The 142001-nt window shown below is 30.6% G+C and overlaps 15 protein-coding genes, 2 long non-coding RNA genes and 8 other non-coding genes across 32 annotated transcripts; 16 read left to right on the top strand and 9 right to left on the bottom strand.

Moving 5' to 3' along the window:
- Positions 1 to 4241: 4241 nt before the first annotated feature.
- Positions 4242 to 5858, bottom strand: TAPG2 (abscission polygalacturonase). The gene is given in 4 exon segments (NM_001247604.3): positions 4242 to 4500; positions 4601 to 4829; positions 4913 to 5202; positions 5364 to 5858. Coding segments are annotated over 4 exon segments (1179 nt in total). The 5' UTR covers positions 5796 to 5858; the 3' UTR covers positions 4242 to 4272.
- Positions 5859 to 9497: 3639 nt separating this feature from the next.
- Positions 9498 to 11245, bottom strand: TAPG1 (polygalacturonase 1). Its single transcript, NM_001246866.2, has 4 exons — positions 10811 to 11245; positions 10379 to 10668; positions 10039 to 10267; positions 9498 to 9930 (listed from the first exon to the last, which is right to left on the bottom strand). The coding sequence occupies exons 1-4, from the start codon at positions 11240 to 11242 to the stop codon at positions 9703 to 9705; spliced, it is 1179 nt and encodes a 392-aa protein (NP_001233795.2). The 5' UTR covers positions 11243 to 11245; the 3' UTR covers positions 9498 to 9702.
- Positions 11246 to 21732: 10487 nt separating this feature from the next.
- Positions 21733 to 25026, top strand: LOC101260896 (uncharacterized). The gene has a single exon (XM_004233290.5). The coding sequence runs from the start codon at positions 21945 to 21947 to the stop codon at positions 24651 to 24653; it is 2709 nt and encodes a 902-aa protein (XP_004233338.2). The 5' UTR covers positions 21733 to 21944; the 3' UTR covers positions 24654 to 25026.
- A 153-nt stretch (positions 25027 to 25179) lies between these two features.
- LOC138341761 (uncharacterized) lies at positions 25180 to 26637 on the top strand. Its single transcript, XR_011214685.1, has 2 exons — positions 25180 to 25260; positions 26002 to 26637. It is a non-coding gene; the product is annotated as an uncharacterized lncRNA (long non-coding RNA).
- Positions 26638 to 34628: 7991 nt separating this feature from the next.
- Positions 34629 to 36743, bottom strand: LOC101261386 (NADH-ubiquinone reductase complex 1 MLRQ subunit-like protein). The gene is made up of 3 exons (NM_001329599.1): positions 36612 to 36743; positions 36348 to 36436; positions 34629 to 35002 (listed from the first exon to the last, which is right to left on the bottom strand). Exons 1-3 carry the CDS (start codon positions 36648 to 36650, stop codon positions 34855 to 34857), a joined length of 276 nt encoding a protein of 91 aa, NP_001316528.1. The 5' UTR covers positions 36651 to 36743; the 3' UTR covers positions 34629 to 34854.
- Positions 36744 to 40826: 4083 nt separating this feature from the next.
- On the bottom strand, positions 40827 to 53776 carry LOC101261776 (paired amphipathic helix protein Sin3-like 2). Of its 6 annotated transcripts, none has more exons than XM_010318794.4 (24): positions 53500 to 53776; positions 53308 to 53386; positions 52294 to 52497; positions 51987 to 52170; positions 51798 to 51896; positions 51542 to 51715; positions 51177 to 51462; positions 50616 to 50752; positions 50257 to 50332; positions 50153 to 50182; positions 49808 to 50001; positions 49547 to 49701; positions 49061 to 49188; positions 48693 to 48947; positions 47105 to 47683; positions 46874 to 46956; positions 46185 to 46784; positions 45967 to 46064; positions 45745 to 45883; positions 45476 to 45628; positions 45200 to 45363; positions 44151 to 44274; positions 41437 to 41612; positions 40827 to 41257 (listed from the first exon to the last, which is right to left on the bottom strand). In XM_010318794.4, exons 2-23 carry the CDS (start codon positions 53379 to 53381, stop codon positions 41475 to 41477), a joined length of 4074 nt encoding a protein of 1357 aa, XP_010317096.1. In that variant the 5' UTR covers positions 53382 to 53386; positions 53500 to 53776; the 3' UTR covers positions 40827 to 41257; positions 41437 to 41474. The 6 variants fall into 6 exon arrangements, with proteins under 6 accessions (XP_010317096.1, XP_004233341.1, XP_010317097.1 ...); XM_004233293.5 differs by having other exon boundaries at positions 44151 to 44262; XM_010318795.4 differs by having other exon boundaries at positions 49808 to 49983.
- Positions 53777 to 59431: 5655 nt separating this feature from the next.
- On the bottom strand, positions 59432 to 59626 carry LOC112941004 (U2 spliceosomal RNA). The gene has a single exon (XR_003245832.2). It is a non-coding gene; the product is annotated as a U2 spliceosomal RNA (small nuclear RNA).
- Positions 59627 to 64432: 4806 nt separating this feature from the next.
- Positions 64433 to 67003, top strand: LOC101262073 (inactive LRR receptor-like serine/threonine-protein kinase BIR2). Its single transcript, XM_004233294.5, has one exon. The coding sequence runs from the start codon at positions 64766 to 64768 to the stop codon at positions 66575 to 66577; it is 1812 nt and encodes a 603-aa protein (XP_004233342.1). The 5' UTR covers positions 64433 to 64765; the 3' UTR covers positions 66578 to 67003.
- A 2323-nt stretch (positions 67004 to 69326) lies between these two features.
- On the bottom strand, positions 69327 to 73454 carry LOC101262377 (uncharacterized). Of its 2 annotated transcripts, none has more exons than XM_004233295.4 (10): positions 72986 to 73454; positions 72810 to 72904; positions 72535 to 72630; positions 72115 to 72219; positions 71912 to 72016; positions 71569 to 71707; positions 70370 to 70485; positions 70207 to 70263; positions 69701 to 69942; positions 69327 to 69611 (listed from the first exon to the last, which is right to left on the bottom strand). In XM_004233295.4, the coding sequence occupies exons 1-9, from the start codon at positions 73146 to 73148 to the stop codon at positions 69802 to 69804; spliced, it is 1017 nt and encodes a 338-aa protein (XP_004233343.2). In that variant the 5' UTR covers positions 73149 to 73454; the 3' UTR covers positions 69327 to 69611; positions 69701 to 69801. The 2 variants fall into 2 exon arrangements, with proteins under 2 accessions (XP_004233343.2, XP_019067770.2); XM_019212225.3 differs by having other exon boundaries at positions 70207 to 70282; positions 72986 to 73309.
- A 1008-nt stretch (positions 73455 to 74462) lies between these two features.
- LOC101262682 (probable prolyl 4-hydroxylase 6) lies at positions 74463 to 79210 on the bottom strand. Its single transcript, XM_004233296.5, has 8 exons — positions 78862 to 79210; positions 78687 to 78773; positions 78542 to 78599; positions 78080 to 78184; positions 76218 to 76275; positions 75924 to 76099; positions 75769 to 75829; positions 74463 to 74962 (listed from the first exon to the last, which is right to left on the bottom strand). The coding sequence occupies exons 1-8, from the start codon at positions 78975 to 78977 to the stop codon at positions 74670 to 74672; spliced, it is 954 nt and encodes a 317-aa protein (XP_004233344.1). The 5' UTR covers positions 78978 to 79210; the 3' UTR covers positions 74463 to 74669.
- A 5571-nt stretch (positions 79211 to 84781) lies between these two features.
- Positions 84782 to 86261, top strand: LOC101263570 (uncharacterized). Its single transcript, XR_182489.5, has 2 exons — positions 84782 to 84947; positions 85532 to 86261. It is a non-coding gene; the product is annotated as an uncharacterized lncRNA (long non-coding RNA).
- On the top strand, positions 84910 to 84987 carry LOC112941023 (small nucleolar RNA Z199). The gene has a single exon (XR_003245855.1). It is a non-coding gene; the product is annotated as a small nucleolar RNA Z199 (small nucleolar RNA).
- LOC112941025 (small nucleolar RNA U54) lies at positions 85199 to 85284 on the top strand. The gene has a single exon (XR_003245857.1). It is a non-coding gene; the product is annotated as a small nucleolar RNA U54 (small nucleolar RNA).
- Positions 85330 to 85416, top strand: LOC112941026 (small nucleolar RNA R64/Z200 family). The gene has a single exon (XR_003245858.1). It is a non-coding gene; the product is annotated as a small nucleolar RNA R64/Z200 family (small nucleolar RNA).
- On the top strand, positions 85821 to 85923 carry LOC112941014 (small nucleolar RNA R24). The gene has a single exon (XR_003245846.1). It is a non-coding gene; the product is annotated as a small nucleolar RNA R24 (small nucleolar RNA).
- On the top strand, positions 85951 to 86086 carry LOC112941037 (small nucleolar RNA snoR74). Its single transcript, XR_003245867.1, has one exon. It is a non-coding gene; the product is annotated as a small nucleolar RNA snoR74 (small nucleolar RNA).
- LOC112941024 (small nucleolar RNA Z199) lies at positions 86131 to 86208 on the top strand. Its single transcript, XR_003245856.1, has one exon. It is a non-coding gene; the product is annotated as a small nucleolar RNA Z199 (small nucleolar RNA).
- Positions 86262 to 86286: 25 nt separating the features above from the next.
- On the top strand, positions 86287 to 86366 carry LOC112941010 (small nucleolar RNA SNORD18). Its single transcript, XR_003245842.1, has one exon. It is a non-coding gene; the product is annotated as a small nucleolar RNA SNORD18 (small nucleolar RNA).
- Positions 86367 to 87477: 1111 nt separating this feature from the next.
- On the bottom strand, positions 87478 to 88257 carry LOC101263273 (uncharacterized). The gene is made up of 2 exons (XM_004233298.5): positions 87884 to 88257; positions 87478 to 87821 (listed from the first exon to the last, which is right to left on the bottom strand). The coding sequence occupies exons 1-2, from the start codon at positions 88091 to 88093 to the stop codon at positions 87501 to 87503; spliced, it is 531 nt and encodes a 176-aa protein (XP_004233346.2). The 5' UTR covers positions 88094 to 88257; the 3' UTR covers positions 87478 to 87500.
- Positions 88258 to 92799: 4542 nt separating this feature from the next.
- LOC101262984 (uncharacterized) lies at positions 92800 to 94933 on the top strand. Its single transcript, XM_004233297.5, has 3 exons — positions 92800 to 93586; positions 93666 to 93930; positions 94484 to 94933. The coding sequence occupies exons 1-3, from the start codon at positions 93041 to 93043 to the stop codon at positions 94546 to 94548; spliced, it is 876 nt and encodes a 291-aa protein (XP_004233345.1). The 5' UTR covers positions 92800 to 93040; the 3' UTR covers positions 94549 to 94933.
- A 737-nt stretch (positions 94934 to 95670) lies between these two features.
- On the top strand, positions 95671 to 103531 carry LOC101252847 (uncharacterized). The gene is made up of 16 exons (XM_004233875.5): positions 95671 to 95928; positions 96010 to 96135; positions 96218 to 96277; positions 96808 to 96921; positions 97000 to 97087; positions 98621 to 98766; positions 98839 to 98940; positions 99945 to 100016; positions 100089 to 100188; positions 100277 to 100359; positions 100949 to 101026; positions 101141 to 101239; positions 101341 to 101391; positions 101510 to 101566; positions 101670 to 101711; positions 103232 to 103531. Exons 1-16 carry the CDS (start codon positions 95764 to 95766, stop codon positions 103304 to 103306), a joined length of 1458 nt encoding a protein of 485 aa, XP_004233923.2. The 5' UTR covers positions 95671 to 95763; the 3' UTR covers positions 103307 to 103531.
- Positions 103532 to 108789: 5258 nt separating this feature from the next.
- On the top strand, positions 108790 to 112399 carry LOC101263869 (hypersensitive-induced response protein 1). Of its 2 annotated transcripts, XM_004233300.5 has the most exons (6): positions 108790 to 109043; positions 109365 to 109558; positions 110605 to 110725; positions 110892 to 110983; positions 111069 to 111165; positions 111747 to 112399. In XM_004233300.5, the coding sequence occupies exons 2-6, from the start codon at positions 109370 to 109372 to the stop codon at positions 112118 to 112120; spliced, it is 873 nt and encodes a 290-aa protein (XP_004233348.1). In that variant the 5' UTR covers positions 108790 to 109043; positions 109365 to 109369; the 3' UTR covers positions 112121 to 112399. The 2 variants fall into 2 exon arrangements, with proteins under 2 accessions (XP_004233348.1, XP_069149569.1); XM_069293468.1 differs by lacking the exon at positions 108790 to 109043 and having other exon boundaries at positions 109046 to 109558.
- A 248-nt stretch (positions 112400 to 112647) lies between these two features.
- On the bottom strand, positions 112648 to 115502 carry LOC101264394 (mitochondrial outer membrane protein porin of 34 kDa). Its single transcript, XM_004233301.4, has 6 exons — positions 115110 to 115502; positions 114860 to 114927; positions 114193 to 114303; positions 113624 to 113710; positions 113312 to 113520; positions 112648 to 113194 (listed from the first exon to the last, which is right to left on the bottom strand). The coding sequence occupies exons 1-6, from the start codon at positions 115156 to 115158 to the stop codon at positions 112888 to 112890; spliced, it is 831 nt and encodes a 276-aa protein (XP_004233349.1). The 5' UTR covers positions 115159 to 115502; the 3' UTR covers positions 112648 to 112887.
- A 9448-nt stretch (positions 115503 to 124950) lies between these two features.
- Positions 124951 to 126900, top strand: LOC101264694 (probable pectate lyase P59). Its single transcript, XM_010318799.4, has 4 exons — positions 124951 to 125296; positions 125390 to 125796; positions 125889 to 126400; positions 126485 to 126900. The coding sequence occupies exons 1-4, from the start codon at positions 125112 to 125114 to the stop codon at positions 126710 to 126712; spliced, it is 1332 nt and encodes a 443-aa protein (XP_010317101.2). The 5' UTR covers positions 124951 to 125111; the 3' UTR covers positions 126713 to 126900.
- Positions 126901 to 128793: 1893 nt separating this feature from the next.
- LOC101265301 (pectate lyase-like) lies at positions 128794 to 130602 on the top strand. The gene is made up of 3 exons (XM_004233304.5): positions 128794 to 129255; positions 129344 to 129920; positions 130004 to 130602. The coding sequence occupies exons 1-3, from the start codon at positions 128949 to 128951 to the stop codon at positions 130311 to 130313; spliced, it is 1194 nt and encodes a 397-aa protein (XP_004233352.1). The 5' UTR covers positions 128794 to 128948; the 3' UTR covers positions 130314 to 130602.
- The last annotated feature ends 11399 nt before the right edge of the window (positions 130603 to 142001 follow it).

The raw sequence follows: 142001 nt of genomic DNA, 5'->3' as shown, positions 1-142001 counted from the left end.
TTTATATAGAAAATAATGAAATGTGTTTACCTTTTATGTTCTGTTGATTTTGTGTATCAGTCATGTATTGTTAATATGTAGTATAAAATGATATGAAACATAATATTTGAATCAATGTCTGGCCTTTCCCCTTTAGTTATGTATGTATCTTTTTTCCGTTTGCAGTGACTTCAGAACATATGTAGTTGCTTTTGCTGAATGTTTTAAAGATGAAATGAAAGTCCCATCGAACCCTTTTCGAAGTGACTATCGTTGCTCAAAATATACAACATTGTTATGGAAATATGGCATCGCCAAAGTCAAGGCGAGCGTTAGCTAGAATGATGATCCCACAAGGCTAAAGGATGTCTTCATACCATTGGCAAATGATGAACTGATTAATATATAATAGTAGTTTATTTACTGACTTACGAGATAAGTTTTATTGTTTTAAAGATACCTTAAGTGTTTTGGAGTATTCATTCCCAGGTCAACATTATATTTCTAAGTAATCCGTACTTCTAAATTTGAAGAGTTTTTATGTCCATAATTTTTATGTCGCTTTTAAATTCGTTTTCAATATGCATATTATAACTATTTACATATCACTTCAGTTTATGCTATAGTGAAAATGATACAAAATTTTCACAAAATTATTAAGTACATGATACAATATTATTTTCACAAATAACAAAATTTTATTTTTCACACAACATGGTACAAATTAAATCTTATTAGATTGGTACAAATCACAACAGATGATACTAAATCAATATTATGTATATGATCCTTAGGTGCTTCAAACAACTCAAATTGATACGATTTAGTAAACTCATGCCAAAGTTACAACGATATTAAGTATCAGATATACAATTATGATACCAAATTACTCTAACTTTTTTAAGTTACTATTAAATTTCCAGAAAAATATTATGTACATAAAACACAATTGCGTGCTCAAATATCAAAAATTATATTTATATGATATATATGATTGGTAAAAAATACAATATCCGATACTTAATTATTAGTAGATACAAAATTTAGAAAAAATATTATGTATATGATATATATCATTGCTTCAAACGATACCTTTTTTACATGTCATCTCTTTTAACTTTGGCACACAACACAACTATTGATAATATTATTCTATTCGATACAAAATTTACAAACAATTAAGTATCAGACACACAACAACGTATACCAAACTAACTTTATTAAAAATTAAGAATAAAAAAATGTAACCAGGATTGAAAACATAACATTTTCATTTATCGCATCATAAAATAGTAACCTAAAAGTACTTCATAAAGTATATAATTTGAGAATTATTAGACATGAAGCATAAAGTACTTCTAAAAAGCATGCATCAAGAATCTTACGCGAAGAAAGTACATGTATGCTTCCCTTTTTCACCTTCAACACACACAATTTCACCTGTTGTTGCATCAAAATTTTGTATCTCTTCATCACTTTTATCCGATGTATCAATGCATAGTGAATACATACTGAATCCTACCTCATGTTTCTTCATTTCTATGTACAACTTCACCCCATATCATTCAGAATACACAATGGAGACAAATTACCTTCAACAATAAATCTGATCTCAATGTGTTTTTTTTTTCAATTCATCAATACTAATTCAACTGCAATTGCTGAAATAATATTTGCGAACGAGATATTTTCTTCAACTACTATCACATCACTTCCGTATCGCTCGTATCTAACATCACTTTCCCATGATCCAAAATGCCTTAACAAGATCAAAATATTAATTGCGTTGGTGCAAAATTGTTTTTAATGTTTTTCGAAGAACAGGAAGAAAATTTCACAATTTGAAATTTGAAAATTATAATTCAGTTAGAGGTTTATGACTGATTGGTTGAAGTAAGAAACGTAAACGTAATTTGTGGGAATCAATTAATTTCTGTTTTTAATCCCTTATTTAATGCTTAAACTGATAACAACAACTTAATAATTAAGTATCAGTCGTTATTAACTAAAATATTCGCATACAATATTATGTATTCAAAAAACACTATTTTTTTTTATTTAGTAATTAATGAAAAAGTAGATATAAGAAATATTTTCTTTCTTATACTATGTAATTTGCGCAATGGATGATTTTGGGAGACTATAGGGATTATAGACTACTAGGTATTTGGGTTTAAGAAATATCTCACAAGGTTAATAACATGCATTGAGTTAAACACATGTTGAACTATGTATTTGCAATTTAGAAGTTACTACAAAATGCTTGTTAAAAACCCAAAACCCAAACAAAATTGGACTTTAGGATGGTACAGATATATCTGAATTATTCTGAAGGATGGCGATTGTCCTAACTCCCAAGGTGACTTTGAAATAGTCAAGTCGCACAACAAATTTACAACATCTATGTACAGATTTTTTTATATATTTTACCTGCCTCTGTGATGCACTTTGAATTTTGAGAGTTAAATATTTTTTATTTTTTAAAATTTAACTTGTATATTTTTAAATTGACAATTAATACGACTTATTGTACATTCTATCTAATAATTAAATGTAAATTTTATTTCATTTTTTTTAAAAAGTATATCATACCTAAATCTACTTTAGAAATTCAAAAGTTTGATGCTCAATATTTGAATCGTGCATTTTAAAAAGTCAATATGAAACATGGAATCCCATGGATACGTGCATGCATGCAAGAAATATGCAACTGGTAAGAGGATAATTTTTTTTAATGGATAATAGTATGGAATGACAAATTAATAATATAAAATAAATATAGTAGCTATCATTTGATTATTTGTGTTCGTTAGCAAACTGTTTGTCAGTCCCTCTCTCCCTCATATTCTAGCTCGCCACTCTCTCTCTCTCTCTCGCTCGCTTTCTGTCGCTCATCTCTCTCGCTTTATACAATAGAATTGTATAAATTGTGTTTCTAATTGTGTAAAGCGAGAGAAAACTGTATAAACGCATGCAAATACATATATCTTCGTCCTATACACTTATAATTATACAATACAAATATTTTCCTGCTCAAGTCTCTTTTGCATTTCTCGTTTTTATACAAATTCAAATTGTATATAATTTTTCTCTTTCTTGTTTTATACAATTCGATTCAATTGTATATTTCCTCCACAAGTCTCTTTTTGCCTTTCTCTCTTTCTTGGTTTATACAATTCAAATTGTATATAATTTCTCTCTTTCTCGTTTTATACAATGCGTTTGATATAATTTGTTTCAATTATATATGTATAGAGAATTATACATATACAAATTTGTTATGAGCACAATTATACAAACTTTACTATATAGCATACATTGTCCTTTTATTAATTAACGGGTCGGTACACCATTAGGCCAGCTACCATTTCACATGGCCTTACCGGCCCGTGGGTGAATCTGAATCGGCCCAGGCTGGCTTCCGGTCCGAACCTTATCAGACGCGAGCCCGGGCCCCCGCTTTAATGGGCTGAAACCGGATGGATTGGCCCAATTGCCAAACTTGGTATCAATTCAACTTTAAATGAGCTCAAACTCTAGATTTAGCTTACTAAATAATTTTGAATTGATAAAGAATCAAACATTTCAAACTCAAAAGTTTTCAAATCACTTCTATCTCATCCCATATTTCTTTTTATATATACTTCTCGAAATGGTAAAAAAAAAAGTTTTTTTTTGGTCAACAACAACTGCAAAGAAAAAAAATCCGTTTACATTACTCATTTCAAAACTAGTAATTTTCTTCTCTCTCGTAAGTTAGTTATGCGGTGAACACACGTTGATGCCTTTATGAGATACTATATAGGAAGCAACCATGCCATATTTATTTTCTCAACAACCGTCTTATTGTAACAAAATATAAATTTATATTAAAAGAAATTGAATTTGCTCCTAGCAATTATTAATCTTTTAAGAAGAAGTTGAAACATAACGTTGTGCTCAAAGGAGTTATTTCTCCCGGTGATATTAGGTCGTTAGCCTAACTCACACCCTAAAAAAGGATTACTCAAGCTTATAAGGAGTCCATCCATCTTATTAACCAACAATGTGAGACTTTTGTCATTTTTTAACACCTCCCTAGGCAACAGCTGATCGATATGAAAAATAGAGTTTATGGCCAAATTAATTTGGTCGATTTTATAATTAAAAGAGGAATATGATATCAATTAATTCATTTAATATAATTGATACATGATGGACAGATTGAATTTTCAACAATACAATCGAATATTCTTTATAATGTAATCACAACTTCAATTTCATTTTTTTGAATTACAAACAAATTTAGTTTATCTAATTTTCCAATAGGCAATTGGTAGTCTTTTGTAAACCAGAAACTCTTCCTCTTGCATTAACACATGAAGCTTCAGTCTGCTGATTTTGATAACTAAGATTCACACCTTCAAGTGTTATGCCGCTGCACGGATTAGTTTTGCTACAATCAAGTTTTACTGCGATCTTTGTAGCTGATGTTCCATGTATGTCTTGATATGTTATATCGCTTATCTTTATACCAGAACCCTACAAAAGAAAAAGAACAATATAATTAGTTTAAGGTAAGGGATCAACATGATCTAATCTTATCATTATTGTGATAAACAAATCAACTTGTAATCAATACCTGATGAGGACAACTTTCATGATTAGGACAATAATTTTGATCTATGATGATTGGGTTTTTAACATTAACCATAACAATATGTTGAAACAGAATATTTCTAACAAAGCCATTGCTTGGCCTTGCCCATGTTTTCACTCTCACACCATTTGTTGTTCCACTAAAAGTCACAGTCTTAACTGTCACATTTTGGACTCCCAACTCTTGTTGTTTCCAGCCTAAGCTTCCAATGCTGCAACAACATTATGTTATCGACATACATTTTAGTTGAAATGATAAATCAATGGAAATGAAAATAAATTTTATGTTCCAAACCTTATTCCATGGCCAGGGCCACAAGCAATGCCTTCAATCCATAAGTTTGAAGTTCCAGGGCCAATAGAGATGCAATCGTCTCCAGTACCAATATGTGAGTTTATAATGCTAACTCCAGATGATAATTTTACATGAATTCCATCTGTGTTGGGACTATTTCCTGGAGCTGATACCTTTACTCCTTGAAGCTTTACGTTACGACATCCGTCTACCAAAATTTGAAACTTTTGGCTATTTTGTACTGTTACTCCACTCATTATAATGTTGTTTGAGTTGTAAAAAGTCAATGCCTGCGTCAAAATTTAAGATAAAATTAAAAATAAATGATTGTACTTGTATGACATAATATTCAATTCTTTCTTTGGCACACTGTATGTATGTTTTTGGAATATAATTCTTATTCATCATGCTAAACACTTGAAAACATTTTTTTATGGAAAACATAACGAACCGTAGTTCCATCAGGGCAATTCTTGTTGTTGGGGTTCTTGCAAGCCCAAAGAGAAGCACCTTGACCATCAAAGGTACCACTATAGATGGAAAGGGCATTGACTTTTTCAAATTTTATCCAATTTTCTTCATTGCCAATCACATTATAATCAGATGGAGCTAAGAGAGTCCCATCAATGTGCATGGTAATAGCTTTGCTCTTGCATGTTTGTCCATTGAAGTTTGCATTGTGAATTAAGTATTTTCCAGCTGGTACATTAATAGTGGAAGGGGTATTAGAAGCACAGGCTGCTGCCCATGCATTCAAAAAGGCTTTTGATGAATCAGTTTTTCCATCGGATTTTGCTCCATAATTTTGGACATCGTAAATATTGGTATTTGCTGCTAATGATGAGTTGATTAAAAAGAGGAAGAAAATTGCTAAGGGACTCATTTTGGCAAGTATAAAGCTTTATGAAGGATATGAAAGAATTATCAAATTATAAATTGAGGTAATGAGGAATTGAAGTAGTTAAGAGGGATATTTATAGGGTGAGTGAATTAAAGTTGTTGCTAATTAATTTAGATTTCAATGAAAGTTAGGTTAATTTCATTCATATTTGGTCATGTTGGATATATGGAAAAATGAGACTTGCGATAACATATGCATCAATCACATGGTGTAGGCAATTGTTGACACTCATTGTTGTGTTAAAAACATTGAAAAACAACGTTTTGCATACTTAAATCTTACCATTTACTCCAAAATCAAAACTTGTGCAACAGACTCATGTCCAATATTTGCCTAAATATATAACATTACACAAATTAATTTTGAATAATGAATTACCATATTTGAGTATAAGAAATATCACACGATGTTAATAATATAACATGCATTGAATTAGACACATGTTGAAGTATTTACAAATTAGAAGTAATTATAACATGCTTATTCAAAACTCAGAACCCAAACAAAAGTGGACTTTGGTACACATTTATCTGAAGATGGCGATTGTCCTAACTTCCTACGTGACGTTGAAATAGTCAAGTCTCACAACAAATTCACAACATTGGACTTACTAATTAAATACTCTTCGCTCTTAATTTACGTGACATTTTTCAAATTCTGAGAGTTGAATAGGTTTTTTTTTAATAGTTGACTGAAATATTTTCATCCACCATTTATATATTTTGAATTGTCAATTATTATAACTTATATTTTGTAATTTCTACCTATTTAAATTCAGGGCCGTCTCAACTCCTATGCCATCAAAGTCATCGCTTGGGGCCTATATTTTTTAGGGCCCCCATTATAAAAAAGGGATAATATCCAAGTACCCCCTCAACCTATGCCCGAAATCTCAGAGACACACTTATACTATACTAAGGTCCTATTACCCCCTGAACTTATTTTATTAATAATTTTTTACCCTTTTTTAGCTTATGTGGCACTATCTTGTGGGCCCAACGATGGTTGACTTTTTTTTCGAACTAGTGCCACGTAGGCTAAAAAGGGGTAGAAAATTACATATAAAATAAGTTCAGGGGTAATAGGACCTTAGTATAGTATAAGTGTGTCTCTGAAATTTCGGGCATAGGTTGAGGGGGTACTTGGGTATTTTCCCTATACAATTACTTATATAGGCCAAATACATAAACATATTTCTAAACTTTGTTGGTTTTTCTTGTCAGGTACCTCAACTATGCTATTTTCCTACTGAATTATTGAACTACCCATAATTTGTTCCTTTTAAACACTGTTGACTGATATAGGACCAAATATTGTGAGGGGTATTAATAGAGAATAAATATGTTGTTCCAGAACTTATTAGTCCAATTGATAGTGAAAATGTTCAAAAATAATTGTGTTTTACTTCAAGTCATTTGAACACATTAAAAAACAAATTAGACTAACACATAGTTTGTCTTCATTCGTTCAATCAGAATCATTACAATATGAATACAACTAAAGGCATTTACAATAGAAAAGCTGATCAAAATCAGCCAATAATGTTACGAACAAATTAAGGGTGGTTCCATCATTCAATAGGAAAATGACACAGTTGAGGTACTTGAAGGGAAAAAATCAACAAGTTTAGGGATCTGTTTATGAGTTCGGCCACTTATATATATATATATTTTTTTAAAAAATATATGTATTATGAGTTCTATGATTTCTTCTAAAGAAATTGCATATGAGATGAATAAAACCTTGAATTTCGTAAGAAACTATTTGATGAAAATGTGGATAACAAAATCACAAAGTCCCCTAAAGAATCTTTTTAGAGTTGATTACTTTATATATATATATATATATATATATATATCAAACCATTTCTATTTTTTCACTTAAAAATGGACTTGAATCAATTGAAACATATGAAAATATTTTTGATTTCTTATTTAATGGTTAAATATTGAGATTACTAGATGATGAGAATTTTAAAAACTATTGTCTTAATCATGAATTTTCTTTAACATATAATAGTTCTTCTAATATAGATTATTTAAATTTATTTTTTTGAATTAAAAGTGTTTAGAGAAATAATACAAGTAGAAGAGAATGATCTAATGAAAATACACAATAAAATAAAAGGACTTAATTCTTTTCCGAATACACATATTGCTTATAGAATAAATTAACAATTACCCCAGCCGAAAGAATTTTTTTTGAAATTAAAATTGACTAAATCTTCTCTAAGATCTCAAGAGAATTCAATGAACTAGCAATATTATCATTTGAAAAGGAATTATTAAGACAAATTAATTATAAAATAGTACCTAATCACTTCACATCTAAAATAGCTAGGAAAAAACCTTTTAAATAAAAATATATATGATGAAAAAAATAATAATAGAGTTCCCTCTCTTAAGTTTTGTTTTAGACCCACAATGTTGTTGAGTCTGACCAATCTAGTTTCCAGCTATATGTAAATTTTATTTTTAAAAAGATTATGTCCAAATTTACGATTAAAATTCAAAAAAATAATGTTCAAAATTTGAACCGTTTATTTGAAAAAGTCAATGTGAAACATGGAAACCCAAAACACAAGGGATACGAGCATGCATGTAACAAATATGCAGTAACCAATTTTCCACGTCTACTTCTGCACACGTTATGTAACTATTAGGATGATAAAGATAAATATTATGTTAAAAGGATGAAAAATACATCAATAGTTAATAAGATGGGTGAACTCCTAATAAAGCTTGAACAATCCTTCAAAGCAGGGTGCACCAGATGATAAGCACTGGGCGTGAGGTGGGATGTTAAAGAATGACAAAAGTCTCACATCGGTAGTTAATGAGATGGGTGGATCCTTATAAGGCTTGGGCAAGAATGACAAAAGTCCCACATCGGTGGTTAATGAGATGAGAGACTCCTTATAAGGCATGGACAATCCTCCTCTCTTTGAGCTAACTTTTGGGTGTAAGGCCTAAGTTCTAATTCAACATATTAGTTATCGTACCTCTAATATTCTAGATATTATTTGCTTAATAATTGAATATGTCGTGGAATGTATTCAAATAATTAGGGACAGAAGGATATACAGTTGAAGGATCGTATTCTTTTGATAGAAAATTTAATGACAACTGAGAAGAGATAGGGTGGGGGAAGGGAGGACACTATTGAATGAGCTCTAGATATTATTTTAAAAATTCAAATTTCAAATAATTAGGGACAGAAGGATATACAGTTGAGCATATCGGTAAAACATATTGTTTTTTAAAAAATCAAAAATTTGACAAGTAAAAAGGAATTGAGGGTAGAAGTAATTTCATTATATCAAGATAAGCTAAAACCTTAATTAGAGACATTTGTATTATTGAGTGTTGGTTTCCATTTATAAATTATCATATTATATAATTATAATTAAATATAATATAGCGACAATTATATTATTACAACTAAATATAATGTAATGTAACAACAATTATATCATTGTTATATAGCAAAATCTTTTATTTCTTATCGTAAATTCAAGTTTTCGAGCTCAATCTTAAGCGAGTTCCAACCTTGTTCCCAAACGAAATTATATCAATCCAACTTCAAATGAGCTCAAACTCAGGATTTAGCTTCACTGAATAATTTTGAAGAAGAACAACACTCAAACATTTCAAACTCAAAAATCATACTCTTCTACTCATCGTCTTTCATCAATTTGTCCATTTTCTTAACTCTGATCTGGAAAATTAAGTAAGCTTTTTCATAAATATATGAATTTGATATTCATTTAACATTAATTGAAACATGAGGTACATATTGCATTTTTAACATTACAATCAAATATTCTTTATAATATAATCACAACTTCAATAATTCCATTCTTGTGATAGTATACACAAATTTAATTTATCTAACTTTTTAATAGGCAATTGGTAGGTTTTTGTAAACCAGAAACTCTTCCTCTGGCATTAACACATGAAGCTTCAGTCTGCTGATTTTGATAACTAAGATTCACATCTTCAAGTGTTATGCCGCTACATGGATTACTTTTGCTACAATCAAGTTTCACTGCAACTTCTGTAGCCGATGTTCCATGTATATCTTGATATGTCACATCACTTATCTTTATACCCGAGCCCTAAAAAAAATGAACAATATAATTAATTAGATTAAGGTAAGGTATCAACATGATCTAATGTTATATCATTATTCTAATAATAAAAAAAGTAATATGTTTAATCAATACCTTATGAGGACAACTTTGATGATTAGGGCAATAATTTTGATCTATGATGATTGGGTTTTTAACATTAACCATAACAATATGTTGAAACAGAACATTTCTAACAAAGCCATTGCTAGGCCTTGCCCAAGTTTTAACTCTCACACCATTTGTTGTTCCACTGAAAGTCACAGTCTTAACTGTCACATTTTGGACTCCTAACTCTTGTTGTTTCCAGCCTAAGCTTCCAATGCTGCAACAACATCAAGTTTTGGACATACATTTTAGTTGAAATGATAAATCAATTATAAAAATGAAATAAATTAATTTTGCTTATAATAAATATAAGTTTTATGTTTCAAACCTTATTCCATGGCCAGGGCCACAAGCAATGCCTTCAATCCATAAGTTTGAAGTTCCAGGGCCAATAGAGATACAATCATCTCCAGTACCAATTTGTGATTTCATAATACTAACTCCAGATGATGATTTTACATGAATTCCATCTGTGTTGGGACTATTTCCTGGAGCGGATACCTTTACTCCTTGAAGCTTTACGTTATGACATCCGTCTACCAATATTTGAAACTTTTGACTATTTTGTACTTTTACTCCGCTCATTATAATGTTGTTTGAGTTGTAAAAAGTTAATGCCTGCACCAATATTTAAGGTAAAATTAAAAAAAGACATAGCTGTGCTTGTTTGACATAAAACTAAAACGGAAGTATACATGTTTTCGGAATATTCATCATACTAAACGCTGGAAAACATTTTTTTATGGAAAACATAACGAACCGTAGTTCCATCAGGGCAATTCTTGTTGTTGGAGTTCTTGCAAGCCCAAAGAGCAGCAGCTTGACCATCAAAGGTACCACCATAGATGGAAAGGCCATTGACTTTTTCAAATTTTATCCAATTTTCTTCATTGCCAATCACATTATAATCAGATGGAGCTAAGAGAGTCCCATCAATGTGCATGGTAATAGCTTTGCTCTTGCATGTTTGTCCATTGAAGTTTGCATTGTGAATTAAGTATTTTCCAATTGGCACATTAATAGTGGAAGGTTTATTAGAAGCACAGGCTGCTGCCCATGCATTCAAAAAGGCTTTTGATGAATCAGTTTTTCCATCGGATTTTGCTCCATAATTTTGGACATTGTAAATATTTGTATTTGCTGCTAATGATGAGTTAATTAACAAGAGGAAGAAAATAGCAAAGGGACTCATTTTGGCAAGTATGAAGCCTTTTGAAGGATATAAAAGAATTATCAAATTATAACAAATGGAGGTGATGAGGAATTGAAGTTGTTTAAAGGGATATTTATAGGGTGAGTGAATTAAAGTTGTTGCTAATTAATTTTAGATTTCAACGAAAGTTAGGTTAATTTTCTTCATATTTGGGATTTGGGAAAATAAAATTTGAGATAAGATATACAATCACATGGAGTAGGCAATGGTTGGCACCCTAGCTAGTTGTATTATAAACATTGAAAAATAACGTTTTGCATTACCTTCCTCTTCCCATTTACTCCAAAATTAAAACTAAAGTCCAACTAACTCATGTCCAATATTTGGCAAAATATCATTACATTTATGGAATTAATGTAATTCTAAATAATCAATCACCATTGATCATATCGACACATCTAGATAGCCAAATGCTTGCAAATAAATTAGGAACCAAGTCAAAAATAGATTAGGTAGATATATTGCTATATCAAGTTCGAATATTTTTAACCTAAGTTGACTATATACATATTTATGGATAAGGAGCTAGCTTAATTATTAATTTAATTTGTGGTACTCATATGGATTATTTAGGGTGAGTCTATAGGGAATTATAGGTTAATAGGTATTTGGGAGCTATATATATTTGAGTTTTAAGAAAAATCCCACAAGGTCAATAACATGCATTGAATTAAACACATGTTGAAGTATTTACAAATTAGAAGTAATTATAACATGTTTATTCAAACTTCAGAACCCAAACAAAATTGGACTTTGGCACACATTTATCTGAAGATGGCGACTTTGAAATAGTCAAGTCGCACAACAAATTCAAAAAATTTATGCAAAATTTACGAGTACCCTCTTAATTTATGTTTGAAATTTCATAGACACTTATACTATATTAAGGTTTTATTATCTCTGAACTTATTTTATAAGTAATTTTTTATCGCTTTTCAGTTTAGGTGACACTAATTTGAAAAAAAAAAGTTAAAGAGCATTGGGCCCACAAGATAGTGCCATGTAGGCTGGTAGAAAATTATTAATAAAATAAATTTAGGGTGTAATATGACCTTAGTATAGTATAAGTGTGTCCCTGAGATTTCGGACATAGGTTGAGGAGGTACTTGTGCATAATCCTAAAAATTTATGTACCGACTTTTTATATACTCCATCCATCTTAATTTACCTGACATCTTCCATCTACCGTTTATATATTGAATTGACTGCTATTTTTTCATCTACCGTTTATGTATTCAGGGGCGAAGGAAAATTATACTATTTATACATGGTTAAAACAATTCTATATGAATATATAGTAGATACAGATTTTGAACCTCCTTATTAAAAATTTTGACTCCGCCTCTGTATGTATTGAATTGAATGCTATCTTTTCATCTATTATTAAATATTGAATTGACTGCGGTTTTTTCATTTATCGATTAACTATTGAATTGACTGCTTTTTTTTCATCTAGCGTTTAAATATCGAATTGATAATTATTATGAATTATAATAGTACTTTTTAGTTTCTATCCCGTTTTCATTTGTATGTAAACTAGGTAGAGATTAGCCCGTGCAAGCACGGGCCCAACATGAGCCCAATATAATGAAGATTTAGTTAGAATTGTTTTGTTGAGAAAAAGTTATCTAAAATAATTAAATTTTGAAATAAATTATTATATATTTCATCACTACGACTAAAAAAATCTGCAATAAACAAGTGAACGACTACCTAATATTCCCAACTAAACATAAAATAAAATAATTCAAACATTTTGTCCTGAAATTATTATACATTATATTCACACCAAGTAACTCTTTAGAGTTTGTTTTATTTAAGAAAAACATAGTCTGTTTTATTTAAGAAAAACATATACTAATTGAAAAGTGGACAATGTATTTAAAGTTAGATCCAGAGATCTAAAGATTTCTATAAATGTTCTATTTACATATTAACATAATGCAATGAATTAAATTGAAGGTCAGCCAGGATGCAGTCTAAATTGTGATCTCCAACTTGCCCTGTCATATAAACAAGGTAGGACAATACATGAAAATAACTTAAAACAGAACATAAAAGCACAAAGTTTGAATCCTTAAACTCGGAATCAATAAAGTAACCCCAATATTAAACCAACAAAACAAATTACCAAGTCACCAACTACACAAAACAATGAATTCAAGAAGAAGAACACATCTTACACAGTGCAGATTTGTGGTAAATTAGAAAAGTACAAAATTATCTGCAGCACATAGATTGAGGAAAAAGAAGGAAAAAAAAAGGATCCTAAGAATCAGGATGAATCAATTATAAAATGAAAATTCTCACACCACATAATCTTAATCTAAGCCGTATGTTTTTGGAGGATCATCAAGAGCTACACTTGCAATAGTGAAGGAGAAGAAAATCATATACCCGCAATGGAGATAATCAGGAAGAGTTTTGTAGCTCAAATACATCCTGATTAAAAGACAACCAAAATTTACTGCATGTAAAAATATATGGGTTTTTCATACGTAAGCAGAGGAAGACAACCAAAAAGTTTGAATTGGAAGAACAAACTAACACTACATCTGACAAAAGAGAACCAAAAGTTACTGCATGCGAAAATACATAGTTTTTCATACATAAAGAAAAGAAGACAATCGTAGAGCACTAAGTTCAATTATTTTATGGCCTTTTCTTTGGTGATAGAAGATCGAGAATTCTTTAGTAAAGGCATGGCTTAAGCCCACTTGGGATGGGAGGTTTTTCAACTATTATTACAGCTCGTACAACCATTTTTGTATTCTAATTTTGGTATTGAAATGCATTCAGTCAAGAAATTTTAGGGTTATTCACCAATTTCATTTTGGTATGTGAACACTCATATATGAACTCCTTGGTTGGTAAGGGAAGATTTTAATGTGCTTGTGGATGAATATCATAAGTTTGGTGGGCTGAAAATGAAGACTTCTTGCTAGCCTAAAGGAATGTCAATTATCAGATATGGGAGTCACTTCACTGGTAGCATGCTCCTTGATTGAATGGTAGATCAGATGAAACTTGCATTTCTAAAAGACTGGACAAATGTTTGCATAATCAGATATGAGTATGTTTCCTAACCTGGAAGTGGCACATTTAATTAAGCAAGGATCTAATCATGCACCTCTCTTAACGCATTACAAAGAGGATAGTAGAGTAACTAAGAATTTTTGGGTGGAACATAAGACATTCTGGGAGGCAGTCAGACAGAATTGATCAAGGAACTTTGGTCCAGACCGTATGGTTATTGTACATAATAATTTGAAGAAGATCAGTAAGGCATTGTCTAAAAGGAGTAGCAATTTTTATGGTGACACACTGAAACAGATAGCAAACTCTAGAAGTAGTAGCTAAGGTCCATGAGCTGGAATTTGAACAAAATCCTACCTATGGAAACAGGAAGAGGCTACAAAAATGTACAAGCTGAACTGATAAAATTCTATGATATGGTGAAAAAGTTTTAGAAGCAAAAAGCTGGAAAGCAGTGGTTTCAAAATGGTGAACAGGACCACCTAGTTCTTTCATTCCCATGTAACTGATAAGAGAAATAAACTACAAATCAAGAAGATTAAAAATCCTAATGAAAACTTGCTGGATAAGGAGGAGGATATCGTGCAGGAGGCTATAACAATTTACACATATTTATTGTTGAGGATCACATTCCAACAAACTTTCAGATGATACTGAATCATATACCTCAACTGATTAATGCAGAACTGAATAATTAGATTCATGAAATTCCAGAGATAGAAGATGTGAAGAGTTGTTATAAGTCTAAATGTAGATAGTTCAAGTGGTCCACATGGTTTCACTGGAAGCTCTACCGATACTGTTCGTACATGATTGAAACAGATGTGCTCACAACGATGCACTTTTACTTCCATGACATAAATTACCGGAGAATCCATTTCGAAAACGTAGAATGTAAGAGAAATTCAAATGTGAAACAATAGGTGAGCTCTTCTACTTGAAATATCCATTAATTATGGATATGGAAGAAATATTCTTTTATCGTTGTACGATCAGCTATTCCCGATGCATCAACAACAAAAATGAGGCACTCCATAATGCAATAACTGCAGAACACACCTAGCAACTTGATCACATCAGTGTGATGCAGAACACACCTACTATTGAACATATTGCGTTTTTTAATTTATTGAACTTTATGACCAAAGCCATGTGAGTTAGCTCTCCCCCATAGCAACAATGTAATGAAAGACTGGTATACCTACTGCCAACAATCATCTCTCCAGCAAGCAGGTTTTATGGAAGGAAGAAGCATAGTTGAGAATATATTATTAGTACAGAAAAATTGTGCATGATGTTAAGATAAAATTCGAGATGTGCAAAAAGATATCTCTCCCATCTCTCTCAAAGCTTTAACCTCCTGTAGAACGACTGTAGGCTTGTGCCGATTGTCCTGCCGATACTCGATAGAAATATCGACTCACCAGAAAATTAATTCAGATGGAAAAAGCCATATATGAATGGAGGAAGTTGAAAAGAGTTGTGATATAGAAAACCCAATTAAAGCAAACCGCAAAGTAAATTGCGATAGAAAAAGATCAAATTAGCAGCAAATTAATAACTACATACAAGAAAAAACAACAAAAATTTACTGCATGCAAAAAAACACAACAAAAATCTGAAATAGGAATTCAAGATAAAACATATACTCAACCAAAATTGAATTGAAACCAGATCAATTAAAATTACAAAAACCCATAAAATTAAAAGCATATCAATTAAAAAGATGTTGTCTACACAAGCATTTTGTCAAAGGAATGGAGAAAACATTGGTGTAGACTTCCAGAGCTTACGCTTGACTCCGACTTTTGGAAATTTAAAAAGGACCACAACTCATTTTTCTCATCATCTCCATTATGTCAAATTCTAGAACATTTACACATAATAGTCCAAAATCCAATAATTCAACACGTGAATTTCAGTCTCAATGGAAAATTTGCAATTATTGTGTCAAACAAGAATCAAACATAAACCTAAACTATCAGAGAAAAAATTAGATGCAATAACAATACCCAGTTGTGAAACAACTATGAGAAGGAGCATGAGGGTATGTATCACTTAGCGGCTCATGTGTTTGCCAAAAATCTGTAGGTAATCAATTTTGATCCAATTGATGCCACTTTATTTTTAAATAGAATTCTTTTTGCATTAATCTCATGAAAGAAGAAGATGTGAAGTTGTTGAACCTCCATCGTAGACATGCAATTAGAAATCTGCAAGACAAATTGTGCATTGTTGAAGGAGATATGCAGAGGATTGTTGGCAGATGGAGGAATATGCACATCACACGTTTGATATTCTATATGCATCTTATGAAACCTGTTTATCATATTGTATAATGACTAATTTAGCCTTTAAATGTTTTAAAATAGCAAGAAGCACACATGTTGAATTACCGCATTTCTACTATAGTAGTAATAATTTCATTTAAAATAAAAAAAAATCATGTCCAAATTTAGAATCAAAATTCAAAAGTTTGATGCTTGGATTTGAATAGTGCAATTAAAAAATTCAATCTGAAATATGGAATCATAAAACACAATGATACGTGCATGCATGCAAGAAATATGCAATAATCCTTTTTTCACGTCTTCTTTCTGCAAACGTGATGTAACTGTTAGAGGATAAGTTAATACTCTTATTTGGGTATAGTTTTTATTTCGAAAGTTAAACAATTTAAGTTTGATAAATAATTTATTTATGAAGTCTTTAATTCTTTAAAAATGAATTATATATATTTATAAATTACGTAAAAGTATTATAAGTCACGATAAATGAAAAGAAATAAATTTGGTTGTGTTTCGAAATTCAACATTTTAACTATTATGACAACATATTATACACCTATTTTTGTTCATAGTGTAATTAATACCACCTCAAAAACTGACATAAAAATAAAATTTATGATAAAAATAAATTAAGCGTGTTTGAGGTCGAAAATAAAGTCAACAAAAGTAGTCTTTTTAACCCTCTACCCCTGTTTTCTCCTTTTTCATTCCTCTCTCTTATTTTCCTTTTAAAAAAAAGTTTCTCGATTTTTTTCTTTGCACAAATTTTCAATTTGTCACTTAATTTCATTTTTTTTTATCACATTTCTATAATTTTCCACTCATTTTAATTATTATACATAGGAAAAATAATCTTTTAATTCAAATTTTGCGAAAATTCTAGAAATTCAAGACTTTGTTCTCCTAACTTTTCTACTTTCACCTTCAAATTTTCAGCAAAGTACAAGCAAAGCCTCCAACCTTAAACCCCTAAATATACGTGTAGCATGTAGGCGTACATATACATACACCAGTTGCCTCTGTTTTTTTTAATTAAAAAAAAAGTTAAAATTGATTTCTTTTCGTTTGTGTATTCATATATAAGGCTGGGCATAACACCAAAAAATCGAAATATTGAATCGAATCAAATTTTTTTGATATTTCGGTTTTGATATTTAATTTTTCGATTCTGTATTCGGTATATGTTTTTGTATTTTTTAATATTTTAATTTGATTTTTGATATGTAATTTTGTGTTATTCGATATTTCAATTTATCGAAATATATTATATTATAATATATATTTATATTATATTAATTATTAATATTAAATAATAAATATTATAATTTAAAATAAAAAAATTAAAAAGTAAAAGACACTTCTTTGATGTAATTATTTTAAGCCCATTAAGCTAAAAAATCAAACAAAAAAATTTGTAAATTTTTAAATTTTAAAAAGCCTATTATGTAGGTCCATTAGTAAAACCAAAATAACAAAACCAAATCGAACTAATATAAACTGAATCGAATTATTTCGGTTTGGTGTTCGGTACACGTTGTGTAAGAATCAAAAATTGGAAAAAATGAAAAAAAAAATTGAAACCAAATTGAATTACCGAATGCACACCCCTAATTATATATTTATATGTGCATCAAATTATAAATTGAGGTAATGAGGAATTGAAGTAGTTAAGAGGGATATTTATAGGGTGAGTGAATTAAAGTTGTTTCTAATTAATTTTAGATTTCAATGAAAGGTTAATTTTTTTCATATTTGGTCATGTGTTAGGGGATTTGGGATAATAAGACTTGAGATAACTATCTAATACATGCAATCACATGGAGTAGGTATTTGTTGACACACTAGCTAATTTTGTGTAATTTACATTGAAATATAACGTTTTGCAACCTTCCTCTTTTCCCATTTAATTCACAAAAATTAGAACTTATCCAACAGACTCATGTCCAATTTTGGGCAAAATAACACATCACTAATAATTTAGGAACTAATGCAAAAATAGATTACAAAGATATACTACGTGCTATTTCAAGTTGATATATATTTTATGCTAAGTTGACTATATATTGTTTATTAATAAAGAACTTATTTAATTTGTGGTAATCATATGAATAATTGGGGAGAGTTTTGTTTTAGCAAAATCACACAAGTTAAATAGCATGCATCACATGCATTGAATTAAACACATGTTGAAGTATTTACAACTTAGAAGTAATTATAACATGCATCAAATGCTCCTTCAGAACTCCCTATGTGACTTTGACATACTCAAGTCGCGCAACAAATTCACAAGTATTCAATCTCAATTTATGTGAGTCAATTCAGATTTTTTTTTCTTTCATTTTTTGGATAATGCACAAGTATCCTTTAACCTATGTCCGAAATTACAGACACACTTATACTATACTAAGGTCCTATTACCCCTGAACTTATTTTATTAATAATTTTTTATCTTTTTTCAGCCTACGTGACACTATCTTGTGGGTCCAATGCTAATTGACTTTTTTTTTTGCAAACTAGTGTCATGTAAGTCGAAAAGGTGTAGAAAATTACTTATAAAATAAGTTCAGAGGGGTAATAAGACCTTAGTCTAGTACAAGCGTGTCTGGGATTCGGGTATAGATTGAGAGGTACTTGTGCATTTTTATTTTTTATAATTTAACGACAATTTTATTTTATATATCTTTGAAATATTTTAAAAAATTGTAATGCATAGTTTTATTTACCTAATTTCCAGTTTTTATATATATAATCTAAAAAAAACTTAATAATTTTATGTTTAAATTCAGGATCAAAATTCCAAAACTTGTACATTTTAACCGTGCATTTACAAAAAGTAAATGTGAAACATGGAATACCAAAACATGGATACGTGCATGCATGCAAGAAATATGCGTTTTAATCTTTTTTTCGCGTCTATCAACGATCATCGCTTAAATTTTAATATATGGTCATAACTTTAATTTCTCTTTTTTGGAGGCACTCGAAATGAATTAAATAATGGAACATATATAATAAAAGTTTTTTCTGTTACAATTTATGGTCGCAAGCACTAATAAAATTCATATTTTTTAAAAAGGGAAATAATCTGATATATTTTTAATTTTATGATTTAGTACTGATATATTTTTAATTATAAAAATAAACTCATATACCTCTATTGTTTTATAAATGACATAAATATATCATTTTAATTTCATCTTATGAGTCAGAAGTAAAAATTTAATAAGGAATTTTCAAATTTTTATTTTAAAATAATAAAATTCATGTAGCGATATTAAATATATTTGATCCAATCGCAAGAGTATATTTTATCATTCTCAGACATGCGCTATTGTCTTCTTTTTTTGTCTTCTTCAATTCGACAAATAATTTGAAATTTTGAATGTATTATCTTGTTGATAGAATTTATTTTTCACTTATTTTCTTATAAAATTTATCAAAAATATTCTAACTTTTTTATAAATATAAAAAATATTAATTACAATATGGCTGGAAAAAAAAAAGAAAAAAAATAGCAATCAAATAGTAAGATGGACAGAGTGATCATATGTAGTTGTAAAAATTGAAGAGTAAGATATTATACGAATAATAATTAATATTACTTAATTAGGAGAAAGACGGGAAGAGATGAGACTGCCCTTTTACTCTAATAATTATCAACTTTTATATATATATATATATATATATATATATATATATATATATATATTAATCTAGTAAATTGAAAATGTGTTTTATATACTGACTAATCACCTTTCTTCGATACTTCTTCGACCTGCTCCTATACCTCTCTTCAAATTCATTAAAGTCAACCTTTTATATATGTGACTAGGGTATCACCTCCTCTTCATATGTTCGACTTATCTTAGCTTAGCTATCCTCAACGTCCTTTACATAAACCATTCTCACCTTGTCCTATAAATCTCATTTTTAATCTTATCTCTCCTTATATGTCCACTTATTCATCTAAACATCCTCATCTACTATATCTTCATTTTCTAAATGTGTGAATTATTAACTCGTCATTATCTGCCGCATAAAATAAAATTGGTCTAACCACCTATTTAATATGACATGCGACATTATTATCGGTCTCCTATCCCCTTGAATTATAAACCCACGATACTTAAATTGTTGCTTTAGAAAGTAGTAAAGATTTCTAATTATTGCTTTTAGACTTCAATGGAACCTTTTTAAAGTTTTTTCTCTCTTCATATTTGATCATATTTGGAATTTGGAAAATAAGACTTATTAAGATATTATAAACTATGCAACAAATGCAATCACACGGAGTATGATGTATCTAGTTGTCTTATAGATTAGGTAAATATAGTACTATTTCAAGTTGGAATATATTTATCCTAAGTTGACAATATTTTTTTTATGGCAATGAGCTTAATTAATATGTGGTACTCATATGGATTAATTTAGGGTCTATAGGGAATTATAGGCTAATTTGGGAGCTAACATGCAATGAGTTAAACACATGTTGAAGTATTTGCAACTTTAGCTTGTTGAAAATTCAGAATCCAAACAAAAGTGGACTTTAGGATGATAACATAGGATTTTCTAATGGCAATTGTCCTAACTCCATATGTGGCTTTGAAATAGTAAATTTTCATATATGTGATGAACTTAGCTTTCGCATTTTTCATGTCAAACAAACTATTTTAATTAATTAACCGCTATTTATTTATACTATTTTTCAAAATAATTTAAATTATTAATTATTGTAATTATAATTTTTTATATAATCCTAACAAATTAAAATATATATTATATTTATAATATAAAGATCGAGCTAAATAAGTAAAAATTTATCATAATTTTTATTAATTTAATATGTATTTCTCTAACTATTGATGTCAAAATTGTATTGTAATTGTTTGAAATATTTTCACAATTCTTTCGATTAATTTATCTATTTCATGAGATTTAATTTTTTACAAGTTTAAAATTAAGAAAACGTATCGTTAATCATGAGGTTCAAATATTCGCAAGAATTTAAAATAAAAAAGGATTCATGAAGTTTAAATCTTTATAAATTCAAAATTGCAACATATCATGATTCATGAGGTGATTTTTGCAATTTATCAACTCGCACTGTTTGAGTTTTATAAGTAATTTAGAGGAAAAGACTTTTAAATAATTTTTCAAATTCAATAAAATTTTGGTATTTTAACTTCTTAAAATTTTATCATCAAATATATTTTTCGTTAGTTGCGGGCCATCCGGCCCATGGGGATCCATTGGGCCCAACCCAATGCAAGTAGCAAAGACTTGTTCTTTCCGTAACTTCCACATGATTGATCTTTGAGCTTGAAAATTGAAGCTCTTTCTCCGGCTCAACTCCGATCATGGCTGACAATCAGCAGCACCACCGCCATCACCGTCCCAACCGTCTTTCTCTACCGCCGCGCGCTGCCGTCCCTATCACCACCTCAACCCCTACCACCACAAGAACCCCTTACCCTTCTTTCAACTACCCTCCTTCCACTCCAACACCAACTCCGTCAAAACACAGAGTTTCCTATCTCCCAACCAAATCTTCTCCGGCTAAAACCTCGTCGTTGCCATTTCTCTTCCTTCTCCTCTTCTCTCTCCGCTCTTTTTACTCTCTCCTCCCTTTCCTTCAATCTTCCCCTTCCTCTTTCTCTCTTTTCCCCTTCTCTTTCCTTGTTTCTCTCCTTTCCTTTCTTCTCACTTTCTCTTTCTCCTTCTCCTTCTTCAGTTCTTCCTCTTCCAGTAGAGACCCTTTTCATCAGAAGAACCGTTATGGGTTTTTCTCCTTCACCCGATCTCAGTACAAGCCTCTACTAGCTAAATCGTTTCTTCTTGCTATAGTCTTTCTTCTCCGATTTCAAGCCCTTCGGTATTGCGGAGCTGCCGCTATGATTCTCGCGGAAATTTCTGGAAATATAGCTTCCCGGTTCATTTCTGAAGGAAAAAGTCGCGATCTTTTTGACCGGAATCGGATTAGATCGTATGAGGTTTGTGGGTTTATCTCTATGTTTATTGGGTTAGTACTGTTATCTATTAGTTGGGATAAAATTGAATGTTTCCCTTTATCTTCTGTGAATGTGTATGAACTGGGGTTTTCATTGCTTCCAAGGTATAGTTGTGTTAGGATTTGGCCAATGTTGCTTCCGTTTCTTTCGGGTTTTTTGGGGTGTTATGAGAGTAGTTCCATGAATTGGGGCAGTTTGAGAGAAATGGGTAAGAAGCAGCTTCGATTGGTCTCGTTGTTTTTTACAACTGTCATACTATTTGTACCAGCTGTTATAAGTATGTTTGTATTTGAAGCAGAGGGGGATAGTATTTCTATACACAATCTTGGTTGGCCTTTAGTGAACACAGTAGTGTTTGGTGTGCTATTGAGTGAGAATTTTACTGCTGAGAAACCAGTTTCTTCGAAGGACTTACAAAAGGAGTATCTTGTAACATATATATGTACAGTTATATTAGAATTGTTTTATTTTCCTGAGCTTTCACTTTGGGGATTGTTGATATGTGGATTGTTGCTCTGGGTTTCTGTAAGGAATTTGGATCCCGTTGACCCTAATTATCTCGAGTTGGGGTTGGAAACATCGGATTGGTTTACGACTGCAGTTATGAAACCTCTCCGGCATATCTTGGGTGACAGGAAGTCGCGCAAGATTGCACTTTTCCTTTTGATCAATACGGCTTACATGGTTGTGGAATTTGCTGCTGGTTTCATGAGTAATAGCCTTGGGTTGATATCAGATGCTTGTCACATGCTGTTTGATTGTGCAGCTCTAGCTATTGGATTATATGCGTCTTACATATCACGTTTGCCAGCAAATGGTCAATTTAACTACGGCCGAGGAAGATTTGAGGTTCTTTCTGGGTATGCAAATGCTGTTCTTTTGGTCCTTGTGGGAGCGTTGATTGTGCTTGAATCATTTGAGAGGATATTGGACCCTCAGGAGGTTTCCACTAACAGCCTATTGTCAGTGTCTATTGGAGGGCTGCTTGTTAATATTGTGGGTTTGATCTTCTTTCACGAGGAACATCATCATGCCCATGGTGGATCATGTTCACATTCCCATTCTCATTCTCATTCCAAGTCTGATACAGATTGCCACAGTAACGAACATCACCATGATCATCATTTACATGACCATGATCATCATGTTCACCAGACAAAGACGGAATTCTCCACAACTTCTCATTCGCATTCCCACTCTCCTTCCACATGCCATGATCATCATATTCACCACTTACATGATGATCATGATCATGGTGGTCACCATATACAACAGGAACAAATCAGTATTGTCCATGAATGCCATGAATCATGTTCTAGTCATGCTGGTAATGGACATAATGCTGACTATAAAAACCAAAGCAAGAAAGAAAAAGAATGGAATGAAAATAATACTCCTCATCCTCATGATCACTCCCATGACCATAATCATGGACACCATCATCATGGTGATGCTGACCAACATTGTCATGGTGTCACCTTAAGTAGTTCTTCGATTAAGGTGCATAATGACTCTGTTGCAAGTTTTCGAGGACCAGATTGTTCTCATGGTCATAAACATGTTACTACAGACAAAGGTGTCACTGAGAAACATCACCACCAACACCGCCACATTGATCATAACATGGAAGGCATCTTTTTGCATGTTTTGGCTGACACCTTGGGTAGTGTTGGGGTGGTCATTTCGACACTCTTAATCAAGTACAAGGGATGGCTTGTTGCTGATCCTGCCTGCTCAATTTTTATCTCTGTACTGATTATATCTTCAGTAATCCCGTTGCTCAGGAACTCGGCAGAAATTTTACTGCAAAGAGTTCCAAGGGCTCATGAACATGATGTAAAAGAAGCAGTTAACGATGTTATGAAGATAAAAGGTTTATCTGGGATTCAAAAGCTGCATGTTTGGAGCTTTACAAACACAGATGTTATTGGAACTCTCCATCTTCTTGTCTCAAGCGAGACTGACAAGTCATCTGCAAAGACGCAAGTATCTGAAATATTTCGTCATGCTGGGGTTAAGGATTTGACGATGCAAGTAGAATGCATCCAAAGTAGTTAGTCTTATAGGAGGCTTTGACCAATTACGAGAAGTGCTCAGTGTTTGCTTCAATTGTATCAAATGGAGATCTCTCGAGACCTGAAGTGATGTACAGTGGGTTGAGTAAGTGATAGTTTTTATAAAAAAAAAGAACAATAACTTTGAAGTTTTCCAAGGTATATTCAATTCCTGTTCCGGACCCCCTTTATAGGGTTTGAGACCAGTTGAAGACTAATATTACTGTTTTATTATCTTTATAGTATACTTAAACTTAGCTGAAAGGAAATGTTGAATGAATCGTTTCTGATGTGCTGCTGCCTGTCGGAAAATCTAGTTGTTCCCGTGTTGAATGATTAATGATATCTCCAGGTGAATGTGAACTAGTGTTTGACCAGTTTGCCATTTCAGTTTTCATTTTGTTCTGTGCTCGACTTTCCTGTTTTCCTCTTTCCCTCATATTTGTATCTGTTTCCTATCTTCTTATGTGTACTGGTTTGTATTGCTACACTTGAACAAGAATCAAATCATATTTGATATTCTTGTTTGCAGTCATGTTTGAACTGAACGATCTAATCAAAAAGTAACCACAATTCAGGGACACTCTTGTGTGAAGATGCATGTTATAAGGGTGAGATCCTACTTTTAACTTATTCTGGGGTTAACTTCTTGTGTCTACCCCTCCTAGATCCTGTTTATATAATTATGTATTAGGAGTAATTATTTTGGTCCTCTTACTGTTGAACATGGTAATTTGACAAAGCTTGCTTTAAAATATCACGATTTTATACTTGACAATGGCTTCTTTTGGATAGTTTCTTTGAAGACTTCTTGAAGGATAAAATCCTTCTAGAAAGTTTCAACCAATAGTATTCTTGCATTCATCTCAAATATCTTCCTGGAATCTATGGTTCCGTCAACTTGTGTTGTTTTTAAAAATAGAAAGTTATCACGATAGAGATATAGAATCTTAGTAGTTCAGTTGGTTGTTTACTTGAATTTTTATTTTTTCTTTCTGTGAGGGTACTTAATCTTTCAAGCCCCTCCCTCTCCCCCGTGTATACTAAAAATCTAAAAGGAACATAACTTGATTGGGGAAAATATTCTGGAAAAAACAAACATCAGAATGCATCATAAAGTCGTTAATATTTCTTAAAGAAAAGGTAGGTAGTCCACTCCCCACCAACAAAGAAATTCGCAATTCAAATATTTCTTGTAGTTAACTCAAGAATAAGGTCGTTCAACATTTGCCATTTGATATATTATGAAGGTTTCGCTAACCTTTCCTGTAGTGGCTCGGTCACTGCACAAAAGGGTCCAACGCACCATGCTTTAGGACTAAATTTACTATTAAAATGTTGTACATAAACAGATTCAAGCTCTTAAAAGCTGTTGACAATAGCTTCTAGAGGTTGCCGTGGCTTGCTCCAAGGTAAAAGGGACCCTTCAGTTCACGCTCCCTGAAGGGTGAATCGAAGTCATTTCTAGTGAGCTTAATCCAGGGAGTGTGAACATTTCTGTTTGAAGATCAGCGGAGGAACGTGTCCAGCACAAGGAAAAGATGGTCATCCCATTAAAGGCGAATCTTGGGATAGAGTCTAAAATCCATGGAAGGAAGCTATCCGTGATCATAAAGGGTAACTGGTGAAAGAGACGCTAAGGCTTGTTCGAAAAAAGGTTTCATGAATTTTGTAGCGGAGGCAAATGGAACAAACACACCAGATTCACTCTAAAACAGCACTAGGAATCGTACCAAAAACAACAAGAGAAATGCACCAAAATTGCAGCTTAAAAGCACGAAACAGATCCAAAATTGCACCTGAACTACACTGTGAGTTGATTCTCAGATGCACCTTAACAAAATAGTTGCTTTCAAAAATTGTTCACGTTTTTTACATGTAATGCTGAATATATTATTTAATTTGGAGAAGAGAAAAATCAGAAGTCTGATTCAACAAGGAATGTGAAGGAACAAGCAAAACTGAATTTTTGTGGAAACTCACTCACGTGCACTGTTAAAAATTAGACATAACGTTTGGGAAAATACTAAAAGTGCACTAACATGAAGGACTATTAATGCTTTATTTAAAAGTCAAAAGTTACTTTTAAGTCCACATAAACAGAGTCGAGCTGCTCACAAAATTAGTCAACCAGAGGGAAATTCCAATACATTTTAAAATACAAACTCTGAATCATAAGAATAATGTGCCTATTTTTCAAGTGGAATGAGCTGTAAGCCTACATGTTTAGGTGCAGATAAGACCACATGATGATAATAACATATAGTATTAGTATTATGAATTTCGAACCAATCGTTGATCAAGAGGTATCTTAAGGACAAATATATTCTTATATCACTAAACAAGAACGCAAATGTAAATGCACACAACAATTGGGTCGATAATACCTAAATCATAGTAATAATAATAAAAATTCAAAAGTCGAAATTGAGTTCAAATTCAAAACCACCTTCTTCTGCTTCTACTTCTTCTCCCTCCTCCGCCTCCGCCTCTGCCTCTTCCTCTTCCTCTTTCGTTGTTTTGTTATGACCATGTAACAATTTTTTCGCAATTTTTCCAACTTTTTTCACTAAATGCCTTTTCTTATGATCATCAACAACGTCGTCCTCTTTCTTATCTACATTGCTTTCATCCTTAATCACAGGGATTTCTTGCGCTGCTGGAATATCATCATCTCCATGCTTGTGGTGTATGTGAAGCTTCTCCTCGATTTTGTGCAAAATTCTTGACATGTTGATAATCTATATGATCAAAATGTTAATGGAGTAGTGGTGAATGTGATAATTGGAGAAGTATGGTCTCTTATTTATAGATGAATGATCGTACGGCTTTTGCTTAATCGCTTAGTTGGGCATAGTCTTAAGCGTGTGTGGTCATGGAAAAGGAAATAGCAAACCATGTTCTATACTCTTTAAATAATTGCAACTTGCGACGTCACATTAGATGACTTGAAAAGTAATGGATAAAATTTACTTATATATTGAATTATCTTTGGTTTTTTGGTATGTTGACTTTTTTAATATATTGGTTGTGACCAAATGCTAATTACAAAATTGATGTTTTTGATGGTTAAAAGACAATTTCCTGTTGGTAGAGGGATGTAAATTTAGTCTCTTTATGTGGATTTGGACAACCCCCGCTTTCCTCACGTGAGCTAGCTTTTGGGGTTGAGTTAGGCCTAAGTCACGTCTTAACATGGTATCAGAGTCAGGTTCATCCCAATTTGTTGTTCACTGATGGGCCTCCATTTAGAAGTGTTTAGGCTCCAGTTAAGATCTAGGCGTGCGGAGAATGTTAAGATGTTACATCAGTAGAGATATGAAATTTTATCTCCTTATATGGATTTGAAAACAAACCTCCCCTCCCTCATGAGCTAATCAAGTGTAACATATTAACAGTTTTCTGGTCATTTTGGTTCTTCATAATATAATGGAATATTTCTTACCTTTGGACATTTGAGCTTTGTTGTTATTTTTTGAGTTATCTTTTTATTAGAAGAGAATCATAATTTGTTTAAATTAGCAGAATGTCCTTGTCGTTTCAATTTCTACAAGTTTATAAAATGGATTATAGCCACTTGCCAATAATATTAAGAATTCCCTCTCTAAGCATCATTTAATTATTTACTACTAGCACGTTTTAAGACATTTAATTATGTAATAGCAACTACGTTTACCAAATTTCAATGAGCCTTCTGACCACTTCAAATAATAAAATTTTTTGTCTACAACTCTAAGAAAATTAAAGATTGTCCACTTGCGTTTCTTGTGAAAAGAAATAGATCAGAGTCGAGAACTACTTGTTTGACTGCTTCGGGCTGCACAATAACATATAAGCAACTTGTTATGTGAAATTGATAAGTGGGTCTTATTTTAATATAATAACTAAATGTTACTGGGACATTTTAATATTATTAGGAATAATATCACATGTGACATTATATATCGCATTACGTTTATTGATGGATATTATATTTGACTATTCGTGCTGGTAAAATCTGGTCATTGATAGTTAGTAATTTTTGTAACCTCTATCTCTTTGTTTAGCTAATTGTTCTATCCTTTTGTATCTATAATTAATGGTGCATTTTTCTTTTTTGTTGGGTAGGAGATGATATATAAAAGAGAGTATTTATACGACCAAGGAAGATGTCCTGTTTATGGAGTATTGAACTCTTCAATTTAGTCAGAGTTATTTAAATTGTACGACGTTGTTGGATTGTTACATCATGAATACGGCAAGTCAAGAGATATGCTATTGGATTGATCTAAATTATACTATAGTAGACTTGAATCTTTCTGAAGAAAGTGATATATCTGTGTCTAGCTTGGATGATAATTTATTCATTTTATTTACAATTTTTTAATTTGTTATATTTGTGTATATTACACAAATAATACAATAATAGATGTGTCTGCTGTTAGTGCGATTGTTAAGGGAGTGTCACACTTATGATATAATTTATTAAACATCTAAAAAAATTAAAATAATTATTTTATATATATATTTATATAGAAAAAAATAGACCCATCCCTATAGATGAGGCTGTACATGTACTTGTTAACTTTTGAAAAAAATTATTAATATATATATTTTTATTTATCTTTAAAAACCGTTAGAAACTAAAATATACTTAATACCCATAGAGAAGCGGAAGGCCATTGTGCCATTCTGTTCGGTTTTTGGTATGTTAGACTTCTCTTATATCTTAGTTGTTATTATATGCTAATTACGATTGTTTTTAGGTTATTTTGGTTCTTTCATAATATAATGTTTCTTACCTTTGACATTTGAGCTTTGTTATTTTTAGGTTGTATCTTTTTTATTAGAAGGGAACCATAAAATGTCTTTGTCGTTTTAATTTTTATAAGTTTATAAAATGGACTATGTTTTACGAGTTAATATTTTAAAATATCTCAACTTAAGTAATTTATCTAGAAAAGTCATTAAATTTTAATTTTATTTCATTAAAATCACTCAACTTATGTTTTTGTATCAATAAAATCACTCAACTAAATTTATCATTAATTAAATATATAAAATTACTTTTATTTATTTACATGCAAATTGCAATTAGACCCAAATTCAATACTTCCATTGACCCAATTTAAAAAACGCAAACACTTTTTCATGATTCAGAAACTTGATAGTTATCTATACTAATGAATCAAGAATCATCAATTTATATTTCAAGATTTTAAATTTTACTACAGAAAAAATTTACAATCTTTCATAAAATCAGAAGGTAAATAAAATATGAGTGTAAATTTATTTGTAACAAGAGAGGGGAAATTTGTGTCGTCGTGGAAAAAAATCGTGTAAATAATATGAAAGAAGAAAAAGGGACAAATTAGAATTTGGTTTTAGTTATTGAATGAATTTGAGTGTAATTATATGTGGATAAAAAAAACAATATTTATATATTTATAAATGAATAATAAATTTAGTTGAGTTTTTTTTTTATATACAAAAACATAAATTGGGTGATTTTATAAATATAAAATAAAGTTTGATGACTTTACTAAATAAATTCTCAAAATTTAGTGATGTTTTGAGATATTAACTCACGTTTTACCAATTCCAAGAATATTAAAAATTTCCTCCCTAGGTGTTATTTAATTATTTTCTACAAACACGTTTCAAAACATTTATTAATTAATATTCTCTCGTCCGATATTGTTTGTCATGATTTCTTTTTTCAGAGTCAAACTATAAAAACTTTGATTAATATTTTAAGATGTATTTTTTCATCATATTAATATTCAAAAAATTATAATTTATAATAATTTTCATATAGTTTTAGAATATCCAATCTTTTTTTCTTTATAAAATATTGAATTAATGTAATCCAACTTATTTTTGAAAATAGTCAAATTGGCTTTTGATAAGCGCAACATGACAAACAATTTTGAACTAAGCAAATAGCAACTACGTTTTATAAAATTTCAATAATTCACATTTGTGAGTCTTGTGACCACTTCAAATAATAAATTTGAATCGAAGTAGATTATACTGCAATGAATTTGAATCTCCTTTAAAAGCGCGAAATATTTGTGTTTCAGCTTGAATAATAGTTTATTTATATTATTTTTCATTTTTATTTTTCAATTGTAAATTATTATATTTATGATATATTAACTACACCAACAATGTATTAATGAATTTGGTTATTGTTAGCAAGATTGTGAAGGATCCGTCACATTGAAGATAGGTTTAATGAAGTCCTTGAGAGGATAATTTAATTATACAAATATAGATTGGGAATTGGGATAATTAAATTTAAAGTGTCTGCAACACACAGTTGGAAATTCTGATGCTGCCCCGCGAATTGGGAATTAGTTGAAATTTCTTTGTTTAATTAGAAATTTTAAATTTGAGTTTTAGCGCGTTTCTCCAGGAATGAATTTAGCCGTGCAGTTGGGAGCTTTTGGACGAATCTAATTTTTGTTTTTGCTATGGAGAAAACACTCTTATATCACTAAACAAGAAGGCAAATATAAATGCACACAACAATTGGGTCGATAATACCTAAATCATAGTAATAACAATAAAAATTCAAAAGTCGAAGTTGAGTTCAAATTCAAAACCACCTTCTTCTGCTTCTACTTCTTCTCCCTCCTCCGCCTCCGCCTCTTCCTCTTCCTCTTCCTCTTCCTCTTTGGATGTTTTGTTATGACCATGTAACAATTTTTTTGCAATTTTTCCAACTTTTTTCACCAAATGCCTTTTCTTATGATCATCAACAACGTCGTCCTCTTTCTTATCTACATTGCTTTCATCCTTAATCACAGGGATTTCTTGCGCTGCTGGAATATCATCATCTCCATGCTTGTGGTGTATGTGGAGCTTCTCCTCGATTTTGTGCAAAATTCTTGACATATTGATAAGTTTGTATGAAGAAAAAAAAATTGTTATTTGCAGTAAAAAATTAGATGTGAATATGATAAATGGATACAAGTATGGTCTCCTATTTATTGATGAATGACTAACTGCACGGCTTTTTCTTAATTGCGCTTAAGTTGACATGGTCTTCGTTGCCTGCTTCAAGGAAATTGAAATTGCCAACCATGTTCTTTACATAATTGCAAGTTGCAACCCTATATATTTTGTTAATTAATGATGCTAAAAGAAAACCAAAGGTATATATCAAGATGGATAATGCTTATGTATGTTAACCATAAAAGGTGGAGTATTATTTTCTCCGTCCAATAATAATTGTTTAATATAATATGATAAAAACATCATTTTATTTATACTTTTTAAAGAATGTGTAAAATTAATATTCCCTCCAGAGTTCCTAGAGCTCTTCGTAAAGCTTGTTGGAAAATCTGTTATCGGACTTGATTAATTGCCCTTTGTTGTTCAAACTGAATAGTTTCGTTTTTGTTATTTTCTAATTGTTCCGAAAAGACAAAAAAATTTCAGGGTAGCAAACATTCTCTAGAATTTCTCTTAGATTCAAACCCATAGCTGATGATAGAACTAGAATAGATATTTTTTGTTTCCTACTTACACGAGCCTATATCCTTGCTTTTCTATTAATTTCTAATTCTGATCTTCCTCCCCAATCTGATATTATGGTGCCGGTATAGATCGAAATTCCGTTATGTTCCAATTCTGATCGGTAATAAATATCGGGAGTTTGCAATATTTGATTGATCACAATTCTATATATTCCATTGACTATAGAAGTTTCCAGGGAATTCATTAGAGGAATGTTTCCGATAAAAATTGTTTGGTCAAAAATGTTTGTCATACTGCATTTATCGAAAGTCAAATTGACTAATTTTCAAAGATAAATTAGATCACATTAATTCGATATTTTAAACAAAAAAAATTAAAAATTCTAAAACTATATAAAAATTACTATAAATTATAATTTTTTTGCATATTAATATAATGAAAAATGCATCTTAAAATGTTAGTTAAAGTTTTTACAATTTGACTTTAAAAATATAAATTATGACAATTATTACCGGACGTAGAAAATAATAAATAAATATTGTTAGACATAATAATTATTTTTTTGATCTAAAACTAGGAATAAATAGTTGGTAAAAATTGTCCACATAGACCACGTACAGACAAGAACTACGGATTTGACTGATTCAGGGCTGCACAAGTATATATCAAAATAAGCAACTTGTTATGTGAAATTGATAAAGTGTGTCTTGTTTTAATTATTATTAAATAAATTTGTTTGTGCTTAGCGTGATTGTAAAGGAACCGTCACATTTAATTTAGTAGCACCTAAAATTAAAATACTCAAATATTTTGCAAAAACTAAAGATAGATTTAAAAGTCTTTCGGAAGATAATTAATTTAAACACACAAATATACAAGCTCAAACGAAAGGTGACATAATTTAAATTTAAAACTCAAACTAATAATCTATTTAACTATACTTTCAAAAAATGACTAAGTTAACATTCTTTTTTTTTTAAAAAAAATATGGAAATTGAGGACAGAAAGAGAAAAGTTAAAAGCAAATGAAGAGGAAAATCTGTCCGTGATAAATATGTTATTTGATCGAAGAAAGGCTCTCATTTGGTAAATTAGACAAATAACGTTATTTTCCCAATCGATCGCGGGAAAAAAAATCAATACGATTGGAACTTCATTAGTGTCGGTAGAATAAATTCATATTTTAGAATTTTCTTTTTATTTCACACTAGTGACGGTAAAATGTGTTTATATTTTGGTAATCTATTTAATTTGTCTAGTATTTTAATGGATCGGGTGACTAACATTTTGTATGTATAAAATATGAATTGATAATCATACTCAACCAATAAAATATGGATAAACTATGAATAAAATATAAATTAGCCAAATGGTTTAAGATTCTATGTTTTATTCGTTCAAAATTTATAATATCACTAAAAATATTATAACTTATCTTCCTTTTTATGTTCTTCTATACAACTAATTATTTTTATCTATAATTGAAAAGATGAAGTCTTTGGACCCTCCAAAAAAATATATTTTAAATGTAAATTTTTTTTGGTTGATTATAACAATATTTTTTTTTCATTTGTTTGATTTTATATTGGATAATAAATAATAGTGTAAAATAATCAAATCACGTATTAGTATTGACATTACTTAGCATTAAACATGTTATAATCCTAAAATTCAAATATTCATGTGGATTATAATAACTCTTTTTGTTCGTTTGTCTTCATGGTTCTCTGAACAGTACCTGTGAAATCATACTGAAGATATAGCTGAGCAAATTTGAATGTCATGTACAAAGTTGGACTTTTTACTTTCAACAAACCAGTTACCTATAGCACAAAGGTTTTTCTTTCTTTCCCAACCCGTTGATTCTAAAGCCTACTTTCTTTCAATTGAATCTTGATCCAACCTACTATAAGGATCCTTTATCTAGCAATGTAAAAGGTAGGAATGAAAAGCGCAACTTATGGGATCTTGATTTGATTTTCAGTTTTTTTCTTAATTAATGCAATAGATGAATATTATTAAATCTTAACTTAATTTTTCACCCTTTTTTCCTTAATAAATACAACAAATTAATACATATATTAATAATAATGTATCTAGATCCTTATGTATCTGAAATGCCTAAAAAAACATAAAATTTGTGTAATGAGAAAAAAAAAAAAGAATAAAGTTAATTTAGATTTTACATGATGAAATTTATACAAGTTATACTTTGAATTATTATATTTTATGTTAACCATTTTCACCCCGCCCATTTGCTATCACTATGTCCCACCATCCAAACCTTTTTTTCCTGGCTCGAGGGTTATATTTTTACGTTTCAAGACTCATTATTACGTATGTTGATCCATCCTTATCGTTATGAGTGATTATTCAGAGTAGCTAAATGTTAATAATTCGAAGACCAGATTTCCCCCATTTCTTAGTTGTATGACTATTCTTGTAAACTGGTAGAGCATTGCTCAATAAAAATTACAAGTAGCTAATTGATCATGTGATCATGACAATGTCTTGCTCTTTGAAGATCTGCGTTCTCATGATTTTCTTAAGATCAATTTTTCACAGTGTTGCCTGCTCAATGAATCACAAATGTTACACAAGGTTGCGGATATCATATTAAGTAGAAAGGTACATAAATTAAAGAAAAATAAAGGAGTAAAGTGACACAATTGGAATTAGTTGATACAATTGAAATTAGTTAATCATAAACAAGCAATAAACTTTAGGTTTAAACTTGGCCATCATTTCGGGTCGCTGAAGAAGCCATTGATAGATGGCATGATCTCTGGAGACCTGTTACGAACGAACTTCCTAAGACCATGCTCTGCATATTTCTCCCCTTCTGAAAAGTTCTCCAACACTCCTGCTGCCCTGTTTTCTTTGTTCACCCTATGTTTTACAGAACAAAAAAACATTGATGAATTATGGAATATATAGCAATTTTATACTTTCTACATCTCTACTTCAATCGCGATGGGTTCCAAAGAACAAAGAGCATTACAAGTAGCAAGAAGCTGCGAGAAGTTAAAGGTCCAACTTACAATCTCCTTCTCTTGTTACATGTTAGTTTAAAGAGAGAACATCTAATGCAGAAAGGAAAAGTCCATTAACAGTCCTCGTTCACACATTAAGGTCTCCACCAAAGAAAGATTCTCTCCATTACAAGCCTAAGAAGCTCATTTAGTCAGTGCACAAATTGTTTATATCTCTCGTGACCTTTAAGATTCAGTGATGAGGTAATAAGCAGAAATAAAGGAATAGCATTTGATACAAAAGAGCAAACTAAGCTGTAGAAGTAACTTAAGGGATCTCAAATCCCCATCCTTCCAAGTCTTGAAAATAACTGTACAGTTTTTCTGATAGATTATTAAGCAGAAAAAACCATAGTGTCCCGAAAAGTACCTCCCAACAATGAATGGCAAAGGAGCAGGCAGGGATAAACCATCTACCTGTAACATTGCTCCTAATACAGCACCACAGTCCACACACAGGAGCGCACCTAGATGTTAAAAATTATATTGTATGTTCAAGGAACTTTTATGTCTATCTATTGATTTTAAACCCTCCTAAATGTAAGATTTAAGGTTGGCTTCGTGGTTGAGGGGTTAAAAACTCTGCTTGAGGTTCCAAGTTCGGATCTTAGGCACTGCTCTTTTTATCTAGAACCCATGGAAATCCTGGACCCGCCACTGTCCATCCCCCAGCCCCACATTTCTCTATTACCAGTACACCACCCTGCCCCGAAGAATTTTCCCTGTTCAAAGATTTTTGCCGGACTTTATGCATTTTTTTCGTTTTTCCTCCTTGCATTTTCGTTCTCCCTTTCATAATTCAAAATCTTTACCAACTTCTCACAAATGCATAATGATACATCTGAGATGGTGTAACCTATGTTGCTTGGACTCTTCAAAATGTTGTCACACTGTGTCAGCTACGTTAAAAATGCATAACTTTGGAAGGATCAGACACTCACCAATCAGTATTTCTCTAGAGGCCGAACAAAACAGGGTGTAATATAATAAATTGCACATTCAGTCTATATTAATTACAAATGTGTACCAAAAAAAATTCATAATTCAACCAAATTGAGTAGTTGCACAAGTATGAAATAAGGAAATGCAATTAGCTTGCAGAGACGCATCAAACTATAATAGAGCTGAGTTTTTGAAGAATCTAGCAATTCATAGCACAATATAACATACAAACCATCGGCAGAAACAGATGAAGGGTTTACCTGACTTCAGGATTGATACAGACGTTGCGAATCAATTGAAACCCACAAATTCCAACAGCTACTCCTACGGCTGCAAATAGTGGATACACCTATAACACCATAAAAATTACATCATCAGTACTCCAGATCTAATCGCCGAACTAGTAAATACAGTATAACATTACACATACAACGATTGCCTCTTTGCTAGATCTATGAACCAAACAGTAACATAGCAAATTTCAGGACGACGAAAAAGACAAAGTGAAAGAGAGATAAATAGACCTCGGGCCTCAGCCATCGGTTGACGGTGGAGGAAGCCATGGGAAGGAGGAGCAGAATCGGAAAATGAAGAATGCTTCCTTCCAAGTACAGAGCTCAGCTGGCGATGTTCTTCTCTGTATTTATATTTAGTGTGGAATGTTCTTCTCAGCTGCAATTTGTTTTAAGTTCATTGTACCCAAACGCCCATGGTTTTGAATACTGTGCTCCAATTGGCTCTGTTAGCCTCGGAAGACGTGACACTGCGTTTCAATTTACGTTAAAGATTCAAAATCTTAAACTAAAATTGTAAAATTCAAATATAAAAGCTGTGAATATTTTAATTCCTTCTCTCGCTATATGTTATTTATTAGTCATATTTATCCAATTTAAAAAATAAAATAATAGTTATTTATTATATTAAAAATAATTATTTATTAATTATATTTGTTCAATTTAAAAAATAAAATAATAGTTATTCATTATATTAAAAATAATTTTTTATTAGTCATATTTATCCAAATTAGAAATTAAGATATAATTTACCTTTTGGGTTTATGTTATTTTTCTATTAAATAGTTGTCCAAATTAGAAATCAAGATATAATTTACCTTTTGGTAATTTATGTTATTTTTCTAATAAATAGCTGTCCAAATCAGAAATCAAGATATAATTTACCTTTTAGGTTTATGTTATTTTTGCTATTAAATAATACTCTCTCTATTTCATATTAATTCAATTTTTGAGGTGTTTTACACTCTTTAAAAAAATAGATTAAAACATAAATTGAATATATTTTTGTGTTTTGACCCTTATTAATTATTGTTAAATTTATGATTAAAATAATTAAAAATATTAATTAATTATTAATTTCAATACTAATTAATAAAGGGTAAATTTGAAAGAACACTTTAAAAGTAGTCTTGAAAACTAAACAATTAAGTTAATTAGAAAAATGAAAAATGTCTCAAACAGAGGTGATTCGATAGTGCAAAAAAAACATGTGTCGTATGCCCCCAAATTTAAGAGGCCTCATTTTTTTTTTATAATAATAGATTATAAGTTATTATTTTTTAACAAATATTGCATGCTAATTGTAAAAAAAAGTAAACATTTCATGAAAATGAAGAGATTAATAGAAGAAATTTTACATATTTGGAGTACTATATCTAATAAAAAAAATTTAAAATAAGAATGATTATATTTTTGAATGAAAACTAGAAGAATAAATACATGAAAGTTATTAAATTTAAATTTAAGGCCCCGTTTGATTTTTGTTTTAGGTCATTACTACGCTTGAGCCACTCCTGGTCTCAAAAATTAAGTTAAAATGAAATGATTAGAGTACTATTTATGAGTCCAAAACCAAAAGGGCAACAATTTTTTTCGAATTTTTCAAAAGGGAACTCAATACATTATGATACCAAAAGGGCAACATTCTAATTTTTTCTAACGTTGTTTAAAATATAATTTTTGGAACAAGATTCAAAAATTCATGAGCCTTGTAAGACTCATGTATTTTTGAGCCTTATAAAGTACAAGTCCACATCATTTTTACAAAAAAAAAAAAAAAGTTATTGCATTTTTTCCTTACATAATTTTTTTTTGTGTCGCATTTTTGTTGTTTCTTTCATATATATTTTTGTTGTTTCGTAATATGATAAAAAAAATTATGCTACTTCATGTCTAAGGTAAAAAAACACAATATTTTTACTATTTATAGTAAACATAAACAATGCATATATGTTGGAGTTCGAAAACTTCAATTTCATATTTTTGAAGTGTTTTTTTGAATTTTTTTTAAAAAAGGACATGGACAAATGATTAGTATTAACTTGAATGCTAAACCAGCATGGCCTACAAACTTCATAATATGTAAATAAATATTTATAATTTGATGAACAAAAATGACGACTAAAGTTGTTGATGAACAATTGAAAGAATATTTCTTTGTCAAGTTTGAGCACAAACTAAAATATTTTGCAATCATTAGTAGATAAATGTGTCTAGTTATATGCTTTGTATGGGCTCCTTTTAAAATAATGAATGATAATTATATTAAAAAAAATTAAAAAGAGGAAAAGGGATCAAATTAAATAGTGGAAACTAGATTTCTAATTGGTTGTTTTTTTATATACTTTAATTGATATTGACTGGGAACTAGATTAAAACTAGAAGTATAATTTTTATCATATTACGAAACAACAAAAATACAACACACAGAATAGCGAAAATGCATAAGTACTCCCTCAATTTATGTCCAAAATTCTACGGACACACTTATACTATACTAAGGTCCTATTACCCCTGAATTTATTTTATAAGTAATTTTCTATCCCTTTTTGGCCTACGTGGCGCTAACTTGAAAAAAAAAGTCAATCACCGTTGAACCCACAAGATAGTGCCATGCAGACCGAAAATGAGTAGAAAATTATTAATAAAATAAATTCAAGAAAATATAGGACCTTAGTATAGTATAAGTGTGTCTCTAAGATTTCAGACATAGGTTGAGGGAGTACTTGTGCATTATCCCAAAAAAATAAATATTATGTAAGGAAAAAAATGCAATTTTTTTTAAAATGACGTGGATGTGCGCCTTACAAGACCAATGGGGTTTTGAGTCTATTCCAAGAACCCTATTTTACACAACATTAGAAAAAGTTTGAAAATGTGGCCCTTTTAAAAATTTCAAAAAAAATTATTGTCCTTTTAATTTCGGACTCTACCATTTATCGTCTAACATATTTCTTAAGAATTAACTTTAATAAAGTCAAAGGATCATATAGTAATATCACCCTTATTATTTATTGTTTCTTAATGGTGTATCAAGTCAATAGTAAACAACTATTGTTGGACAGAGAGTATAAAATATACTAGTAATAACTAAAAATTGGATAATGTCAAATGATCAAAAAACTTAGCCAGAATTTGGAAGAAATTAAACTATGATATCTTTTTTATTTTAAATAAACAATCTTTTCCCCATTTTTAGTTGATAAAAGGAAAAAATATTCAAAAAAGTAAAAAAAAACATACGTAAAATATCATTTTGGCCACTAATTAAATTTTTTGGCCAAAAAATATTTCCTAATCAAAATACATTCAAAGGATAAAACAGTAATATTAATCTTACTAATTATATTATTTCTTAAGAGATGTTTCAAGTAAATAGTAGAAAACTATTGTTAGATAAAAAGAGTATAATTATACTAATAATCAACCAAAAATAAAACCTCAGTCAGAGAAAATGAATACTCTACATCTTTGTTTAAAGAATGTTTCATTCAAATTTAGTCGAAGCTTCAATATAGTTCAGACACTGACCGAAAAATAAAAAATAAAAGAATGTGAGCTCCAAATATTATTTTTTATTTAAAATGCTACTTTTTCATATTTGGAAAATTTATTCAATTATTGGTATCTCCAGAACTTCAAAAGCATTAAAATATTCAATTGTGAAGTACTTGTGAAGCTGTTTGGTTAGAAAACAAGTTACGTTGAGATTATTGTGCTAACCAATACGCCTGGTACAACTAAAAAATTTATTTATTCGCAAAAATATAATCATTTTAACAGACTTCAATTGAACCGACAACTAAAACCAACCAAGTCTCTCTTTATCCAAAAAGAAAAATTAAGTTTGTTTACCTCACACCTTCTTAAACCCCACTAACAAATATAGTGCCTAAGTTCCACTCTGAATTTAAAACACCAAAGGCTTGAATTTGAACATCATCCAAAGTTCCAAACATAGACTATAAATTTGAAAATAGTCTTTTGCAAGAGAAGCTTAGAAAATCAAATGACTGCAAGGATATTTCATGACATCAATTATAAAATTGAGTAGTGAACTTCAAAAATTGAGTTTCTTCGCTGCAAAACAAAGATATCGGCCTTACCATTACAAGTCTCTGGTCATATGTCAAATCACAACCGGTCCACTATCAGAGCACACACATCTTCATCTTGTTGGACTCATCAACTCCGCGATGGGAATGAAGAAAAACAGTCTGTATATTCCTGCCACGGATGAAACGCATGTACTTCTATTCTCATTTGTGATATCAGGTTTTCAAATCTCACTAGCCCAAAACCCACAGAGAAAAGTAAAAAGCTTCCCCTTCAAAAGGTTCACAAATACTAAGCCCAACCCAGGACCTCTTCTTAGGATGAAAATACATGTACTTCATATAACTAAACCAATACATAAATGAATGATAGGCTTAACACCTTGCCAAGAAGGAAACAAATCTTATGTTTTAGCATAGTCAGGAATTGGAGTATGTACTCTGTACAAGATTAGGGACTATACCCACTGAAATATCTAATATAAACCTTTTCACTATACCACTTTCAGCTAGTTCACTTCACAGGGGCCGCTTGTACAGAGACTGCTGCTGAGGAATGCAGTCTGGGCTCATATGTGCTCCCATGGAAGCAATACAACTCAATAAACACAACTCTACAATTAACAATTTAACATCACGAGTGAAACCCACATTTACAAGAAGACGGCTTGAATGCCATTGACAAGTATAATACAGTCAACGAGAAGATCTACAACTAGATCCTTGTTCTGACGGTGAAGTCAATTCAAGAGAACCTGCCACCAAGTGCTCAACCAGTGTCCAGTTGGGTCAAGTAAGTTGTACCATAGAAACCAAGAAAATCTGAAGTACACCGAAATAAGAAGGGAATAAGAGTGAGCAAGTATTCCTTTTTTTTTCCTTTTGAGATCAATGAGTGAAACAAATTCTTTGAAATAGCAACAAATACTGATGTGAATTACAGTAAGTACACCGAAAACACCTCCATATATAGTGATTTGGCTTAGATAGATGGTGCATACCTCAATAACCACATGTTTAACAAGAAAAACATGTATCATCATAATAAGGACGTCAAAACATGGTGAAAGCGTTCTATTCTCTCATGGCCATGATATGATAACCTGCCAGCCGAAATGTTTCTTCTCTTCCTTCCAAGACGGTAAAAGAAATCCTCGGTGTCCAGTACATAAGAGATCTGCAAATCCTCATCTTATCAGTTGAATGAATTTATCCTTAAATTGTTTTTACCTACGCTGGGAACTGATAAAGGCACTAACTTTCAGTTATAACTAGTGGTAGCAAATGGACGGATTTGGGCGGATTGAATCCGCCCATATGAAAATAGGTAAAGAAAATGGATTGGGTAAAACGGTCCGAAGTCATAACCCACTTTAATCTCCTACAGCCAAAACACTTAGTTAATTAAAATCAGTTTTCTACTCTGTACAAACCCAACACATGTTTCACAACACCATTCTTGTTCGTTTTCTTCAGGAAAAATACTGACAATCAAAACAAAATTACAGAGTTGTTAATATATTATTAAAGAGTAAAAGGCTAAAAGCACCACCACCCCCACAAACTTATTGCCATTTTACCAACTACGCACTTAATCTAAACTGAAGTCTTATTACCCCCTAAACCTGTTATATTCAAAATTTCTCAACCCTTAAAACACTGACCTGTCCAAGAAAATCAGATATATAAAAATACAAGCGTTGGGCCCACTCCCTTCACTTTTATTTCCAATCCAGTGAACCCCACTTATCTCATTATTCCATCCCACAATCTTACACACATATTTGGATCTCAACCTAAAAATTCTCATCCTCGTCACATACACGAGAACACCATGCAGCCATTTTAAATGCATTTAAAAAGACCTCATTTTCTACCACCTGCAACTAGGTAAACTTGTGACCAAATCCAGTTAGGTTTTTTACTGTCGAGTTTGTTAATGTCGAGGTGAGGGGGTCGAGCTTGGATCTATCGTTCAGTCATGATATTCCATCACCGATGAGGCTCTCCGGTCTCGGTTTCCATTCTTCAAGCAATTTTGCAGTTCAAGTCTCAAAAGGCCCACCCCTTCTTTCATTCTATGTTTCAGATACTAGGAAACTGACACATGGGACTATTTAATTCAATTTTAGCAATTTTAGGTCTTTTCGTTCAATTCTTATGAACCTGCAAGAGGTGTAGTATTCACCATCTTGGATGGGTCAGCATATGCACCTTGTTGGGATGGTTCTTACCAATTGAATTGTTAGTTTAAATACAATGTTTGTTTTCATTATTACTTAAATTTTATTGTATCATTTAAATTCACCGTTATGTAACAATGAAAAGCCTCATTTTAAGTAATGACCGATTTAGTGTGATCGCGTCGTTACCTTAATATTTTCTTCTCATATTGTCTTCACTTATTATTAATAAACCTATTTTCTTCTTTACTCTTGCCTTATTATAATAGCTCTACCCGGTAGAGCTACTTTTCTTATAGATTTTATCATTCAAGTTGTTGGACTGACATTCAGTAACGATTGAGAATAATACAATTTATCCAAACATTGTAATGTACTACGACACATTATGAAACAATACGTAACAACAATCCAAACAAGGGGTTAGGGGTTACGAAATTCCAAAAATAAAAAGTTCAGGGGAGTAATAGGACGTCACTGTAGAATATTAGTGGGGGGTGAGCCATTTTCTCTATTCTTAAACATATTAACAAGATATTATTTTTAGAAATATAATAAAAATTGGAAATGCGTAAATCAAAATCGTCTCAAAATAAATACAGTAAAAAGTAGACAAATGCAAATTGATAAGAGCATATTAACTTCGAGTGATGACGCAGCACATCAACTTCAATTAAAAAAAATTATGTGTTTTCGGTCCTCTCACGTAGAAAATATAATATTGGACAATATTTATAGAACTACACATACAACTGTCAAATATATTGTGAAGCAACAATATAAATTCAACGGAACACATGAAATGGTTAGCAAATTATGGCAAACTTATGAAAATTCATAAGTAAATGATTAAAAGTGTACAATAGTTTTGACTCAATTAAGTTTTAAATTGATAGGATATTATTCAAATGTTCTTAAAGTTTCCTAAATTGGTCCCCTCCTGAATCTACACCCTCCCATTTATGTTTTTGTTATTTTGCTTCCGCATTTGTACCAATTATAGTAATTCCTCAATATTAATTCTTCATTCAAACAAAATTTTGCAGGTATTTTGGATATGTCAATGTGAGATAATTTGAGCTAACAGTAATATTTCTAAATAGGAAAAAGTCATAAAAAAAATCATTTTTTGGGCTGTAAGAATAGAATAGACCCATGCAACAGAATAGTATGTTGAGTTTGTCCTTGGTCAAATGTGATGGTGCAATATTTGTCTTCACTCGGATAGTTAAAATATGGATATCCATATTATATATTTCACCCAATATTTATCCATATTTTCATGGGTTAAAATAGATTGAAGCCCATATTTGCCCAATCAAAATATAAGTGATCCAACTCATTAAATGTGCATTAAATGGACTGATTTTATAAATATGGGCTGAAATTACCGGCTCAAGTTTACAACAAACGCTAAATAAAGTTAAAGGTACATATTCTTCGGAATTTGCAAAACCCACTTGACAATATCACAAAGTTCTACCAAACATTTGCAATTTCAGCAGTTGAAGTCAAAGTAGAAATTTATGTACCTTTGATGAATTTGAAGCCATCTTACACTCCAAACCGTTCACGAGTATAATATTTTCCATCACCATGCACAAGGCAGAAGATACATCATGGTTGGTGTGCTTTCTCTTGTTTCTGCTCACAGATCTCACAAAAAGAAATTAAGAAAGTAAATCAGACATGGAAACTATTAAATGCCTATTCTACATTTTTGATACATTAATTGCAACAAGATAGTGATGAAAGTACAAAGGGAAGCGGGAAGACGAGATGTCGTCTTCTTGAGGACTTGTAAATTCCACTAGGTTCTCTAAATCATTAGCTACAACTCTATTACATCATAAAAACATGTTCCGTGAGCATTTTAATTTCACAAATGGCAAGGATGAATTACCAACCTAAGAACACCTATAATTTCTTACTATCCATACAGTCCAAAGAATTGAAGCTTATTCAAATTAGATCAGTCAGTTAAATGAGACTCGAGCGCGAAGGCAGGTGTGCTCCCCTGCCTCTTCTCTCAAGTAAATCTTTCCTAGGGCAGACAGGCAAGATTTTCCAGTAAGCACCAAAAAGCATCATGATCTGCACCACTGTCCACATGGTATGTCCATATCTGACATATACTATAGTGGAACAGTACCTTCAGCTTTAATTAACCTACAGTGACTGTTTATGCAAGGAGTCAAAAATTATACTTCTTAAGATGGGTCCAACTCAAATTTCAACCCTAATTTTTTTCCATAAATTCGAAGGTTCAGAATACAACCCAGGCTCCACGTTCAAAACTTTACAAAATCTAATGAAAAATATGCAATTTGTTTTGAGTAACAAATCCAGACAGGCACGAGTAGAATATAAAAAATGGAATACGAGTAGCTTCCGCAAAGTTTTAAGGTTCCCACATTGAAAGGATATACATTAACCTACAAAAACACAAGGCTGAGCGGACATCATCTCATACAACCCGTGTCCTCGCCACTCTCTAAACCAAGAAGAATATCTGAATTTTTGGTTGAGCACAACACAAGCTGCATTCCCGAACTTAATCTTTGGATAGGAATCAAATTACCTCTTCAGCATAACTGCAGAAGACTCTTTCTTCCCATGTTCAACAGAAAGATAATCATTATGCAGATAACCAGAAAAATTGGGGTCTACATAAACTGCAACAGCTTCAGACTTCTCACTTCCATCATCCATCAACTGGATGGACAGATGAGTTGGGGAAGATGTCTGCAAGAAGAATCACATAATAACACAGCATATTAATGTACTTGAACACGGTACCATAAATGAAAAAGAGAGGGGTCCAAAGGCAAAAACAGATAAGTAGCAAGGGACCTACACAAACAAACCGGTAAATGTTCTCCTCATGGAGGAGGACATGAGCATCTTCGTAATAAACTGAATCAACATACTTCTCAGATTTTCGTGATCTTTCATATTCATATAACTGAAGCAGCTTACCATCCAGTTCGTCACTTGAAACAGTTTGAAGCTAAAGTACAAATAAATAAATAAATAAATAAATGAATAAATAAACGAAAGTTATGGTCAAGAACCACCAAATCATATCATACCACATCACATTTAAACAATTAAGAGCGAAAATACCTGCTTGACCAGTTTATATATCAATTTGTCCAAAGTAAATAGCACATATGACTGGTTCCCAATGATCGATCTGCAATCATCCTCAAACTTTGCATTATCTGCCGATCCATCTAGCAAACTATACAAAGCATGTATGAATCTGCACACACACATCCACTGTTGTTAAAAAGTAAGCACGCAGATGTTCTAATCAAACCAAAAGAAAACAAACTTGCAATCCACCTGGCATACGGATCAGAACCAGTATCCTTTCCAGTTTTCCACTTTGATTCAGATGAGGCTGCATTCAGCTTTGCTGATAATAATCTTTCATACAAAATCTGGAAAAATAGAAGGGAAACAAGGAATACAACTTACACCTCTTTAGGTTCAGACAAGAAGCAATGTTTCAAGGTAGTAAACATTTAGCAGTATCACAATTTAAAAGTAACTCTCCTCACCTGATGAAGCCTGAAAAGCACGTAGAAATCGTCATTTCCATAAAAGACCTGCATGCCATTCTTTACACCCCCACATTGAGGTGAAACCATGTGTTTAGCAAGAGGCTTCGAAGTAAGCAAAAATCGTTCAGACATTTGAAGCACCGAGCCATCACCTCCAATAAAGTTTGCTTCACTCGTGCCCTCCACCTCACCTTCACTCTCAACTTTACCATCAAGCTCATCATGATCCACATCATCTTCCTCCTCGTGCTCCTCCCTAGAGCACTCATCAGCAGCAGACTCACTGCCCGAATTATCTTCTCCTGCCTCAGAAACATTTTCACTATCCTCATCATCAGCATCTGCATCATTATCACCAGCAGCATCCTGACAACCAACAACTTCAGCACCCCCAGATTGATATTGCATACTTCCATTGAGGGAGGCACAATCTCGAAAGCCAACAAAATTGTCCTCTTCAAAGTCCCCATTAGGCGACAACTCACCTTCCTCTTTTTCATTTTTGGAGGGATCAACTGAATCAGCGTTATACCCACTAATTCTAGAACCTTCAGCAAACCCGTTATTTACCAAGGGAAGTGATCTAGAAATGTCACCCTGTGTCAAAGAAGAGAAACACATTTAACTTTGAGTAATCATATGATCATTAGCGTAAATCATACTTAACATAACTTTGAGCTTCACACCTCTGAATTTGGTAAGTTATCAATATTACACTTGGCTCCTTGGCCATCCTCAGCAGTACCATTACGGGGTCGCGTATTGCAGCCTGGATAAGCAAAATCAGTTTGGTAAATCAAGGAACTTGGTCAAAACTAAACAACAACACCAGTAAGTCCAACAAATTCAGCATGATTAAGACAGTGAAGAAACATCCATCAATCACCAGAAATCAGACATAGTCCAAATATATATACCTGAAGTACTTTCTGATCTTGCACAAACATTATCTGCTCCGAGGGAAGCAGCTGCATCAGAACTAATTAAGTGTTCACCATCTGCCGCCAATCCATCTTCCTTGGGATGAGCATCCGTGTTTGCAACGCTTATCCTGGAAGAATTTAGACGTTGAGGGGAACACTTAGCATCTCCATTGCAGACAACTTTTGATTTCTTAGACTTAGTAGTGCTAGCATCCATACTAGGACTTCCATCACTGTCACCAATGCTAGTTCCATTTCTCTTCAAACCATGATGCTTCGACAAGATATCATCGTCAGCAGCCTCAGAGCCATGAAGACGATTAGTGACACCAAACATTGGCTCAAGAAAGGTGGTCCAGAACCTTAGTACTTTATTTAACTGTTCTTCTGTGGAACAAACCTCTTTGCAAGAATACTTGATAAATTTGTACAAGTCTTCATGAACTTCAGGATCAGAAAATTCAAAATCAAGATGAGGACTTATTGGATGTCTACTGCCAGCAGCAATAGCAAGAATCATGTCATCTTCTTTCAGCTTTTGATCCTTAATTTCTTTGATCTCCGCCACTAAGGCTGTCAATCAGAATCATGAAACTATAAGAAACAACTCCAGGAAACATTTAACTACAAATATCAATGTTGATACATTGAAGATTAAACAGTCATCCGATACTTGGGCTTTATGTCACTGACTGAACTCACCATCAAATACTCGGAACTGTGTAGCAGTAGCACACAATAAATAGAAAAAATGTACCGCAGGGAAATTAGATTAACTAGGACCAGAGAACAGGAGGAATATACTTGAAAAGTTTGACAAGCTCACTAGAACAAGCAGTCTATATTTCTAAATAATGGTAAGACATAATGAAGCCTGTAGCTAGTACATCAGAATGCTTGTAGTATCTGTATAGGAAATAAAGGCAGAAAAGAACATACATGAAAGTCCCGCTTTAAAGGCTGGCATGTATCAAGGGAGTGAATATCCAATTAAAATGTGAATAACGCTAGATAGTAACTCAAAAAAAGAGTAAGAGAAAATACTATTCTATGCAATGATTCAATAACTATAATGCTAGTTTCTGAGAGAAAGTATTGGCAATGTTGCTAGAGATGATATCAAGTAAAGTTGCTAGAAAAATTAGAGGAGGATGATAGTAGTGTCAGTAATTGACCAAATTGTTGTTCGAAGACATCTAACTGAAAAATAAAACAGGTTTTACAAGTCAAACTACAAAACTAAAGCAGCAGATCTTCTGCATGGACGAAAGTAGTATGTTCAGGCTGCATCTATCTCAAAAATAGAAAAGAAACAACATATTTAACATAGTAAATGAAAGAAGGAATTGATGGCTTGTCCTGAAGGTGTAAGAATTGAAATGAATGGAAAGCTTTGGAACCAACAGAACAAACGAATAATGGAAGGCACAAACATTATGGTGCACTAATATAAGCCTGATAGAAATAACATTTGTTATCGCCAAATCACCATGAAAAATGCAGGTTGAGAATCAAAATATCTGTGAGAAAATCCACAGTGAAAACCATGATCATCAAATACAAACTGAACACCGGAACTCACATTTGGTGCTAAGGTTCTTCGAATCTTGTTGCTTGAAATAGAAACTTCGGTGGTCAAGTGACTTGTAATGGTTCTTAGAATAAATTTCAGCCCACACTTTGTTGAAGTCTGAGCGACACTTTGTCCACTCCTCCTGTTTCTGCTTCAAGCGGGTTAATACAACAGGCAGCGTAACAGGCAGGTTTTTCCGCAAAATGTCCACCACATCCAGACCATGGTCACCATATATCCGCTCAATGCACCTTAAATTCAATGCTGCATAAAGTAGAACTTCATGTATCAGCAAGCTACAGATCTACATATCTTTTATGTTAATGAACTGAAAAAAGAAAAAGAGAAGCATCTTGGTGATATCAGAAATGCCAAACCTGTGAAGTGGTCTTCAATGCGGATTGGGCCATCCGCACCAACTGAATTGTCATTAAGAGAATTCAATAACTCTTCTGCACGCTTAGCGGCTGAACTCACCGACTCCAATAACATGTCTAGCTCAAACCTGATGTCAACGGAATAACCGTCATTATGAAATACAGAGGAAAATCACTAAGCAAGCCTTAAGAGAATATAAACAGAAGTTTTATGAGTCAATAAGCTATTACAAGAACCATATACATTTGGTAGTTATTATTTGTCATGATAATTGCAGCTCACAAATGAGAGATGAGCTCGTAGAAGTAATAGGAAGGCCCAGGTTTTCTGCACTCCTCTAAACTGATTGTTTACTTCAGATCTATTTTGTTTTCTAATATTCATCATACCCAGGTTTCTCTCTTTCACTTTCTTTTTCTTTTCTCACTTTCTTTGGTTTGCAATGGTTTAGGCTTAAACCCAATAACACTTGTTAAGAAACCTACCTATCATCTTCACATCGAAACAGACTCTCTTCATACTGGTTTCTACGCATGTGCTTGAATGAGTAGTCCTCACTTCCTGAAGTCACAGATACCCAGTGATCATTCAACACTTGAGCGCCGAGCTCTGACCTTTGGCTAGCTGTAGGTATCGGATACTGCGGAACACAGATTTAACAAGTTCAAGTTAATATATAAGTCAGAATGGATAGAGATTCCTCCACATAAGATCTATTCATAAAGACAGATAGAGCAATTTCTTACGTCTTCAGGAAGAAGTCGATAACTGGGAGTGCAGCTCTGACAGTTTGAAAGGTCAAGCTCCTGAATGGATTTTCCCCAGTATTTCTCCTTGTAGCGGTCCTTTTCCTTACCTCCATCAATTTCACGCTTCTGTTCTTTGTCTTTCTCCTCCTCCTTCACCGACTTAGATGTATGCCCTTCATTCCACAAAGATTCTGTTATTAACATAAGACTTCATCAGATTACAGGGGTAAACAACAGGCACCCAACAAGACAAACAAGTGATTTTTGCTTTCTCTCTCTGTTCTTTTTCTGCTTTCTTTTTCTTTTTTTTGGTGGTTAAGTTTCAGGTGTTCTGCTACTTACTTTTGCTCATAACACCTGCAAGAAATCCATCTGCAAAGTAGGTATAATTCAGAGTCCTACAGATGTAACATTGAAACCATACAAACTTAAAATACCAGAATTACCAATTCGTTCGCAGCGCTCCAAAAATTCGTTGAATCCCTCCATAAGATCAGGATATTTTCCAAGTAAATCAGCAACCTGAAATAACCGTTTCTTACAAATTGTGATGCTTAAATGCAAATCATTTAGTAAATTGATTCCAAATATTGTAATGTCATTCAGCTAGCTTTCCACCACAAGGCGAGTATAAATTTATCACAACTGGCTGGATAACTCAGAACCAATTTGTATTTCTAGCATGGTTTGTGCCTAATCAATGTCCATTATATGATATATTATATTTTGGAATGTCTCCTATCTGTTAGATAAAACAAAGAAAGATCACTGCAATAAAGGAGTAAAAAGTACAAGATAGACATACCAAACTTTGTAACTCCTTTCTTGTAATTATTTCAGTACTATAAATATGGAGACACTTTAGGAATGCCTGGTAATCAGTTGGACTGCGCAGTCTCTCCTTTACTCTTTCACAGAAAGTGAACTCTTGGCTATACATATCTGGCATGATCACAGCAAATCATAATTCAAGGTCAATCATCAAATCTAATGACACTATGCAGTATATAAAAATTATATTAAGAACTCCAAAATGAAACAACAAAGTGAAACTCGCAGGTTAGGAACACACTCCACCAGAACAAAGGAGCAAGCAAAAATGACACAAATTCTTTTTTTGAACGATCACCCTTTTGAACTTTCAGCATAAGATGGAACTTTTGTGATTAAAAATGAACTAACAAAAATCAGAACTTCAAAACTCAAATAGAAACCTAAGGTAAACGAAAATCATTCAGCAAAACAGACTATACTGAGGGGTCATAAACCTAAAGAAAGCAAGGGAGAAAATGCTAGAGAACGAATCATATACAAAAGCATTAGCATCCTCATAGAGTAACGATCAGAATGCTAGTCATGCACTCACTTTTCACACCGTCTTTATCATCGTAAGTGCCTCCAAACTCTTCAACCCTCCGAGCAGATTTCCTTTTATCAGTACTGCGGTGCATGCTTAAATCTCCATTATTCTCATTATCAGGTTCTCTGTAATCCTGATCGCGACCTCTACGGTCCCTGTTCTCTTTTTCAGCGCGCCTCTTTTGCTCTTTATGCAACTTCATCATTGTTTTATCATCCTCCATCTCAGGGGGATCAACACTAAGATCACGTTCTGCATGAAGATTGATAATTCTATCCCGACGGAAACGTTGCTAGAACAAATAAATCGCAGACTCATCAATATGGCAGTGGAACAACTAGAATTAGATAACAAGATAAATTATAGAATACCTTGTCCATGTTTGATTGCCGAAGCAATGGAATAGAAGAGCTCCTCTCATCATAACGCTGGAAAGAAGGGCGGCCAAATAATGTTTGTGTTGCTGATGCAGTACCTGAATTATCTGGCAGGAATCTCGTGAACTCATCCAGCAAATCCGCATGGTCTTCAAAAAGGGCTGCAACCTACTCATATACAGAGTAGCGAATACATTTAAAATATAAAAAGATTCTTTCATATTTATGCACCAAATATGAAGTGTAGTACCTCCTTGTACACCTCAGTGATGCCCTTGTGTTCCTTCCTATACATGTTCAATATGTCTAGAAAAGACTTGTACACATGATCATCATTTTGGAAACGTTTCTGCAGGAATCAGAACCTCACATATTATTAGCGAATTTCCTAGCAAATGAACTGAAATTATTATCCTACAATTAAAAACAACACTATTACCTTTATTTTGTTCACAAAGCTGATAGCTTCTTCAAACTCAACTGTTTTCTTTGGAGGAGCCTGTTCTTCATCAGTGAGGGTTATTTCATAGCCCTTTGGTAAGAAAGTATTGAAGCCAAGGATCAAATTTGGATGCCCTTTAAACAAGTCTTTAACTCTTGCTATGACACCCGTAGTGTCAATTCTGTGAGGGAAAATCAAAATCATTATGCAAAAGTACCCCATGAATAATCGGATTTGAAGATTACCTTCTTTTTTGTTTGTTTTATGAAAAAGAAAATGAGAGATGGAAGGGCAGACAGCAAACCTTTGAGCCTTAAAGTCTTTCATAACATCAAGGAACAAGTCATATTTCTCCCTTTGGTCTTGAAACATGTCCTTAACTTCCTTCAAGTAAGACAATGCATCATTAGTTGTCAACTTTTGGGTACTAGCACTGGCACCAGTACCCCCTCCCCCGGTGCCGTCACCACCACCAGCGCCACTTCCAGGAAGCTGTGATTGGCCGTACCTGCGTTGGGAGAAAAAGTAAAAATATACAAAGAATCAAATCACCAAAAGCCACCAATTTTTTTGCTGTAAACCATGTAATATTGACAATTTTCCTCCCATCATATACTTTAACTGGGATTAAGTATAGTTATCATCCCTTCTTAACGCCTTGATTAATTTGGACCCACAAGTCATAGTTTTAGATTCTTCGCTTAAGATTGTCAACAGCTCAAAAAAACAAAAACAAATAAATAATGCTTTGTTTCTAGTTTGATATGGTAAATCCACCCGACCCCAGTCCAGGAGCCAACAGTGGCCTTATTCCACTTCGGTCCCTTGATGATTCGAATCCTTAGAAGGCCCTTTCCCCTAACCAGTCCCTCCCTTAGCAACCCATAGTTCCATTTCTGGGAAATTAAACCAGTCTCCTTAACTGGATTGTTGATGAAACAGTCATTAATACTTGAAACAGTTTAAAAGAAAGATACCAAATTAAATCCACCAAATTAAAAGCAGCATGCATAAAGATCAAAACTTTAATTTAAACATCCCCTAGAAATTCTCCGAGGGTTAGAAGTAAACAAGGATATGACCTAAACGCAAATTTTTAGGAATGGCGGAAGGCTACATCTATCAACTTCTGATCACAGAAGTATTAGTTATCATCAACCGCATAGAAACTAAAAGTCTCTAATTTACTCAAAAAACTAGCAAAAAAGATCAGCAAATTCAAAGCTTAAAAAAGAATCATAACAGAGAACTTTTCAACACCAAAACGACCTGATTTAAACCTATAAAACTCCAGAAACACAAAACGAGAAGAGCTTACGATTCTCCCTTCGATGAACCAAATGGCCGCTTAAATTGAGGATTAGCATATCCATCCTCCCTTAATCTCTTCATAGCTTCTGCAAAAACGAACAGTAACAAAAGCTAGTCCATAACAGTTCAAAATTCAACACCGAAAAACAAAAAAAAAAAAATTTACTCATCTCATTATCTAGAAACTAGAAAAACTCACCTTTCAATTATTTTTCCTCCTCAGATTTTCTGAAGAAATTCACAGCAGATCTAACCAGTGGTCGAAGAGAAAAACAGTTCAAACGTTTGGATCAAAAAATATAATTGTTATTCTCTATGATTTTCGCCTTTTCTCCTTTCTCTCTCTAACGTCGGAGAAGAACACACAAACAATTTTTGAAGAGAGTAGTGAAAATGTATTAACTTTAAGAGAAAATTATAAAATGAATATTAACTATACTATTATCTGTAACGTGACCCAGTTTTTTATTTACTCCACTAATAACACGATATATCATAAGTATTTTATTTTTCAAAATTAATTTGATTTAGCAAAAGGGCTTCAGTTTTTTCAAATTCTTGCCCTATATTTTGGGCTTTAAAATGTGTTCTTGCATTTGGGCTCAAGTTGGGTTTGAGGTTATGGATAAGCCCAAAGTTTTTTCAATGTTCAACTTTAATTAACTTGATTGATTAATAGGTTTATGGTTACGTACGATGAAAAGTTTCATTTTGTATAACATTTCTCCGTGAATCCTAATAGAGATATGACTCATCTGGTAAAGTATCATAAAATTTCGATATTTGCAGGTTTGTGGCTCTAAATTTGCACATATGGATTATGAGAAAAAGGGTGAAAGAACATATCTGTTCTAACCTAGAGTACTTGTGTAAATACAAATTGATTTACAACATGATCGTGGTAGAGTGATAAGTATTCTTTTATTTTTAATCAGAAAACTCAAATTCGAGTCCCTTGAGGTATAGAGTTCTCTTTGTTAGGGAGCACTTTACCCCTAATTTGAGACTTTCTGATGCGAATCTGAACTTAGTTGAACTTACCGAAGCAATGGAAAAACCTAAAAACATACAAATTGATTTCCTTATCTATACTGTTAATTCAAGTTTCGTATGATTTACTACATTATATTTATTTATTTATTTGCAAAAATAAGAGTATGTAATTGAAAAAATATATTTTTATAAGTAATCACAAATATATTAAATTGATATTAGCTAAGTAATCACAAATATATTAAAATTTCCTTATTTGATTTATTGATACTAGCTTAATTAAAGACGCTAGTAATTTATCATTATGCGTGTTGAACATCTAAAATAATTTTAACGACGTATTTACTAGGAGAAATGATAAATTTTATTTGTTTGGATTGGGTTATATTTTGATCCAACGAATTATATTGTTTTAATCTAATTGATGGATTATTTTAAATTAAAATATATTCTATCAACTATGAAAATATCAAAATCAAATAAACTAATCGAATTTAAATTTATTTTATCACGGCTACAATGGTTATTATACATTAAATTTTAGAAAGGTCTTTTAATTAACAGCATGAAATAAGTTTTAAAAAATTATCACATAAACTCCATTTTTAAAGTTAAGAGTATTTCGGTAGCGGCACAAATAATCGAATAACATCTTATTTGTGGTATCAAATAACATTAATATTATTTAGTGGGAGAATTGATGTGTTATTTTACATGAATCTTTATATTAAATTTCTTAAAAGACAACAAGACAAGAACTTTATGTATGCATACATAATAAATATAATAATTTTGTAAATACTCATCACAATTTTTGAGGTGCAACTGCTCACATTAGTAATTAATTAAAATATTGACGGACATTTCACCAGGATAAGCATACACTACTTTTGATAAGTTTATATTTAATGAACACTTAAACGGTGATGATGAAATTCTTTGACCAAATTCAACTCTCACCGATCGACATTCTATACGAATTCTATTGAAAAAAAAAATAGTAAAAAAATTTGAAATATATTTAAATTTTAATCGAAATTATATTATAATATTATATTTTAAAAGAATATTTTACTTCTGTATTATTTTATATATATATATATATATATATGGTCATTATATATATTGCATAATTTTAAATAATAATATGTCTATGTGGTCGTATTTATATCTTTAAAAATATATTTTTAAAAAGTACAGAGATAAGAAATCTTTGATAATTTGATATCGTGATAACAATTCCAATCAAAATTAAAATATTTTTCAGATCCTTTTTCCTAAAAATATTTTGAAGATTTTTTTTACTTTTTTAAGTCTTTATACGATAGTAACAAAAACTAACTTGGTGAATGTTTTTTCAAGGTTTGAAATTATTTCGCAAATAATTTAACATTTTACTCATTTAGCTTATTGCACATAAATATTTCTCATGAATAATTTCCATCGAAGTGAAATTTAACTTATTTACCTCGATAAATTTACAAAAGTGAATTTCTTTATTTAAAAAGAAAAATTACACATAAACAAAATATTTTCACTGATTCGAGAAGTATGATTTCATATATGAGTATATGATTACACGATCTTCCTTTATTCATATTAAAATCACAGAAGTGAATTTTTGAAATGAGAAGGTATCATATTTACTTTGTTTCATTTTATATAATATTATTTAACTTGATATAGTTATTATTTTTAAAAAGATAAAGTTTTTCTTATAAATTAAAGATGTAAACAATTTTTAAATATTAGTCGAATCGTAAATTATTTTATTAAAAATAATTGAATTTTAAAAGTTAAATTATTGATAACTATATTAAAGGGACATTATTTTTAAAATAAACTAAAAATAAAACGTCATACGTAAAATGAGATGAAATATAAATTAAAATTCTAAAATTTGCTCGAAAAATAACGTTAGCTTGCCAAATTTATAACATCATCATTAACTCAACTTAACTTGAATTTAATCGAATTAAAGTAAGTTGTAGTACTCCTAAAATTAAAAATCTCAACTTCATTTTCCACATAAAACTATTATTTAGTAATTAAACCTTCTAAGATAAACATAACCGATTCATCCAACGAGTAGAGTGGTCTAGAATTTGAATATACCAATTTAACTTGGCAATTAGCAACCCTCCAATGAGAAAATTTGTATAATTTTATTTAAGTGCATTTATCTTATAGACGAGTAAATTATAGCTTCTCATGTAAATTTAAAACGAATAAATATATAATTTGAGTTAATGTCTCAAAAGGTTATCTAATAAAGTCATTAAACTTTATTTTGTATCAATAAAATCACTAAATTCGGACATTTTAACCAATAAAATCACTGAATCAAATTTATTATTAAAAAAGTATTGACATAGCAAAATAAATTACTCGTATATTTTTATATCATATAACCTAGATCCACAAATAAATAAAATCAAAGAACTCATTAAATCGGCACAAACTAAATTATGAAAACAAAAAAAAAATTATGATATTGTTGAATAATTTACTTCTTGATTTAATAAATAAATGAATTTCTTTTCTTAGTGAAACGTATTTTTATATGGGAAAATTTCGCATATAGCCACAAGAATAAATTTAATTAGATTTTTTAGCTATAGTTTACATATTTACAGGCTGTAGCTACAGTTTTAATGGTTATGGATAAGCGAATTTGTATAATTCAATATAATTTTTTATACGAAACAAAAATTTAAACTTTTCAAAAGATAATAACGGTAATTTCAATTGGGAAAAGGTAAACAATCCCTTAATTCATTCAATAGTATCTCTTTAGACTTTCATACCAATATGACTTTCTTTCCTTACGTAAATGTATAAATTGATTTATATTTGTTATTGTATGAATTATTATTGATTGCTTCAATTCATCGATGACTGAAGTTTGTGTGGAATTGGTGATTGTATAAATTAGTTATTTTTGTATATAATTCTATAAACAGATTATTCCGAGGTGGTTTGTATTTGTATATTTTGTATATGTATATGTCAGTTTTATTTTTGATGGAATTAATATTTGCATATGTATAATTGATTGATGATGGTAGTTTACGTGGGATTAGAGTCCGTGTAAATTAACTATTTACATTTGCAATTCTATAAAATGAGTATTAAAATGCCTAATATATATTTGTATATTTTGTATATGTATAATTGATAACATGAAATTATTATCTTTATCAATGAGCTATTTTCATCTATAATTGTATAAAAGGAATAGTGACAATTGATTTTTACTTAAATATATGTATATGTATAATTCACACCTGATTTGTACTTATATATTTGTTATAATATCTTTCAAAACTATTTTGGATTATTCTTCATCCATAAATTTGATTTTATCTAATTATAAATTTAAAAAATCACATGAAATTACAATCATATACAAATACAAATTAAAAGGACAAGTATGAAACCACAAAAAAGGAAGAAATTTAACGAAAAATTGAATTTATTAAATTTGGAAATCAATTTGTGTTGAGGGATTTAAGGAGAAAATAAGGTAAAGGATTATGATAAACAGAAGGGATCATTTATATATATAGAAAAGGGACAGCTACACACGCTTATACAAGCCGAAAGGTAAGCAACATAATTAGAATCACGAATTGGCGGCGAGTGATAATAAAAACAAACTCTAGCTATAATAAATAATTAACTAATATAAGTTTGTTTAATCATGTAATTTTTCTTTTTGTATTATTGTAATACTAATACCATAATAATTTGCCTCCCTAATTAAAAAAAAAAGAGTACAAGTACTATAGAAAAAAACACAATTTAAATCCAAAACAGGAAGAAAAACAATATATAAATGTCAAAAATAGAACAAGTATTTATTAATTAAGTTCTTCAGCGTGTAACGATTTTTAGATGTTTTTTGCTATAAATAATAGGTAAAAACCTTACTTTTCCTTCGTAATTTTCACTATTTACTAATGTTAGATTTTTTAAACTTGAAAATAATATTTTTTTAAAGTTGTTAATAAATAAATCTTGAAATTCGAATTTGTGTTTTGCACGTACATTTTAGTTAATTTTTTAAAAAAAGTTGTGAGGGGAAGTGGAAGTTTTTAATGAGATTTCTTTGATTTTTATTTATTTGTGAGATTCATATAAAAATAATAATTTATTTTTGCTATGTCAATACTTTTTTTTAGTAATAAATTGAATTAAGTGATCTTTATTGATAGAAAGGTCTAAGTTTAGTGATTTTAGTGATGTAAAACAAAGTTTAATGATTTTGCTAGATAAATTTTCAAAGTTCAGTGACATTGTGAGATATTAACTCTATATAATTTACATAGTAGAACACAAACATGTTAACATAGTTTGAATAATTAAAAGGAAAACTTTCACACATAGCTACTAAAACATAGTCCATTATAATCATTACAATTCGTAGCTACATGTTATAAGGAGGAGAGAAGTGAGCGAGACTAGAAGAGAAAGGTGAGAGAGAGCGCAAAAGTTGGAGACGTAAATTGTATGTGTGTATTGGTTAAAGATATTCCATGTTATACATATGTATCTGCATAATATGGCAAGCGAGACTAGGAGAGATGCAGCAAATTAGGAGAGGGAGGAAAAAGACAGGTATTATTATATTATACATATGTATTTGAATAAAAAGCAAGCGAGAAGGGGGAGAGGTGGATTGTACATATATATATATATATATTGTTAGATAGTTGCATTATTATGCATATGAAATAAAAAGCAAGCGAGATTAGAAGAGAGACGAGCAAGAGAGGTGAATCGTATAATATATATTATTAAATAATATTATTATACATATTTATTTGTATATTCTAACGAATTATATATACAACTAATTATACAAACTTGAAATCAACCCACGTAAATATATAATACTAGTCGCCCTTTTGCATCATATCTAAGGGACTCCAATCGAAATGAAGACATCATTGAAAAATCCCGTTTTTGATGTTCACATTGTGGCAATTATAACAAATTATAAATAATTAAATAACAAATTATAACTGTAACAAATTATTAAAACATAATTTTATAAATTATTAGTTACTCAAATTTGTATTAACGGGCCTAACAGTAGTAATGGGCCAAGGTGAATTAATTTTGGACTAGAATTGGTGGGGTGCGCCAGGCCCGTGCAGTAGTGCAACGCATGAGCAACACTTGAGGGTCCACGTAGCAAGCTACGTTAATGAACTCTCCCCTTAAAAAATTGAGTTAATATCATGTGAATCAATGATTCACATATCAGATATTCAATTGATAAGAACAGATACTACACTTGATCTTAGCCAAAAGACCGAGAAAGGTATGATCTTTCAAATTGAAAGGCCTCGATTTTTATAGTAACATTTTTCGTTGTCTACACATTAGTTCTCTTCGATGTGGGATGAACAGAGTCTTTCATATGTATCAGCCTCTGCCTAACGTGAAAATGAATTCGAGTTATTGCCTAGCTGTTAAATGGGTCAGAATTTGCTGTACAAATTGAACAATTTTGATGTTTATATTATTTCATTGTGATAGTCCTGTAGATTTACAAGAGATTTATTCATTGTTGTGCTACTAAATTTGGAACCTTGTTATGAAAAAGTATATATTCGATACACAAATTTTCGTAGTGTTTTGAAATAAACAATTGTCAAATAAAAAATAAGAAAAAACTGGAATGAATTCAATATCACAATACAAAGTAAATAACGAAAATGACTGATTTTATTTATAAACTTAAAAGAGTAAATCATTATAATTGTACACATTAGAATCATGGACGGTTCAAGCACATTAGTGGTCTAAAGTCAAAATAAAAAGAGGTCTTAAACTTTTAAACATTGTTGATATAACTTTTATATAGTGAAACTCTACTATTATCATTTTTCAATTGGTAATATAATTAATTTATATTATCTTTCATGTGACATATTACTCCAAATAGCCTAAACTGACGTGTTATTTAACCCCAACCTGTGACAATTTACCCGAATTGTTTACTTATACATATGGTTCATAGTATCATTCTAAATTAATAGACACCTTGAGTATACATGTATTAATGGTAAGTCAATTGAGTTTTGTTAGAGAATAACTAGACACACACAAAGTAATATGCTACATTTGGTATAAGCAAAGGATTATTGTTACCCACTTCTAACAAAGAGTATATTTAGGGCCCGTTTGGCTATAAATTTTTCAAATAATATTTGGGAAAAATTTGGCAAATAATGTTTGTTCATACAATTTATCATTATTTGACAAATATCTCAAATTTTCAAATACTAGTTTTTTCTAGTATTTGGGCCAAATCTCATTATTTGGATATTTTAAAAATTAAAATTTTACCCCAATCTTTTATCTTTTACAAAAACACCCTCTCTAATAGTTGTTTGCGTTGTATTACATCATTTTTACGTGAACACCAAAATAGTGATGAAATATGTAGTGAATATTAAATAATTATATGACTGTTGATGAAAATTATTAAAAATTGGCTTTAGGTAACAAAGTCATGTACTTTGTCTACTTCACGATGTATGGAATAATTCTTGTTGCACTCACTCCAAATTACCACATTGCTTTAGTGTCATAGACATTATTTGTTATTGTTGTAACGAACATTCATTGCCTTGTAATACAAATTTTTAGTTAATTTTGATAGTTTTTAAAACTTGTGTGTATAAATCATATTTTTCTAAAAAGGTGAAATATATTTCCCAAATTTTATGGCCAAACACATGGTGAAATTTCACCCAAATTTTCACTCAAATAATATTTGCTAAGAATATTTGGAAATCTATGGCTAAACGCTAGCTTAAACTATAGTCTTCTATATAGTTCAGAGTCAATTAATACAAGTATACATCAAGTTTTTTTGCTTTCTATCTTCTTAAAATTATTCAGTATTTTAAATATACTTTATGTTAGATTAATATATATTCACAGCGGAAGCATATCAAAGATTTTTACTGCTTACATGAATAATAAATAGTCAATACCGTTTATGCTAAAACAAATATCATGCTACAATACATAAACATACTGAAAGTTAATTTGATAAATATCTCTTGAAGCGTGAGCGAATACCTTCAAGCGAATCTCCAAGTTAAACGAATCTTCAAGCGAATTTACAAGATATTTATGGTCTTCTACCGTGATCCCAAGCCACATCCGAACTATGTCAATACTCGGGTGGGCAAGCACTAATCCTCATCTTTCTAGGTTAGGATAATCTCTGTATATAAAGATTTCTTTCTAATTCAAAAAGGAATAGAAAACCTAGTTTTTCTAGAAGACTAAAAAAAACCATATTATTCTTTCTTTTTTGCATAGAATTAGGATTGTGAGTTCTAGTTAAATATGGGCACTATAGGGGCCACATAATTAATTACCGAGGTTTTCTATTATGAAAATAATTTCAATTAATTAATTTGAATTATTCTTACCATAATAAATTACAAACCATCCCACTAGAAATTCGTAATTACACTCCTCTATTTCGTAATTCCCCATTAAACACTTATGTAATTCCCCATGTTAAGATTTCAGATAGTAATCAATAAATTAAATTATCGACGAATTTAACTTAATGATTAATTTCCTTTAGAACACTACTTAACTTATTTCATGTTTCGTATTTATAAATCCACTTGCAAGATTTGACACGATGAAAACTTCTAAGTTTCTCAAAAAGGCATATCAATCAATCTCTATAACGAGACATGAATTTCATCAACTAACTTATTATTTCACAAATATACATTATTATCATCCAATTTACCAGGCATATTGACCCATCTCAGAATCTCACCTTTTAATAAATCAAGACGATAATTAATGTATACAAATCATAATAGTTCTATCAGGATTAAGAATATAAGTACATTTAATAGTTTAGAGAATATGTTTTTGCCAGTCAGTCTAAAACAACTATCTCTACACGGTCCCGTTCAATACATACAAAATGTACTAGCACAAGAAGTTGGAACTATACCGTTACCATAATCGAGATAAATTACATATAATCTTGTACCCAATAACATGTCCACTTTCCATCGTAGATTGTGAACCAAAAAACTTTATACTTATAAGAACCGATGATTTCATCCTGTGTGTATAAACTAAAACTCTACACACTAAATCATTTACTATATAAGTAAATAGACATCATAAACAAATATATGATCTAATAAATTTAAGTAAATATTTAATCTCTAATATATATTATTTCTTAACACATGATTAATAATAGTATATATCCCAACAATTTATTCAATTTATTTGAATTTATATGTATAAAGATTAATTTAAGGGGAAATGCTCCTTCACAAAAAAATCTCCATTCCAAATATTTTTATAAACTCAAATTTTTTACATCAAAGTGTGCTTAAACTTGAAAGATTTCAAAAGTGATCCTTTAAAGTCTAAAACAAGCAAGCATATTCTGCCAAAACATAAATATGCACTAATAATATGGGGCACTTTCTTTGCAAATGTCAAAAAACCAAAACTTAGAATCAAAGTAATCATATTGTTGATTATTCTTTACCAACTATTCTTTTTTATATGGTAAAAAATAAAGTCCATTTGCAAGTGATGTTGCTTTGTAAAAAATAAACAATGTTTTTCATTTATCATTATATTCGTGTCTAACTTTAAAAAACGTAACTCACAATGATAATAAAGATAATGATAAATTATAAAATTTCACCCAAATTTTCTTAATTTAATTATTTGATATTTAAAGTTCACTGATTCAATTAATATGAATTCATAATAAATAAGAAGTTAAACGTTCACTAAGAAAATTCTAATGATAGAGTAATTCCAATCATACCCACTACACAAATTAATAGAACGAGACATGGAGTTGTGTTAAAATTTTAAATTTGTGTGGGGATTAACCAAATAAGTGGTGTAATAGGAGCTAGCACTAAATCAAAATGTAGTTAGGTAAGATTTATATTCTACTGTTTTATTTTTGTTTTTTTACAAATAGTAGAAGGGATAAGTAATGGATTATTATTATTATTACTTGTTAGTGCAGCATCCAATTAGTAATTTTTAATTAACAAAAAATAACATAAACATTACATTTAAAAAAACAAACAGCGATGGGATCTGGTCAAATATGAGAATTTTTTGAAGAGGGAACTTTTCTTGATTATTACATGAAAAACGCACTAACGTAGTGAAGGTAAAATTACAAAATATTTAATAATCTGATTTTATGATAATCAATTAATAATTAATAAGGTCAATTACTTAGACTTCAGTTTTTGCCAATTCTTTTCTAGGCAATTAAATGTGATATGAATATGACCTAACAGAAAATTATAAAATTTTGACCAAAGTTAGTGTTGCTTTCTATGAGTTCCTAGGCTAAAAGATTCAATTAGGGCCCGTTTGGATGGGCTTAATAAAAGCAGCTTTAAAAAAGTACTTTTAGATGAATCTTCCACTTAAATTCTTTGTACAAGAAAAAAAGAATTGATTGAAATCATAATTAATATAAAATATTTACTTCACCAGCAATTTCAAAATACCAATAATCAAATTACTAGTACTTTCTTCTTTTGTTTTCATTCGTTTAGTGTAAAAATAGATACACATTTTATTAGTTCAATTTAAAAATAAAAAAAATATTAATCATAAGATTCAAGTACTGTGGCTAGTGTTTGACTCTAAATTTCTAGATATTATTGGTATTATATTTTGGGTAATATTTTATCACGCTTTTCATCATAAATTTAAAAAAAAATATTTAATTATTTTAAAAAATGATAGCCATAAATTTTTAAATTAATAAAACACCTTTAAGCTTATATTGTCATTTTATAATGAAATGTTTCGTTAAAAATAACCTTTTAACATCGTAATTGATAACAACCAAGAATAAGAAAGTTATAATATCTAACAATACATTAATCACATACTTAAACTTATCACTAATTCAACATGAACTATAACTCATTAATTAATTAATTTATTTTTTTTGCATCGTTCTATATAAAAGATACAAGAATGATTTTTAATTTTAGAAAAATTTCAAATATTAGAATTTACTTAAAATACTAATTTTTTCTAGTATTAAGAAACTAAGATATTTGACAAATTGTATAACCAAATATCATTTTTAAGTTTCTCCCGAGTGTATTAAGGCCAAATGGATCCTCAATTAATTTTTTAAGCACTTTTCCTTTAAAAAATCAGTCAAACAAATTAAATCGAAATTGAATAACAGAAAAAGATATTTTAGGTGCTTACTCAAGGAGTCCACTCCATTAACAATAATAAATTAAACGTTACAAATTCTCGGAATCCATAATCCAAGGTTCCACTTCATCATTCAAAGTCAAATGTGATCTTCTAGTTTTTTGCTTTTTTTCATACTTATATTTCTCATGTAAACAATTCATCAAACACCTTCTATGCATCTGTATACCTAAAGCTCAAAGATGAATCTTTTCAGATTGATCAATCTTCCCTTTATTGTATTGTTTCTTGTATTTCAACCCCTTCTTCATTGTACTGCTGTTGCTGTAGCTGAAGATGATATAAAGTGTTTAGAAGGAGTCAAGAACTCCTTAACAGATCCAAAAGGGAACTTGAATTCATGGAATTTTGCTAATTCTACAGTGGGGTTTATATGTAAATTTGTTGGTGCTTCTTGCTGGAATGACCGTGAAAATCGTCTCATAAATCTTGAACTTCGGGATATGAATCTCGGAGGTAATGTTACAGATTCGTTAAAGTATTGTCGAAGCTTGCAAACTCTTGATCTTTCTGGTAATCAAATTTCTGGTTCAATTCCTTCTGATATTTGTACTTGGCTACCTTTCTTGGTAACCCTTGATTTGTCCTACAATGAATTTACCGGTTCTATTCCGTCTGATCTTGTTAGTTGTTCTTATTTGAATAAATTGATGCTTAATGATAATAAGCTTTCTGGTAATATACCACCTCAGTTTTCTAGTTTGGGGAGGCTTAAGATATTTTCTGTCGCAAACAATGATCTTTCTGGTAGGATTCCGGAAGCTTTTGATTCGGCTGATTCTTTTGATTTTGGAGGAAATGATGGGCTTTGTGGTGGTCCGTTGGGGAAATGTGGGAGGCTTAGTAAGAAAAATTTAGCTATTATTATTGCTGCTGGTGTGTTTGGTGCTGCTGCTTCTCTGTTGTTGGGCTTTGGGGCTTGGTATTGGTATTTTACCAAGGCGGGGAAAAGGAGGAAGATGGGGTATGGATTAGGGAGAGTTGACTCGGAAAGGTGGGCGGATAAGTTGAGGGCTCATAGGCTTACTCAGGTTACGTTGTTTAAGAAACCGCTTGTGAAGGTTAAGTTGGCGGATTTGATGGCTGCCACAAACAATTTTAGTTCGTCGACTGTGATAAACTCGACTAGGACGGGGACTACGTTTAGAGCTGTTCTGCGTGATGGTTCTGCGCTTGCTATTAAACGGCTTAAAGCTTACAAGCTAAGTGAGAAGTTGTTTCGAATGGAGATGAATGGGCTAGGACAAGTTCGGCATCCTAATTTGGTGCCACTTTTGGGCTTTTGTGTTGTTGAGGAGGAAAAGCTTTTGGTTTATAAGCACCTGTCAAATGGTACTTTGTATTCATTATTGAAAGGGAACACAAGTATGTTGGATTGGCCTACTAGGTTTAAGATTGGCTTGGGTGCTGCAAGGGGCCTTGCTTGGCTTCATCATGGTTGTCAACCACCAATATTGCACCAAAACATATGTTCTAACGTTATTTTCCTTGATGAGGATTTTGATGCTAGAATAATGGATTTTGGGTTGGCAAGGCTGGTGACACCTCCAGATGCAAAAGAGACTAGTTTCGTGAATGGGGAGTTGGGTGAATTTGGCTATGTTGCTCCGGAAATGGTGGCTTCACTGAAAGGGGATGCTTACAGCTTTGGGGTTGTGCTTTTGGAGTTAGCTACTGGGCAAAAACCTCTAGAAATCACTGCTGCTGATGAAGTTTTTAAGGGAAATTTGGTGGACTGGGTAAATCAGCTCTCTGTTTCTGGTCAGATTAAAGATGCAATTGATAAGCATATTTGTAGAAAGGGCCATGATGAAGAGATTGTAAAATTCCTCAAAATTGCTTGCAATTGTTTAATTTCTCGGCCCAAGGAGAGGTGGTCTATGTATCAGGTATATGAAGCGCTGAAGAGCATGGCGGAGAAACATGGTTTCTCTGAACATTATGATGAATTTCCCTTGCTATTTAACAAACAAGAGACCAGCAGTCCCATTTGATACATGAATGGGAAAGCATTATGAGATATTTCACATCTAGTGAACACAAATGCATTATATAGTACGTTCTTCACTTCTCTTAGGTGCAAGTGGAATCAGGCACAATACATATGTTTCGGTGAAGTACTACCACATATATTGCTGTATTATACTGTGAAGTGTCAAATCATTCTGAGGTCTTCTGCTCGAAATTTATGATACAGATTGCTAATATTATTGGTATCTTAGGTTTATGTTTCTCTTCTGCATTAAACAAGACGGTAAGCAAAAGCTGTCACAGTTTATTTGAAAGCTGTAATACTACTTTAGCTGTTTATAACTGACGTGGGCATTGGCCTTTTTAGGGTCGAGATACGTTCAGTACGTCACTTATGGTTTGTAAGATCAAATCACACTAGATTTCCCTAATGGATTGGTTCAGTAGAATAGCTACCTCCACGCTAAAATTAATTCATCTAATCGGAATGCTATCAAGCAGGATTATTAGTAATTACCCCTTCGGATTAATTTTGGATGATGTTGATCAGTAATTGTAGGGTCCTTAATTTGTGTCTGAGTGGGAATAGTTTTCACTAAAATGGAAGTTGAATGGGCTTTCTAAGAGCTACGTGCCCTCTTGAATTTGATTTGGCAGCTGAATTTTTCATTCACTTGATCTAATCTGCTTCTTTACAATCTCAGAAACATAATGCACAATCTAAGTTTCCAAGTAGGAAAAAAAAAATTTCTTGTTGACAGTTGAAACTCTTTGCAATAATAGTTATCAAGGCTCTTACTTTTCCCCTCAAGCTGAAGCTCAAGCTAAAGCTCAAGCTCGGATGCGTGTTATCATGTGCTCTCCTGCTTCCCTGAAAAGTCATTTTGTAATATTTCAAAACAATAGCTTGTAATCTAATAGTAAATGAAGGGTTCACATCTGTCCTTGTCTTTAACAGAGCTCCAGCTGGGGGACTATATGGACTCTACGTATTAGAATATCTTGGTAAATAAGCTAGCTCCAGCTGGGGGACTATATGGACTCTACGTATTAGAATATCTATAAGCTCAATTTTACCTATCCATTTTTAGGTACGGTTTTAGATTATCTCATGTTATATTTCGTTACAGTAGATGAGTACTGTTGACCCTTTTCGAAAGCAAATAGATATGGTTGGATAAGCAAAGATGTATACTTTTCTTACTCATGAATGTTGCAGGGTGGAATGTTAAAGCATTGAAAATACCTGTTGTGTATTGGATCAGGTTCACTAGGTACTCTTCTTTTGCTGACATAATTGAGATTGGTCCTTTGAAGAGAATGCCTTTCTGTTTCTATTATCCTTCCAGTGTCTAAATGTTGATTGCTTGTCGTTCCAGTAACTGTTTTGGCTGCTGCAGGCTTTACTAAAATCTCAGCAGAAACAATACAGAGAAAAATAAGTAAAAGAAGAGCCATCAATAAACTGCTGCCGCGGCCAGCACCATCACCACCCATAACTCCAGTGTTACTATCTCAAATTTTCCCGTCTTTGATCTTCAATGCACATTTGTGAATCAGAGGAACACACCCAACACCAAAATTTCCTTCTGTTCTTGGGATGCTCTTAAATGGATATTTTTTATTTGCCTAAGATTAATATATAGCATGAAAAAGTTAAAGTTGGTTATATCCAAAGACCAAAAGCAACAAAAGGGAAAGGTAATTTGAAGATGTGGGGTAAAAAGTGAAGAGAATTAGGCGCAGGTATAGGCTGACAACAGTTTATAATAAAGTAAGATGTCCAATTATTTATCACCTCGGTAGTGCAGGTATAACATTGCCAAGGGGACATAGAAAGTTCAGCACATAAAATTAATCCATAATTTCTACTGTGTATTGTTTTTTCCCCAAAGAGCTTAAAGGGTTAAACTACCAAGTTTAAAATGCTGACGAAAATTCAGGTTAAACTCATCATATTGGACATTCATGATTGCTGGCATTGAAAAGGTGATTTGGACGCAAGAAGGAGCCATCAAATTCAAAATCATTGCAAGAGCAAATCAAAGAAAATTTTGTTCTTTATTCCAGAAATAATTTGAATATACTTGACGTCTTTGTATTTTCTCCAAAGAATCTGTAAAGGGAATTTCCTGAAAAGAAGTGCAGGCAAAAGAAATCGTAGAAGAGGGCACATTATTAGTATATATGCTTGAGTCTGCTAAGCAGTATGTTCTAATCACTGTCAGGCCAATAATGTATGGTCCCTATCGAATATAGAGCTTTCAAGACAAAAGATACAAAAGTGCACATGAGAATATCAAAGATGGAATGATTGCACACATAGTTTGGCACACTAGTGATGAAGTAGAATAACTTTAACCCAGGAAAACTGATACCAACCAAACTTTGAAATAAGATGACATCAATCATCAGAAGTTTGAAATAATGTAGAGCTTATCAGACTAAAGACACCCACATTCAATAGCGAAACATTTTAGTCACACTTATCTGAATCATTGGGGTTCCCAATTATTAGAAGCTCATATACTGACAAACTTTACTCTTCAGTTTAGAGGTATAGGACAAAGAAGCTACCTCTAGTATAACTCAAGGTACTAATTATCGTGGTCCATTTCCATCTTTCTTGACCTATCTTTACAAAAGAAATCATGCTACTAATCCAGCTTTTTAATTCAAAAAATACACCAAATTTTCCATATACAACTTCAATTTGATGTTGAAAAGAGAATGCGGGATGGAATTCATGGGGATCAGATCAACACTTCAAAATTTGAAAATAAAATTTCTTCAGCATTCTCCAATAGCATAATAATGTAAGGCATGTCAGCCAAGGCAAGGATAAGCAAGGTATGGCATATAAATGTCACTTTAGAAATCCATTTAGGTGTAAAATAGGCAAGACTAATATATATCTACATTTACTAGCAAACTCCTGCAGAAAACTCGTGATGCCTTCTTATGGATGGATGTGCATTAAGAGTGAGTCACTGAGTCAAGTACGGCATACAAATAGGGGAGCTAGGTGATGCAGAATGCCCCCAAGAAGAAATCGACCTGCAGGTTAAAGATCCATCAAATTAATCATAAGATATTCCAGGCGAGACTATTAAACGATATATAAGGTCAGGACAAAGGAAAATTACCATGTAAATGAATGGTGAGGACTGGGGCAATCAACTGTTTGACAACATTTTACATCACCTCTTGACTATAAGATGTGTTATGCAATCCTCTTTAGCTAAATTTACGATGCTGAAATCTCCACTTCCTTGAGCAAATCCAGCTTTTCCTGCTTTCTCTTTGTCTTCTCTACATATTTCTTCTTCAGTGCCCACTTTGGTCCATATATTGCCAAATGCGTTCGACCAAACCGCCGATCAGATATCTGTATTTTTAGTAACAATAGAAAGAGAATTAATTCTCGTGTAGATGAATGATTGAACCATACATCCAGCTAGCTCTTCAAAACATTTTCGTTTCTGTTGAAGAGAAAACACCACCCAAACACATCTACTAAAGATAGAATGCAGAAAGCAATCAACGATATTTTTAATGATAACATCCAAAAATAAAAGTCCTAGTACATGCACTCGAGCATCATAGGGGGATAGTGCTGTTCTTAATACTGAGAGAATGAGCTGCTCAATACCTTAACAAGGCAACCACATGAATCCAGCATGTCAGTTCTGAAAGGGTACTCCACCAGCTGAATACACAAAAACATGCTGACAATTACCACAAAAGTTTTTTATTGGCAGAACGCAGAAAGGAACACGATGGACTTACAAAGCACAATATACTGAAGCACTTACTATAAATGTATTTTCTCCCACAATTGATGATTTTGAAATTTGATCCATTAATATACTGTAATCAACAACAGCGTATGGTGGTGTAACACTAATATAATCAAAGCTCCCATCTTTACCTGAAAAAGTAAATATAAATCCTAGATTATTATATTTCAGTAAAAGAGCAGCATAGAATTTTCATGGTTAGAGCTTTGTTTTTGGAACACATCATCCCTCAAAGTTGTAACCAACTGTTAGTTCTTGAAGACTGCCAAACGAAATATCAAAAGAAATCACGCATTTGAACAAAGAGAAGAGAAACTATACGGCTTGCAAATTTTTCAGAAGTACAGGACTGGTTAAGTTAGATTTAAAGGATTGACTAGCCACAATCAACAACAATATCGAGGGAACCTCCAGAAAGTCTGTTGAGCTGGTCTGGCACCAAGCATGTTATGAATTAGCACCAACCATATCTGCAATGACCCATCCCCTAATCTGAACCTCTCTTATCACTCTCTTCTGCCAGATTATTACCAATACTAACTGCAGGTGATAAATGTTAGATGTCTGGTTAAGTTTCATTTACGTTGTTGACAAATGACTATTGCGGTATGCAGATCACAACTACCTTTGCCATTGTTTGACTTAAAAGAACTAAATCTATAAAGCAGTCCTTATTTGCTAAACAGCATGCCTTCGAAATATGTTTCATCAGTGGGATAAGAAACCTCATCAATGGTAACAGTTATAGGAAGTCTACTATTAGCACCATATTAGGCATCAAGCAAGAAAATCTTACCTCCAACTTGCACCTTGATTGACTTATGTAATGATAGTGAACAAGGTCTCAGTTTGAGAAAAGAGATACCACAAGTGATATAAAGGCATCAGGATAGCCTATAGTTTTTTAGATTTTTACTTCAGTAAAAATGTTCAAGGCGTTTCATTTTCTGTTTCCTTTGCAAAAAAAAAACCTTATTTTTTGATATTTCCAGGGCAAGTAATGAACCTTGTTTCTAATACATTTCGGAGTGAGTAATAATCTTTTATTTTTGTACAGAATTGTACAAGAAAACATCAGATAAAATATTTGATGAGCCTTTTAAGAGAGAGAGAGATATCCTATTGGACGTTAAATCAGAATTACTGATTCATGATACCATTAACTCCCAAACTTACTCCGCTTGTGGGGCAACATCAGGAAGAGAAACTCTTACCAAGAAAATGTTCGGCACGCTCCAAGAAGCTTTCAACACGGACAGTATGTATGACAGACGCATCAAGGAAACCAGTCCATTCTAAATTTGGCCGGAGAACATCTGAGACAACCCAAGGGTCCATCTCAACAAAATGCACCTAGGAGTTTGCAAACAGAAATATGAAACAGAAATGGTATGAGAGCAATATGACATGGAAAAACTGAATAAAATATAAAGCTCCACAAATCAACAGCTAACTTAAGAATAAAATCAAACAGAGACAATAAAAATATCACTATATAATAAGTAAATGAAATTTAGCATATGTTCCAGAAAGGGCTGTTACAAATTAAATGCTAACCTCAGAACACCCTCGGCTGATGGCTTCTATACCAACTGATCCTGTCCCACTATATAGGTCCAACCAACGGCCCGGCCTCAAAGATGCAGGGCAACCACCCGCTGCCTAGATAGCAGAGAACAATTTTAATAAACAACATTAAAACAGTGCAACTTGCTTTACATGAAAGACGAACTGCTCTTAATGGCTAATAAGAATCTCACTTGCAAAATACCAAATGCAGCAGCTTTTACAACTTCCATCATGGGACGCACATCCATGCTCTTTGGTGAGAGTAATTTCTTCCTTCGAGCCGTCCCCCCAACTACCTGAACAAAAAAGTCCTTGTAATAGCAAAGATATCACAACTACTTGTTTGTCTGACAACAATTGCATCATCACATGACATGGGTACTTGGAAATGAATTACAAACCTTTTCCTTAGTAATTTATATGACTAGCTCATCTAGTTTGCTAAGTGTAGACATGCAAAATTTTATGGTATCAAGTCCATACAATATTTGGATTATCACACTTCATAGTGGAATCTTAATATACTTGAATTATCAACAAATGAGTCGAAAAAAACGGAATTCTCTCATTAGTAGCCACAGATTCAGCTAACATGTCATTGAAATGCAAACCTGAAGCAATTTATGTGTCTCCCGTGTATGTTTAGGTTCTTCTACTAGAACCTGTTTTCCGGTTCCGCTCTTGGATTGTTCTCTTCTCTTCTTTGTCTATAACTCCAATGAAAACACTACTGTTAATATCAATTAATTAATACAACTCAATTTCAATCTAGTTAAGGTCATCTGTAAGAAACATCTACATTAACGTCTATTCAGTCCCCATTTTAATTTTATTTTAAATGAAACAAATAATATTTTCATAGAGGGTAAAACAGAGAACAACGTACCTTTGGAGATGGTTCAGATAAGTACTCATCCGGATTTAACCCGTATTGTTCAAGTAACTGCCTTTTCTTATCAACTGAGAGTTCATTTTTGGATTCTGACAGTATAATTTTTTTGTTAGATTAACAACAAAAACATCCAATTTCACAGAGAAGATAGAGGAAGCGAAACAACTTACTGGAAGAGACTGTGATAATGAACGGCCGGCGACGATTGGTGGCTGTGAAAGGATATCCGACGAGAGCAGGATTGAAGCTAAGCAAACTGGTCTCCGGAACGATTGAGTGAGACCGAAGAGGTAAGAGAAAAGAAAATGCAGTGTGTGAGGATGAAACCGCCATTTGTGTAAAACCCCAATTGCAAAAAGCAAAATTTGGTTGAAGTGATTTTAAGCCTTGTTCATTTTTAAATTGGGGAGACACTGTTTAGATAGAGTGGAAAACTGGGGAATTATATGAGCTAAAATTGTTCTCCCTTTCTTCTTTTTTTTTTTTTTAATCATGAAGATGATTTTTATTTTTAGTTTTAGTTTTACTCCTTTCTGTCACACTTTTTGCTCTCATAAACGCTAAAATTCACAAGATGATAAACAATCTTTTTTTTAAAAAAAAATAATCTCAAACCTGAATTGCTAGCCAAATTGTAACATTTTTTAAAGTGCATGTTTTTGGTAGCTGATAAATGATTAGCAAATATTGGAGTTAACAATTACTCCCTTCGTCTCTATTTACTTGTCATATTTTTCTTAAGTTATTTTTTATTTGTCATTATTAATAAATTAAAAAAAATTGTTATGAGTAAATATATTTGACATCCTATTAATTAATAGAAGTAAAATGATAAACTTATTATATTAATTATTATTTTTAATATGTGTATCAAGCTAAAATTTGACAAGTAAATATATGCTGAGGTAATATGTTTTTTTTTAAAAATAAAGTGCTGAATTGTAGTAAGTAGTTTTTATTCATTTATACTAAACAACTTAACTATCCTTAAATTTATTAGTTACATGAAATATCCTCAATAATACAAATTAAAAATGCTTAAACAATTTATACAAATATCCTCAATATTACAAATTAACTAGCAACCTACAATTCATGAGTGATGACTTATGATAACTACTGATATTGAAGTTTTCTTATCTCTTGATAAAAGAAAAAATCTGAGATAAAGTTTCACTAAAATGACATGCCTTCCGAAAAATTATAAAACCAATTCCAATATATTTATCGATTGAAATATAATTTGGATGGTCCATCTCTTGTGGACAAAAAATGGTAAGAGTATTTGACTAGTTACAAGTTTTGTCAAAATCCTTGTGTGCACTTGAATTCCCTTGGCCTAAAGATATATTTTAGAGGAGTTTTGGAACTTTTTTTTTTTGTGGTGCCATCTTTTTTCTCTTTCCTACTACGTTTCATCAAACACGAAATTTAATAAGAAAATGAAGATTTTTGAACATCTCACCACTCACCAGCATAGTTACCAGATAACTACGGTAACCAATACCTATGATAGATGAGTAAGTTTTTTTTAATTTCATTTAGACATTGAACCTTATAATTCTCCTTCCACCTTATAAACCATTAGGAGGCCAAACCCTTGGGTTCATATTACAAGCAGAGACCGAAAAAAACAGGGCAGGCAAATTTGAGGGTGATATCAAAACTTTGATATACACAGTGCTACTACAAAAGTAATCAGTTAATCAATCCACCGTGTTTCGAAAAGATCTCCTTACTTTAAACTGTCTAAGAGGGTACTTAATGTACAAACCAGATATACAAAGAATGTGGATAAGATTGCTCAACTAGTAATATTTATATGTGATAGGAAATTTTGTCTACATATTCCTGTCAGGAGCAAACCTTGCAGCTCTTCCTACAATGACCTACAGAATTTTCAGAACCCACCATGTATAGAGGATTTTTATCACATTCACCATTAACAGCCCACTGGGAGCAGCTCGGATTTTGATCTTGGCATTCATTATTAAATACAGTCTCGAAGGACCTCACATGAATCCATTTAGTAGCAGACCATTTCTCACCTTCGATAACTGGACAGCTCCCATGCAAGCTTAGGGGATCAGTTGTTGCATTGAGATGAAGACTGAAAAACAACAATGCATCACCCTTCCTAGGTTTCACTGCAAATAAGACATGAACATATCGAAATTGAGAAGTTAATTACAAGATTTATTTCAGTGGTTTTATTTGTTGTTGTTATAATGACAAGCTTTACTTCAGTTCTACTGTGTTAACAACATTTTTTTCCCCTTAAGCATCTTATGGTGGTCTATGAAACAGGATGAAGTGTTTTGTACTGATTCTTCCATCTTCTACAAAATTCATTGAGATCCTTTTCACTACATGGAGGGGGATGTGACAGGAAGGCTGGGGTAAGCTGATGGTGAAATGGATAACTACTGAGATTGCTCTCTACATCTAGACAATGTGAAGTACAATCAAAATGCATACCACAGCAATTAGGTTGCTTTGCGTAGAACGACGAGAATAAAGAGAAGATGAAAAAAGATACTGAATGCTGAACCATACAGTAATGACTGCGTAGTCCAGTCAGACAGGGGAAAGAAAGGACGCATGCCGCTAATAAGATCCTCGACCAATAGAATACCATGCAAAGAAGCACATTATAAAGTTGTTTGCACAATTGTGGAGATTTTACCATACTACAAGACAATTATATGGATATGAAGAAAAAGGGACATGTCATTTGCTACTTATTGAAGAAAAAAAAAAGGAACATGTTATTTACATTATAAGCACAAGCAAATGCTCCATTACAGAAAATTTGCAAGAACACCTCCCTTTATCTTCTTCCCTATTATCCCTCATCATGAATCCATATATGTGTGTGTGTGTGTGCGCGCGCGCGCGCACTACCAAAATAATACAGATGCCACACTCAAACTATTCATGGTGTGAGACATACCTGCATATCCATTTTTAGCACAATCTGACCAGTCATCACCCTTTGGCTGAGATTTTTTTGCCTGCAGGTTCCCATTAATGAGGGAAAAAAGAAAATACTGCATCACAATCGCCGGCATAACAGAAAAAAGGATTAATCATACAATTATTGATTACCTCTGAATTAGGAAATATGGTTTCCCCGCCCTTCTCTACATCCGACAAATACATAAGAACAGTAGCCACCCGATGACCACCTAGCTCTTGATTGACCTTGTCGTGGAAATAATCATAATGTGGCTCATACTTTTGGCCATGTTCATAATGCAGTATTTGAATAGATTCCCCATTCTCTGTATTCCAACTTAATAAAGTAAGAATCTCGCTTACGCATATATATACACATATACAGTACAGACACATGAGACAGTGAGATGAAAGCCACTTAACATCCTTGAAGCACTGCAGTACCTTTAGGAAGGAATGTCCAGGCAGCTATCCTAGCTTCCACATTAGCCACTACTTCATCCTTATAAAAATAAAAAATAAAAAAATATCAGTGGTCACTTTCAGCAAAAATTACATAGACTAATATAAATCCATTACGGAAAAGTTTTTGAAGTGGAGAAGTAAAGCGGCATAGGTACAGATTCAGGAATTCAATTTCCATTTGACACAGAGATAGTTGAACTTCCATATAGTCAATATGAGGACATGAAATTACAAGTACGTCCAGCTGAAGAAATAAGCAGAAAAACTTCGGTGAGAAAATACAATCCAAAGGAAGTCATTGGCTCAACCTGAAGGGGATGTAAAATGACAAGCCATCTCTAAGAGTTTCTAACATCATTAGATGTCAACAGCATAATGCTCTAGAGAGGTTTCCAATACTAGAGTAGAGATCACTGAGGGTTCACGTTATGCTTGGTTCACTCAATGGTACATGATTAATGATGCTACCAATTTCACATAGAATGGATATGAACTAGTAGAAACTCTAAAGTACATATCGAAGTATGTTTTAAGTTCTCAGTCAATGGTACATGATTAATGTAATGTTTGTATTGAGACTATCCCAGAAGTTAAATCCTTAAATAATCTTCAGACATGCCATTAGTATCTAAGAAGAACCTGAAATACCTAAAAAGGTACAATTTTCTGTATATAAACTTCATTTATATTTTCCAGTTTTAAGTCTTCTCTAACAGGATTAAACTTTAACTAGACAGGGACAGTTTGGCAAGCTCGTTACTTTTTCTTCAATTAGGTAACACCACATGCTCTTAAAGCATACATCAGTGTCGCTGTAAGGAGTTCCTAAGAGAATTCTGTAATCACAAAACCATAGCTGGACTACTTTGACATTTGCAAAAATAAAGATCAAAAGAAACTTTTTACTTGCAGACCTGGTATTCAAAAATGAGAATCCTGATAGTAAACTGAATCTGACAGGGGACCAACTGACTAGTAAGACAAATTAAGCAACAAACCTCAAATCTGGCCATAAGCAGTGACATAGAGATAAGTACAGGGACTGAGCTTTGACACAGATTCCTTGGAATATGTTAATAATTAGTTCATTATCATCCGATAACAAAGATTAAATTACCACTTTCTAGTCTCTTCTATCTAAGCAATAGCCAAATTGGAAGTATGATCTTGATGAGGGAAAGTAGATCGTATCCTACCACAATCAAATTTTTAATTGGGTCATACAGGCAAAGTTCCACAATACCACAAGGCTAGAGCCTTCACCGGAAATATTAACAGAAATAGTCCGCTAAGGTTATCTTTTTATATAAAAAGATGGTTCGCTGAGGTTATTAGGAAGTTTAAACACTAATTCATATTAAATTGATCGTTAGAAAAGGCTCCAATGCTAAAGATCCAGAAGATCTAAATCTAGTTATCCAGTGATCATCTTTGTAGAGTAATCAATGAGGTTCACAACCAATTAATGATTCTTCTTTGTGAGATCTGTCAACCTCTTTCTTTTTTGTTTTGGTTTCTTACAGGTGTCGCTACCTGCTTCACGTCCCAAACTAATACAGATTCGCACAGGCGCGGCCATTGTTTCGGTTGGGGGATCATATACATCCCACATAATCTTTGGTGGTGCCCAGCTCTTTCACATATTCTAAATGACAAATTCTGATAGTAAAAATAGAAACAGAAGTAACTAGAAAAAAAAATTACTTAACATCAAAGGCATCACAATATAATATTTAACAGTCACAAGGAAGATGACAGAGCACATCCAGATTGATACATCAAAAAGGGAGAAGAAAACCATCAAACATTTGAAATCACAGAGAAGGTAGGATTTAGTGAACCTGGCCTTTGCTAAGAAACATGCCAGAGCTTGTCCGAACTTCACTCTCTACGCTCTTTCCTGACTCATTATCAGCCACCATAGACTTCTCCAGCTTATCTTTAGCCTAATCATTCAAATTTCAAAAGAACATAAACAACATCAAGCGAGCTTAAACTACTATGCAAAAGAGAGATCTTTCAGCGCCAGGGAATTAGACAGTATCAAATAGCTAGAATTAAGACTTCACTACTGTTACTCCGCATACAATGTGTCCACTATTCATCAGGAGCCTTTCGATTCTAATTTGAGATTTACTCATCATTCATCCGTGCATAATGTTCCTTCATTAATCCTAATTGTCTTTAACTTGTTATACAAACTAATCTAAGATTGACACATACTAGATTAACTGATAGCGCATTTTTCTCTGAAAAAACAACAATCATGCATTTCTTATTGTACTATAGGAAGAAAATCTAACCAGAGTAATGAGATGATCACATTCCTCATCGGTCAAAAAATTCCTATAAATGAAAGCCCTGCACAATTCATTTCATTATCAGAGTCACTTAAACATAACAAAATGCACTTACACAAACAAATAGACCAAAAAAATAACGGAAAACCTCGGCCGCCAGGAGATTTGCGTCACCCGAGTCGGATCAATTGTAGCAGACGATCTACCAGTCACCAATTTCAGCACCGACAATTTTCTGAAAATAAAAGCACAAATGCTTAGTCCATATAACGTCCATTTTAAGCAAAAAAAAAAATCAACGAAAAACATAACAGAATTCATACGTTTTTCTATCGCCATGCCCACCGGAGACTCGAAGAGGTGTAGAACCAGAGAGATCAGGGAAAATAGAAAGTAAACAGAGAAAAAGCAGAAAGAGAAAAGGAAGTTGACGGTCCATTGGGAAGTTACGAATAATGTTCGTGTTTTTGGGTTTAATATTTCTTTGTTCTCCAGGGTTTCGCTTCTTTATTTATTTATATACTTTTTTTTCACAACTCAAAGTCATGGAAAATGAATGAACTAAAAAAAAAAAAAGGAGCACTAGCAGATCCCTGGTCTAAGTTAACAGATGCGTTATTTTCAAAGGTTCGGCAGTGCGCCCGTTGAATTTTATTTCCGTGGTTGCAAGTCAATTTTTTTTAATTGAGTATTTGATATTTATTTTATAACTCAATTAAATTCAGATTAAAGTTATAATAAAATAATATTTAATAAAAAAGATTTTATTTTCATATAAATTTAAATAAAAATATTTAATTGAAAATGAAAGAATATTTAGTACTCCGTCCTAACCCATAGTCAAAAGTCTTTTTTTCCGGAACGTTCTGCCCAACTACTTGTTTTTAATAGGCTAATTAGGATATTACTTTTGAGAGTAAAATACAAGGAAAAGGATAACCATTTTCCTTAAATTTCAGTTCTGATCTAACGAAAAAACTATGACCATTTCAGTTTGGTTAGAATTTTTTTCATTTTATTTTACAAATTAATGTCCAGTCTTAAAAATTTGAAGTAAATACCCCAATTCTATTTTTATTTTTTTACTACAGTTTCTTTTAGAATTTATCTTAATAACATATATGTACATATAGTCTATTATAAATTATATTTATTTTTAAAGCATATTTCATACTTTTGAAAAAAAATATTCGAACAAATTAAAAAATATTTTTTACAAAACTATATGATCAAATATAATTTTATCTTCAATTTCAAATAAAGTGATTCGAATTATATTTTTTGTACAAAGTACTCCATCCTTACTTGTCTGTTTTTTTTCTTTGTTTGTCTCTAACAAATAGGTTCTTTAATTAATTTACTCTTCATTCTTTTGAATACACTTTATCTATATATCTTATCTATTAATATCTGAATTAACAGTGGAAGAACTTCTTCGAAACTTTACAATACTTATACTTCAAAGAGAATTAACTTTAAGGTCACAGCGAAATAATTTTAAATTTAAAAATAAATAATTTGAAATAAACTTTTTTAAAAAAACCCTAAAAATTGTTTTTAACTTGGATAGTATGTGACAAAATGGAAAACCAGGGCAAAAGCGTCCAAGATGCTGGACGCGGCAAAATCTTTGTCAATGATTGTTAACGTGGCCCATATGACTCGGTCCGAGTTGATTTTTTTATTTTTTTTTAGTTGTTATATTTGTGTTTATTCTTTTAAAAACAACCTAGTCATACAATAAATCATTTTTATTTTAATTTTGAATAATAATTGATAGTCAAAAGGTAATGCAGCTACTCAATGAGATCTCAAGTTTATTTTTCTATGGAAAGTTTACTTAAAGTAAAATAAATGTAAATTAATAAATTGTATATATAAAATTATTTATTAATGTATACATTCTATCCTTCTCAGATTTTATATATGAAATTTTATTAATTATATCATTATAGAGTTTTACAAAATCATCAACTCATTTCAAATTTCAACTTTAATTTTTCACACATTTTTGAAAGGTTTAAAAATAGGTCACTTTAATAGGAAGATATATATACATTGGATGTTGAAGACTTGTATAAAATAGTTAAATTAGCTATAAAATTCAAGCCTAAAGGTTTTTGTCAATTCTCATAAAAAGAAAGTAACATAAATTAATTTTTTTTTAAAAAAAAAGCATAAATAGTAGAAGAAATATTGATATTTTGACCTTATTATTAAACGTTTTCTCTATACCTAATATATTTTGCGAATTAATCCAAAGAGAAATTAAGAAGACAAACGAATAATTTCGGTTTCTAAAAGCAAAAGCTAGAAATTATAATAACACTTATAATGCAAAATAAAAAATTACAATAAGGTGTTTGAAGGCCTCTTTTCCTTTATTGAGCTAAGAAATATTAGGATCAACTTACTCTTTAACATTTTGTATCTTATAATAATACTATTAGAATAATTTCGAAAAAAATATATACATATTGGCACAAAATGAGTAAGCAGTAATAAATAAGACAATCATCCCACAAACTATCTAAAATTGGTTATCCTTGCTACAACTTTCACTTGGTAGAGCAACATAAAAGCAAAAGATGGGTTTTTGAAGTTTTATGTTCAACTTCATTATGGCACAATAAGTAAAAGTTACAAATTAAGAGCTCGTTTGGATTAACTTAAAAAAATAAAATCAAATTTAAATGATTTTTAAGTCAAAAAATAAAAAGAAAGAACAATCTTACTTATGATTTTTAATTTATTCTAGGTTATTTTAAAATTTGTCAAATACTTTCGAAAATAAAAAATTACTTAAAATGGGTTTAACCAATTTTAAGTCAATTCAAATAAGCTCCAATACTCCCTCTAGCATATATTAAGTGATATTTTTATTAAAAAAATTCTAGTTCAATATACGTAAATTATTCAAAGTGCAAGATATTTGTTGGAACTTTTTCATAACTTGCAAAAATGACTATATTTATAGGGTTATTGAAGTTCAATAGCTATAAATATCTTATTTACTAGAAATGACTACACTTTATGTCAATTTCTAGCTGCATGTTTGTATTAAAATTTTTTAATTATTGTTATTATTATTATTTATGGAGGGATCTTATAACGCAATAAATAAGGTATGATATGTTACCATAACTGTCAAGTGACAACCTTTTATTATGTTCCTAAATCATTCTAATTTCCATTATTAAATTACCAATCAATAATTGCATATTATATGCATATATAATTCATCTTATAATACAATAAAGTGTATTTATATTCCTAAATACAATATATTCACTAAATACTAATTATAAAGGTATAAATAAAATTTTAAATATAAAAGAGTATTCATGTTTTTTATTTATTTATACAATAATACAGTTGTAATTAGAATAACTAAATAAGGAAAATGTATTCTTGTACAATTAGCATATGAATACTTTGAATTCAAATTGGTGTTTTCATATATAGAAAATTTAAAAAGTATTAATATATGAAGGATACAAGTATTTATAAAAAATTAATTTATTAATATATCAAACAAAGTAAAGTAGTATAATTTTAGCATATGAATACAACAATTTGGAAAATGGATGCACTATTGTCAAACCAAAAAAATGAATACACCAATATATTATGCATATGAATACACTGTTGTTAAATAAGAAAATGGAAAAACAATAGAGTGTATATGTATCAAAATGTGTAAGTATTCGACTGTATAAAAATTGAAAAAATCAACAAAACGTTGATCTATTTTTCGTAAAAAAATTTCTAATAATACTTGAGGTTGATATTAACTTAGGTATTTATTTATAAAAATGTAATGTTGATTTATACAACTATACTTGTATTGCCTAATGAAATTGGATAAATTACTTATGTATCCAGATGTAATTGTATTTACAACACCATTTGTATTAGTATTACAATGCAATTATCTATGTATATAAGTATTATACTATATACAAATTTGACAAACAAAAAAAATTATTTTTCTACACTCTCTGCTAACAACGATAACTTAACAGCTCCGCTAAACTACGGATATTTCCTACGCTCCATCTCATAGACCGTCGGATCTCTCATCAGTGTGCCGGTACAAGAAAATGAATCTAGCATTAAAGGTGACGCTCTTCGCAAGGATATATGCAATTTCGTCGTGGAAAGAAAGTAAAAAAGCAATATAAATTTCATGAAAACGCAATTTCAATCAAAACCCTATAAAAATAGATGTATATAAATAAATTTTTCATAAAAAATGAGGAGAAAAATTCGTTAGAAAATACCTTATAATGAATTCAAATCACAAAAAACGCTCCTAAAATCATACAAAAAGATCTTAAAAAATTTGGAGGAAAAATACAAAAAAATATGTAATATAGGGATATTGATGAAAGAGAAGGTATTGATGAGGACATGATTAATTATGAGTGTTATAATAATTTTTCTATTTAATATTTATTTATATTAGATATATATAAAAACCTGATTATTGGTATATAATTAACTTTGTTATTTCCTATATAGTTATATCCATATTACATAAAAAAATTAAATTGTTAGCTATTTTATTTAAATATATATTGATGTTTGTCATATTATACAGTTTTTCCTATTATAAATTAATCAAATCAAACTGATACTTAATAGAAACAATAAGCCAACTGATGAACATTATGTTGTTTACCTTGAAAGGTAAATAAGTAATTTTGAAAGATTCAATGATTTCATTACCAGATAAGAAATTATGTTGCCATGTCGATACAGAAAAATGTTTCGAGGGTCACAAAAAAAACAAACTCAAGTGATAAGCCAATTACGAGCAGAAATCGTTGTGGACGTTATAGTCATGAAAGTCACATACACACACGCACACGCACACGCACACGCACACGCACACGCACACGCACACGCACACACACACACGCACACGCGCACACACACACACACACACACTTTTTTATTTATTTTAATAATAATGTATGTGATACATCATGATTTTGAACGATCGTATTTACTATAATTTTTATGTTAAGTATCACTTATAAAAGGAAAGATAAAATAGTATATTTGATACATTAATTTATGTAATTAGTACATGTTGAAATATATATTTTCGTGGTTAGATATAAACTCTTTAACATAATAAACAACTTCTCGAATGATAAAATTGTCTGATACTTAAATTTATAAAACTTATTTGTATCAGATAATTTTTAAAAGTATCATATTTTGTATTGTATACCACAATCATTATAATTATAACAAAAAAATAAAGAAAAATGTACATACTAAGATCAAAATTAAAATACATTAAAATTTAAATTCAAAATAACAAAATTTTTAGAGAAATAACCAATTATCCAGAAACCAACCTTCTAAGATTGTTAATCATAGATAATTTTTTTCAAAGATAATACACCACAATAGCAAATGCAACAATTCTATCCTAATCGGGGGTCTTCCACGTTCGCTTTAAAAGATGAAGTTTCATTTTTCTTCGATTTCGTCTTCTAAATATTATCATCTTCATGGTTAATGAATCTATTTTAAGCACAATCATCATCGTCGAAATCATAACGAGTTGAATAGATCTATTTCATGAAAGTTTTCATAAAAAAAAAAAACACAAGGTACCATACTAAAAAGACGAAGCAGAATTCATATGTATAAGAAAATTGTAAATTAAAAACGTTATTTTTTTAATAAAGAAAACGAAATCTAAAGAATTGAAAATAAAAAATTGATGAAGAAATAGTTCTACCTCTTAAGGAACTTGAAATTGATGAACTTGAGAGCAAAATAGATTTGAAATTAAAAAAACTGAGTGATTGATGTAACTGCTGATATATGAGAGTGATTTTAAGCGTAAAAATATGAACAAAAACGTTGGATTGGAAAGGACGTGAATAATGTATCTGAAAAATGAAAGAAAAAGAGAAAAAGAGGGATTTTTGAAATATTTTAAAATGGTAGAAAATTTTAAAAATTATGGAAAAAAAGATTGTTTAGTTAGATAATTTTTCCAATAATTAATCCAATTTATAATGGGCCACATTAAACTAAGACTCATCAAAAATAGCCCAACGTTGAGGTTTACCTATTCAAGTCCAGCCCACTTTGAAAGCATAGGAAATTAGGAAAGTTGAGGTTTACCTGTTCAAGCCCAACCACTTTGAAAGCCTACGGAATTAGGGTTTAAGAGTAGTTGGTAGCTATAAATAAACTCACGATGTATACCATGAAAATACACTAATTTGCGCTGATTGTTTCGCCGCCACCGCCCGCGGGCTTCTTCTCCACCGCTCCTATGGTGCCTTCTTGATTATACTCTTACTATTGATCATTTTTCTTTCAATTTTTTTTGTTCATTGAAATCAGGTGATGAGAAAAAAACTGCAACAATATGATGGTAAATTCCATGATTCGTAGTATTTAAGTCTCTGATGATTTCTCTCCCTCTCTATAGATATATGTAATAGAATTTGGTTTGGTGCTTATTAATTTCTGGAATGTTGATGTTTTAGTTATGGTATTTGGGAGATATGATGAACGAAATTGGTCCGTGTTTCTGATTGAACAGTGACAGATAACACCTTTCTTTTTTACTCTACTGATCTCCCAATTATATTTTTATGTTTAATTGCCACATTTGTGAAAAATAGCTCAATGATTGTATGCCTTTTGGCAATATACGCTATACCGATCTAAAACATGAGTATGATAATTTTTTTTCTAGTATGAGAGCTATGTGTGAAACTGTTTTATTGTAATTTTTTTTGAAAATTATGTGTCTTCTGCTGTGATGAATTCATGAAAATTTCACATGTCAGACTTCAGAGAGAAATCTATGAGAAGATATTCATGTATCTGAGCAAAATTTTAACTTTTTATTGTATCATTTGTTGTTTGCAACTTATATGTTTACATTATTTGAATTTTCGGTAATGGTTATGAGTCACGGAATTTCTTCTGCTTGATTATGGCTTCACACAGGAGTCTGCAGCAGGTGCCGGTTAATGGTAACCCGTCTGCCGCATGAAGCCTAAACAAATCCAAGATGAAGATCCATTAGAGTTAATTGTACTCTCTTGACACAATATCTTGGATATATTTATGTATACATATTATTTTCAATGGCATATCTCAGACAACGGGTATTTTCTTCTTATTTCTATGAGAATTTGCCTTTTGCACGGTGCCTAGACAATGCTACTTATCACGATTGAAGGATGTTCTGTTTTATTCCCAGCATTCTTTCAAATTAATAGTAGTCAAATTATTTTAAGCATTGATGAGATAGCGAACATGTAAGGAGATCTATTTTAAGCTTGGATCAGCTTGGATCTTCAATGAAATTTTCTTGTTACGCTTGGCTTCTGAGCTTTTTCTCTTACTTTTCAGAAAACCTGATTAAAAAAGCAGGGATCTATTGCCTTCTTTGAGAATGGGTCTCTCGTAAATGTCAGGGATATCAAGAAATGCATTGTTATTGGGTGAACCACTTGACTTTATTTATGATGGAATGGTTCAGTAAACGATGATACATTATTATTTATGATCAATTTAGATGTATATGTATACTTATTTAGTCAAAATCAAACGATGAGAAAAAAACTGCAACAATATGATGGTTAATTCCATGATTCGTAGTATTTAAGTCTCTGATGATTACTTTATATATATGTAACTGAATTCGGTTTTGGTGCAAGATTTATTTCTGGAATTTTGATGTTTTGCTTATAGTTTGGGAGATGTGATGAACGAAATTGGTCCGTGTTTCTGATTGAACAGTGACAGATAACACCTTTTTTTTTACTCTTCTGATCTCCCTCTTATATCTGGTACCTGGGTTTGGTTAGATTTGTGAGATACAGTAGCTCAGTAATTGCATGGCTTATAGGAATATTTATCATGTGATTAATGTGTGTTTATTACACAGTATTGCCATATGATCTATTGAATTTGTTTTGATGTGTTTTTGTGTTATTTGGATAATCTGCTTTGAAGAATTCATGAAATTTCACATGAGTTCACGTTTTATCTGAACTTGTGTAATTGTTCCAATTTCGTGACGATCACGAAATATAACCAATGCATAGAATTAACTTAACAATTTTAAATAAGGTTCATAAAATTCTCTCCATCTTTGATTTTGTTCTTCCAAAGCTAAATTATTATCTTAACTTTGGATTGTGGTGTATTGGTGGTACCATGCGAAGAAATTGAAGAAGTTGCACTCTTGCCGCATCTTGAAAATAGAATAACAAGCGAACAGAGTACTAGTCTCAATTCCCGAAGTTAATGTTTGTAATTTTATGTACACTTGATTAGAAAAATGTAATATTGCATGTATATAAAATCAATTTTAAAATCAATATTATTTGATGTTTATAAAATCAATACATAAAGTAGTGTATATTTTTACCCTCATGATATTGGCATTGAAAATATACAATTTAGAAAATTTGATTCTCTAATTAATTTATATTCAGTGCTCATTTGTCAAATTAATTAATTAAAATATACTAATTAATTCATATTCGGTGATTGAAAATTTGATTCTTTAAAAAATTAAATAAAGATAAAAAGGGTAAATTTACATGTGCAATGTAAAAAGGTGAGTGACTAAGTTACATCATTAATGTAATAAAAACAGTATCTTTTTATTTGTATATTTAAACTAATTAAGGAAGAATTTTTGTTAGTAGAATTATATTTTTGATTGATTTTTTTTTGAAAAATGTTAATTGACGTTAAAATTTTAAATTTTTTTATTCATAACTAAAATGATGTAAAGTAATAAATTAATTATATTATTTATTATTTTCTTTAATAGATGTGTTAATTTAAAAATGGATAAATAATTAGGTTTAGGCAGTAATAACAAGTTATATCAAAAGAACTACACATATATTTTGATTTTTGATGAAATAAACATCTCCCAGAAATTATACTCATTTGTTTATATAGGCTCAGTAAAATTACAAGAGAATGCTTTTGTAATATGTGCGAAATTTGGCGTTGGTGCTGGTACTGCTGCAGGTAGAGCTTTTTTGTGCGTCTCCATAATTTCAATTTCCCATAGAGTTGCTTTTTTCCTATGAGGAACATCATGGGTAACACTGTTCCTCCATGGTGGTATTCCTCCATAAGGTCTCAAGAAATGCCCGTATCGCGTCTTTAGACGAATTTGATACAAAGATCCATCTTGTTCAGCCTCCCATTCTGTTGCCGAACATAGTTTCTTTGGCAATGTCTGCATAACCTTTCTTGATCCCGTTACCTGTTGAGACATTGATTTACTTTCCAGTTTCCACTAAAACAGAAAAAATGTTACAAAATTACCTTAGGAAGTAATGGAACATTTGAAGCTGTCAAGTACTTCCCATAACAACTTTTGAGGCGCAAGTATTGTTGGCCATCCAAAAATTCAACGGCCCAGAGTGCATTTACAGATGAGCCATCGCGTTTTTGGCGTATTGATTTCTCATCATTGCTTGCTGTGAGGTATTTGCCATTGTGTGTTTTTAGACGAATGGTTTTCGCGTTCTCCATATGCTCTAATTAATTTCCAAGCCGATTAATTAACAACTCGAAGAAAATGTTAATTTCGGGAAAAAAAATAAACTGTTATGTACACAACCTATGATGATATGACTAATGAAATTCAAAAGACCCTTTTGTATATATGCATGTGAGAGAATTAATCTTTGGAGGATTGAAAGATGTGCACATATAATTGAAGGGTCTTTTGAAAGTATTAATGGGAGAAGCCAAAGTCTAAAATGAAGCTAATGATATTTGCAAAATACCATTTTGTTTTTGTTATGAGATGTAACTTGTTTTTTTTCACCAGTCTTTCTTTGTTTGGCCAAGATACATTGTTGGAGAACATTTCGGAAGTGCGGTAAAATATATGTGGCCGAGATTTTTAATATTATTTTAGAGAAAATATCATAAAATAGTTTCTTAATTTGTCTGAAACAATCTTTCTAATTATATATTTAGTCTTTTAATTATTCAAAATACTTATTAGGTTTGATCTGTACTTTTCCACTTTTAGTCTCTTAACTACATTTATTGATTTTAAATATTTAAAAAATTAAATTTGATAAGTGAATAATTGAGAAATCGTTTTAGACCCACTCTATAGTTTGACATTTTCTCTTTAAGTTTTCGTAGGAATGACCAAGACATTTGAATTCCGATGTGTTATAAAATATTTTTATATTATACACATTTGATATAAATTTTACTTTTCTATTTGTACGCTTTTTTAAATATTTAGGTAAATAAGTTTCCACTTTTTTAAAAAAATTACTTCTATTAATCAATCACTTTCAACTCAATAAGTTATAAAATCTAAGGTGTTTTCTGATTAAAGCTGGGTTTGTATATAAACCCTCTCAAAATGAAATAGATGAATTAAAAATTTAAAATTTTCAAATAATTTTATATTTTTAAAATTTATTAATTGAAAATATAATCGATAAAAATAATTTATCCTTTTATTTAAAAAATAAAAATAAAAAAGCTGAACAAATAATTAAAATCAAAATAAAGATTGCACTAGTTACTATATTTAATCTAATACCTTACTACCAATTGATTACAGTCATACAACACATGTATCCATGTTTCCAAAGACACTTATGTCTCAAGAAAATTCGTGACGCTTAGAAAACATGCACAATTATTTTTTTCAAATTCTTAAAATGTTTTGTATGAATCATTTTAACGTCTGTAGCTCCAATTAAAACGAGTTATTGCAAAAATCTGTAAACGAAAATTAGTCATAAGTTCATGACTGGGTATGCCTAGTCAAACTCAGAGGCGTATTCAGAATTTTGAGATAACTGATTTACTATTATAAAAAGATGAATTTTAAAATATAAATTTAATCGATTTAACATTTAGGTTCTTATCACTAAAAAGAATTGAAAATTTAAAATTATAGGTCCAAAGTTATGTCTACCTATCCAAACCACTTAGAGAGACATTACCCAATTTTTTTTTTAAAAAATAAAACAAGATAAATAAAGAAAAATTACTAAAATACACGTTTTATGTATTTTTTATTTTCAATATTTTCTTCTATTTCTAAAAACCTCTAAAATCTCTTATTTCTTAATGTATGTGAGCTACATATTAATGTATCCTAGTTATTAACGTATTCGAGCTGGATTTTTATGTATCCGGTTTATATCCAAAATACTTTTTAATGTACCCGAGCTACACATTATGTATTCAATTTGTGTTACTTTTTAAGGAAATAATGTAATTACAACCTAAAGAGGGGTAAATTGTAATTTCATGTTAAAAATATGTGTTTCCTAAAATTTTACCATAAGTAAAAAATTTAAATTTCTACCTAGAGAAATACACTCAATCATAATTGTACGGTGTGATACTTCAAGTGTGAATTTAAGTATCTATATTTAAATATTTTATAAGAAATACAAATTACTATATACTTTCTCCGATCGGAATTGTTTGTCATGTTGCATTTTTTAAAAATTAATTTGACTAATTTTTAAAGTTAAATAGATCACATTAATTGATATTTTGAATTTTTTTTTTTAGATATTTCAAAACTATATGAAAAGTACTATAAATTGCAATTTTTATATATCAATATGATTAAAAAAAATAAATCTTAAAATGTTAATCAAATTTTTTATAATTTAACTTTAAAAATAAAAATTATAATAAATAATTTCAAAATGAAGAGAGTATAATTTTTTTAAAAAACATGAATTTAGTGACCCCTCTGAATACGCCTCTGGTCAAACTGGCCGACAATTTCAAATGATAATCAGGAAAAATAGAGCATCTGCGCTAGCTGTGGAAGTTGGCAGTTGGGCTAATGATAATTAAGCATCCCAAACGACAAATTATTAATCATTTTTAAAGTTGATTTATTTTAGATTTTAAAATTTTAATATTTAGGAAAGGAAAATATATATCAAAGTTTAAGTAATTTGTCTCGATATGTGACAAATCATGAACTGAAAAGAGATTTAAAATAACAATATAATATATTGATTTAGCAAAAAAAATTAAAAGTTAAATTTTATGAGTTTTTATTCATAATTTTACTACTTGTACTGAGTTCATGATCTAATATTTATATATATATATTTAATAAATTTATTGACAAATATATATAACTTAAACCGAAACATGTACAAAGCTTACTCATCGGATAAAACACTTCATAATTGGTGTAAAGCTTGTCTATAAGTAAGATTTTGATATGAAATTAAAATGAAAATTATCTCATAAATTAAAATGAAAATTATCTCATAAAGCACCCTTTAATTTTGTCTAGTTTAACATGTCATTTTTAAAGTTGATTTATTTCAGATTTTAAAATTTTAATATTTAGGAAAGGAAAATATATATCAAAGTTTAAGTAATTTGTCTCGATATGTGACAAATCATGAACTGAAAAGAGTAATTACTTGAGTTAGGGGACTGACCAACAGAAAATAAAGTAAGTAAATTTAAAATAACAATGTAATACATTGATTTTGAAAAAAAAATTAAAAGTTGAATTTTATGAGTTTTTATTCACAACTCTATTACTTGTACTGACTTAATGATTTAATATTTATATATATTTAATAAATTTATTGACACATATATATAACTTTAAGCCGAAACATGTACAAAGCTTACTCATCGGATAAAACACTTCATAATTGGCTTAAGGCTTGTCTATAAGTAAGATTTTGATATGAAATTAAAATGAAAATTATCTCATAAATTAAGATATTTCATTAGATTAGTTATCTATAAATTAAGATATTTCATTAGATTAGTTATCTATCGTATATATGAAATAATTATCTGATCAATCATCATTTATAAATAAATAAATAAATATTATTAAAATGAATTAGTACTCTATTATCTATGGGGTACGCTGGATTCTTGAAAAATTATACCTCTTCGTTTAAAAAAAAATTGTTAATTTGACTTGGAATGAAGTTTAAGAAAAGAAAAAGATTTTATAATTTTATGGTTTTAATTTTAAATTTATGTCAAATGTATCAAAGTACTCTTTAATTTTGTGGTCTTAAACATGCCATGTGAAAAGTTAAAGTTAAAGTGTTACAAAAAAGGTAATTTTTTTGAAACAAATTAAAAAGGAAATAAGGTTATTCTTTTTAAAACGGAGGAAGATAGTTTATAAGAGTTTGATTTTTTTATTCATCTCACGTAAGATGCCTCCACCTAATACAAATACTTTGATTTTGTGGTCGTCTGGGACCAAACAAATGACATAAGTCACAATCATTTGTTAGATATGAACTTTAAATTAGTAAAAAATTGCTTTCATGTTGAACAAATTAAATATATCTAGGTATTGTTGCATTATGTTACGTCTCTTAATAACGATTGATCTAGTTTTTTCATGCACACTAATAAATGAAACAGATGTATATAGATATTTAAACCATATTTGATTAATTAAAAAGACTAATAAGTTTCTTGTTTATAATCACATAATAGGATAATTGAGCTCTATATAGCTTAGTCAAATCCATATAGAAGTTCTCTTACTAAAATGGGCAAGTCATAAATCAAATGCAAACGTGACGCAAATTCATTTCATCAAGGACATAATTTTGAATCGGAGGACGTGGAGGTGGAGAAATAAGTTAGAAAAATATTAGGTAGTTGGACGTGTTATATTGCTTTCCCGTTCCATCTTTTTTCTTCGGATTCTTTCATTTTTATTATTCTCTTCGTTTAAAAAAGAATGTCCCTATTTCCTTTTTAGTTTGTTTAAAAAAGAATGTTCTTTTCCCTTTTCTGACAATACTTTAACTTTAACTTTCCACAAAACATGTTTAAGACCACAAAATTAAAGGGCGTTTCGGTACATTTGACACTTTAATTTATAACCACAAGCTTAAAAAGTTTTCTTTCTTTTCTTAAAGTCCATTCCAAGTCAAACTAGATCATCCTTTAAAAAAAAAGTATTAGTTGTTGTTTCATTAGTCTCGATTATTCAACTATCTTATTAATGTTTTTGGTTGTTGCTAGTTCTCTTATTTTACGTCTTTCTTTGAGTTGAAGGTGAAATTACACTAAATTTATTATTATTATTATTATTATTATTGTCGCTATTTCTTTCCATAAATCTATTCCATGTATATTAAAAATAGTTAGATAAGTACACTCTATAGTAAAATTCGAGAAAATAAAATTGGGCATGAAAATTAAAATTATATAAAGAAAATCCATGTGACTTGCTTAAGCAAAAAAATATATCAACAAAATTAGATATTAATACAAGCCAGCAAGATGTATCAAAAAAACGGGGAAGAAAAGAAAAAAAAAAGACGTTAAAGTCAGAGATTTCACACAGACAACATATTACCTACCTGCCCGTTACACAATTACGACATCTTACATACATTAACAATAGCTGTTTCACAATCACACACTTTATCTCTTCTCAATTTACGCATCAAATCTTCGATTGTGTAAATGGAATATTTTGAGAAAGCGAAATCGGTTAGGCTAAAGAGCAACCATGACAAATTTTTACACGCTGATCCTGATCAAGAATGCGTATACCAAGATCGCAGTGGATCTACAAAGACGGTTAAATGGACAGTCGAATTCCCTGAAGAATTGAACAATGTGATTCGTTTAAAAAGTATCTATGGAAAATACCTAACGGCCTTAGACGATCAACGTCTGTTCGGGGTAACAGGTCAGAAAGTTGTTCAAAGTTTGCCAAGTAAATTGGATTCATCGGTAGAATGGGAACCTATAAAAGAAGGATCTGCGGTAAAGCTGAAAACGAGATATGGCAATTTTTTAAGGGCGAATAGTGGATTACCTCCTTGGAGAAACTCAGTTACACATGATATACCTCATAGACATCAAGATTGGATCTTATGGACAGTTGATACTGTTGAGGTACTCCCTGAATTACCTGATGAAACCGTTTCCCAATCAGAATCAGTGGCTGATGATGATTTCACCTCATCTTTTCGTCTTACATCTGCTAAATTTTCCAGGACTCAGGTTTGTGTTCCCCGAATTTGTTTCGCCAACAAAATCACAATGATTAAACTGATGTGCTAGATTTGTATGAAATGTGCAGTCTGTGAAATCCGAAGGTAGGGTTATCTATTACCATGTGGCGGATGAAGATGGAAATGTGAATGATTCAGTGGAAGGGCCTTCTTTGCAGTTCAAAGGGCACGGATTAGAGGAACTGACTCGAAAGTTGGAAGAAGAAACAGGGATAGAGAAGATAATTGTTTGTTCGCGTAACAAATTCAATGGGAATTTATATCCTCTCCGTTTAGCATTACCTCCAAACAATGCAACTATGCATGTTGTTGTAATGCCTGCATCGTCTAAAGGTCAGTATACTTTATTGATCCTCTTTTGAACAGAAATGTGATTCTATAATGACAATTGTGTTGTAAAATTGTTATTTGGTGTTTTCATATATGATAACAAGTCTATGAAAGAACTAGTCTTCTCATTTGGATTTAACATTACTGATATTTGATCGTTCGTCTATGAGTATTATGTAATGCAGCCAGATTCTGTTACTAATATGTTTGCTGATCGTTCATCTATAAGGTATCATAACTCTCTGAGATAAGGGACAGCCGTTAGAACTTTAGTCTATTTGAATAAAATGTGTGCATGAGTTAGGACTGAAAGTACTATAATCGTTGAACCATAGATCAAAACAACAATCTAGAGTTGGTTGCTTTCTTGTCTAAATTGAAGTTTGTCTTTTGTTTGCCCAAAAGAAGTAGTTCTCAAATGAATCTTGTTGACTATCTTTAGTGTATAGATCTAACCAAGGAGCCTTCTTGCTTAGACCTCTGTCTGTTGGTGTTTTCTTCTGTGGTTTTGTGACCCTGTATCTTGTTTCATGAATGGCATTGTGCTGCTGGACAGTGGCAAAAGAGCTGACGGCAGATGTTCTTACATCCAAATGGTCGGTGTTGAAGACTCTATCGTGAAACATTTTGTCTGACAGCAAGAAAGTGATTCAATATCTTCCTCAGAATCAGAGACAGATTCAGGATTTAAAGTTTATAGGTTCATATGTGACCTCAAGTTACTATAAAATAATAATTGAGTTCATAGTCATTGTTTAGTTGATTTTGTAGTACACGGACAAAAGCTATTGTGTTTACGTGAACTAGTAGACAACATTCTAGATCAACTCCTGCCGGAACTGTAGGCATTTCTTTCTTCTTTTGGTATATATTAAGTGAATGTAATGCAACCAAGAGAAGCAGATTCCAGTTGAGAGCATTATTTATTTGTTCGGAGTTTGACAAATACAACTCTCTGACTGTATATTTTGGTTACATATCAAGTTGAAATATCCAATTTCTTGCAGTACGGCGATACAATTTTCTGTTACTTTTTTGGTATTCGAAGAGTCCGACTATTTGCGCCGAGAGGATTTGGGGTTGATAATCTTGATGTACAAAACAAGGGATGCAATACTAGTATTCTAGTACTACTCTCGCCAAACAGATTTTTCTTTTGTTGCTTCAAGCAATCGGTGTCTTGAACATACTGGCTCGATCAACTCAACTTCACGCCAAAAAAAAATCTCATTGTTAGCTTCCTACTAAGAATGACTTTATTCTCCGGACTCTAGCACGAATATTGGTTCTCTTCTCTAAAATAAGATTCATCAAATAGAAGTTTTAAGAACAAAATAAGACTAACATATTATTAGGCATATTAATAAAATAAAACATCTTAAACAGCCAAATTAGCAATTCTTTCAACAATTGAGATAAGAATCAGACGGATATCCAAAATATCACCTTTTTATAATTACTAATCGCTCTTCAAGAATCAAATGAATTTTATAAATAATAATTTATAGTTTCTTATTAGAATTTAAGTTCTCTGCTTAGCTATAACTTAAATTTTCTCTAACTATTCACTTCATTCATTTTTACTTGTCACGTTTAGATTTGACACATCTATTATGACAGGATTATTTTATCACACAATCACTCTTAATTGAGGTTAATTCTTCTAGGTTTATCTGGCTGAAATTGGAAAATAGTCATTTTAGACCTGTAATTAAGTTTATAGTCAATATTTCAAAACAATTTAGTATTAATATAATATCCTAGTTAAAATACGAAAAAAAAACTCACTTTATCAGTTTGCATTCCACAAAACGTTCATAAAATTCGAATTGATGAATGTTTGAATTCTTTCATTCAATGAATTTGCTACCGCAGCGATTCATTTTTCGTTTTGGATTTGCCTCTCAAACTTCAACTTTCAAAGGAAACTATCCATGCTCAATCCTTAGCCATGGAAGAAGAAAATTCAGTGCAACTAATCTCTCCTCAGCTACTCCAAAGGTAACACTTAAAAAGTAATGTACATAAAATTTAACTATTTTTCTGCAAATTTTGGTAATGTATGTGTTGTTGGTAAAGTAGTCAGGTGAAGAGCTTTTGTTAGTAGTAGGGGGCGGAGCAGCTGGAATTTACGGTGCTATAAGGGCTAAGACTCTCGCCCCGAATCTTCAAGTTGTTGTAATTGAAAAAGCGAAACCTTTATCAAAGGTAATTGATACAATATTTTCAAAGTCGAGAACATTAGTTTTGTGTTTGTAATGTGGAAAGTTTTGTTCTATTGTTTTGGTAGGTCAAAATTTCTGGAGGAGGTCGCTGCAATGTGACTAATGGGCATTGTCCTGACAATAAGGTAAAATTTCCTTTGCAATTTAAAGAAATGCTCTATGCTTAGTAAGTTGTAGAATTGGTGCCCAAAGCTTAATGTTCTTAGATTATGGCACTTTTGGAAGAGTGACTTTTGTTTATTTGTATTATTTGGAATTCAGAGAATACTGCTAATAGTTATTACTAAGATTGTATACCTTAGGGATTTGAAGATAGGTACCTTTAAGCATAGGGTTTGCACATGAAAAATCGAAGATACAAATAAATAATTGAGTTAAAATAGTATTTTTTTGTGTGATGTCTCAACTCTCAACTTCCTCAATCCAAATTTTGCATCCTCTATACTGATTGAGTAGGATGTTTTTCTGTAGGCTATAGTTTATTAGAATTATAAAATCAACTAAATAACTGAGCCAAGAGTACAAGTATGTTTGTGGTCTTTTCTTTTTTTCTTTCCTAAAAGGTGCTCATAGTCAAGTATCATTTTCAACTTCAGATTTGTGGTGTTTTAGCAGCATATAAGTCAAGCTCAACCGAAACCAAACTCATTTGCAGGTTTTGGCTGAACAGTATCCGAGGGGTCATAAGGAATTTAAAGGCTCCTTTTTCCATACTCATGGTCCAATGGATACAATGTCCTGGTTCTCTGATCATGGTGTTGTGTTAAAAGTAATCTCTGAAACTACCTTTTTCATGTTTCTTTTCTTCTTGTTGATGTTAACGTGTAGTTCTGCTGATTTGCCTCAGATAGAGGAAGACGGAAGGGTCTTTCCCGCCAGTGATAGTTCATCTACTGTAATTGATTGTCTCATGTCTGAGGCAAAGAGGAGTGGAGGTAGATAAACTATCCTATCACAATTTTTTATTTTATATTTTGTCATAATTATTTGGGAGTATGTATGGTTGCATAAGCTTTTACTTCTATTCACATTATACTCCTTGTACATTCATATCCTTAGAAGTTCTCCAGGGGCAGGGGTGCCTATATCTATTATCTAAATTATCTGTTTGAATAGCTTTGGACTTTCTACTCCAAAATTTTCTGTTAGCTCGTGTATGTCTGCATACACTTCTCTGCATGTACACTGACATTTGCTTATACAGAATTTACTGGTCAACTTGAACCCAAGTATATGCCAAGAACATCTTGGGATTTGAGACATGAGATCCTTCAATTTTCTTTCTTATTGTAAATATGGGAGGCCGGAGATAGAGTGACAAGTTAAACAAATTGGAATGAGGAAAAATAACCTCATCTCTATTCAAACTATAAAATTATTACCCCAATATTATCCCTTTTGTAATCAAACAACAACATACCCAATATAATCCCACAAGGTGGGGTCGGGGGAGGATAGAATGTACTCTGGCCTTACCCCTACCTCGTGAGGTTAGGGAGACACTATACCCTTTGTAATCATTCTGCTTAAAGCATCCACTGCCAAGACGTTTATGAAATTGTTTCAGGGTTAGAACTACTATAGATCAAGGTTAGATGTTGAATCATCATGAAGCTAATTAACTATGTTAAACTTGGCTATTTAAACAAGAAAATATTCGGGAACATGATGTTTATTTATATTTACTCTGCAAAACTATTAACCCAACACTCTCCCCTTTGTAATCATTCTTCCTAAAGCATTCAGTGGCAAGATGTGTATGAAACTGTTTCAGGGTTAAAACTACTATAAACCAAGGTTAGATGTTGAACAATCATGAAGTTAAGGTCCATGTTAAGACTAAATGCACCCGGTTCATACTTATAGTATATTACCTTCTTTAGTTGAAGTTTTCTCAATTATCCTCAAGTGTATTTATTCTGTTTCAGTCACCAGTTTGACATGGAAAAGTTCTGCCTTAAAGCGAAAATAGCAATATTTTGAAAGTTCCCTGCATTTTTATGCATTTTCTGTGTAGTTTACTTCATACTTGTGATGATAAACAAGTTATATCAACCAAAATGTGCAACTTACGGATGACATACTTCATGGGCTAAACGCAAAAGCAGATCGCTGATATTGTGAAGGAAATTCGCTCCTATCAGCCTTCTATATTTCTTTGACATTAACCTTAAATTGATCTATCATCTACACTGGCGAGTTAAAATATTAAATATCTGTCTAGTTGTGCTGTACAATGAATCCAAATACCCTCATGCTAAGCAAAAGGATCAAATCTGAAATTTCTTTCATTTCTCCAAAAAGAAAAGTAAAAGGAGAGAATATTCAGACCAGAAGATCTCAGAATGTTTAGGCTTGTGCATCCTTAGCTATGAATCTTGAGCGGTTAGATTACGTATTTGTAATTTCTGAGGTATTCCATTTCCCTTTTCCCTATCAAAATGCTGATATGCCAGTTCCTTATTTAGTCTTATTGCAGACTGGAAAAGTTGTTACTAGTGCTTCTTCCACTGCTGATGGAAAGTTTGCCATCAAGCTTGAGAAACGTAGCCTTGACTATGTGGAGCATGTTGAAGCTGATTATCTACTTATTGCTAGCGGTAGTAGTAAGCAGGTCAGTTTGGTAATGAGTTAGTAGCACTTTTTGCATCTATTCCTTTACTTCATTTCAACCTTTCCTTTTCAGGGTTATAATCTTGCCACTCAACTTGGCCATTCAATTTTGGAACCTGTTCCAAGCCTGTTCACTTTCAAGATTGATGACTTGAAGTTAGCAGAACTGTCTGGTGTAGGTTTCTTTACCATTTGCAGCCAATTGAGTGAAATCAATCTTTGAGGTGTTTGGCTGCTACTCCTTATGTTTTATATCACATCAATGAAGATATAGCTTGTTAATTATGTGTTGTCAATAGTTCTTTTTCCTGAATCATGAATATACTTGGGGAAATGATTTATATGTCTCGTTAGTATCTTTTGGATTCAGAGCCTATTGGTTTTCAAATAGTAGTATTAAGGATGACCTACCTCTGATTGTTAGTCAACTATCTGCACTGAGAATTGATTCTTTCCTCTATTCGAGCATTTAATATGCCTTATGAGACAGCTAGTTCCTTTTGACTTCCACCAGTGCTACCTTGCATGCTTCATATGTTCTGTAAGTACTGAGCTAGTTCTTCTCTGGAATATGTGCAATTGCTATATAAAAACATGAGTCTTGTCTCCCCTGTAAAATCACCTTTATTAAATTTTAGGTGATGCTTTGGTGTTATATACTATGGGACAATGTGCACTGATTATACCTTTTCGTCTAATGACATAGTGATCTCTGATTTATTGCTTACAGAGTTTCCTTTTAATTATGTATATTTTAACTGGTTCAGTTTTGTTTTGTTTTGCTTGAAATTTATACTAAAGTGAACAACATATTATACTCTATCCTTTTCAATTTGTTTGTCTTAGTTTAACTTGACACTGAGTTAAAAAAAGTAAAGAAGACTTTTGAATCTTGAGGTCTTAAACTAAATATATGTATAATGTACCAAAGTGTCTTAAACCTGCCACGTGGGATGTTGAAATTCAAGAGCTGCCAAATTAGGAAAGAGGCCTCTTTCTGAAACAGCCTAAAAAGGAAAGTAACAGAAACAGATTGAAACATAGGGAGTAATATATTACAAACATCATTTGCAATTTGTGTTGATTATTAAAACAGTTGTGACATACTTATCACACCTTTGAATACGTGATATAATCATGCCTATGACTAACACTAACCATTTTGCTCGTCATCCATAGGTGACATTCCCAAAAGTAAAAGCAAAATTACAGTTGGAAGGCATTCAGAAGAAAATACCACAACTTACTCAGGTATGCATTTCTGATTGGTTGCATTTCTTGTATAGTATATTTATACTGCAGAACAATAATACTATCTTTTAGGTAGGACCGATGCTCGTAACCCATTGGGGACTCAGTGGCCCTGTGGTTCTTAGGCTATCTGCTTGGGGGGCACGTTATCTATCCAGTTCAGACTATAAGGGTAAAAAATGTCTTCCTTTTTCTGTTTTTGTCATTTTCTCTTTACCACAACCTTTTCTCTTGCTAAATTTAGTTGCAAACATATCCAGGTACGCTTTGCGTGGATTTTACTCCTGACCTCCATATTGAAGATTTAAAGTCTGCACTCACTCGTCACAAGAGTCAATTTTTGGTAATACATTCGATGACCTGAATCGAAGCTAAAGGCTTTTTCATCATTTTGTTTGATTCGTCAAAGATGGGAAATGTATGGAAGAGAGAACAGAAAGCTGTCCTCCATGAGAAGACAACTACTTTATCAAAAATAAAAAAGGGGAAAGAAAGATGCAGGAACTAATACTTTAAAATTATATTAAACATTTGCATTGTAGATTGAGCTACTATATCCATGGATCCTTTATTTTTTGAAGTACCTGTGATGTGAGTGGTTATGGGTTCCTGTAAAATACATAGCAAAAAAAGGTGAATATATCTCTACCCAGAACTCACACACACCCATATAAGATATATGTCATGGTCCATATAAGATAGTTGAGCAGCAATGTTCAACTAATTTATTGAACCACATAAACAGATTGTATGAGATGTACCCATGCTTAGGGTTCTTTAACAATTGATTGATCTTATTAAAAGAAAAAGGTTCTGAAACTATTGATTGTTCTCTCCTGTAAATAATATCTCGTCATGACAAAAAGGCATATGATTTCTGATTTGTATAGGATCTTACTTCACCACTTTTCTTATTATTCTCTTCAATGCAGAGGCAGAAGGTGCTGAATTCTTATCCTTCTGAACTTGCGGTCGTTAAAAGGTTTTGGAAGTATATATTAGATCGTGAGGTGAAATATTTACTTCAGTTGCAAGGATATTTTTGGGCTTCTACATAAAAATATCTTCTCAGAATGTTTGACGTCCACTTCTATTAAGTTAAATTTCTTTTTCGATTAATGCAGGGAATATGCGGAGACATGCTGTGGTCATCCATTTCCAATAATTTGTTGATTTCTGTCGCTGCTTTGTTGAAGGATTGTGCATTTAGCGTGAAGGGAAAGGTATCATGGCTCTTCCCATTTCTCAGACTCATTTCTTCTTTTGATGTCATTACTTTGATTGAAAAGAAACTTTCTGTTGCATTCTTTTTGGGGTAATGAAGGGCCAATTTAAGGATGAGTTTGTCACAGCTGGAGGTGTTCCACTTTCAGAGGTGCTCCCTTTTATTTTCTTCCCGTCTATATATTCCTTCCAATGCGCCAATGTGAAGATCCTTCCAATTTAGCTAAATTAGTTTCTGAGAGTTGCAATCTTTCTATTTCTTCAAACAGATCTACCTTGCTACGATGGGGAGTAGAATCCATCCTCATCTCTACTTTGCTGGAGAGGTTGTCTAACTAATGCCTGTTTACTTCTCTTGCTTCAGGTGCAAATGTAGGACACAGTTTAGGGCTTTCCATATTTGTTTCTGATTCTTTGAAAATCCTGTAGGTACTCAATGTTGATGGTATCACTGGTGGCTTCAATTTTCAGGTAATGTGAGCTTGATCTGAATCCACAGTGTAGAATTAACAAGAAAAGCATCAAGTTTTCTTTATTATATACTTAATTAACATATATATATATATATATATATATATATGTATGTATGTATATATATATATATATATGTATGTATGTATATATATATATATATGTATGTATGTATCTATAAGTCTGATGGATATAGAAGTCGATTTTATTTTGTGTAAACAATCTGTTCAGCCAAAACCTTTATCTTATAATCATATTACTATTTGGTGTATCATTCTGAAACTGAAGAAGTTTAGGTAGCAAATAAAATTGGAATGCAATGGGTCCAAATGAAAAGAGAAAAAGTGAGGGTTCATATAGTCTATTAGAACTATCGTAGGATTGAGGAATAGCTGTTATTGTATCAATTCCACCACGCACCAAAAATAAATCATATTGCTGATGTAGTTGGTGGATAGTCAAAGTGTGCTGTAGTTGTTTATTTTTAGATAAATACAGTTGGGACCTTGTAAAGTAAAGTCATGGTCCACCTACTTTAAACAACTATATTGGTGCTCATCTTTTCCGCATCTTCTTATAAACAGTAGAATGCCATTTTCTTGAGACTTGTACTTTCAAATTGGTCGTCGTTATTGTCCTAAGAAATTTGTTTCAAGTTTTCGTTGTTAAATTATGTAAAAAGTTGGGTTTTTATCTTTTTGTATTTCCAGTTTCCCATGATGTTTAGTCCTACTAGACATAAAACATGAAGATTTTTCTTGGACTCTTTACGCTTACAGCAGTGATGATCTGCTCCCTTTGTATATTCTTTTACAGCACTTTATTGTTGCTTGAGTTTCAATGGGTAGCCTTTAACAAGAAAAAAAAAGAAAAAGAAAAGAACATGATAGAGATTTTTCCTTGTCAAAAAGACATGATAGACAAACTTAAGTTAATGTCTTGGGAAAATAACAGACTAAAAATATGTTGTATTAGAAAGAAGTTGTACTGACATAAATTTGATCTATTAGAGTTCTTATAAATAATTGGTTGGATAGTTGTTTGCCGCTAAAAATGTCTTATTTTGATTTTTGATGTCATATCGTGTAATTTACTAGTGATTACCCTACACTATATTACCTTTCTCTAAGATTCTTTGTCGAACTATTTTGCAATTTCATTTAGCAAAGTTCTGATACAGCAATCCTTTATTATAAATTTATTTTTTGATGTAAACGTCTTTGTTCAATGAGATTATCTTTAGTGTTGAGCCCCTCTACACAGTCAAACATGCGTCCCGATGTATTTGTGATTGATATTCTAGCAAATGTGAAACCAGACACTGATAAATCTGATGTCGCAGTTCTTAACGATGATACACTGTCTTGCTCCTTAAACACATATTCACTTCTGAACTAAACCTACTTTACCCATGTGTCTTGTTTCCTATTTTCGTTTTCTATCCCTTCTGTTTATATAAATTGGAATTTCAGCTGGCTACTTTCTTCATCTGATTGTTTAGCACTCTGCCAACTGTGCAGAATGCTTGGACAGGGGGATACATTGCTGGAACAAGTATCGGTAACCTAGCTGTACATGAGAGAGTTCATCGGTAAGTTATGCAGTAATTTGGAGATATTGAAGAGCTGATGAAGTTTTTTGAAATAGTGATTCTCCTAGTTATGTTTTTTTTTTCAAAAGGGAAAAGGTAAGTGTATCAAAAGACTTGTGTATAAGTTCATGTAGTGAAATCTCTTTGGAATGAATGAGAATAGTTGCTGATAACATGAATTCTCGTCTTGCATTAGTGACCTATTTTATAAGAGATCTTCATTTTTATATTTGAAGGATTTGGAAAAGTCATTTTTTTCCTATTCAATTTGTAAGTGATCAGAGGAGATCAGTTTTTCGTGACGCTATATATGTTGCTTGAATATTTCATTGGCTTGATGTAATTGTGTCAAACGGGTTGAATAATACCACGTGTAATGCTATTATTAAAGAAATTTGCCAGACTGTGAGTACACCTATTAACATTCCTCCTAATAAAATTATGGATACGTAATTGCAACACTATTTTCAGTTACGTGCTGAGTTTCTTGTTGAAAATTCTCCAAATTGATTTTGTTTGATTTTTCAAATGTTGAAAAGTAAATGGAGATTTTATCGAGGCTCAAGTAATGAAAAGCTATTAAAAATAATAATTAAAAGTTGAATATGTAGTGTGGAATGATCCAACAATGACATTGAATTTTAAGTTAGATTATAATTTTGTTGTCTTTTTTTCCTCCACATAGTTTGTAAGTAATTTTGGTGAATGTCAGCTTCTCTATGTGATCTTTTATAGTTAGCAAAAAGGTTTTAAAAATAAATAAATTTTCATGTTGAAAAGTTTTCAAAGCTAAAAAAATTTCTATCAAAGACAATTTATTTTTAAAACTCGAATAAGACCTTTAACTAATGATAAAGAGGTACTTTCCACTCCATTGCGACCTTTGATAATAACTGTATAGTGTCTCCATTGAGCATTTCTATAATCAAAACCACACTAAATAGTCAAATAACTTTTCTTTTTAACCAAAAGTTTTTATTGCACAATGTTTTGAACTTTAAAAAGATGTGGTTTATAGTATTCCTTCCTTTCAGGGCGGACCTACATTCGTTAAAGGGTGTAAAGCGATATTCTTTTGCTGGAAAATTACATTGTATATATAGATTAAATTTTGATTTAACACACACGTACAAGTACGCATGGACACACTTATAGGCACGCACACACCTGTTGTTAAATTTATTAAGGTTGCGTGATGAAGCCTTGTTGGACTCATAATATAAATTTATTGAATAAAATTAAACAAACAACTAATTTGAGCGCAAAAGTGGTCCAGGTTAGATCCTACAAAACAAAAAGGAAATAGAAATACCTAAAAAGAAAATAAGCAATTATGGAAGGAATCGAACCAAAACCTAAGATAAAAGAGAAGCTGCAGAGGTATTCTTCTCCATCCGATTGACCCTTCCCTCTCCTCCTACGATCTTACTTCGACCATCGTTTCTCAACAACACAATATGAGATTTACTATATCTTAATTTCTACTATTTTTCAAAATAGATATACATATATACATATGATTTTTTCGAAAGTTACCAGGTGCACGTGCACTCCAGTGTAGATCCGCCCCCGCAGTTATGTGCGCGCACGTGTCCGTGAGTGAATGAATGTGTGTTTGTCTTAAAAATATCATTTATAGTAAAATATTATAAACTCACTAATAATTCACAATATTTGTATACATTCTTTTCCCTTCCCGTCAACAAAGTTCTTTAGTAGAGCAACAAGTAAAAATACCTTTTTACGATTAAAATTTTTTTTTATGTCATATGATCTCCCAAGAAACACCACCAATATTCCAACAACAATAACAACCTCTACCCTCTCCACAGTCCAGTGGTTGTATCCCTATCCCTTCCACTATTGTATTTTCTATTAAACACTATTATTATTACATATTTGTGAATAAAAATATAAATACACATTGATTATAATAAAAAAATAATATTTTCAAAATGAAGAACTTACCATCTATGACATCAATTAATCTATAGATACAATGAACATTTGTAATTAAATGACAAAAGGAAATCAAAAGTTTTGTAACAGTTAAAATGACCCTAATTTTATACCTTTGAAGGATAAAATTAGTCATATGACATTAATAAAAATATATTAATTAAACTTCTTGGAATTAATATTATTGCTTCAATTTTTTAAACTACTTAATATGTCATTTATGTGAAGTCTTTTTAACTTCAAAAGTTATACTTTTCAAATTCCAATACCTTTAATTCATTTCCGTATCTTCTTTTTTCAGATTTTTTTTAATCAATTATTTAAAAAATTCCGCACCTTTATTCTATCTTATTTACTCCCTCCGTCCGGTATTGTTTGTCATGATTTCTATATTTAGAGTCAAATTATAAAAATTTTGACCAACATTTTAAGATGTATTTTTTCATCATATTAATATACAAAAAGTTGTAATTTATAGTACTTTTCATATAGTTTTAGAATATCTAATTTTTTTGTTTAAAATATCGAATTAATGTGATTCAATTTACCTTTGAAAATTAGTCAAATTGACTTTCGATTCCGAACGGTGAGTAATAAATTTCATTAAATCTTAATTAATAATATATTTAATTTCTTATCAGTTACAAATATTATATATATTCATATTAACTTCAATTGTATTTGTCTTCTCAGAGTTTCTCTAAAGTTGCATCATATTATAAAAGTTCAAAACTTAAGAGAAAAAATGTGATTGATATACAACACTCTAATCCTTACACTTATTTCTTATTTATAAGAAATGATTAAAATGTGATTGATATACAATTGAATATTCTTATCTTGATTTTTTCAAAAATATCTATTTTTGTGCGCGTATATATATATATATATATATATATATTATTCCTAAATTAAATTAAAATATTATAAAATATCTAATTAATTAAGTTTTAAATAGCCAAAGCTGAGAAGTTTAATGAACAGTCACTTTGCCCTTAAACCTAAAACAATTCCTTTGATAAAAAATGGGAAGATCAAAATCTCAAAGTTGGATTATTATTTTGTCGTTTGTCCATATACTATAGTTAAATATTATATTAATTAAATTATAAATATTAGTTGTAATTCCTTTTTCTTCCTGTTAATATTAATTACACAATAAGTTAGTTGTAATTTTTTTCTCTGAATGTTATTTAATTTTCTGCTCCTTAAGTTTTAAATTTGATAATTAGTTGAATTTTAAATTTAATGCTCCTCATAATGCTTACTTTAATTCTTCATTGGATTACTATTTTGTCTCTATATCAAATCGAATGTTATAAAATATATGGTTATATATAAAATTGAAATTATCACTACAAATTTTCAGATGAAATAAAATTATAGATCATTTTTTAATTTTAATTTCTAGCAATATTTGAACAGTTTTATTTGTAGATTAGTACGTTTTTCAGGTTGATGCATCATTACTTTAATTATAATAATGGCTAAATAATGAACTAGGAGAATAATTCAGATTTTGAGAGTGTTTAATTTATTAATGTAGTCTTATTAAATACTAAGCAATGGCTCCTATAAAGTATTTAAAGGAAAAAATATTTAAGAATAAATAGTAACATGTAATCACTATATGATAATGGTAAATCACCTAAACTATTTGTCATTGATATGCACTTCAAAACTCAATATAGAATTGAATTTTCAGATTAATATTTGCATGTTTGCCTTCTTAATAAAACTTTCACTAAATATATACTTTAACACTTTATCATCTCATTCCATTTTCTTCATTTACAGAAATCTGATAGTTATAGTTCACTTATTTTGATATAATAAAATACGCAAAATGAAGTGTTGTAAAAACAATTAATTATAATATTAGTAAAAGCTCTTAAAATAGTTTTCATTTCTCCATCAGATGCAAAATATTACAAAATAAAATACTACAGAGTTATTGTAAATATAGTGTTTAAAAGTGCAAGTCAATAATTTCTAGGTCTAATTATTATTTATTATGTGTATTAATACTATACACCTTCACTATCTCCTCACTGATCTCCCAAACTTGTATAATTTTATCCACATTCTCAAGAAATTAATGTCATATTTAAGACACTCTTTGATTTTACTTAATTATATCCTATAAATGGTGTCATTGTATACATTGTGAAGAGACTTTTGCCCACTTGGAAGAAACAAAAAAAACATTTCTAACTGTCACTATATTTTTGTTGGTTTTATCTTTCAGTATTATTAGTTTTAGCTTCATTTTATAACACTAAGCACTTTGTTACTCATATATTCTTTTGTTGCTTGCAGAAATAAAATGTATTGTGTACAAATTCTTACTACTTCTAATGGAACTTGTAATGAGAGAAGGCATGTTGAAATCTTCAAGGAGACAGAAATTAATCTTTTGATGATCGAGTTGGAATGTTAACATCTTAGTTAGTAAACACAATCAATTTTTATATCTATGAAGTTAGGCTTATATAAATTTTATATCATAGTAGGGATCAAATGTGCAACGCACGTTTCCAAGACTAGTTAATAATAATGATGGGAATGAATGGGTTATAATGCAGCCATTGCTCTATAGACATGTTGAGTGGGTGTTGTTCTTGTTGTTGTTGAAATATTTATGGTGCATTACATGGGAATTTTCCTAGGAATCGGTATGAAAATTTGGAAAAAAATTATTTTTCTATAAATTTCATACTAATCTCTAGGAAAATCCCTATGTAATTCATTCTTTTCCTATAGCGTTGATTTTTGAAATCCATAGGAAAATGTTTTTACTTTTTGTTCTACTGGACAACTTTGTTGACGTAAAGGAAATAATGTTTACAAATATTAATGATATTATCAATAAGTTTATATTTGAATTAGAGATTAATCATGTATAGCCTGTTTGACATTGTTATTGGGAGGCCAAAAATATATTTACGTAAACAAAAAAAAACTTTTGAAAAATTAAGGGTTTGGCAAACCCTCAAAAGTGCTTTTAAATAGAAGCAGAGGAAAAAAGCTAAAATATTATACTTCTTAAAAATATTTATTTTCATATTTACTAATATGTCTCTTATTAATTAATTTACATATTTATATGATCAACTTTTTATTTTATTTATGTTTGTATATTATTATTTATATTTTATATATTATTTTACGTATTATTACATGATGAAATTAGGGATTGAAATCATTGAAAAAAACTATGACGGATGAAGAACTTATTTACTTTGTGGTATGTTTTTTGTATGTGATGATTTAATTTGTGGAATAGTTTTAAAATTTATTTTGCTTGATATAATTAAATATATTTAAATCATCATGTTAATATTATATTAATATTTTATTTATTTATAAAATAATTTTAATATGATACTTGTCATTTTCGTAATTTGACTCTCAAAAGTAATCTTGATTCGTCATTTTTCAAATGAATTGATCAAACATCAATTATTATTATTATTTTTATCACTTTTCAGAAAAACTATTTTAGAAAAACACGTCTAGCAAATAACTAGTTTTTAGATCAATGCCGAACTGGCTCTAAATATTGATCAATCATACTGTAATCCTCGTCATTTTCTTTTTTTTTTTTACAAAGTATTAATAATGATTTTTTATGCTTCACATAGCTTTCGAATATAATTTTGTTTATGCTATTATAGTTTGTGTAAATTATATATTTTCACTCTCCTAAGCACATTAACCCATATTTAACCCCCACACCTCGTGTCTCTCTCCGCTGATATCTGCAAAATAATAATCAAAAGGTATGTCTCATCCTAATAATCTTGGAAATTCAATCTTCTATTCTTGAAAAAATTACCTTATTCAATAATACCCAATTATGTTTGGTGCCAAATTTTATCATAACTTTTGTAATTTCGTTATTATCTTAAAAAGTAGAAAGGAAAAACTTGCCCTTTTTGATTCTTATAGTTCAAGATACCATATACAGTGCTGCTTGTATGTGGCATAGGATAATTGGTTGTTCTTTTATTGTTTAAAAAGGAAAGATTGGTCTTTTATTTCTCTGTGTTTTAAAATCTTGAATTTTTTGCCTGTTGTGTTTGAATTGTTGGGGGGAACAGAGACAATGGGGAATCTGTTCTGCTGTGTACAAGTTGACCAATCCACAGTAGCTATTAAGGAGAGATTTGGCAAGTTTGATGATGTGCTTGAGCCTGGATGTCATTTCTTGCCATGGTGTATTGGGAGCCAGGTAGCTGGTTACCTAACTTTAAGGCTGCAGCAGCTTGATGTACGCTGTGAAACCAAGTCAAAGGTGCGTAAATGTATGTGATTTGGCGTAAACTCTCGATGTTGATGGAGTTTTATTATCAAAGGTGTTAGCTTGTTTTGACAGCTGCTTGTTTTTTCCAACTAGATCTATGACATTTCATTAGTTTGGTAATCATAAAATGGAGAGGAAGTTCTCCACTCTGCAACCCAGGGATCGATGCTACTCTTAGTTACTTGGTTCATATGAACCACTAGTTTTAATGTGTAAGTGTAAATATATGTAAAAAAATTCATTAAAATTGCAAGAAATAGTAGATATGAAGTCATTACTTGAAAAATCTAATGGGTTCAATGTGAAAAACCTTAAATGTTTCAACTCATAATGGCATATGCTTGAATCAACTCTTTCCCTTAAGTTGTTGTTGATGATTAATTCATATTAAAACATGATGGAAAATACTGTTAAACTATGTGGTTGAAAGTTCGTGAACTAAGTTGCGAAAGGCCATTGTTGGCTCTTAGGTAGATGATTGTGGGGGGTGTGAGATTTACCCTAACAAAACAAAAGGTAACAGATTATTGAAACTATTAGCGCAAAGATGATGTTATGTTATAAATTTGTCTTGTCTTGATTATATCCTTGTTTCGGCTTTTGAACCCTGCAACCTAATGGTTGAAGGATGGAGGGGGGTTCTACTACTATAAAAAGCCTTGTGCTTGTCGTGTCATATCTTTCTCCTGCTGTCCTGCATCATATTTGCTGGCGTGAAGCGGTGTTCAAGAGCTCAACCAACTAATTCACTTAACTTGGATCCAGTAGATTATGTCCAGATAATTGATATGGCCACAGAATTGAAAATAGTTTTTGCTAGACTGTACTTGTAGCACGCGTTTTTGTTTGTCCTTGTGAACCTTTGTGGACATCTACGTTCTGATTTTCAATCAAATGAAAGGACGACATGTAAACCACCATAATAAATCATGATAATCTAATAGGGGATATCTCACTGTGCTCAATGACAGTAATCTACAGCATGACCTTTTCCTTTGTCATGATTTAACTGATAAAACATTTCATTTGTCGTGCAGGACAATGTATTTTTAACTGTTGTTGCTTCTATACAATACCGTGCTCTGGCTGATAAAGCTACTGATGCTTTTTACAAGCTTAGTAATACTCGATCCCAGATCCAAGCCTATGTGTTCGATGGTATGAATAGATGAATCTCTTAGATTCTTTTTTTCTCATGACGCAACATAAAAAATGGTTATATCTAAAGTTTCAGCGCACTGCAATTGCATGAGCACAATGTTTGATGTTCTTTTTTGAACTTATTATTTCCTCCCAAATAATGATATCTCTCATGACTGTACAGTAATCAGGGCGAGTGTTCCAAAGCTAAATCTGGATGATGTGTTTGAGCAGAAGAATCAAATTGCTAAAGCAGTGGAGGATGAACTTGAAAAGGTAATTCATTCCCATCATATACGGTGCTATACAAGTGACAAGCAATGATGATTATTGTACTCATCTTCCTTTGTATGATATGTAGGCAATGTCTGCTTACGGGTATGAGATTGTTCAGACACTTATAGTTGATATAGAGCCAGATGAACATGTTAAGCGAGCTATGAATGAAATCAATGCAGGTATCATGTATAACCTCTCTTTAGTTAGTCCAATGCTGGCAACACCTCATTTCTGTCTATCTAATAGCAGTAATTCATCTCATGGGAAAGTTCTATGGTGATTTATAAATGACTTACCGATAAAATTAGGTGTGATCAGGTCTGTGAACCTACAAAGATAGCTGTTTCAGAATTATGGATGGATGGTGATATATACAACAAGACCATAAAAAAATGACTTGGGGATGACTAAAATACATATATTCTTACATACTTAGCTTATGTGTGTCTCAAGTTTGCTCATATTCTCATGTGAAACATGAGAGCGTGAGCAAGCTTAGTCTTTCGTTATTCGTATTGACCCTACCTCATAGGTTTCAGTAGCCCCTAAAGTGCATCAGGATTCTATTTTCAAAAATGTTCTTCTCTAGTGGTTCTCACAAAAGATTTCCTTGTTAGGAGAATAAATTCCATTATGGCTAGATTCTGTTGCTACATTGGACTCTGTCAAGCAATTCATTTCAATTTATCCAGAATCTAGCTGGTCACAAGTAATTCTTAATGCTTTAACCTAACTGTTGGTTTACATCCAACTGTGTCAGCTGCAAGGTTGAGAGTAGCCGCCAATGAGAAAGCAGAAGCTGACAAAATTGTCCAGATAAAACGAGCTGAAGGTGATGCTGAGGCAAAGTACCTGGCAGGACTAGGGGTTGCTAGACAACGCCAGGCCATTGTTGATGGTTTAAGGGACAGTGTTCTTGGATTTTCGGTAAATGTACCTGGAACTACTGCCAAGGACGTCGTGGACATGGTCCTCATTACTCAGTATTTTGACACCATGAAGGAAATTGGTGCCAGCTCCAAATCCTCAGCAGTCTTTATCCCACATGGACCTGGTGCTGTGAGTGACATTGCAGGGCAGATTCGACAAGGATTACTCCAGGGTTCAGCTGTCGAGCAACAAAATCTTTTATAAATTTGTTTCACAGTCTGTCGTGTGATTCTGTTTTGTAAGTAATATTTCTTGATTTGATTATGATGGCCACTATTGTTCTCTACATATATGTTAGTTGCTAATGTGATCACATGCAACTATATAAGTCGAAGGTTTGTCGTCTTATAGTCGGTTCTATGTATTGTTTCATTGACATATTACTACATGCCATAAAAAGTGATTTTTCACTCTAGTGAGCATCTTGTGTAAGCTACAAACTTGCGCCTCCTTTGGCTATAATACATATGCAAGCTCCTAATACCACTCAGTTTTCAGCATACACAATGATACAATCAAACACAACTGCAACGCTTAGAATGGCACCCAGAGAAAAATAAAACTGAACACATTTTTCCTGAGGTATTGCCTTATCTTCTTAGTGCATTGTAAACATCAATTGCTAAGCAGAATCCAGAACAGCATATAGCATTGTATGATCTTTATTTAACCGACCAGGCCATTATATGAAAGTCTCAACAGTTTCTAAGCTGTAAACATGGACCAAAGTATTGAAAAATTGGCTGTTGATTATGATAAAATCTCAAGCTTAGCCTCTCAAGGTTATAGAATCAATATAAGGACACCACCCATCATTTTCAAAAAGGGTGAATAAGAATGTACGAACTTAGAACAAGGATGCATAGGTTCAAGCAACCACCTAGATTTATTTTTACAGTGCAAAAAACACTACAGAACAAGTCTTCAAATTGCAGTAATTGCCTCATGTCTATGGATTAAAGATGAAAAACCTATGGCTTGAGAGCCAAAGCAAGTCCAAACTTGGCACCCTTGTCAACAGATTTAGTGTCCACTTCTCCTGAAACTGTGAAAAGGGACTTCGGACGCCACTCATGTTGAAGCAGAGCACTGGCCTTGCCAAAGTTGTTAATCCTTGCCTTCACACTGGTCAAAGGATCCAATCGGTGCTGAGTACCCACGGTGATGATGTTCTCATTGGTAGAGAAGCTGTGATTCACCTCAGCCCCAACAGCGGTACTTGTAAGAGGGCTCACTGTGTGGTAGTATGATGCAGTCAGATTGTCTCCCTTGTTATTCCTGAGTTGTCATAGAGCATGCACATCAAAAAACTAACATATAACTTGAATGCCTAACTTGATATATAACATATTGAATTTCAAGTGAACACATGCTAAAGTAAGGTACACCACTCACAGATTCAAAGAAGCAACAAGGTCGGCATTTGTGAAGCTCAAACCAGCATTGCATTTGGTGAAATCTCCAGTCTTGGTGTCAAAGGATACATCAGTTCCAAGAGCAACAATGTTGGTACCCACTACACCAGAAAAGTTAACAATAGGGTTTGCTGTCAACCCTACGCTAGTGCATATCCCAGCATAGTCATGCAGATATTGAACTTCCAACTGTCAAGACCAATACAAAATTAGAACAAGCAGAAGTAGCACACAATTTGACATTTTCTTATTCTAATAGACACATTTGATGCAATATGATATTGCTATTTACCTTTCCAGACCTTTGGTCAGGAACTCTGAAGCTTAAAATTGTCTTCAACCCAGGAGCAGCTTCATCAACGGTAATGGTGGTGAAAAGCTAGCATAAATACAACAATAAGTCAGATCAACTACTTTGTTATAATGCATATGGCAAGAAGAAAAATACAAATATATTATGCTTAAATGATACATCTAACTAGTGAAGAATGAAACAGTATGTGAAAGCTAATATACAATTTATCAAATACTGTTCTGCATATACTCTAGTCAATGAACCTAACGTCCAAACTGCTAGAGACCAATTTTTTCGTTACCAATACCAAGGTTGAATGAATCATTCCACCTCGCAACAGCAGAAGTGGAGTTTGGCACAGTTGAAGGCAAGAAGGAGTTCCACTTGGGAAAGGAAAGGGCAATTCAAAACAAAGGACCCAGTCTCAAGGGGCAAGCTTCTCAGTGTCCAAGAAGTTGACAAACAAAATAAAGGAAAAAATCAAAATGCAAAGAAAAAATAGGAGAATGCAGTATGCACAAGTGAGTAAATTACAAAATGATAAACGAGCATATTGCAGTACTCACATTGGAGTTTGTGTCTACTTTAATGTCTGTTGTAACATTCTTGTTCTTCAGCTGAGTGTTAACATCAGCCAAAAACAGATCACCTTTCTTCGATCCTGATGAAGTAATAACCTGCAGAAGGACATGGAAGATTATCTTACAAACCAATTTTAACAGCCAGACAACAAGAAACACTACAGCAGAAATTTATACAAGTAATCACAGGGCAGTACCCTAAAAAATCAAAAACATTTGTGCTATTACAAAAATGGTAAAGCCGGAAACAAATAATTGTCATAATTAACTTCCTGTCAAGCCATTAAAATTAGGTTAAATCCCCAATCTAAAAGCTGAACAAGCATATGAAACAGGTAAATACATCATAAGTTGCATTCATAACAACTATACCAATGGAACCAACTGTGACGACTTCTATATGCATTAAACCATCCACAAATCTAATGTCCAAGTTTAGATAAAACATACAAGTAGATCAAATTTCTGTTTCTGAAGTCGAAATGTAATAATTATATGAAGTATGAGATAACAATTCGTGCAATAGTTACAAATGAACAGCAATAATCGATGAATTACAGAATACACAAAGATGCATAAATAACAGTATAAATCAAAGGAGTTAAATCAGCAAAAATAAACAGATCGGCGTGAAATCAGAGGAGAAACTCACAACTCCGGTGGGAGAGTAGGTAGTGATAGAGAACTTGTGGTCACTCTGGTAGTCCTTGTACAACAGATCTGATTATTCAAAACAACGGAAACAGTCAAAAACACAAAAACCAAATCAACACTGCATTTTATCTCATAAACAAAAAAAAAACTCTAAATCAATAACACAACACAATCATTTTGATAAATACACACAAATACCTGTTTAATCATGAGAAATCAACAGAAAATATAAATAGAGAGAGAAGTACCTCGAGCCTTCTTTCCGATTTCAGTGTAAAGTCCAGGACCCTTCCCCATGATTGAAGCTCAAATTCTGAGTAAGAAGAAGAAGAGAAATGAAAGGAAGCTCTAGTTGTTGTAGAGCTGCAGTGTGTTTTTTGTGTATATAAATGCTTGCAATGCCCTAATTTTTTTGGTCTCTTTTTGAACGGTGTGCTATCACGAAGGGTGATCTCGACCGTAGATTTGTGTCTTGCAAAGGGGTGTACCACGCTTAGGACCGTCCATTTTCTACATCGAGATGCCAACTCAGAACGTATGACGACGATTTTTTGATGAAATATCAACAATTTAATTTTTCCATTATAATGTCTGCTGCAATTAAAATTCACTAAATTTGAAGTTTGGTTTATAACTTTACTTTTTTAATTATAAATCCTATTCGACATTTTATAGTGTTTTATATAAAGATACGAATATAGTTAACAAGTTTAGATGATAAAATCTCCAGTAAATAATATTTGATCAAAGATTTCATACACTTGGATATGACATATGAAAAGTAATTGAATTGAGTACTCTTTATTTTAATTTGTTAGTTTACTTTTGTTTAGTCGGTTTTAATATAAATATTTTGTTACTTTTTAATTAGCTTTTTAATTTTTAAATTTCTACATTATTTACGATCACAAGATTAAAATGTATTTGAATACATTTGACATATTTTAAATTAAAGATCAAAATTATTTTTTTAAAAAATTATTTTTAAAAATTTATATGAAATCAAAATCGATCAAACAAATTAAAATGGAAAATAAATAATAAGCAAGACAAGAATAGGATATATATGCAAAATAATCCTAAGATTTTCATACACTCGATTGGGTGGTGGGTACTTTTTTCCAATTTTTTGGATTTATTTCTTCTAGTATCGAATAAGTTAATAAAGATATGAAAAGCTGGATTGTCCACCAAGAAAGTGTTCCTTTAAAAAATACAGCATGAAGAAGGAAATAAACGTCCGTTTGAATTGATTTATTTTAGATATTTTTAAATTAAAATAATTTTTAAATAGCTTTGAATATCAAAATAAAATTAAAAAGTATTTATTTTAAAATTAAAAGTTATCAGTTAAAAATTCTAACTTATAAATTTTTTTCTCAAAAAGCAAAAGTCAAAAACTATATCAACAGGCCCTAAACTCTATTTTTGCTACAAGCCTACCAAGCAAATAATTTTGACCAAAATTATGTGCTACGCTTTATATTGTATTGTCTATCGTATGTACTTAATTTATGCATTAAATTTTAGCAAATTAAATTGATCAAGTAGCTAAGTTACAAAAATCCTTCCATTAGTATATTGACTAATACTTTGTGAACTAAAATTCTCAGTGAAAATTCTAAAAATTTCCTTATCCTATTTACTGAATTATTATTGGCGTCTTTTTAACGTGCATGGCATAATATTAAAAATGAGTACATCTTTAAAGTTGTATAACTTTGAATGTACATAAGCACATCTTTAAAGTTGTATAAAATTGAGAAAATAGACACATTCTGTCTCTATGGCACTCTATGTGGGAATTACATATCCTATATGGTATTCAACGGGCTACGTGTATTATGTTATGTAAGACACGTTTGTCTATTTGTTCAATTTTATACAAATTTAAATATTTACTTATACACACTCAAAATAAAAAAACATATTTATCCATCAAAATTAAATTAAAAGTCATATTTATGTATTCTACCTTTTAATATTACAGTTACTTTTTTTTTTGGTCACAACTCCCATCACATGGATGGCTCGGCCCTGAGTGAAGGAATACAATGGTAAAGGAAAAAAAATTGAATAAAATGGTCACTTTTCCATTATTTTGGAACAATATTTCGCAAAGAGAGTGTTTATGAACTTAGGCCAAACGTCTATTATACATTAAACTAGTTAACATGGTCGCGCTTCACGCAATCATAATAACTATTTTTAAGATAAAATTTTCTTATAAATTACCATTAATCATCAAATGAAAAGTAAATAATTCATTCTCCACATTTTTTAAAGAAAGGATGCTTAGTCTATATGAGGAACTACTGAACTTAGGCCTTTTTTTAAATCATTCCTCAATATGATTTATTTAACAAAAATCATACTTGTTAGGTATGAAATACTTTTTAAAAGTCTTTGTTTTTGTGCAGGTTAAAATATGAAAAATAACAAAAAGCATGTCAATAATAATAAAAAAAAAAGAATGACTAACTATTTTCTAATCAAATAAAAGGTTAATATATAAAATCGTAATAATAAAATTTGAGAAGCAATATTAATGTTTCAACAAACAAGTCGGTAAAAAATTATATCGTCATTTTTATTTGCTATTGTCTGTTTTTATATTATATTGAAATCATTTATAATACTTTTTCGTCTTCACACAAATAAGAAAAAGTTTATATTTATAACTCAATATATTTCACAAAAATAGTAGTTCAATTCATTTTAGCGTGGATTTCATATATTTCATTGTGATCGTTTTATTTAATTACTAAAAAGTTAGAAAATAGAAACATATATTTCATTATTTTACTACAAACTTTAAAAATCTTGAGTCTTAATAAATAATATACACTCCCTCTATTTCAAAATAAGTGAATTTTTAAACCATTTTTAATAGTTTACAACAAACGAATTGTTCAAAGTTTAAGAGAGATGTTAAAAAAAATTCATTTTTGCTCCTCATTTACAATGTCAAATAAGTATAAAAGAAATAACTTTTTAATACGGGATGTATATGCGTTCTTAAAAAGAGAGAAAGAAAGAAGGTAAAAGGAAGTGGAGGAGACATGTTATTTAAGTTAAAAATATAAATAAAAAATTTTGTAAGTCATGAGATGGATCAACCAACTAATAAAAAGAACAACGCAATATATTAGTATTTCCCTATTTTTTTAAAACACTAAGTTAGGGTATGTCTTTAACAAAAGCATACAACCATAAATAAATAAAAAAAATGCATCCGCGAAAATGTTCTACATATAACCTTGAATAGCTAATAGGCAAATGATAGATTAAAATTTAAAGTCGTTATACTAATTTTGGAAAAACTAAATGAAGAGGTAATGAAGAGAATTATAAAAAGGAGTTGAAGAGATATGCTATTTAAGTAAAAAATATAAATAGATGGAGGTTTTTGTAATTTATAAGATGTAATAAATATTATAATTTTTTAATTATCAAACAAACTAATTAATGAAGAGAGTTAACTCATTTTTTCAGTTTCATAATCAACTAAATTAACAAATATCAATTTTCTCTAAGTATAATTACTTTTCTACTTTTAGCATTTCTTAACTTAAGAAAATATGTTCATTATAATTGGATATTGGTAGAATAAACTTGGCTCGTTCTGAAAAATTTCATTAAATTAAAAGAATTATATGTTTTGTGAAAATTGAATCCAACAATCATATATAAAAACTAATTTTACACAACTATTAACAATTACAAAATAAAAACTTAATGAAGAGAATTTCATCTTTTTTTTTAGTCAATTCAAATTTCACAAAAGAAAAAAAGGTGTTATATCATCTAAATCAGAATGAAAAGAAACGATAAAAACTCTACAACAGATGATGGAATCTTGATCGAGAAATAATGTCATATTAACATGTTATATATATATATATATATATATATATATATATATATATATATTATGAATAGTATATTCAAAAGACAAAAGTTTGTATGATGAAAATATTTTTAAAAAAAATTAAGCAACAAAATACTCAGTTGAAGATCATGTTGCCCTTGATACAAAAAATATGCTTTGTAATATAATTTTATTCTTGAAAGGTACATATCTTGATGGATAAATAATTAGTTGAAAAATTATATAAACAACAATAAGTGCATTTACATATTTGTAAATTTTTGAAACTTCTACTTTTTCGAATTATAATCTGATCAACTCTTGATAGATCTTCCACCGCCATTAAATTTCTTCTTTATTTTGATAGCCTGCAACAAATTAATTCTTTATCATCGTCTTGAACGAATCTTACACCGCCTTCAAACTTTCTTCTTCATCTTGATAAACTTTTGTTTGACTATTGTAACACAAGAAGAAATTTTTAAAAATATATCTATAATCTTCATAAAGATGAAAAAAAATTACTAACAATATGAAGTTGGAGAAAATATAAATTAATATGCGCCACACATGACTGTTATTTATAGATTATTTAAATCATAAGAATTAAGTAGAAGGAAGTGAAGAGATGTTATTTAACTAGAGAATTCAAATAGCTGGAGTTTTTTTTTTACCTTTCATATAATATAATTATATGTAATGAATATGATTAATTATTTTTAATCATTTAATAAATTTATTAATGGAAAAAAATGGATGAAAAAACTCAAAAAACTACGAAAAAAATAAGATTCTAGGCAATTGAGAGATGTCACGTCACTTTTTTTATTATTATCTAGCTATATATATATATATATATATATATATATATATATATATATATATATATATATGTATGTATGTATGTATGTATGATTTTGGCCAACCTTCAATATATTGTACACGGCCGGCTCTTGCCTTTATAAAATAAGGCTTATGCCATAGACCTCAAATTTTGGGGATCTTAAATATTATCAAAAATAAATTATGTGTTAAATTTTTATTTAAAAAATAAATAATTATGATAAAAGAAATATATTATTTTATTCACTTTAACATCATTTATATTTTGTTAAAAATAAGAATTAGTAGAGAAAAATGTTGAACAAATTAAGTGAATTACAAATTCTTTTTATTTCTTTTTAAATTTTAGTTTCAAACATTATAACAAGCATATTAAAATGGTGTATACCAAGTCATCAACTTCTTAAATTAGATTCTATGGTTCAAATTAACTCTTATCTTTATTTAAAATTTGTCAACTTATTACATTTAAAATTATGTTAACAATTTATATAATAATTATCTCGCTGAAAAGATGTTTTCAATGCCGAGTTGATAAATTATTACCTAAAATCAATTATTGAAAATACAATATTAAATACTAATAAATCGAAATAGTGTAAGAAAAATAGATTTTAAATAAAAATGTATAAAAAATTTATTTATATTTTAGATCTCATATTAAAATTTTGTTTTAATCCCCCAATTAATTTGAGCCATCTCTGATTGTACACCTTCCTTCAATGTATCATTTATGATATATTGTACTTGTTATGCCAAACATCTATTATAAAATAGGATATTAGTTGGTTATTAAAGTAGAAACTATTACTGAAAAGTATAAATAAATGAAGGGAAATTGACCGTATCAGCATGAGCTCAATATTTATTTAAATTAAAATTATTATAATTATTATTAGAATAAAATTATGCATAATTTTGATATTTAATAAAAATGTATATTATCCATTGATGTTTTAACTAAACTTTAAAGTTTAAATATTTGATTATTTAAAAGTACAGTAAATAATATAAAAAATTTATTTAATAACAATTAATCCTCTCTCAAGAATAAAGACACAAATCTTCCATTGAAAAAGAGTGTGAATTATTATCTTACTTGTTTTATATAATATTATTTTTCAATTATAATAAAACTTTCATTTTTTTAATTTAAAAATAATTAGATGTTAAATATCTTATTTGGTCAATATTTTATACATCATAATCTTACTCTTTTATTTATAGCTCCACCTTAATTGTTACTAAAATATAATTTATTGATTTTTTAATAAGTGCTCAATCTTTATTCTTACAAGACTCCACAAATCATTTACCCATTTTTTTATGCAAATCTCATATTAGAAATAATTCGATTCAATTTGATACTTAAAAGGAAGTAATCCTAACTCAATTTTTTATTAGTTGTTAGATAATCTTTTGAGCTACTATAATCTCGCACATATTCTATCAACGAGAGAGACACACAAACACAATGAATTTTTGACCCTTCAAGAATGACAATAACCCCATAAAACTTAATTCAAAAAAAAAATTATTCATTATACAAATAAAATCTCAACTTTACGAACTCAAATGCAATATCCGGAAAAAAAAATGCAAAAGGTCTTTGACCAATTTCACATATTTATATGCACTATAAGAGAAAAAAGTTATCCTTGGTTTCGTCAAATATTCTCCCCTATTCATTTTTACATTACTACTTCAGTAATACTTTTTATTTGTAATCTTTAACATATTAAAAAAAATAATTGTTTTTTATATTTATTTATTAATTACTTATTCTTAAATTATTTTTCAAAACCTAATAATAAAAAATAATTTATAAAATTAATATGATAAAATAATTATATTAAATAATTAATTATTATTTTCTTAGTAAAATCGTCAAATTCAAATATAACAAAATAAAAATATACCATTGTAATAAAAATTAAGAAGCTGATAAGGATGCGGCAATTCATATCCAAAGTATTTTAAAAGGAAAAAAGAAATCACAAACTCAATTATTCTTTTTTAAAAAAAGAAGGATACACAACGGAAAATGAAAGATAAATTTCAATCACTCCATACGTGTCAATATGGGTCCCATTGGCATATACTGTAATATTTTAAGAAAGCATGGACCTTTTTCTGAAGTTGTTTGTATGGTCCAAATAGCAAAGCACAAAAAACACTCTTCCTAAGCAAAATTATATTTAAAAAGGCCAAATGTATAACCAAACTAAACTTGTTGGATTTTTTCCCTCCGGTATCTTATCTACGTCATTTTCTTATTGAATCATTGAACCCCCATAATTTATTCCCTTTAAACAAAAATCGTTGTCTGATATGGAACGAGATTTGTGAGAGGTATTGATAGAGGATACATATGTTGTTCTATAAATCATTAGTCCAATTGATAGTGAAAATATTTGAGAACAATTGTGTTTTACTTAAGTCATTTGAACACATTAGAAAACAAATGAGACTAACACGGGTTGTCTTCATTCCTTCAATCAAAATTATTACAATTCGAACACAATTGAAGACATTTACAATAGAAAAGCTTATCAAAATCAAACCGCAGTGTTTTAAAGAAACAAATTATGGGTGGTTCAATGATTCAATTGAAAAATGGCATAGTTGAGGTACTGAGAAAAAAACCCAACAAGTTTAGGAATTTGTTTATGTATTTGGCCATTTAAAAATAATTAAAAGATTATTATACCTCAAACTTTACATTTAATGTCAATAAATTGACATGTTTGAAACTCACTCTTCTAATATATAAAAATATAAAATAGAAATATAAAAATAAAAATACCAAAAGTATTTGTCACGACTCAAACCGGGTTGCGACTGGCACCCACACTTACCCTCCTATGTGAGCGAACCAACCAATCTAAACCTTAACATTTCAATATAATATAAACAGAAAGTAATGCGGAAGACTTAAACTCATAAATAATCAACTTCTATAACTTAAAAACTTATCATTATCCCCAGAATCTGGAAGTCATCATCACAAGAACATCTACTTTAAACTACTAATTCTAAGAGTTTCTAAGAAGCTAAAAATACATAAGAAGCTAGTCCATGCCGGAAGTTCAAGGCATCACGACGCGAAGGAGAAGATCCAGTCCAAGCTAGAAGCGTTAGCTCACCCTGAAGATCCGGTGTGACGAAGACTGGCTTGAGTTACTGTTGAGTCGAAGATGACGGCACGTTTGCTGCACTCCACAAATAACAAGAAGAAAAACATAAAAGTAGGGGTCAGTACAAAACACGGGTACTGAGTAGATATCATCGGCCAACTCAAAATAGGGAACAGTATATATATCGATATTATCGTAAATCAACTATAAAACTCAACATGTAGCAACAACAAGTATTATAATCATCAATAAGTACCATCAAGTTCATCCATGAGGGCTCAAGCCTCGATACCATACTCATTTGGGAATCATGTTCATTAGATTGAGTATATTAACATCTCTCAAGATTCATTATCTTTATTTCTCTTGTGTCGGTACGTGACACTCCGCTCCCTCAATATTCATTAATCCTCTTGTGTCGGTACATGACACTCCGATCCCCTAAATCTATGTGTCGGTTCGTGACACCTGATCCCCTAAATCTATGTGTCGGTTCGTGACACCCGATCCCCTAAATCTATGTGTCGGTTCATGACACCCGATCCCCTAATACTACGTGTCGGTTCGTGACACCCGATCCCCTAATACTACGTGTCGGTTCGTGACACCCGATCCCCTAATACTACGTGTTGGCCTCGTGACACCCGATCCCCTAATTCTACGTGTCGGTTCGTGACACCCGATCCCCTAATTCTACGTGTCGGTTCGTGACACTCGATCCCCTAATCTCCTTCCATCAATTCATCAAGCCTTCTTTCTTACCAAGGCATCATCAATCCCATTATTTTAGTTCATCACGCCTTCTTTTATACCAAGGCCTCATTATTAACAAAGAGATTAAGATTTTGCAAGATTTGGGATTCAATAACTTCATCATGCTTATATAATCACAATTATATAATTACATTCATGCAAGCATACAATTAAGCACATAGCAGGGTTTACAATATTATCAATACATATCATTCTCTATTAAGAGTTTACTACGAATATCGTAAGAGAAACCATAACCTACCTCCACCGAAGAATTGGAATCAACAAGCAATCTCCCAAGCTTTGATATTCTTCTTCCTCGTTCGACTCTCTCTCTCTCAATCGATCAATCTATCTCTCGCTTTTCTTTTCTCTTTTCTTATTCAAAACCATCTTTCTTTTACCCCAAATTAACATATAATTAAGAATAAAAGATGGCAATAATACCCCACTAACTTAGGGTTACCTCTTTTAACCCCCAAGAATTTGAGTTATTAATATAAATCCACGAAATCTATAATTAAGGAAAGAATAGTCCAAAAACGTCCCTTAAAACGTGTAAGGAAATCCGATTCTGCCTGGGATTTGCGCAACCTGTGACGGGCCGTCGTGCCTGCGACGGTCCGTCCTGCAGGTCGTCGCAAAGTTCAGAGAATGGATTTTCACTGAAGTCTCCGTGACGGTCCGTCACGCCTGTGACGGTCCTTCCTGCCATTCCGTCACGAAGTTCAGAGAGTCGATTTTCAGTACCCAATTTCAGATTTTCTAAGTGTTTTGAAACGAGACCCTGCGACGGTCCGTCGTGCCCATAACGGTCCGTCGTGGGGTCCGTCGCTTCTGTTAGTTTTTCCAAAAATAAAGTCTGCTGCTCAAAACGACTAAACGGGTCGTTACAGTATTTCATCAAAGAGCCTGAGTAATTTAGTGTTAAATTATTCAATGTCATGATAAAATACTTTTGGATTGATTCCAAGTAGCTAGATTTCTTTAATATATATTTTCTTTAAAAAAAATAGTTTTTACGATTTTCTATATTTCATACCAATTTTTCAATAAAAATTGATATTTATAAATTCAAGTTAATCGATCGATATCCTTTAATTTTTGATTTTTTTAAACCAATGAGTCAATCATTGACATAATCTATAGTAAAAAAAAAAAAGATGTCATTAATTAGTTTTAATGTTTAATTTTAAACCGCACGAAGAGAAAACTTAGAAAAATAAAGATTTAATGATTCAAATTACACCCCCTTTGTTATCCATTAATTAGTAAAAGAATTAATTGAAATTTTCAACTACTTGGTCAACAATCTTGTAACATGCTTGGACCATATTACGTAAGGAAATTCAGCAACGAATAATTGTTAATGGTTCACTTCACTTCACTAAATAATGGTTATGCGCATCTTGCGATAATTCTACGTCAAACATTAACAAAAAAAAAACTACTATATAAGCCAACGTTTTAGCAACATCCAAAGATAAGCTTTAATATTTTCTCTGTTTAAAACAGAGTTTAAACTTAAACTTAAAAAAAAAAAAAATTGTGGTTGGAGGGTCCAGATCTTAATGAGCCAGTAGTTCGACCCTTCCCAAACCACCAATAAACAAAAATAAAAAAAAATAACGAACAGTCAATCTAAAATGACGAAGTCCCTCTTTATTATATTTTTTGTATTAGGTGCAATAATTCCTGCCTTCAATGCTCATATTGGAGATTTTGATGAAGTGTGGAGGAGGAGAGCCGAGGAAGCAATAAAGTTCACTCATGAAACGTATGAGAGCGAGCCTGCCAATATCACCTTAGCATTTAACCAGAAAACTCGCCAGTATGTGAATTCTCTTGCTTGCGCTTTTTCTAACATTTTTTTTGTTGATTTGTGATGAATTTGTAATGGTATGATTTTGTTCTGTTTATGCAGTACTGTGAAGGAATTAAGTACAGTAGTATCCAAGAATGAAACAATTAGAAGGGCACTGGGAACCAAAAAATACGACGGGCCTTGCACGGTCACAAATCCAATTGATAAGTGCTGGAGATGTGACCCAAATTGGGCTGACAACAGGAAGAAGCTAGTAGAATGTTCTATGGGCTTTGGGTACAAGACCACAGGTGGGAGGGACGGCGAATTTTACGTCGTCACAGACCCATCAGATGATTATACCACTCCAAAACCCGGAACCCTCCGTCATGCTGTTATCCAAAAAGAGCCGTTGTGGATCATTTTTGAGAAAAACATGAAGATCAAGCTTCACCAGGAACTTATCATGCAGGGTGACAAAACTATCGATGGTCGTGGTGCTACTGTTCACATTACTGGTGGTGCTAGTACGTACTTGTCTGATCTATCTCACGCAATTAATAGAAATGAGTCATATATTTTTTTTCCACACTTATTTATATTTATTATGTCTGTACAGGTATCATGATTCAGTACACGAAAAACGTGATCATCCACGGATTACACATTCACGATATAGTTGAAGGGAGTGGTGGTATGGTTAGAGATGCAGTGGACCACATTGGTCTCCGAACAAAGAGTGACGGAGATGGCATTTCCATATATGGTTCGTCTAATATCTGGATCGATCACATGTCGATGGAGAATTGTTACGATGGGCTCATTGATGCTGTGGAGGGATCCACTGGTATCACCATTTCTAATGGCCATTACACAGATCATAATGAAGTTATGTTGTTTGGTGCAAGTGATAGTTCTTCCATTGATCAAAAAATGCAAATTACACTAGCATTCAATCATTTCGGAAAGAGATTGGTACAGAGGATGCCTAGATGCAGATGGGGATACATCCATGTCGTCAACAATGATTACACTCATTGGAATATGTATGCTATTGGTGGTAGTAAAAATCCCACCATCATTAGCCAGGGTAATCGTTTCATTGCTCCTCCTGATATCTTCAAGAAGGAGGTACGTTGAGTTTCCCCCTTTCTTTGGCGTGAAATTAAACTTTATATTCTATATGAGCTAATACTGAATATTGTAATAAAACAGATTACAAAGAGGGAATACTCCCCAGAATCAGTATGGATGCAGTGGACATGGAGATCAGAGGGAGATTTATACATGAACGGAGCATACTTTGTTCAAGCTGGTGATCCCGATTGGTCAAAGAAACATCAAAATCTTTACGATGGCATTGCACCTGCACCAGCAGATCAAGTAACATGGATCACAAGGTTTGCAGGGGCACTTAATTGCAAGGTGGGACTGCCTTGTTAGAAAACATTATACAAAAAAAAAAAACTAAACTGTTACACTCCAATGGGATCATATATGATGTTGTGGTTGTTCTAATTATTTTTTATATTTTTGTACTTGTACATAATCGAGACCCTCACAATTTTGAGTTTTACTAGTTTTGTATACAAAAAGTTTCGATTATGGAAAAGAAATCAATTTTTTTTTAATTCGATCAACCAGTTTGTTCTATACCTTGTAACATCGTGCATTCAATTTTGATAATAAAAGTTTGAAGAATTTGTAGATCTACAAATGATAAAATCGAAGTATTAACAACCGAATTATTATAAATTCTATTTGAACTTTCACTTGTCATTAATGATGAATTGATTTGTCGAGTACATTAGTGAATAAATTGGATATTAAGCATCCAAACATCAAATATAATTTTTTTTAAATTTGTGGATCGCTAAACTTAGCTTTGAGTATAAATAGTCAAAACATGACAATTTCATATATACATGGTTGAAGTTGTACGTTGACAAGCCCAACTTCAAATAGATATTGTTAAAACTTTAGACCCACAAATCTAAAGTTAATTTTGAAGCGCTTAATTTTTAATTTTTATTTTGTATTTGATTTGGGATTTCAATTAGTCCTGAAATTATTATAACACAATTTATACTATAATAATTAAGATAAGTTTTCGAAAAAACCCTAAAGGCTTAAACATCAAGATTTTTGATACAAAAAGTTAAAAGCTGAAAATATTAAGTATTACCATTAGATAGGGTCGGTTCTGGTACCCGAGTAAAAGGTGATGTGACTTACCACATTGGACTTGTCCTGGGCCACCGGTTGGTTGTGCGGATCAGTCCGGCGCAATCCCCAGCTCAGCCTTTACTTGGCTAGTCCAGACCGAAAATTAGTCCGGATCAAATTCAGTTTCCAATGGCATAACTTTTTAAAAATAATATACTGAACCGTTCATTTGACACTTGGATTACCAAAATTTCCTACCTTAACGTGTAATGTAATTAGGGGTGTACAAGTCAAACCGTAAAGTCAAATCTAATCGACAAAAAAAATCAAATCGAAAAAAAATGATTTGTGATTTATTTTAATTGTTTGGCGGTTGAAAAAAAAACCCCGACACTACTCTTGGTTTGGTTTGGTATTAAAAGAAATTATTTTATTTATGAAAAAAATATTATTTATAATCTAATTTGTTGATTTTTAGTTAGTTTATAGTTTTCAATGTTTTGGGCTTATAAAATTTATAAATATTTATTTTGTATTAAGATCCAAAGTTACAATCATATTGTTATAGTTTTTCAAATTTGAAGTTAACAATTAACTTTGTAAATATTTGTTTTGTATTCAGTTTTCCTCTTGCCTATAATCTTATTAATTTATCATAATAAATGTTGATATTTCAAAAAACATATTTTGTACTCATGTGAATTTTACTGTCTTTTCGAAAATTTCTATTCATTTAACATTTTTTAAGTTTAGCTTATTACACACGTAATTTTTTTTAAAAAAAAAATCACACACGTAAGTGAAAAAATATTTGTTCTCTTTTTTAGATACCGTATAATTGTAAAAAATTAAAACCGACTAAAGACGAAATTGAGAAAACTGACAATTTGATTTGATTTTTAAATTTAATAAACCAACATAATTAGTTTAGATCTTTTTAATGAAAAATCAAACCTTTACGCCCTAAATGTAATAATAAATTACTAAAAAGTCGTAATCGTGGTGATTATTAATTAATTAAAAGTAGTTGAAATTAGAAGGATAATTTAACTCATGACTTGGATTTTGTTTATTGGAAGGGAAAAAAAAACAATAATTTAGAATCAGTCAATAGTCAATACCATAACACTTTTTTCTTGTTTCTGTTCATTTCACTAGGCTTATATATTTTCTATTTTTAGTAGTTCCCTTTTCTAACACTTGTCTTTTAAGAAAACACATCGCTAAGTCTCTACTAATCCACAAATTTCATAAATGATCCACCTTAATTGTCGTTCCCTTATTTCAAGCTACGTAGCCAAAATGCTCACAAAAATCACTATTTAAAGCACCCTTTGTTAATTAAACAAATCGTAAATAATAATAAATCATAATGTTATAGGGAACATCTTGAGTTTGGTCTACGAAGATCAGTCATCAGCCCTACGAACATTACCAAGACCAAACTCTACTAACTTCCCAACCAAAAAAAAGAAAAAAGAAAAAAAGAGCGAGAGAAAACCAAAAAAAAAAAATGGAAATTTCTAAAACAAGAACCAATGTGGCTCTTGTTGTGTTGTTGGTAACATGTTTGACTGTAGGGGCAGCAGTTGCAGCAGACAACAGCACAAGAAGGCACTTGGCTAAAAAATACAAAGGACCATGTATGGCCACTAATCTTATTGACAAATGCTGGAGATGCGACCCGCAATGGGCTGATAATCGCGAAAAATATGCTGATTGTGCAATGGGCTTCGGTAGCAAGGCTACTGGTGGTAAAGGTGGACGTGTTTACGTTGTCTCAGATAATTCTGACAGTGATGTTGAGAATCCTGCACCTGGTATTTGTTTTGAATACTAATTTGCATAACATATATCTAAAGTCGTCACGTGTTTGATGTGAGTCATATCTTATTTTGATTGTAACAGGTACCCTTAGGCACGCGGTGATCCAAACAGAGCCATTGTGGATCATATTCGAAAGACATATGCATATTAAGCTACAGAGGGAACTCCTGATGCAAGGTCACAAAACAATCGATGGACGTGGATTCAACATTCATATCGAAAAAGGAGCTGGACTTAAGATGCAAGGTGTGAGCAACGTTATCATCTCAAATCTTCACGTTCACAACATTGTAATAACTCCTGGGGGTATGATCAGGGATTCAGCAGAGCACGTTGGCATAAGAAGTGAGGATGAAGGTGATGGCATCAGTCTGTTTTCGGCCACAGATATCTGGATTGACCACGTATCCATGTCACGCGCCACAGATGGGCTCATTGATGCCGTTAAAGGATCAACCGGTATCACCATCTCCAACTGTCATTTCACCGATCACGATAAAGTAATGTTGTTTGGTGCTAATGACAATCACGTCGAAGACAAGAAAATGCAGATTACATTGGCCTATAACCATTTCGGTAAAAGATTAGATCAGAGGATGCCTAGAGTCAGATTCGGATTCTTCCATATTGTCAACAATGATTACACTCATTGGATGAGGTAAATAAATCAATTTATTACGATACAAATTTTCAAAATATATATATATATATATATCAACTAATTTTATTTTATTTAAATAGGTATGCTATTGGTGGAAACAATGGAGCAACAATTATAAGTCAAGGTAATCGCTTTATCGCACAAGCAAGTCCTTTGATTAAAGAAGTGACACATAGGGAAAAAGTAGAAGAATCAGAATGGAAGAATTGGACTTGGCTATCCATAGATGACGATATGCAAAATGGTGCGTTTTTTAAAACATCTGGTGATCAAGATGCACTAAGCAAATTACAGGATTTAAATTTGATACCAGCAGAGCCATCATATAAAGTTGGAATTATTACAAAGTTTGCTGGATCACTTGCTTGCACAGCAGGACGCCCATGCTAGATCTTCGTATATATCAAAAATATATGTTGCATTTTATTTGTTTTGTTTTTGTTTCGAAATAAACTCTAGCTTACCCCAATTTTACCAACAACAAAAAACTAAATTAAAAAACAACAACAACAACAACAAAAAAAAAGATATGTCCCGTACAGAGATCAACTCTGTTTTCTTTTTGTCATTTATTTTGAGTAAGAGTTTGAGGTGGTCAAGAGAATTATCTGAAACGTATTTTAATTTGTTAGGTAGAATTAAGTTTATAATAAAGTTCGTTTTTGTTTCTTCTTATTAACATCGATATTTACTTAAATTTCTCTTACATGGATCATATATAGCTAGCTTTAATCTCTTATTTTTTTATTTAATAAATTTCCAACTATTACTACGTGCAATCTAATATGTATTGTAGTATTAAGTTAAACGTTCAAATGAGTTTGAGTTATTTCGAGTTTATTAACCTGATTCATTAGATTGAACTTGATCTGAAAAATAATTCATTTAACAGATCAAAATGCAAGCTGAATTCAAATGTTTAAATCACATTTGAAGATTGGGTATAATGAATTTTTTTTTCTCGATTTTTCACTCGATGTCCGAGGTCCACATTGGAGCTCTTACTAAATTCGGATCGCACACTGCAGAGCCCATTTGGGGGTGGTACTCCCAACATGATTTTCTTCATACCCAGGGCTCGAACCCGAGACTTCTGGTTATGGGTGAAACACTCCCACCAGTGCACCACAATCCATATTGGTGGTATGATGAAATTTTGAAGAACTTAAACTATTATATTTTTCTTAAGAAATTATATTAGCTTTCACATTTTTATTTTTTTTTTAAAAACAACATAAAAATGAGGAGAGGTTGTCATGTTAGAGGGAAATATTTATATCTATTCAATTAATTTTGATTCAAAGAAATTATGTTTGCCTTCTCAATTTTTTTTAATCAAGTGGAGCATGTACAAATCCAATAATAAAATCAAGTGGAGCATGTATAGAAATAGAAGTATTGATCAAACTAAGCCATTATATAAAGTAATTTATTAAAATAATATGTTTTTTTAAAATTTTACAAAACTAGTATAAATGTATTTTACAGTAACATTTTAGGATATATCTTATTTTTTTAAAAGCTGACGGCGTTAAATTGATATACGTTACTCAGAGTAATGTTTTACTCCTAAAACGTCAATGTGAGTAATGTTTTACTCCTAAATTTGATTTTGAATAAAATTATATAAAAATCTTTGGATGACTATTTTTATCCTGTATACAAATAGGTAGTAGGTCTCATTAATTATGACAAAAAAATTGAAACTATATTTACTGATGGTAAATAAATTAAACTATACCCTTATTAACTAAATTACATAGGAATGTTTGTCATCCCATGTAATTTTTTCCTATTTGAATATATATTTAAAAGGGCACTAATTATGTATGAAACTTGTATATATATTTCTATTATATAGAAGAATGAAGTGGGAGGACGATCAAGGGCAGAAATGTAATTTCATTGTAACAAAAATCTATGCAGAAAGATAATAAATAATTATAGAATTATCTTTTTATATATGAAGTGAATAATGATCAAGGGAAAAATGTAATTTCACGCTAATAAAAATGTACCAAGAATGATAGCAAAAAAAAATAAATAGTTCTAGAAATATGTTAAGTTATTGTTATTACCATTAACTTATTTTGTTATTACTTCGTTTCTTTTTTATTTCTTTTGTGAGTTATTGTGATATCTATTTTATTATTACTCTATTTTGGCTCTAATTAATGTACTTGAAAATAAATTAGTGTGATAAAATTAATAATATATATTAGATTGAAATTAGAGAAAAAGATGTTAAAAGTAACTTTACAAATAAAAATGAATAGGATAATATATTTGTATTGAAGATGACCAAGAATAAAAATCTAATTTCATTCTAACAAAAATCTATCAAGAATAAATAATTTTAGAAACATCTTTCTATATATAGAGTGAATGATGATCAAAGGTAAAAATATAACTCATGCAAGTAAAAATCTACCAATAATGATAACAAGAAAATAAAATAGTTCTAGAAACATCTTTAGGTATTATTATTAGTATTACCTCATTTTTGTTATTTCTTCATTTTATTTATGAGTTAATGTGATATCTATTTATTATATGAAAGTTAATAAATAATGATTACGCTTAGCTCTTAATAATTATATATCAAGTATAATATAGGTGGAACCAATCAAAATTAAAATTAAAATTTATATGTATATTAAATTTTGTACATTTAAATACTTTTTAATTTTGTGATCGTTAATATGCTATATAAAAGAATTAAAATTCAGAAGTTATTTTCTTTTTGAAATGAAATGAAAAATAAGTTCATATAAAATAAAAAAGGAGGGAGTCATATATTAAAAATGAAATATATATGTGTTATTATTGAAATGAGCTTTCATATATTATTATTTTAAAAAAAAAAATTATTTGGCTTCCTTCTATTAATTTGTGCATATATTTGGAGTTTTAAATATTTGAACATTTTAATATAGAAGTATAATGATTTGAAAATTTTAATTACTGCGTTTTAATTTCTAATTTGATATATATTTAAAAATTACATAAAAAAAAGCTTAAAACACAATGTAACAATTGAAGATATTTTTAGAAAAATATAGTTAAAAAACATAATGAAATTTGGTTGACTCCCTTTTTTTTATCGAAACAAAAAAATTTGCATATATTATTTGAAAATAACATAAGAACTAAAAAGTACTATGCATCGCAGTAAAATGACAACTAAAAATATGTGATAATCATATAAGAAATTTTGTTTACTTTCCTAAATCACTGGTATCACATAAAATAAAACAGATGGAGTAACATATATTATTCGAAAATAACATAAAATGTACTCTATAAATTAACAATTTAAAGTATTTTTTAAGAAAACACATAAAAAATTTAGTTCACCTTTTTAAATTTCATTTGTGTCACATAAATTGAAAGGAAAAAACTAACATACTTTGAGCCTGCACAGCCGCAGGCACTTGATATCTAGTACATTAATTTATATAAAAAGAGGGTGGTCATTATTTTGATGAACGGGCGTACAAAATAAAAAAAAGTTTCATTTGTGTCACATAAATTGAAAGGAAAAAACTAACATACGTTGAGCCTGCACAGTCGCAGGCACTTGATATCTAGTACATTAATTTATATAAAAAGAGGGTGGTCATTATTTTGATGAACGGGCGTACAAAATAAAATAAAAAAAAAAGTTATTTACCAATTCATCACATATTGACATGTCTAAATTCAGTTTGTTTAAAAGTTGTGTTGATTTGGGTTAAATATATTAACCTAAACTAAACCATGAGAAGCCTTGTAAAAATAGTTAAAAACAAATTGTATTCGATGTTTTACTACTTCTACTGCGCTCACCTTGCCAATGAAATCCCCATGGGAAAATAGCTTTTGGTAAAACAGAATTTGCGATAGATGCAACTTTGATAAGAAATATTCTTTAGGTTATGAAAATGAGTTTTGTATATGTTATATGAAGAATGAAATGTAGGGTAGTTATGTTGGTGGTTTGAAGATGGAAATGAATGTATATTTGGTGTATCTTATTATATATATTTGGTTTATATTCATTATATGTCCTGTGTATCATTTTATGTGTATTAACTGTAGGAGAAATTACATAAATTAATACATTTTAAAAAATAATTATTGATTTTAGAGATCTTTTTGTTTATTATCATTTATAGCAATGCTTTGTTAAATCTGTAATATGTATCAAAAGTAATTATTATGCAATATATATGAATTATAATTGTTTTTTGAAATATATCATGTTTGTTTGGTAAAAAATTGTCATATTGTATTACAAGTGTATTAATATGTGTGATGAATATATTATTCATCATTAAAATTTGTATTATATATGAATAATAAATTGTTCTTTGTAATATGTATTAAACTTGTATTATAAATGAATTAAAAGTGATCAAGTGAAAAAAAAAATATTGTTGCTATAAATGGTAAATATTTTTTATTATAGTATATTTATGCAAGTTTCCCTTAATTGTACATACAATGTCTGAGGCGGAGCCAGCCTTCTGTTATGGGTTAATTCGAATTTCCTTTGGCGAAAAATATTATTATTTATACATGATTAAAATTATTTTTATGTATGTATAGTAGATGTTGAACTCCTTGAGTGAGTTCGTATGTTTAATTCTTCAAATTTTAAATCCTTATCAAAAGTCTTAGCTCTGCCACTGTACAGTGACATGCACGCGACATACAAGTACATATAAATATTGTATATTAGTAGTATATATGTATGTTAATTATATGTCTTGTATATTATTATTAATAAATCCATATATATCTAATATCATCTTGTGTAATGTGTTATGTCAACTATATATTAGTCTATATACATTGACATCTATGTGAAATACAATTATATTTCGAAAAAGACTTAATATTTGCCTCAATTTGGCCATTTAGAATCGATGTCTCTCGTTATAAAAGTGACTCATATATATTCTTACTATCGTATAGACGGCTGACATATACCCCAACCGATATAAAATGATCTCACATATATCCTTCATTAAAAAGAAATAAGAAAAAATTTGTTTTTAAATTTATATTTTGACTTTTAATTTTTATTTTTTTTTTGAAATTATATAGGTGTATATATTATCATTCTATCAAAATTTAAGTTATATTTTTAATATTTCACATACATGATATTTTTTTAACTTCTTTGATTATTATAATTTGAGTTTCTTATTCTTATTTTATTTTTGATTTAAAACTAATATTTTTATGGTTGTACTATAATTTAAAACTATTTTTTCAGCTATATTGTAATTTAGCTTTTGTATTTTTTTAAAAATAAATTGGATCATCAATAATATATTTGAAAATCAAAATAAGAAATCAAAATTAGGCATTTGAACAAAAAGGTCAAAAGAAAAATATGTGTGAGTAAGATTAAATATACTCATATGTAGAGGTACAAAATCGAACCAAATCGCAAATCCAAAAAAAACCAACTAGTTGTATTGTTTGATTTGGTTTGGTGTTGGAAAAAAAACCCAGACTCTATTTGGGTTGGTAAAAAAAATCAATCCGAGACCAGACCAACCCGACATTACGTATATAATTTTAGAATTTTATTTTATACGTAAAAATACTTATTTTGATATAATTTTTAAACATCTCTTATATTTTCCCATAGTTTTTATCGTTTAATATAATTATTTCATTTTTGAAAGTTAGAATCATTAATAATCTAATAAGATTATAGTTATACATGTTGGTAATTACAATAAAATTTAAATAATAATCAAATTAATACTAATGCAAAAGAAAATCAATTTAACACTAAGAATGACAATAATATTGAATATTTGATTTTTAGTTTTACATAGATTTAGACAATTAAAATACATGATCTAATTTTACTTTCTTTTAATATTTAGTCATGTAAGTAACACTTACTAAACTTATTTTAACATGATTTAGTACTTTAAATTATGGTCAATTTCATTATGACTTATTAATTTCCAATATTTGTTTTACGCGATTTTATTATTATTATTATCTTTTGAATTTTTTTAGTGTCATTAATTATATGATATATTTTTTGTTAATTTCTTGAGAAATAACTTAGGTAGTTGCATTTTGGTAGGACTAAAGAAATATTTGAAGTACAAATAAATTATATGTTTGTATGAATATTTTATCGAAAAAACCCGAAAATCTGAAGAAATCCGAAAAAACCCGAAGTTGAAAAACTCGAGTTTTATTGATTTGGTTTGATTTATAAATTTAAAAACCCGACACAAATGATTTGGTTTGATATTTGAAAAACCCGAACCAACCCTGTCATGTACACCCCTACGCCATATGGATTTTATTTTTTTTAAAAAATAAATTAAAATTAAGTTTTTCGCTTCCATTAGAGGCAAAAGGTGTATGTGAGTTATTTGAACGGATATATATTAATCACTTTCATAACAAAAAGTATATCAACTATAATTAACAAAATTAAGAAATAAGAATATATCAGACTTTTTCCCATACATAATCATATACGATGAGATGCAAGTGTACATAAAGAAGAGTTATGGAAAAAATGCAATCATATATATATATAACGACGATTAATATTCATGCTCAAAAGTATATCAACTATAATTGACAAAATTAAGAAATAAGAATATATCAGACTTTTTCCCATACATAATCATATACGATGAGATGCAAGTATACATAAAGAAGAGTTATGGAAAAAATGCAATCATATATATATATAACGACGATTAATATTCATGCTCGTTTTGAATTATATCATCCTCTTTAATTATCCCCTTTTTTTTTTTTCAATACCTAGCCAATGTAATGGAATTTTTTTTTTCTTAAAAGTAAAAAAAAAAAAACTTTATCCAATTGTGCGGGCATGTCAAGAAGAAGCATGGGCCTCCACTTGGAACATAAGATATATAGTATATGATATCCTTATATCGTAATGAACAGAAATGGGTGACACATTGCAGCACGTTTGCCTTCACTCTTCTCAAGAAAATTCCTTACGTCAATAGTCTCGTTTAATTTAGAACCACGCTTTCACTATTCGACTAAACATTTAACTTAAGAAGTGTCAGTATTTATATATACATATATAACATTAAAAGTTGACCTCTAATATAATACAAAGACGTTTTACTTGACACCCCTTTGATTACATGTGAAAAAATGTCAAATTACGTTTGAAATTCGAGAAATAATCAGTCAGTCTGGAACATTGGATAGGGCCGTTTGTATTTGTTGCGTGAACAAATACAGTTGTTGGATTCGTTAGGCAAATTAATACGGTAATTAAATATAGGCGCCTCTGAATAACATATTAATTACGAATAATTATGTATATTTATTGTAGAAAATAGTAAAAAAAAAAAAGTATCTGGAAAAATTTTGCGGACACAATACCGTTAATTAAGATCGAAAGATTTAACTAAAAAGAGAAAACGAGAAAGGAGAAGGGATATTTTACAAAAGTACTCTTTGATTTGGTTTGTTTTTGGGTTTATTACAAATACGAAATACCTAATATCGCCCCTATTTATTTTATACAGGGATATTTTCAGAAATTATTTTAGATATATCTACAAGAAGTATCTAGATATCTTTATCTTCTAACAATGTGACAAGAATGTAGATATTTCTACACTTTACTATAAAAATCTAATTAATTATCTAGAACATGTACACATTTTTTAGATACAATAAATACTAAAAATATTTTTATAATACTCTACAGAATTCTATTAAATGTCTAAAATTATTTGTACTTTCAAAAACTTATTTTTATTTTTTTACATTTACACTTGTGACTATTTTGTTAAGATCTTCTTTCATAATGATACGAAATAACAGTATCATCAGAGTCAATACAAAAATATTGAAAAAATAGTTGTTTTGATAATCGATTTATTTAAGTTTCTCATAAATAAACAAATTATTGATCCGTTCAAATATTTTCATGATCTTATTTTGGCTCTTACGAGAAGACCACCAAATTGCAATGACTTTGCTTCTCAGAAAACCTTTTCTGAAGCTATGGATTATAAACCAAGGGCGTACACTACAGTACTGTGTGACAAGAAAGAGATCAACAACGTAACGAGAGTGATTGTTGGGTATGTCATAACTCTTAAAAAATATTTTTTGGGATAATAAATATTTATATTTTCTATTATTGTTCTTTTGATTATTTTCAAACTAGTTTTTTATAAAACTTGAAATAGTCAAGAATCTCATTGAATAAACAGTAGATATAAAAGAATACTCTCAATAATTTTGTTAAATATTGAATAATTCACTTATTTTGAACTATGAAAAGAAAAAATCTGAACAATTCACTTAGACAAGAGGGAGTAATGGAATGTTGAAGAAAAATTAAGAAAAAGTAATTCCTACAATCCATTTAAGTCTATTCATGAGCAAAATTATTATTTTTTTAGTTTTTGATTTGATATTTGATATTTAATATTTATATTAGAGTTCGATTATATTTAAATTCATATTGGAAAGAAGCCCACGTTGTGAGGATCAAAGCACCCCAAACAAAAATGATTTTCTATCCAAAAAAATTTAAATAGATAAGTACTTATCACTCAATAAGATGATAAATATATAAATGTAATAAATGATTTCATATTACTTAAAATGAAAAAATATATACGTTATATAAATTTTAATTTAACACGAAATACTTTTGGGACCTATATATGGATAATAAGGCACTGAAATGCATAAGATAAATACCTTAAGGTTAGGGTGATATAATGAGTTTGATAAATGTATCAGTTATTAACGCGGAGTCATCTCATACGAAGAGTTTCATCTGAATCTCTTTTCGACGATAAATTATATTACTATGTATGATTAAAATAATTATATATATATATATAATAAATGTTAAACTCCATTTAACTATTTCATATGTTTATTTCTACAAATTTTAAATTCCTTATTAAAAAGACGATCTCTAATTAAAATTATATTTTATAATTATATTTTTATAAATTAATTTTATCGATCTTTACTTATGTCATTTCCTAACAACACGTCACAAGGCATGTGCGTAGTATGTTGCAATCAATTATTAATATTGTACCTACACCTATATTGTTAATCCGTCTGTGTGAAAGCACGCAATATATATGCATATTTTTCCAACGGAACAATGTTGACAATACTATATCCTATATTTTTTATTTATTTATTTTATTTTTGATGCACTTTTACGTGTTTTCTTAAATCTAGAATTTATCAAAAATAATTTTTTACGTTGAAAGTATACTAATCTTTCTTGAATTTTTATTTCAATGTTTTTAATTAATTAGTTGTTCACTTTTGAATCGATATACTTATTAAGAAAATAATTATTAATATAATAATTTTATCATTTTATTCTATTAATTACGAAATGGAAGAATTTAAATTTAAATTTTTCAAAAAATATTATCTTTTTCAAAGTAATCAATTGAGTGAATAATAGATTAAAAAAAGAACAAGTAATTAGAGATTACTTAAAAAAAAGTAGACAAGTAATTAGAACCAGAAAAGTACTTGTTAAATCAACATTACATTGAGTTTATTATTATTATTATTATTATTATTGTGTCTTTTTTTCTTTTAATTCATTGGTCATAGTTACGTTTTATTACTTCCAACTTTTTTTCTCAATTCAGCCAAAGAAAGTTCAAAACAAGAAATCAAATGTGGACAAGGAGTAATAATTAAATATATACTCCCAACTCAGAGAAAGAATTATAGTACTATAACATTTTGGGTATCTGCATGATTCGACGTGTCTAATTTGAGCATCATATCACTTTAGTCCATTAATATTAACAAAGGAGTCACGGTTAGAAGTTTTGATATTTTAAATTTTTTTTAGAGGATTTTCTTTTTTGTTTTTATTAATAGTGAAAATCAAATCAATAACTCGAGCGTGAAAAATATTTTTAATATTCTCTCCTTATCACTAAGCAATTATTCAGATTTGTTAGGTTCACTAATAAAAATATATATATATATTTATCTAGAATAAATACAAAATATATGAACCCCAATCTCTGCCTCGTGTGTATCATTTCTTATTGTCTTTTCAATTACTACATATCCTTCTTATGTAAAGTCAAACATACGTTTTACATTTTGGTTATATATATATATATATAAAAGATAAAATTACATAAAATGACTCTACAATTATTTTTTCAACTTTAAGTGCGTTTACATTTTGGGCACTTAAAAACTCACGTCACGCCATGATCAATTGTGTATCATGGAGAATATTTTGGTTCAAATTACATATACTACTACGTAGAACTTGTCATTTGTGTTTTTTTTTTAATTTTTTTATATTGTGTTGTCTACGTTTAGTTTGATCGTCAAGCCAATACATAATTTCAATTTTCAAGCATTACTTAAACTTTAAAATGTTATTTCGATGCATAATTAATTACTGATCAGGCTAAATTAGAAATTCCATAATTACTACTGCTTCTACTTCGATTGAACCTTATTTATAATCAATAAGTAAAGTCATTATAGATAATCGTGAAAATAATACCGTTTCAAAGTCATATTTTTGTCCTATGGGCAAATACTTTTCATTAAGTAAAAAGCAATTTGATATCATTTGGATGTAGTTTTGTCCAAATTTATCAAGTTGAAAAGACTTGAAATACCAAATTATTTCAAGTGGATTTAGTAGCCCCTAGATAAGAAATTAATTCATTTTATTACGTTCTTAATTTCTTAGTCGTTGGTCAATTAAAGGATAAATCATTAAATTACGTAGCTTCTTTCGATTTTATTTATTTTACAATCAAACATTATTTATTTAATTTCTTAAAAATTTAAAACATAAATAAATTTCATAAAGAGATCGAGGTGTAATACTTATTGGTTAATGCTTAAAAGAAATAAAATCGGACTTCATCATGTCAATTCATAAAAAAAAAAAGGATAATTGACTATAATCTGTACCGTCTTCTCGCTTTAAGAAATTAAAAAATAAATATTTCGTATTTATCATTCTTTTCTCTAAACTTTTGCTAATGTTAATACTATGTAGATTTTTATACTAAATAAAATAAAAATTAGATTCAAAAATCAAATTTTATGAGTTATCAAATTTAAGTGTCCAGGAGGAATAGGATAGGAACAAATTAAAGCTTAAAACATATTTCATCACTATCACTATACTATACTAAAAGACTACTTTATTACTAAATTTTGAAATGATATGTTTTATTATTCAGTAGATTTTTTTTAAATATAAATATAAAATATTCAGGAAAGTTATTAATTTCTCAAAATTTGCACCCCAAATTACTCACTAGATCCAGTTTTACTTATCACATTTTTTTTCTAGGAGATGTTAATTTATACAAAAATAAATTATAATAAAAATAACATAAATTATAATTTCTTTTTATACTAATATGGTAGAATAATACATATTAAAATATTAATTAAAATTCATAGAATTTAACGCTCCAAAAATAAAATTCTAACACGTAAATGTGAATAAACAGAGTATAAGCATGAAATTAGTTGATTTTTACTCTCTGTTTGATAATATGGTTGTTATGTATTATTTTAAAATATATTATATTATATTATTTAATTAAATAAAATATAAAAATATATTAATTATATGATCTTCTCACATATCAATAATTTAAATTATAAACTTAAAAAAGAAGATCAATTACAAAGTTAAGCTACTGTGAAAAAATAAATAAAGAAAAAATAAAAATTAAATATAATAAATAACTAAATTAATTTATTTTTCAAAATATTTTTATTTAAATAATTAATTTAAATAATACAATATAATAGAATTTAAATTATAAAAATTACAATAAAGTAGAATAGTAACATCGATCCAAACCAGGTGTAAGTGGGGTGGTTATAAGCTTAAAACTGTTGGTTGGATTTTACGGCGAAGTAGGTATTTATAGACGGGTGGACTCACATGAACTACACGTGGAGGCAGTATGGAATGGAGTATCACCTACCTAATTAAAAGTTTGAAGTATTTTAAATTATTAATTACCATTATAATTTATCATATTTTTTTTTAGAAAA

Source organism: Solanum lycopersicum, chromosome 2 (assembly GCF_036512215.1).
Source record: "Solanum lycopersicum chromosome 2, SLM_r2.1".
NCBI classification, from domain to species: domain Eukaryota; kingdom Viridiplantae; phylum Streptophyta; class Magnoliopsida; order Solanales; family Solanaceae; genus Solanum; species Solanum lycopersicum.
This window is presented reverse-complemented; position numbering and strand designations above follow the sequence as displayed.

Excerpts from the sequence above, each read along its gene's own strand:
- TAPG1 (NM_001246866.2), bottom strand. The coding sequence starts at position 11,242 with ATGAGTCCCTTTGCTATTTTCTTCCTCTTGTTAATTAACTCATCATTA. Across the intron at positions 10,268-10,378 it reads GGCCCTGGCCATGGAATAAG|CATTGGAAGCTTAGGCTGGA; the intron begins GTTTGAAACATA and ends ATGTTGTTGCAG. Across the intron at positions 9,931-10,038 it reads ATCAAAGTTGTCCTCATAAG|GGCTCGGGTATAAAGATAAG; the intron begins GTATTGATTAAA and ends CATTTTTTTTAG.
- LOC101260896 (XM_004233290.5), top strand. The coding sequence starts at position 21,945 with ATGGCTGACAATCAGCAGCACCACCGCCATCACCGTCCCAACCGTCTT.
- LOC101261386 (NM_001329599.1), bottom strand. The coding sequence starts at position 36,650 with ATGGCTTCCTCCACCGTCAACCGATGGCTGAGGCCCGAG. Across the intron at positions 36,437-36,611 it reads ACCGATGGCTGAGGCCCGAG|GTGTATCCACTATTTGCAGC; the intron begins GTCTATTTATCT and ends ATGGTGTTATAG. Across the intron at positions 35,003-36,347 it reads TGTATCAATCCTGAAGTCAG|GGTGAACAAAGAAAACAGGG; the intron begins GTAAACCCTTCA and ends TGTAAAACATAG.
- LOC101261776 (XM_010318794.4), bottom strand. The coding sequence starts at position 53,381 with ATGAAGAGATTAAGGGAGGATGGATATGCTAATCCTCAATTTAAGCGG. Across the intron at positions 51,716-51,797 it reads TCACTGAGGTGTACAAGGAG|GTTGCAGCCCTTTTTGAAGA; the intron begins GTACTACACTTC and ends GTATATGAGTAG. Across the intron at positions 50,753-51,176 it reads TGATAAAGACGGTGTGAAAA|ATATGTATAGCCAAGAGTTC; the intron begins GTGAGTGCATGA and ends TGATCATGCCAG.
- LOC101262073 (XM_004233294.5), top strand. The coding sequence starts at position 64,766 with ATGAATCTTTTCAGATTGATCAATCTTCCCTTTATTGTATTGTTTCTT.
- LOC101262377 (XM_004233295.4), bottom strand. The coding sequence starts at position 73,148 with ATGGCGGTTTCATCCTCACACACTGCATTTTCTTTTCTCTTACCTCTT. Across the intron at positions 72,631-72,809 it reads TATCTGAACCATCTCCAAAG|ACAAAGAAGAGAAGAGAACA; the intron begins GTACGTTGTTCT and ends TTGGAGTTATAG. Across the intron at positions 70,486-71,568 it reads GCGTGCCGAACATTTTCTTG|GTAAAGATGGGAGCTTTGAT; the intron begins GTAAGAGTTTCT and ends TTACTTTTTCAG.
- LOC101262682 (XM_004233296.5), bottom strand. The coding sequence starts at position 78,977 with ATGGACCGTCAACTTCCTTTTCTCTTTCTGCTTTTTCTCTGTTTACTT. Across the intron at positions 76,100-76,217 it reads CTGGACATTCCTTCCTAAAG|AGAATGGGGAATCTATTCAA; the intron begins GTACTGCAGTGC and ends GTTGGAATACAG. Across the intron at positions 74,963-75,768 it reads TGCTAAAAATGGATATGCAG|TGAAACCTAGGAAGGGTGAT; the intron begins GTATGTCTCACA and ends TCTTATTTGCAG.
- LOC101263273 (XM_004233298.5), bottom strand. The coding sequence starts at position 88,093 with ATGGAGAACGCGAAAACCATTCGTCTAAAAACACACAATGGCAAATAC. Across the intron at positions 87,822-87,883 it reads ATGTTCCATTACTTCCTAAG|GTAACGGGATCAAGAAAGGT; the intron begins GTAATTTTGTAA and ends ATGTCTCAACAG.
- LOC101262984 (XM_004233297.5), top strand. The coding sequence starts at position 93,041 with ATGGAATATTTTGAGAAAGCGAAATCGGTTAGGCTAAAGAGCAACCAT. Across the intron at positions 93,587-93,665 it reads CTAAATTTTCCAGGACTCAG|TCTGTGAAATCCGAAGGTAG; the intron begins GTTTGTGTTCCC and ends TGAAATGTGCAG. Across the intron at positions 93,931-94,483 it reads AATGCCTGCATCGTCTAAAG|TGGCAAAAGAGCTGACGGCA; the intron begins GTCAGTATACTT and ends GCTGCTGGACAG.
- LOC101252847 (XM_004233875.5), top strand. The coding sequence starts at position 95,764 with ATGTTTGAATTCTTTCATTCAATGAATTTGCTACCGCAGCGATTCATT. Across the intron at positions 98,941-99,944 it reads AGTTAGCAGAACTGTCTGGT|GTGACATTCCCAAAAGTAAA; the intron begins GTAGGTTTCTTT and ends CGTCATCCATAG. Across the intron at positions 101,567-101,669 it reads ATCTCTACTTTGCTGGAGAG|GTACTCAATGTTGATGGTAT; the intron begins GTTGTCTAACTA and ends AAAATCCTGTAG.
- LOC101263869 (XM_004233300.5), top strand. The coding sequence starts at position 109,370 with ATGGGGAATCTGTTCTGCTGTGTACAAGTTGACCAATCCACAGTAGCT. Across the intron at positions 110,726-110,891 it reads CCAAGCCTATGTGTTCGATG|TAATCAGGGCGAGTGTTCCA; the intron begins GTATGAATAGAT and ends ATGACTGTACAG. Across the intron at positions 111,166-111,746 it reads TATGAATGAAATCAATGCAG|CTGCAAGGTTGAGAGTAGCC; the intron begins GTATCATGTATA and ends CAACTGTGTCAG.
- LOC101264394 (XM_004233301.4), bottom strand. The coding sequence starts at position 115,158 with ATGGGGAAGGGTCCTGGACTTTACACTGAAATCGGAAAGAAGGCTCGA. Across the intron at positions 114,928-115,109 it reads AATCGGAAAGAAGGCTCGAG|ATCTGTTGTACAAGGACTAC; the intron begins GTACTTCTCTCT and ends TTGAATAATCAG. Across the intron at positions 114,304-114,859 it reads CCTACTCTCCCACCGGAGTT|GTTATTACTTCATCAGGATC; the intron begins GTGAGTTTCTCC and ends GTCCTTCTGCAG.
- LOC101264694 (XM_010318799.4), top strand. The coding sequence starts at position 125,112 with ATGACGAAGTCCCTCTTTATTATATTTTTTGTATTAGGTGCAATAATT. Across the intron at positions 125,297-125,389 it reads TTTAACCAGAAAACTCGCCA|TACTGTGAAGGAATTAAGTA; the intron begins GTATGTGAATTC and ends CTGTTTATGCAG. Across the intron at positions 125,797-125,888 it reads TCACATTACTGGTGGTGCTA|GTATCATGATTCAGTACACG; the intron begins GTACGTACTTGT and ends ATGTCTGTACAG.
- LOC101265301 (XM_004233304.5), top strand. The coding sequence starts at position 128,949 with ATGGAAATTTCTAAAACAAGAACCAATGTGGCTCTTGTTGTGTTGTTG. Across the intron at positions 129,256-129,343 it reads TGTTGAGAATCCTGCACCTG|GTACCCTTAGGCACGCGGTG; the intron begins GTATTTGTTTTG and ends TGATTGTAACAG. Across the intron at positions 129,921-130,003 it reads GATTACACTCATTGGATGAG|GTATGCTATTGGTGGAAACA; the intron begins GTAAATAAATCA and ends TTATTTAAATAG.